We start from the raw sequence: 144,179 nt of genomic DNA, 5'->3' as shown, positions 1-144,179 counted from the left end.
GCAGTAATTGAAGTATTTTTTATTTGTTTAACCATGCATCAACCAATGTACGTTCAAGCACATCGTAAGTGTTCCTTACTACCGTGGTCTAGGTAATGATCGAACTCACTCATTATAAATCTGTGATTAATACAGAAAATCAATCTAAATAAAATGTTAAGACTGAGCGCTCAATTCAATATGATGTGATACACTCAGGCTCTTTTAAAAAATAAGACACAGAAGTAATGTGTCACGGTGCAAATTTCAATATTTTTTACTATTTTAATTTTTTGGAGTTGATTTTAATCAACTATCCTATGCACTTACTTGGGCAAAATGAAAGTGAAACAGTGTTTGGGCCTAAGCACTAATCAATACCGCTGACAACACTTAGTTCTTGAAAAAAATCGATAAATTCGATGCTATGTATTCTGAAGCATTGTTTTTCAGGAAAACTTATTTATTAATACCATGAAAATAATAAGATTTTAAATTGTACAAACAGTTTAGATATTTTTTAAAGTCGTATGTATTCCTACGCTAGAGTTCAGTGTAGTCTTGTTCAACCAGACGCTTGGCCGTATTCGTTAATATCCGACAAAACAGAGTCTCTCTTGCTTGTCGGAGATAAACGGAGACAGCCGAGCGTTTGGTTGAACAAGACAAGAGTTCAATCTTGCCTGGATCCATACAATTTCTCAGAAATATAAATTTCGATTACTGATACTACTTGCCATGCAAAATCACATATCGTTGATTTTGAATAAAAGATAATCGATAAAATCAACTACCGTCAGTACTTTGATTGTCAATTAGAATCAGACAGTCACAAATAAATCACAGTTATGCCCTCGGTCTACTATATCTTTAAATTTAGGCAATATTTTTTATTAAATGTTTTTAAAGACTGGAAGTTTTTTTAAATGAATTGGGAGGTCGAAAAACAAAGATAATTTTTTATACAATTGTATGAATAATATAGTGATACAACTATCGACACCCGCCCTATACCTGATAAAGTGAAAACATATTCCAAGAAAGTTATATAGAATTATGACGGGGGAGTGTTTGTTAATTTTTTACGAAGAAAATTGACCCGGGGTTTCGGGTCAGGTCGTTTTTCAACTGTAGAAAACAATCTAAAATTGTACATTAGTAAAAGACCAATCTTTTAAACAATAAATCCATTCCAAACAATCGCTACAGTCTGTGAAAGACATACTTTAATTTATACAAAAAACTTCAGTTTCATTTGAGGATACTTATAAAAACATCATGAGTTAGACCCTTATTTGTGTGTACTACTATTAAATTAACGTTTAATCACATTTGGCATTTATTTCACGAAACGATACTTTATTGAACGGTAAAATGTTCGATGAGCTTCCAAAATGATAAGTTTTCATGGGTTATTTTTGTACAACCCACGCGAAGAAAATGACCTAAAGGACATTGATTCTACGAAGCCATCCAAGTAATCTCCAACAAAGTTTTTCCGCGAGATGACAGATTATATATACTATATAAGTTTCTAAGTTTAAATTAAAACTTGCAATAAAAACTAATTTATTTTAATGGGACCTGAACCCTGACCGCTTGTGCCATCGACAGCTGTCTAATACAGTACGCGATAATAATAATACTGTTAGGTATATTTAACATGGTATTAATTTTTTTTATTTTTTATTTTTCTGAGACTGTATAAGAAATTGATTTTATGAGATTTGTTATTATCATAGAGATTATGAATTTTGAAAATTAGCCATTTTGAATTTGATCATTGCGAAGGGCAGTTGATGAAATTCAATGTAAAATAGTTCTACTTTTACTATATTGTATTGAGTTACATGTATAATAAGTTTTGTATCAGTGTATTATATTGTTTAAGTTGATATAATATTAATAATTACAATTTTACTTAGAATTCATTGTAAACTGTAAAAGGTTGATTTCTTTTCATTACAATAACATTTAAAAAAAAATATAAGGTTAAAAAGCAGTAAGCAATATGTAAATAAACTTATTATGAATTGATTGAGATGTTTCGTGATTGCAATTATATATTATTACAGAACATTTTTTTGTTTTTAAGGAATTTATAGTACAGTGAGGCAGGACAGCGAGTCACACTCCGACGAGGTTGGCCTGCCTTTTAAGTTTTTGTATCCATAAATCCCTTACAAATGAAACAAAATCTGTAAATTGTTTGTGTCATGGTTATTGCATGATCGTAATTGTATAACCGGATGGCACAAGTTTTGTGAAAGTGCGCAGTTAGTTTACGGACAATGTGTACTTCACGTCACGTGATCCTCACATCATTGTTAGCTTGATGTAACGAAATATCTAAATATTGATTGGTTTTAGGTGGCCGAAATATGGATAAATGTCTCTCGAACGAGATAGACAACATTGCGTCATCTCAATAACTATGCGAGGCTTTGGTATATGAAGAGTACATGCACCATCCGGCACGTAGAATTAGTTTTAAAAAGGGGGAGGGGGCATGACCTTAATTTCTATTCTAATGTTATTTTGTTTATTTATCATCCTAACATTAAGGGGTTGTTTAGTTATAATACATGAAGTTAAAATTCTCTTTCAGAAGAGATAGTGTACATGAAAGTAATACATTTGTTGTAATTGTTATATTGTAAGAATATAATAAAAATGTGGTTCAACTCACCGTTATTAACATCGCATCATCAATGAGATCTGTTACAACAAATCTGCGTCCATTACCTCCAAAACCATGCATCACTGAGGAAAATATCATCTTTTCACTCTGGCATTCATAATTGTGAATAACAAAATAATCGATACCTGTCTGATATGCACAGGGCGATATACGTACGATAGAAACTGAGGACCAGTATGCAGGTCTCACAACACTATTTTTCCGAAGGTTCACGTCAAAACATGGCTGAGTGAAAATAATTCCCGAAGTCCCCTTCGTTTTTCGGAGTTTTCCGCCAGCGACATGCAGGGACTGTACTTTTTTATGAGAGGAAAACCAACGTGTAAAATGCCTGATTTTCCCACGTTTGTAAAAATACGAGGTCACTTGAATGTTTCGGTAGGGGGGTGAAAGGGCTCGGACATGATTTTCAAGCACATGTGTAACTTTGATGTAAACAAACTCTCGTGCTTTTGTGGATAGCTGTGTGTTATTTGCTACTAAATTGGTTAGAAACAATTGTTTTAAAAGTTTTTACTGTAAGGTACAATGTAAATGGGCGCATGGTCGGAGTATAAATTAAAGTCACCAACACGAAAGTTACAAGTTTCACTTCGTAAGAAAGCATTTTCAATTAGTACATAATCTATAAGACTGGTACCCCTCGAGTTACAGAAGGTCACTTTTCCTGTTTAATCATCACTAGACCGACCATTCAACTGCGTTGACTTAAATAAATTAGGGCACGTCCATGGGAGTTGATAGTATTTCTATCTTCTGTTCTGCGTTTTGTAATTTCTTCATCCGGGATATAACTAAGGACACTTAGTATATGACTTTTTAAAGTTTTATCAATAATATCAGATTCAATAAAATCTGCCGCAATTCCACACCTGCTATTCAAGTCACCCATAATAAGTACATTTCCGCGAGAGATATATTTCGCAACACTGTCTTCTAGAATATCAAAAATCTCTATATTGTAAGCAGAGTGGAAGATGCTCTACCACTCGGGTGGTATGAATGTGAAGGCAATATTGAGGTCCTTGCCAGTGTCGAATAATCGTTTGTCAAGCTTTAGCCAAATAATGCTATCAAATAGAACCTCGGAAACAGTGATAAATGACTTAAGCCACGTTTTGCTAGCAAGTAATAGCCCACCCCTTTATATTTACTTCTCTGTATTGGCGGGAAAACGTCAAAATCAGTTCAAAATCGTTATTGTCTAGCCATGTTTCACACAAGAATATCAAATCATTGTCCTTTAAAAGGGTTTGAAAGTTTTCGTCCTGCAATATTTTATCAAGAGATCTCTGGACGTTCTACCTACATATCTTCAAAGGATGTTCAAATGAACCCCTTCCGCTGTCCTATTTTGTATTATTTGGGTACCTTGACTTATTTTCGTCTATATAGAGTCTATTTACTACTAACCTTGCGCATTGGTTGTTTTTCTTAGCTTCTTGGTAGATAGGGTAAAGCCTCTTTCTAGCTTCGATTACCTCTGTGGGGAATTGCTCACGAACAAAATAGTTGGTGCCTTTCAGGTTTTTTGAGTGGGATCGGACTGTTTCTCTTTCTTAATGAAAACTGAACTTGGCCACAATTTTCCTATGTTTTTTCTTGTCGATAGGTCCAGCTCTGTGAACCCTTTCAAAACTGATATTTTTGGCAAACTGACTATCTAGTTTCATGTCATGTTCGATAAATTCATATAGGATTTGCTCCGTTTCTTCTGGTTTTTCATTTGGTTTCTCGAGAATATTGAAAAAATACTAAATTGTCTCTCACAGTTCTAGTCTGTAAATCAAGCAAATCGTCTTTTGGTTTGGCTAGATCTGCTTTGATATTGCTTGTTGTGTTTTCAATAACAGATGTTTTGTTTTGCATTTGGCAACTTCCTCTGTTAGATAATTAACTGTCTGCTCCATATGAGCGAATCTAGTTTCAAGATTGCCAAGTTTTTTCAGAATTTCATCTAAGCAATTTAACTTTGATAATTTATTGTGGATATCCAATAGAATGTTCTGAACAGTGGGCACAGGGGCTTGAAACTGGGGGAACCCTGACGGTACGACGAAATGAGGGTGTTGCTGGAGATTAGGGCTATGTATTGGTGCTCCTTCCGGTACCTGTATGTTTGTCATTTGGTTGGGTGTTTGGTGCATCATAGCTAATTCGGGTCTAGCATTTAGAATTTCATTTGAACCGGCTATCATTTCGCCAGTGGAGCCAAGTGTGACATTTTGACTAGTAATACTAGTACTCTGTGTATGTGTGGTATGTTGGTCATGCATTACTTGCGTTCTTTTTGGTGATAATTCACTTTCTGCTCCTGCAGAACTTCTATCAGACCGCCTACGTTTGCCAATTTCAATTTTGTTTTTGTTTGTGTTTCTACCCTTAGCCTTTGTAACGTGTGCCATATACAGTCAGGTGCGATTACCTTTGTTTACTTCAAGTAATGTTACGGTTCAGCGACTATTCAGGAACTATGACACGTACATATAGTCACGTAGATAAACGCTGTGCTATAAAACTACTGAAAACAAGACACAATCTTAAGAAATCACAATACTAGTACATACACTTACCAATGTCTGTTTGTCTGTTTTTGCTCCTCATAAAGCGTCTCTATGTGCCACTACCCGGATTCTTGATTAGAGCTCAGCGAACACGTCCGCCATTCACCACGTCACATACATTGTGCCTATTGGTTATTGATCTTTAAGGGAACCCACCAAGATTTGGCAACAAAAACTCCAGTGATTGTTGATTTGCTGTATCTATCATTTTCATTAGAAATCTCTTTGAAATGAGACCCTCATCATTTTGTATGATTAAAGCTGCTTGGTCCGATTTTTTTGTAATTAAAGTATCAAATTTTTTTTTCATACAAATCATTTATCCTAGAAAGTTATGGACTTTCTCCTATTTACACCAGCAGAATCAGTCTCTTTTCAAAGTTAGAAATATTCAAAGTAAATAAAAATAATTTCTCTTTGGGCAAACGAAAAAACAAACCAAAATGCATCACGGGAATGTTTAGAAAAGGAAACCGCTTGGTTTCGTCCCCCGAATGATTGGGGTTATTCAACCCGCATGCTATGCATCGATTGTAAAGAAAGCAGACTTTGGAAATATATGCGAACAAAAGGTACACATGTTTATTTGTAATTTGTCTGATCATTTCGACCTTTATTTAAAGCAATGTCAAATTCGTAATACAACCATACCCGTCTCGTCGTCAGGGGTTAAATTTAACATGAGGCGAAATAACGCGGTACCTTTTAACGTCGTTTGTTTTGTGAGCAAATTTTGTACGTATTTTTCTTCATTGAAATTTGGCATAATTGACGGGTTTAACTTCTGCAATGTCTATTATTATACATATACTAAGCATAGCCATCGTTTAAAAGCGTGCATAAAATTTGATATAAAATCGGACCAAGCAGCTTTAACAATTACACTCGATCAAAAACTCTTTAAAATAAAATGTTAGCAATATGTTGGTAGATAGGTAATTGCCATCATCACACTGACAGAAGCAAATTGGCATTTGATTAAATATTGCTTAAATAATATCTTTAACATGTCAAACATTGGTAATGTAGATCTAGCATTTTAAACCACACTTTCTATGATTTAGCCTATTTAATGCCGAGAATAGGACAGCCTGAAATAGAGGTACTGTCAAGAAGTTCACAAATCATACCCCTGCAAGTAGAATACATTTTACATAGCAATGGCCTAGACAAGAATGATGCATTTTTTTTGACAATGGCCTTGAACTTGCAAAAATGAACTTTAAGATCATGACAAACCCTTAGGTCATAAGCAATCTTTCTGTGATGTACATGTAAGAACTTCCAATATTTTTCCATAAGATAGATAAGACCAGACACGAATTATGCACTTTTCCGCCCAGTCACCTTGTACTTGCCAAACTGACCTTGGGTCAATCATGTCACGCCGCATAGTCAAAAGCAATTTTTGAGTGTACTAGAAACTTCCTATGTTTCTCTAAAAGAGAAATATGACCTGACACGAATTATGTATTTTGCTTTCCAAGGACCTTGGATTAAATAATGATATAGGTCCAATGTTCTTCCCTAAGAAAGATATGGACCGATCACGAATTATGCACTTTTTTTTTTGGGGGGGGGGGTCTTGAATTTGGGGTCAAATCATGACACGCCCTCAGGTCATAAGCAATTATTGTGTGAAATAGGGACTTCCAATGGCTTTTTTTAAAAGAAAAATATGGACGGGACACAAACTATGCCCATGGACAGACGGACAAACAGAAACAAAGTGATTACTATATACCCCAACACTTTGATTGCAGTGGTTGATAATAAAGGGATTCTATGATAGTACATCTATAACAGATTAAGTACAAGCAAAATGGAACAAATTTGTCAATTTACTGAGGACTATTTTTACATCATCCTACGATATATCAAAGAGTATTTTTTTTTCGAAGATGAAATGCTGACATGATTAAGAAGACTTTACAATAGATTATAAGTGGAAGGAAAGTAATAAAAAAGTTATAATAAAAATGAAGAAGGTTTTAAATGACTGTTGTTCATATTAAAACCCCCTTAAAATAAATTATTTTGACGTCACCATATACATGTATTCCGGTGGTTTACAACAATGAACATCGTTCATCCTCTAATGCAATAAAAATTATATCATTTAAGGTCAACGATGTACTTATCTTGCGTTTTTTCTTATATCATAAGTGGAAGTGAATTCTGACCTTTAACTAGAAAACTGACCAGTCAGGAAGGGCCCCGCTATGACAATTAATATAGAGAAGTGAAAAAATCTTAAGTTTCCTTTAATATAAACATAGCAACCAAAAACAAACAACAACACCAAAACATCCATTAAAAAAGAAAAAAAAAAGAATCAAAAAACTGATATCTAATAAAAAAAAATCTTTTTTTAAATTTATTGTAATTCATATATTTTTTCTATTTTACAGAATATAAGTATTTGGACTAGAATGAAATATATTCTTTATCAAATACCATCCTTTAAACTGAGGGGTAAACATATTAGGGTGCAGCTCATGGAATGAGAGTTTAATTTGCTTCAAAACAAACATCAGTGCAGACAAAGGTATTCATTAATCTCGATATGACAGATAGAGATAAGCCTCTAAATTTTCTACAGCAGGCAAGATAATTAATCCCAGGGGATTAATTGTTCTGCTCTCTCATCCTTTTCTTCTAAATTTACAATAAGATTTTTTTTTCAGAAATGACAGAATGGGGTTATTATCTGATTACCTGTTAAAATTAACAGCATTAATGCAGAAAAAAATAAAATAAATAATAAAAAAATAAAAAAAATGTGGAAGGTTAATTAATCCCAAAGGACAAATATTGCCTTCCATTTATACAATGGTAACATTCTCAGCAGTTATCTCTCTTTGCCCATTCATTCTCAGCAGTTATCTCTCTTTGCCCATTCATTCTTATGCATAGTTAGGAATCTACCCCACCACCCCAGCTCCAAACCAGAAGACATAGAGAACCAAACCTAGCATCAAAATATGTATTTCTGCCTACTGAACTACCATACCAAATTTGAACTTGATTGGGCAACCATAAAAAAAGTTATTAGAAAAAAACCCGAAATTTGTGGACAGAAGAGGGACAGACGGACGGACAGAAGGACGGATGGACAGAGTGATTACTATAGGGCACCCGCAAATCCTTGCGGGGCCCTAATAATATAATTTTAGAATTGTATCATTAGTGCACGGCTAGATAAAATTATGTCATTAACGCTCAGAAGTCTGACATCTAATGCAACTTTATATCATTAGTGGATACTGTATTATTAGAGGTTGCTACAGGGACGTCTTACAATAATTTTAAGAAATAAGTTTTTTTTATAAAATAACCATTAGAGCCTCTCTATTTTCACAAGTACACAATGTTCGTTTAAAGGTCAAAATTAAATAATTTCAGTGGAGGCCACTTTCGTTATCTTTATATTGCATTCATAATGCCAGCTGATAGTGAGATTGCGTCCTTTGGTACATATCAATTCCTGTTAATGCTTGCAAAAAAACTTGTATAACCAACAATATAGGGGTAATACTTGTTCAAGAAAATACAGTACCGATCAGACCCAACCTAACAACAGAGTAAACCCCAATTAAACCCCGGGTTTAATTTTTGAAAATTTCGGTCCATTCGGGGTTTTCTTGGAAATTGCCTTTAGGGTAAACTGTACACATTAAAGTGTGAAGCAGACCCGTCTTTTGTTTTACCATCTTACTGCCTGTAATTCCTCCCCCTTGTATATTCCGAATACACAGTTATCGTCTGCTTCCAGGGGTTTATTTCTGATTGGAGTTTACTCTCTGTGTCCAGTCTGGGTTTACTTTGGGTCCACTCTAGTTAGCCCGGAGTAAACACAGGGTTTAGTTGTTAACAACAAATATAACTCTGAATTAATCAATGTTTTTTAAAACATGGTATGTTAACGAAATTATTTTGGAGAAAACTTTTAAAAAATATCACTTTTATAAAATTTTTGGAAGGTAATGTGAAGAATTAATCTACATTTTTATCTTTTAAATATTTTTTTAAGACAATAAATTAGACTTTTTTTTCATTTTCATGTAATGACTATCATTATATTTTCTTATGTTATACCTTAACATTAAGTATTTTTGTGCAGTACCTTAACAAGTGAAAAGCTATCAATGTGTGAACTGTATCCATAATCCATGTCAACCCTGAATTGATAAATAATACCTACCGTATTAAGTTAAATGGAGAACCCTATTTGTGTATTTTGTGCAGTACTTTAACAAGTAAAAAGCTGTCAATGTGTCAGCAAACCGGGTTTTCTTTTATGTGAACTGTATCTATAATCCATGTCAACCCTGAATTGATAAACAATACCTACCGTATTGAGTTAAATAGACCAATCCACACTTTACAAAAGTAATGTCCCTTGGCCGCCATCTTTGGGGAAAAACATATATTTCTCATAGTAGCCTTTGTAGTTTAGAGGTTTGTAACTTCGTCATTAATTTAGATTGCCCCAAGTTGGGGCAACCCACACATCGAAGGAATAAACTAAATTCCGAGAGATTTCTTCACAGGGCGCCCAAATATTTGGTTACATAAAGAAGGGAAAAGTTGTGTTTTTCCCTTTTGACCTTTGGGTTGACCCCACATAGGGGAACAACTTTTGCAAAGTGTGGATTGGACTATGGAGTATCCTATTGGAAATATTTTGCCAAAAATGAAAAAGCTCAAAACTGGTGTTTTTTTCCATAAATTACCAGAAATCAAAATCCTAGCAATATTCACACCTCTGATATATGTACAATTGATCTGGAAAAGATCAACTTCCTTTCTTGAAACCTGTAGGAGGAGTTATCCGTACAATGAGAGTATCCTATATGCAATATTTTGCCAAAAATGACAAGTTCAAAAGATGGTATTTTTTTCATTAATTCACAGAAATCAAAATCCTTGCAATATGCACACCTCTGATATATGTACAATTGATCTGCAAATATGTACACCTCTTATATATGTACAATTGATCTGCATAAGAACAACTTCCTTTCTTGAAACCTGTAGGATGAGTTATCCGTACACTGTACAGACTACAGACTAGGAAGACAAACGTGCAACAATAGTTTGGCCTTTTTAGTAAGTTGTTTTAACTGTTAAAACTAAAAACAAATTAAAAGTAAAGCCGTCAATGTGACACCAAACCGAGTTTTCTTTTGTGTGAACAGAATCCATAATCCATTTGGCAACCCTAAATTGATAAACACTACATAGCGAGTTAAAACGTGACGTAAGAGATGACGCGTAAAAGTACTGCTTTTCGATACTTCATGAGTTCAAGCAAACCATAGCTGGCAAAGAAAACTTTCAGACTTCGGACTGTGGTTTGATACAGTGAAGTCCTATCGCGTTATATGGAACACCCTTTGAAAATCTTCCTCTTCAGTAGTGCATATTTAGCAGGCATTGCTGTAAACGAAGTATGTGTCAATAATGAAGAACAATTAGATTTGTAAATTTCCTGACACTTTAGTTCTACATTTGTTATGTTTCTGTTGGGCTTTGGCCTTTAAGGAGGGACTGTCAATTGTCATATAGGAATATGCATGTATAAGGTCGCCTGAGTCACTCAAGTGACCTGTAGACATTGATCTTTGTCCTTCGTCGCGCGTTACCAATTTCTTCTTTAAAAAAATCACAACTTTGAACCATCGCCATGATTAAACAAATCTACCGGTATATTGTGAAATTCATGACCCGTCTCGTTGGCGGGGCCTTTAGTGTCAAAAGCTAAATTTTTCAAAAATCTTCTCGCTACTTACACATATGTTATAAAAAAAACTAAATACATGATGACAATAAAGCCCTTTACAACATTGTGAAGCCCATATCTTCCTAGTCAGGGTTTTATGGCCTACGATGGGACCAACATGTTTATACAATAAAAATATATTTAATTATACCCCCAGCAAACGAAGTTTGGGGGGTATATAGGAATCACCTTGTCCGTCTGTCTGTCCGTCCGTCTGTCCGTCCGTCTGTCTGTGCAATCGTGTCCGGTCCATATCTTTCTTATGGAGAAACATTGGAAGTTCTTTCTTCACACAAAGATTGCTTATGACCTAAGGGTGTGTCATGACCTTGACCCAAGGTCATTCGGTCAAGGTCACTGGCAGAAAAAATACAAAATTCGTGTCCGGTCATTATCTTTTTTATGGAGAAACATTTGAAGTTCTTAATTCATACAAAGATTGCTAATTGCTAAGGGTGTGTCATGACCTTGATCCAAGGTCATTTGGGCAAGGTCAAGGTTGTTGGGAAAAATAGTGCAAAATTCGTGTCCGGTCATTATCTTTCTTGTCGAGAAGCATTGAATGGTCTTACTTCACACAAATATTGTTTAGGACCAAAGGGTGTGTCATGACCTTGACCCAAGGTCATTTGGGCAAGGTCAAGGTCACTGGCAAAAAAAGTGCAAAATTTGTGTCCGGTCATTATCTTTCGTATGGAGAAGCATTGAATGTTCTTACTTCACACAAATATAGCTTATAACCAACAGTTTAAAAAAAAAATAAAGCAGTTGTTATTTAAAGAAAATAGACGGTGAAATAGATTCATCCAATATTTTCTATAATTGGAAAAATACACGCATTATGATTTTTATCTTACCGGGGGGTATCAATTGTGAGCTTGCTCACATTATCTCTAGTTTTAGATAATATTTGCTTTACTAATATATATAAATATATATAAAATGTTAGCGCTTTCATTAAATCTTAAGACGTAGAGTAGTACTAATTTGCTCTTAACTTTCTTTACTGCCCATCTTGTTTCTCTGGCCTTTGCTAAACGTTCTAATCTCCCTCCCTTTGAAGGTTTACAATATTTTCAGTCAATTGGCAAAAAAAGAACAAAACCGTGAAGAGAAACATTGCACCATCATTCCCGTGTCGTACAAGAACCGGCATGTCCCTGGCTGTGTCCACAGCCTGGCATAAGCGTGGATTTGATAGTCTAACATGTAATTATTTTATTATATTGAAAATATGGAAATTTTATTGTCAATTTTTGTCATTTTTCATAACAATGCTAATATAAAAAATTATGTTGCAGCTCACACTTTTTTCATGGGCAAATCTTGTTACGGAAAAAAGGTAGTAAAAACAGTCGTTAAACATCGTGCATGTGGAACTTGCAAGTGGTCGTCCAAACTAACCAGTGTGCCCTCACAGATGTGAAAAATCATCAAGGAAGTGTCCGTATGTAGAAAGTACAAGTGGAGATCAAGGGGTCAAGGAACTAAAAGACAGTGGGGCACCTGTCAAATATTTAGAAGGGGATGGAGAAAATACACTTATTGCTAGGCTCAAGAGTGATTTGAACATATCCATGAAGAAAAGATTCGACAGAAATCACATTGTCAAATTCATTGGTAAAAGCATGTTTGCGTTGCAAGAAAAAAAACTTAGTAAGTCGGTGATTATGCATATTCAAAAATGTCAAGTTTAGTAAAGTACATATTTGCAGACAATCAGGGAAACAGAGTTGGCATGGAAGAGAATTTGGAAGCACTTATCCCCTATCAATTTGGTGATCATTCCCTCTGTAAATCACACTTCTGTGTTTATAAACGCAGTCCACAGGAAGTTTATCCTCACCGTAGCCTTCCCTACAGAACATCTTTGAAAGATCCTGATTTGCGGACAAAACTAGAGAAACTGTTTGCACCTGTTATATCCAATATGGATCAGTACTGTGATCTAGGATCAAGTCAACAATGTGAGCATGCTAACAGAGAGGTAACGCTACGTGCTCCAAATTCTTGCAGTATGGAAACTCTGAATCTTTGGACATCCGGGTAATGGCCACATCAGCTTTCATAAATGAGGGTCGGAAGTATATAACCCAGGTATTTTTTGTTTATTTGAATTTCTTTTTTTCTTGTTATTTGAAGTTTGATGTTGAGTGTTCTTGTGTTCCTTTTTTAGTTTCAATGTTTTGTTAGTTTATTTTCTTAAATTTCAGGTTGAAGTTTCTTTGAGTTGTGAGTTGTTTATTTTACTGTGGTTCCTTTGATATGAGTGAATTTTAATTTAGATTTAAAAAAAAAAAAGAATAATAAAAATTTAAAATCAATAATAAAAAAACCCCACATGCATTCAATAAAATTGAAAACATTTTTCATAGGTTCATCGTTTTATTTGATAAGAAAAACGTTGTATATGCTGAACAGTTCAGTTGGAAATCGTTAATGACTATTTGTTAATTTCATAGGCAAATGCAGAAGCTGGAATATCACCTGGGAAATACACTGAAGCTTATGCAGAGAAGCAGCTTAAGCATTGCAACTGAATTCAATTACAGGAGAAGGCAAAAGAAGAAGATATGAGGACCTAGAGGAGAAGAACTTGTTATTAGACAACAAAAGACTAGAGGAGGAATTACACAGAGTTCAAGAGGAGAGAGAAGTTCTGGCATTAAAGAAAGAGGTCTTGTTGTTAAAGAAACAGAAACTTTTAGGAGAAACTTTTAGGAGAGATCCAAACTTTATTTCCCAGTTTTCTAGCCGAGTTGTAATTTTCTTTGTATTTGTTAGCTTATTTGTATACTGTTTGAGAGAGAGATTGAGAATGATAATAATGATACACAATGTCATGTTTAAATACAGATAAAATAAACAAAAATGTTTCGTTATCAACAATTGAATTATTAATGACAGGCAGTTAATGACAAGTCCACAATGATGTCACCCTGAGTAGCTAGGATTTCAAAAAAATGATTGTGTTATGGAGGCTCTCTCTGCCACCCCATCACCTCTTGGATGTGCGTTTATAACTGCTTGTTGGCAATCTCCTACATTCAGTTCCCTGTAGTCACCACTGATAATTGTATCCCCCCTCTCAATGCCTATGTTATGTAGGATACAGCATGCGGTAATGTATGACACTGCCTGGTCTGGAGACGTGCGGAGGCCAAAATGTAGAGCCTGAAATTTTCTTTTCATTATTCCGAAAGTCTGCTCAATGAGCACTCGTGTTCGGAGGAGACTTGAGTTGAACCTACCTTCAGACTGGGTCCGAAGTGTTAGATAACGGAGTCATAAGGTACCTGGATAGGGGCATCTTCACAACGTCAAGGTTTTGTGATTACCGAACTCCACACAAACCCTGTTACAATAACATCTTCCCTGTTATTAGCATACATTTTTCTGTCATCCATCTGTCATTATAAACTTTTCACATTCTCAACTTATTATCTTGAACCACTGGCTATATTTTGATCAAAGTTAGCACATTTAAAGCATCATTTGGTGAAGGTGATGCAATTTCATTTTCATTCAATAACAATTTTTAAAAACCTTCTTAAAAATTAGGAAAATTTAGAATTGTGTGTGGGAGCATCCTCATGAAGTATATTTTTTAGTTTGTTCAAATCATGACCCCCCTCCTCCCAAGCCCCCCCCCCCCCCCCGGTAAGGAAGAGGCCATAACGGGGTGTTATACAAATAATGCCAATGTATATGCCTTATAACTCTAACTGCACTGTAAATCAAAGCCTAATTATATATATATATATATATATATATATATATATATATATATATATATATATATATATATATATATATATATATATATATATATATATATATATATATATATATACACACAGAAAATTCCAGAGAAAATTCAGAATAAAGCCAATCCGCGAGGAGCCTTATGACCAAAGAAACATCCGGATTGAAGTCGCCAAGGAACGTTTAAGAGGAGAGATCCAGTTACTACGATTGAGATCCAACAAGAGTCAGGAAAAGGTTATTGAATACGATACAAAGATGGAAAAAGTATTAAAAAATAAGGCTTCTGGTAGAGTTCTGGAAATTCTCCTAAACATGTGGGAGTCCGATTGCAAAGAGAAGAGCAGAAATCCTTCAACAAATGGCGATATAAGGAAGCTTGGTTATTGGATTACAAGAGAAATTATGGAAAAAAGCTCACAAAAAATAAAAAAGTGAAAACACAACAAACCACTAAAACCAAACCAAAGAAAAATCTGACAAGCATGGCAAACGAGGATCAATCCAGGGACTATGCAGCTGTAGATAAGAGTAATACCGCCATAACTACAAACAATCACCGACCAACTTCAAGTCAAAAGGAAAATGATAACACAAGATACCAGGCTATTACCAATGGAAACAACCAAATCCAAAATAGATCAACACCAAACAGGGAGAATGGTACCTCTACAACATTAAGAAGATCTTCTTATGAAAGAAACTACGTGCACCACAACAATTTTCGTGCAAACAATGTATACAAAAACAACCACGTGACCTACGTAGGACGAAACGCCAGAAACTATTTTTTAGGAGGAGGCAAACCCAACCAAGGAGCAAACAACATAAACAACGGTCGTCAATACAGACACCAGTTTCATCCCCGACAAACATCGCGAACGAGGTATGTGTAGATCAAGATGATACGTCTCAACCATTTACCAACAATATTGAACCTAAAGTTATTAACCTTTCTAACAGATATCTAAGTGATTCAGAAGTACGACTTTTATGTAAAGGTTTGACATTTACTCCAACGCCACAGAGCAACAAACATGAACTAAGAACAGATATAAAAGAGTACACTAGAAAACTGAGAGTTGCCGAGTATTTTTATGAGGAAGATGACGGTGAAACTGAATTGGAAGAACATCTTGTACGCAACAAGTCTTACTTTAATCCTAAAAAGGGTAAAAATGAAATTTTAGATTCTATTTGTGATACTCTTAATAATTTACCTCTTAATAGTAACACCAAAAGTGAAAACACTAAATGCAACTTAAATAACGAGGAAAGGACAGCCTTAATATCACTGTCAAACGATGAATCAATTGTGATTAAAGAGGCGGACAAAGGTAGTGCAGTTGTCATAATGGATTCTAATTTTTACAAAGAGCATATAATTAACATGCTGTCAAACACTGTCTATTACAAAGAAATAGAAGACAATGACGACAAGAAAACTATGCAAAAAATAAAAAATCTGTTGAAACGACACAAAACAACATCCAATTTAACAGATAAGGACGAAGACTACTTAACAAATTTTGAATTTAGAGAGAGCAACTTTTACGGTCTTCCAAAAATACACAAATCAGAACAAATCAAGGAGGCAATTAAAACCCAGCGTTCGGAGTACATCCATTGTCCAAATCCAAGTGATATCTCTTTCCGACCAATAGTAGGCGGACCTTCAGCACCAACTCAAAGACTCAGCAGTTTATTAGACACTCTTTTAAAACCATTCTGTAGTGAAGTCAAAAGCTACGTTCAAGATGACCTGGATTTCCTCCGTCATTTACCAGAAAAAATTGAGGAAAACAGCAAATTTGTTACACTGGATGTTATCAATTTATATAGTAACATATCTAATTCTCTGGGACTTGAAGCAATTAAGTATTGGGTAAATAAGAATCCAGAGAAAATAAACAACCGTTTCCTAAAAGATTTTATTTTAGAAGCTGTGGAAATCGTTCTTACGAACAATACTTTCACATTCAATGGTAAACACTTTAGACAAATCAATGGAACCGCCATGGGGACAAAAATGGCTCCAACATATGCGACGTTAGCCCTAGGATATTTGGAGGAAACGATGTACAAAAAAGTTAACCAGACATTTCATGAGGACACTGGAAAATATATCTTAACTAACTGGAACAGATACCTCGACGATTGCTTTATAGTCTGGAATTTAGGAGATAACAACCTGAATACTTTTAAAGAAATATTAAATGAACTTAATCCAGACATTAAATTTACAGCGGAAGAAAGCCTTGACCGTATTTCGTACTTGGATATTCTACTGACTAAACAGGACGAAGTCATCATGACCGATATATTTTACAAACCGACTGATACACATCAGTATTTACATTTCAACTCGTGTCATCCACGGCATACAAAAAGAGCTATACCTTATAATTTAGCAAGAAAGATATGTACCATAGTCAACAGTGAGACTGTAAAAATACAGAGGTTACATCAACTGAAGCAGTTCCTGATGAAACGAAATTATCCAGAAAAAATTATCGATGACGCCATTGAGAAATGTAAAAAATTAGATAGAAAAGATTTACTTAATCCCATTCAACGGAACAAAACTCAATGCATAATCCCATTAGTAACAACATATAACCCGAGAAATCCAAACGTTACTCGTACAGTCAAACATCTTAACGAAGTCTTGAAGACGGATGAAACCTTTTCTAAAATATTTGAAAAACAGAAGTTTATTAACAGTAAAAGACAACCAAAGAATCTAAGAAGAATTCTCACCAAGTCAAATTTCACAGAAAAAACAGATTACAAAGTAACCAAATGCCAAGATCCGCGGTGTGGTACCTGCCCGTATATCAAAACAGGACAAAAAATTAACTTTAGTGGAAAAGAGTTCACTATCAACAATAACATGTCATGCCAAACCAGAAATTTAATTTATGTTATCACATGTTCTGGTTGTGGAGAACTTTATATTGGTGAAACAGGAAATGCATTACGGGAACGAATCCGGATACATAAACAACATATTAATTCACCGGAATATCGTAAAATAAAACTCAGTGAACATCTGGACGTATGTGGAAAGAAATCTTTTACTGTTTTCCCTTTTTATAAAATGTGCGAGTGTAATACTTCTGAAAGACGAGAAAAAGAAAAACATTTTATAAGAATATATAAACCTAAATTGAACAGTTTATTATAACATCCGTGTACCATTTCAATGTTTGTGTTAAATTACATTGTTTTTATTTCATTGATATGTGTTATCATTTAATATTTATTAATTTGATGAGATATCGGCGCTTCTGATTAATCGAAAAATTTCTTTGATACCTGCATCAATAAAATTTTCGCCGGATCTACTTTTCTCAACTGTTTTGATCTAACACTATTTATAGAACGGGTATTTCCAAGATAAACACTGTCAACAAAATGTAAAGTTGTGTCTGTTTTATTGTCAGCAAAGAAAATGCAATCTTGTGAATATAAAAACTTGAAAGTTTAACATTCAAAAATGAACGAAACACATCATTTGATTCACGAAATAGAAAATTAAGCGTCTTCTCACGATTTCGTCTGCTTGAGATCAATCAACATTAATTTACAGCGAGGCTGGCTGTTCCTTTTCCAGGAATGTTATAACGAACATATAGGCCTATAAACTTTCACGGTAACACTGCACTGCTGTTCAAATTTGGTAACGATAATCATAAGTTTCAAATTTACACACGTACATGATCGGTCATCAGAAGTAGAGTCGTAAAGAAAAGCTATGAGTAATGCATCAACTCCTTCGGCGCATTCCAAGCGGCAGATATGCCATTTAAGTACATCACTGGCTATCTAGTTACCACAACGTTTACAAGAGCCGCTTATACATACTATTCTTTGTCGACATATCGGCTATTTTCGTACACGATCGCCTTTCCTTGGATGGTTATGTCCAGTTGCGTTTTCCAGCGATCTCACATGAAAACAAGTTTTAATACGAGTTTTTCTGCACAGGGAATAATATCACAAGCTATCGCATGTATTTTCCTTTCCACTACTGAATTCAAAATCCACTGATATTCCCAAATTATTGACTGACATTGTCTGACATCCACTGTACATTGACTGTACCTCACTGTACATTTCACTGACTTCCACTGAACCCCACTGTACCCCACTGTACATTTCTACTGAACAGCACTGTATCCCACTGTACACCACTGTACAGTCCTACTGACTTCCACTGTACCCCACTGTACGCCACTGTACAGGGCACTGACCAGCACTGTACCCCACTGTACGCCACTGTACCGGGCACTGACCATCACTGTACCCCACTGTACGGCACTGTACTATTAATTTGAGAAAAAAAATCAGACTTTTAAATCTTCAGTATATTTTTTTTCTTCGATATTTATTTTTATTATGCTGTATATAGCATTATCCTTATGTATACAGATAACTTGACAGAAGAATGCAACAGGTCGTTAAATTTATTTAATACGTTTTCTTTATTAATAAATGTCTATTGTTATTGAATGTTACGATCATAAAATTATGATAATTTCCCTAGCTATAAGGTGAAAGTATTGAATTTTACATGTTGAATCTGATTATTAAAAAAGTATATGTCATTATGTTCATTCTGCCAGTCATTCGAAAATACCCCCCCCCCCCCCCCCAACCAGCAAGGTTACATAATCATTTCTTATTGATGATATATGACAAGCCCTCGTTTAAATGATCGGGTTGTTAATTCTCTGTGTCTCATAAGCTGTGTTTTAGCCACTAAAAACAGTCAATTAAACACAGAATCCACAAAATATATCCATGCTTGTTTTTTTTTTTTTGTACACATGTCCAAATATCATGACTGCGCGCTTGACAACACTGGTACATTTTGAAGATAAAATATTTAAATATACATTGCAAATGTCGGGTTTTAATTTTACAAAATAACACCTACTGCAGAATACATTATAAATTTTAAACATAATCAGTGACATATTAAGCGGTAATTAACTGTATCATTAATTTCAGCAAGAAATAAAAGGGAGGATTTAAATCAAGGAAGGTTGTAATATGCGTAGCTGTACAGTTTTCTTAATATATGATTTACTTTTAAATGTTTAAGAAATAAGATATATAAAATGCCCTACGCTACACACTTTTTTTGTATAATGAGAGAGAGAGAGAGAGAGAGAGAGAGAGAGAGAGAGAGAGAGAGAGAGAGAGAGAGAGAGAGATTACAGGTATATCACTTTCTGACAATATTGTATTGGTGTCATTTGTAAGCGTATAAAAGTTCAAAATAAAATCTATGTTGGAAGTGGCGGTTGTGATGCCGTAAGGGGATTTTAACGTGCTTATACCTTTCTGACTCGGGGCCTCAAGTTTTAGCACTAGAAAATTCATATGAGAGAGAGACAGAGAGAGATAGAGAGAGAGAGAGAGAGATATTCATTTATCAGAAATAGAATAGAATAATAAAAAATTGATTGTCTATTAATCTGCTTCTTTTACAATTCGATTTTTTTTCTTTATGTCTTACGTTTATTTTTGCCAACCAACTCGGTGGTTTTAGAAAAATATCTGCAAACTTTAAGTCGAAAAATGAAATTTAATTATATGGATAATATCACTCCCCCCCCCCTTTCTTCCCGAATCCACTTGATACCCCTTGCAATACTGTGTTATGTCGAAACGATTCATGTTAAGCAATCGGTTATAAAAATCAATGCATTTTTTTTTAAATTTTGACCTCGATGTGTAATCACTATTAAATAGATATAATAAATCCCAATTTGTGCAAACATTACATGAAACTAGTCCTACATGTAAGTAAATTATAATAATCTTTTAAGACAGACTTTAAATGATTATGATCCCAATGATTTTTTTTAATCAAAAGTGAAAATTCAGATTTTTTGTTGTAACAGTGTATTTCCCCGACGTTTACATCTATTTATTCCTAGGCCTCAACACATATACACAGGTGGTCAGTTTTCACACCTTGACACAGTCACCCGGCCATGTGTATAGTCTGAGCCTTTCTGTTAGTTCCGGGTTTTTCGTTGTTCCCAGACAGACAAAAGATTTTTTTCTGTAGACATACACAAAGAAGGAGACAGTACACTGTCGATATAAAACATTACTTTTAAGCGTTGACTTTCAATCATTAAGAATTTTAAAGACAATCAATGAATAACAAATCATTTGAATCCATGGACATTATCCCGAAACTAAAGATAAATACAAACTTTAATTTTTTTAATGCCAATATGTAGATTTAGCCGCTGTCAACATTACTACATGTTACCGGTAGTACTTTATTTAAATACTAAAATATTCGTACGTTAGCATGGAGAGAGAGAGAGAGAGAGAGAGAGAGAGAGAGAGAGAGAGAGAGAGAGAGAGAGATTTTATAGAAGATTTGAAATGTTTGCTATGATACAATATACTGGTTTCAGTAAATGAAGAAAAAACCAGAAGAAAATACGAAAGATCGTTTTAAAGTCCAAATTTGTTACCGGGTGGTAAATCTCAGGTGAGGGCGGGGCTTAATTTCTAGAGGTGTGAAAGCCTCCGGGGCTGGAAGTCTGCCTGCGATCGTGAACGCTGCTAATCACTATACACAGGAAGCAAATATTACACAAGATATAAATAATTAGTCAGAATTCGTCTTAGTTTGAATATCTTTTTGTTTTAATGACCATACGAAGCGATTTTATACGGATATGTCGTTCGAGCACGCGTGTAAAGCACAATTTAAAAAATTCAGTAAAAAAATTCTGCTTTAAAGATTTAACTCAGTTCATTGTGTTTAGCACTTGACATTGTTTAAGACGTTAATCTTAACAAATGTAATTGTATAAGAAAACCATACGATCAGAAAAATATTCACTTGGATGTAAAGGCAGCCATTATACGATGACAATTAATAATGGCGTTCGTTTTCCATGGAGTGACGTTTTCGTGCAACAAGTTCCAATTGAGTGTATAATCAGTAAATACAGCTTCAATAGCTCATAAGTTTGTTTTAAAAAAGAAAATTGTGTATGCATGTTTTGGGCTGCATGCTCATTCATCTTCGTAAAATTTATTAGCTCATATACATTCAACATGATTCAAAAATAAATTGCGTATTTTCACTGAATAATAAAACTATTTTTCTCATTTATCCAACCCTTACATAATTCACTTATTACGGAAAGAGAAAATAAACATGTTTGCCTATTAATTAAGGTGTCGCTTATAATTGAAGAGATGCTAAAATTAAATTGTGATGCAGCAAATTTATTGCGCGGGGGGGGGGGGGTCATGTATGCCTTCCTGACTTTGGAGGAGAATAGTTACAACATGAGAGAGAGGGAGGGAAGGAGGGGGTATATTTTTTCTTATTAACACTTTTACTACATGTATATCATGGCAACATTCTTTGCTGTGCAAGAGAAGATACATGTAGATGTATTACATGTGTTGATAATGAACAGTGTTCAAATTCAAAAGTATATAATTAAAAGTACCGTAATAGGGTGAAATATTATTTGAACACTGTTCGTTATCACCATATTTCATTTTTAATTTAACACAATACTTATTTTGATATCAGCGCCTGGTGGGGGTGGGGGGGGGGGGGATTAATAAATGTTTAACATGTTTAATATCCGACTTGATTTAAATAATAAAAAAACGCATTTAAAATGATTGATATAAAGAGTATTTCGTTTATTCATACATGTTATGTTTTAAAAAAAAATATATTTCAAATGGATTTAATACTCTAAAGACCACAAATACCCCTATAAGGGAATTACATAATATATTGAACAAGGTGTCAGACTGACAATTTACAAGGTTGAATATTGGGTCATTCACACCTTTTGATCTACTAAAAGTATCTATACTATACACAGATACTGACTCGCTGATCTTCCTGTGAAGTAAAACTTCAAAGGCATTTTAAAGTCCAGACCAGTTATCGTCTCTCTTTTGAAAAAAAAAGTCAGTATGTTGAGCAATATGGTGGAATTTTTTATCGTTAAAAAAGTTGTCCCTCCTCTACATATATGTTACATTAAAGTTTTAAAATTCAGGTAATTTAAAACTATCTATAAATTGTAATTCATAGTTTTAAATTCTCTTAATTTTAAAACTTTAATGTAACATATATACTAATATTTATTTGACAATATTGATTAAATGAAATTCATTGTAAAAAAAAAATCAACTAGATATTTAGTTATTAAAACATTGATTTCGAAATATATAAAAATATTCTTCCCTTTATATTGAATAAGTTGCTATATTTTGTATGCTAATTGGATTCCGAGTTTTTAGATAAATACATGCGTGGATCGGAGGATGGGGGGGGGGGGGGGGTCAGAGGATAATTTTATTTTTTTTAAACTTACATGGTACAACTATCCAAAATATGTCTAAGCTCCCCCAGAAAACAAGTATCCCTGCCCTTTCCCTGGAAATAATTCTGACCGCGCATGTAATTATATATGAACTTAAAGAAATAGAAGCCCATTTTCTCTCTTGTAAGCAATAGGAAAGAATCAAATCAAATCCAGATTTTGGTCTCAAATAAAGTAAATATTCAATTCATTGTTTAAACATAATAACTTATAAAACAAACTAGGTACAGTGGGTAACAGTGGTGTACAGTGTTTGTCAGTACCCTGTACAGTGGTGTACAGTGGGGTACAGTGCTGGTCAGTGCCCCGTACAGTGGTGTACAGTGAGGTACAGTGCTTGTCAGTGGTTAGGTACTGTGCTGTCCAGTGGAGTACAGTGGAGTACAGTGGCTCTGTACAGTGGGGTACAGTGGGATACAGTGTGGTACAGTAGCTCTGTACAGTGGGTGTACAGTGGATTTACAGTAGGGTACAGTGGTTATACAGTAGATGTCAGACAATGTCAGTCAATTTTTGGGAATATCAGTGGATTTTGAATTCAGTAGTGTTCGTTTTCAATTCAGCCGGTTCAGATTTTAACTCACTATTTGTGTTTAATCCATTAAATTCAGCTCAATAGCTCTGCATCAGCTGAAGGCGCATCCATTTTGAATACTGTTGCTGTTGTTGTTTTGTATTCATACGCGCCGCTTCATTTACATTATTTACATGTTTGATCAATGACACTTCACATTTTTTTATTTGAAAATGTTTTATTAAATGATAAGAAATGAAGATAATAATTTTTCTATTGATCGACGTATCAAAGAAAAAATTGACCGGAAAAGTTTTCCGGTCAATTTTTTCTTTGATACGTCGATCAATAGAAAAATTATTATCTTCATTTCTTAAGGACGTTGGATCCTGCGATCAAAAGTCTCTAAGTTTTTTTCTAAAGTAATTTTTTAACATCTACACATATATCTAAACCAAAATTCAAAACAAAATTTTGGGGTCTATATGCTCCTTTCGGTGCTACGGTGTATTTAATATGACCTTTCTGCACTGAAAGTGCGAATGCGCATAATTGCTTTTCCCTCTATAACTTTTATTGAAATGAACCATAGTATCAAATACAAATTTACATTATTTAGAATTAATAAAATTAAAATTATTATAATGAAAAAGTTTGCAATTACTTCACCATATGGATATTTTGACCTTTTGCACTGAAAAAATACTATTTTTATTCATAAATGATTCAACATGCAATTAAATAATTATAAAGTCTCAAACTTTTTCTCAAATTCTGACAGACTTGTCAAAAGAAACTTAAATATTCAGAAAATAAAACCAAAAGTATGGGTCCATAATGTAAATTTTGAGATATGGCATGAAATAAGCTAATTTTAGGGGAAAATTGGAGTTGATTTTTTCTTTACTTTTATGAAATATCACTTATACATGCCAATATATGTCGATAGAAATATTGAAATATTGTTGAAATATGTTTTTTGAAACAACACGAAGATATCCCAATGCATAAACTATCTGAAAATTTGGTCTGCACGGAAATAGAAAGCCAAAATGACGGTACTCTAAAACAACTGAGTTATGAAAAATGTTCATTTTCTTCTTAAAAACCTCCGCCACAAAATATAGTCCCTTACTACACTCTCTAAATATGGAATGTTTCCTTCACTATTTTATTCAATATAGTTTATTTGCATTGTAAAAAAGGAATTTACAAGTAGAATTCATATATGACACAGAATTTCCAGACTAGAGGTGACACAAATGGCTACCCAAAATCAGAGGATCGAACCTCTTTAAATGCTTAAAAATACGCCAAAATTGTGACGTCAACACCAGAGACTTTGCTAACGTTATTATGACGTCACAATAACGGCGTTACCTTGGTTAGTTGTAAAACATCTGAAGATGAAAATGAAAGCGCTTATGTTTTACTCGGACTTTGTGTTTTTATTCATTTAAGTTTTCTATATCTTATCCGACCACTGTGAATTTTTTCTGGATTTACCTATATATATATATATATATATATATATATATATATATATATATATATATATATATATATATATATATAAAGTAAACCAATTGCACCATCAATCCTTTTTTTTCACTGCTCTTCATATATTTTATCAACAGTTGTTTTATTTTATTGTGCATAACATGATGTTAAATTTTGAAAAAATTATAAGTAATATTTTTGGAAAGTTTGCATAATAGTGAGCATTATAATTTAAGAAAAAAAATGTAAATACTTTCTTTATTTTAAAATGAAGTTAGTTGAAATAGTTGAAATTGAATATAATATGAATTCTGTTTTTTTTTTATATTAGTACTCAGATTTGAAAGTTTAAAGTTAAATGATACCTAGTTTTATATTTCTACAACAATTTCATGTTAGCAATGAGAAAGATGAAACATTTGTTAATTAAAATGCAACTGTATATATATGGATTATCACATTAATTCAATTATCATTATCTTTAAATCTGTACTTATAAATGTGTGTGAATTTTAATTTTGATATGAACTAGTAAAAATAATTTAAATGAAATAGTGTTAATGTTCAACAAATTGATGTTAATTGAGTTGTGGTTAAGAGGTATTTAATTTTAATTGCACATGTATAAAATAAAGAAACTTCTTAAAACCTTATCACACTGCCCCCCCCCCCCCCCCCCCCCCCCCTTACTCACAAACACAAAATTTGCAAATTGTTTAATCTACCATTTTATTTGATTGACAGAAGTTTTTGTTCACTCAGAAAGTTTAAATAGGATAAGAAGTTATTTTTATTTTGCGAAATAGGAAAGTGTTTGTATTTTTGTTCCATATGTATTCAATGCTACCCCGGTGTATTTTTAATCATTTACTAAAAGGTTGATCCGCCCTTATTTTTTTTTCTTATCAAGTACTCCCCCTTGCATCTAAACTTTCATTACAAAGGAAAACACTAATATGCTATTTTTGCACACGGCTTTTTCATCGAGTCAGTATGAGTTTGGTCTTCGGAAAAATTGCATGTAACATGTGGCGGTACAGTGTAAGAGACAAGGAATGTTTTTTGAAAAAGTAACTTAAAGATATGTGTTTGCAACGTTTGTGCTTGCACCTGTAATTCGTCTGAAGCCCTCCTTCACTTTCGTTGCAATTTTTCCAACAGGGAAGACGATTGTAGCTTGCGCAAAAACAGCAATGATGGCAGCAGCGACAGCCTTGACCGATCTTCCTACTGAGGATTCGGAAATCCCGAGGTTGTCTCCAATCAGCCGAAGATGGGCCCCAGTTGCTACAAACCGTAGAAACAGCAACACTTGCAAAAGTGGAGGCACCGGACTGTTCCTCTTAGTCGCTGTTACGAGTTGGTCGAAAACACCATTCACAAGGAAGTGAATGGTGTCAGGGCGAATTCTATAGCGCTGGTAGACTTCAAAGTCATCCAACGACTCCAAAGGATTACTTCGATCTCTAAAAAGCCTTGGTCGAACTAAACCATAACGTCGTCTGCGATTTCTTTCTAATCGTCTGTGTACGGCACCCATTTTGTTTGCTTGAGAAAATTCTTAAGTCTACTTTTTTGTATACTCAAATATTTGAGAATAAAACAGAATTTGATTTTTTTTTTCTCAACTTTTTTAAGGCGGCGGCTGAGTCCGAGAATGAAGGAGTTGAGAATATTCTCAGACTTGAGAACATTCTTAGACTTAAGAATGTTTTATGGCGGCGGACCCAGGAGAAAATAAAATTGCCATCCCAGAAACGGAGAAGACTTGTGCTGAAGCAGGGGAGAGCAGTAACAAAAGGGGCAATGGAAGCATCTGAGGGAGTTTCTTACCTGTCTGGTGACCTATCATTGAATGGTTATAAAAGAAATGCTGTTCAAATATTTTATATTAAAAATTATGAAAAATCAGATTTATATTAATTTTATTTGTATATGTTTTTTTTTTATTGATATGCATCATTTATCTAGGCATTGGACATGAGGAAAATGTTGACATTGAACAAATTCCTAGTCCTGTATCAAAGGGATATTTCAAACCCATTCCACGGTCTCCTCAAGACAGAGTTGCATATGTTACGTTTGATCTGGAGACAACTGATCTTAGTAAGTTTATAAAACAAATTGTTATGAAAGAATTGTAAAAAACTAAAAACCAATACATTTTTTAAAAAATTATTAAATTTTATTCCTTTTTCCCTGCAGTTCGTGGAGGAAGGATCCCGCGCATAACACAAGTTTCAGCAGCTGATGTACACTCTGCAACACAATGGGAGTTCAACTGTTACGTACTTCCCAAAATTCCCCAGTCACAAGAGGCCCAGAGAGTTAGTGGAATTACTGTGTCATTATCAGGTGTATTGATGGTGATTGGAAAGGAAGTAGAAACGGAAACAATTGATTCAGCTGTGTCAAAGTTTCTGGATTGGCTCATATTCTACAAGAATGTCATCTTGATTGCACATAATGGGAAGAATTTAGACTTTCCTGTCTTCATGACAGCACTGTGAACCGTGCATCAGAATTCTGTGATATTGTGATTGGTTTTGTTGACAGTCTAGTACCATTGTTGAAAAAGATTTTCCCTGGACAAAGTTCATACAAACAAGAAAACCTTGTCAGCAATCTACTAGCTGCAACTTATGGTGCACATAATGCACTTGAGGATGTAAGGTCACTAGAATGGCTCATAAAGTATGAAAAGGTAACAGATAAACATCTCCAAGACTTTACATTTTCCCCGGAAGCAGTGAAAAATCAGTTGGCATATACCCGAGAAAAAAACAAAAACATCGAATAATTACACCCATTAATTGCAGCAGGGGTAATGAAGATGACAACAGCCCAAAACATTGCAGGGTCCGGTTAATGTCTTGCACATCTTCACAAAATTCACTCAAGGGATGGTGAGGATGGACTTCGAAATATTTTTGTAAGCAAAACAGTCATGGTCAAGCTCGCGTGACATTTTGTATGAAAACACCGAACACTGCCATTCCCAGTTTATGTGAATTTTTTGACAAGCAAAATAGTTCTTGAATGTGAGAATGTATAATAAATCAAATGCAAATTGTTTTATTTTCATTCACAATTTCTATTGCTTATTATATAAATATTTAAGAAGTTTAAAGCTCAATGTCATTGACCAAGGCCATATTTGAAGGTCAAATGATTGTGTTCTTCAATATTTAATAAGTAAAAGTATTTTAACATATTTCTATTGTTAAGCTGCAGAATCGTCATTACTGCTTAGATGAAAAAGTAACTTTTAAGATTTTTCAATTTTTGGGGGATACCCTTGGTTGTCAACTGATAATTTAAGATTGTGTGGATGGAATTACTTTTTTTTCTTTTATATTAGTTACATATACCTGTATCTTGACATTTATAATCTTTTATGTGGTTCTATGCACACAATTTTTTTTAGAAATAAAACAAGTCAGTTTTTTCATTTAAAAAACCCCTGACATCTTTGCTGTCATGTATTGACTCAAATGATGATGTTATTTCCCTCCGTGATTGAAATGAAGGTGCAAACAATTATAACTTTATTTTAGAACATCATATAAGATTAATACCACTGAAAATAAAGTTTATTTTCCATTTAAGATAAAGAAAACACCAGTAAACTATGTGTTTGTAAATTGAAATAGAGCTATACAGGGTAGAGGTATATAAAGTTATATGGAAAGAAATTGTGTGGTTAAACTTCAACAAAATTTTTAGAAATTGTAAATTAAACAATGTTCAACTCAATTCTGTTGTATTTGGTAATATCTGAATTTCTTACCATTACACCCCTAATACCTTAACAAAGTTAGGATATCGGTTCAAGCAGTATCTTTGGAATCTGCATGAATTGGCGTAGATGAGTGTGAATGGAGTTACAAGTGAAATAGTACTAATTATATAGGTCTTGGAAAACAAACTTTAGTTCAATAACAGCTGTCTGAAACTAATAAAAGGTATGTAAAACAAAATCAAATCATTATACTGAAAACTGAAAATTGCATTGAAATTTTTTTATACTATTGAGTTTTTTTTTGTCTATTTGACAATTGTTTTACACTACTTGAACATTTTGAAACAATTAAAGTATTTCTGTTACAATAATTGTATTTGTGAATTTGAAACTAAATCCAGAGATTTTGTCGATATATTTGAAATATGTATATTAACAAATAATCAAAAACTTTAGGAAGTATCCGAAGTAAACTATAGTGTGTCCTCTGGATTTTTATTAAATTCTGATTTTTTGGTACATTCTTTCAGGGCCATTTTAAATGTTCATCCACATCTTTGGATGTGAATATATGGAAAAAAAACTGGTTTCCTTTAGAGCACTTAATTCTCAAATAGATATTGCTAATTGTCTGGAGGATTGCTCTCTGAAGATTACTCCCCCCCTTAAGGAAAAAACCCAATAAATTCCTGTAAAGAGAAGCTTACGTTGCAAATCAACTTGTGTGAAGAAATTTAAAAACATTAGGAGCAAGGATAAGTCGAGGCTGTGTTTGTTTTTTCATAAAAACGAATTTACAATAAAATACCAATTAAAATAACTTTATTTAAAATCAAAATGATTAATTTAACAACGGCAGTTGCATTCAAGAATCTTTTTCTTTAGGTCATTTTTTTCAAGGTGCGTTTAATTTGAGGAAGGATAAAAACGATTATGAGATGCAAGGAATCGTTACAGTGGAAGGCATGTGGCAGTTTGACTGCGCGAGATTCTGTAGAGGGGGTCTGTGAAATCCAAGGAGCTCCACCATTTTCTCGAAGTCCATCATCTTCAGTGGAAGCTGTGTCTATGAATACCTCTGATCTTCCATACGGATCCAAGATCAGCATAAGACTTTATGACAGCTAAAATTACAAATACTCGGTCATTTTTAATGTTATTAGTTTGATTTAATGTTGTGCATTTTATGGCCACCTGAGTCTGTTAGGTGAACAATTGCAACCCAATTTCGTCTTTCCTTTAACTTTAACATTATCAGCTTATTTGAAACTGAGTCAAAAGAAATTGGTTAACTAGTAATTTTGCATTTATTTTTTTAAACAAAACAGTCCACTATTGATCATCTATCAGTCAAACTAGGAACATGTAATTTACATTGGTAGTGCGTCTTCCGATCGAAGTTTGTAGACTTTTTGTGTCTGTTCTTATTGTCTTTTTCTTTCTCAACCCAGAACTTGTCCATCGCGTTTCTCAAAGACGCCCAAATGGAGTTATACAAAATTCTAGGATATGATCAACCTGCATAATTGGGGATGGTCAGTCACATAGAATCTAAGGTTTGTTGCTTGGTGTATATTTCTTTTAAGCAGGAAAATGTCCTGTGGTTGTTTTGTAAATGTCAATCAAAAATGTTGTTGGTTGTACATTTTATCCTTGACTGACAACCCTTTAGATATAATAAAGACGTTAATGATAGTCACACTGATAAGGAAAAACGGCAGTATTATCACCAATATCGCCTCTGTTTGGCTATGCTGTAAAATATGTTTGATATATTGCAATAATCTCAGGTCTGCAAACCACTAGTGTTAATCCGTTTTTTGGTCTCTGTGGAAATGGGACACTTTCAGTTAGCGACGGGGAATTTTTAGCCAACACTCTCACTCCGACATATCTCGTATAAATTATCCAGACAGTCGCCGTCAACTGTAGAATATATCTAGTTAAAACTCCGTTAACGTTAAAACACCAACTAAAACCCAACTGAATAAAACAAATAATTAATCAAAATGATAAATTAATGATAATTCCTATTAGAAGTCAGAACACTTACTGAATTTTTTTTCTCTGAGTGATAGATAAAGCAAAAGTGGATGTCACAGGTGGGATGATTTTTGTTTAGCAGGGAGACAGTTGAAACCACTGGGAGAGGAAGTACAGGCTGCAGACACAGATAACATTGCTGGTTGTGTATTCTAAGGACTATCGGCAGAGGACTTCGAGGGATAGGTAGGCTACTTAATGTCCGAATTTGGCAGTAAGTGTACTGCTTTTGGTTTCTATGCGGACTCATCTTGATCATGAAATTTTAATGAATATCTCAGGAAACAAGACTGAATTAATGGTGACCACCTATCTACTCAAACGGGCAATACTTTAGAGCATTGAGGAGCACTGTGTTATTTTCAAAATGAGCCCTGTAGAAACCGGCGCTGTCATCTAAAATTGCTGATACATCATCAGAGGATATACTAACTGACAACAGAGTAACTAAACATTGGGGAATGGGGTTGTATTCTTTGGTTGCTTTTGTAACGGGGGGCGTCGCACACTGGTCTCTTCCAACCTTCAATCCAATTGTGACGGCATCTCCGCACGTTCGACGGGGAGGGGGGGTCGTAGTTCACTCCAGCAAATGTTGGCATTTCTGTCCATTGTTGGGTGTGGTATCTGTATACCATAAGGTTATACGATAACTAAAACAATTATTTTCAGATAAAAATTAACTATGGGGACATTGTTGCAAGAACAGCATCCTAATGGCGCTTACCATTGTGGCTCTTTAGATCTCTTGCCTTGTTAAGACCGTTTCTTGTCTAAGAAGAAAGGACAGACATATCGCTTCCCGTCGGCCTTATTGACCAGTTCTGTCACATATTTGCCAATCCTATTGCATCCTTTTTAGCTCACCTGAGCTGAAAGCTCAAGTGAGCTATTCTGATCACATTTTGTCTGTCGTCCGTCTGTCTGTCTGTCTGTCCGTCCGTCTGTCTGTCTGTCTGTCCGTAAACTTTTCACATTTTCAACATCTTCTCAAGAACTACTGGGCCAATTTCAACCAAACTTGGCACAAATCATCCTTAGGCAAAGGGGATTCAAAGTTGTGAAAATAAAGGGCCACACTCGTTTTCAAGGGGAGATAATTAAAAATTAATGAAAAATTTCGAGAAATTTTCAAAAATCTTCTTCTCAAGAACCAGAAAGCCAGGAAAGCTGAAAATTGTGTGGAAGCATCCTCAGGTAGTGTAGATTCAAAGTTGTGAAATTCATGACCCCCGGGGGTAGGGTGGGGCCACAATGGGGGGTCGAAGTTTTACATAGGAATATATAGAGTAAATCTTTAAATATCTTCTTCTCAGAAACTAATCAGCCAGGAAAGCTGAAACTTCTGTGGAAGCATCCTCAGGTAGTGCAGATTCAAAGTTGTGAAAATCATGACCCCCCAGGGGTAGGGTGGGGCCACAATGGGGGGTCGAAGTTTTACATAGGAATATATAGAGTAAATCTTTAAAATTCTTCTTCTCAGAAACTAATCAGCCAGTAAAGCTGAAACTTGTGTGGAAGCATCCTCAGGTAGTGTAGATTCAAAGTTGTGAAATTCATGACCCCCAGGGGTAGGGTGGGGCCACAATGGGGTGGTCGAAGTTTTACAAAGGAATATATAGAGTAAATCTTTAAAAATCTTCTTCTCAGAAAATTATCAGCCAGGAAAGCTGAAACTTGTGTGGAAGCATCCTCAGGTAGTGCAGATTCAAAGTTGTGAAAATCATGATCCCTGGGGGTAGGGTGGGGCCACAATGGGGTGGTCGAAGTTTTACATAGGAATATATAGAGTAAATCTTTAAAAATCTTCTTCTCAGAAACTAATCAGCCAGGAAAGCTGAAACTCGTGTAGAAGCATCCTCAGGCAGTGTAGGTTCAAAGTTGTGAAAATCATGATCCCTGGGGGTAGGGTGAGGCCACATTGGGGGGAGGGTGTTAAAGTTTTACATAGAAATATAGAGTAAATCTGTAAAAATCTTCTTCTCAGAAAATAATCAGCCAGGAAAGCTGAAACTTGTGTGGAAGCATCCTCAGGTAGTGCAGATTCAAAGTTGTGAAAATCATGATCCCTGGGGGTAGGGTGGGGCCACAATGGGGTGGTCGAAGTTTTACAAAGGAATATATAGAGTAAATCTTTAAAAATCTTCTTCTCAGAAACTAATCAGCCAGGAAAGCTGAAACTTGTGTGGAAGCATCTTCAGGTAGTGCAGATTCAAAGTTGTGAAAATCATGATCCCTGGGGGTAGGGTGGGGCCACAATGGGGGGTCTAAGTTTTACATAGGAATATATAGAGTAAATCTTTGAAAATCTTCTTCTCAGAAACTAAACAGCCAGGAAAGCTGAAACTTGTGTTGAAGTATCCTCAGGTAGTGTAGATTCAAAGTTGTGAAAACATGATCCCTTGGGGTAGGGTGAGGCCACATTGGGGGGGGGGGGGTGTTAAAGTTTTACATAGGAATATATAGAGTAAATCTTTTAAAATCTTCTTCTCAGAAACTAATCAGCCAGATGATTCTTTATAATTGTTAAGACTTTGGCTCCAGGACAATTCTTCGGCCTCACAAGAAGGTTCAGAGTTTGATGTAGCTTAATATCCCATATATAAACAATTGTAAAGGATCTTTTTGAGGACTGCAATACTCAATATGTGATATGACTATAAAATCATCCTGTTAGAAAAGGGACTAATGATTATAAACATAAGAATATCCAGGGGGGGAAATGGATTTGATTTTTACAGGATCTACATGTATTGTTGTACATTGTCCAGATTGTTTGTATTATGACTTCATTAAGCTGATTTTATCATACCCATTGTTCCTCAGGTGAGCGATGTGGCCCATGGGCCTCTTGTTTATGAATGTCTCAAACCACTATGTAAGTCTTTATGTGTAATTGCTTTATTATGCCCCCTTCGAAGAAGGGAGGGCAAATTGCTTTGCTGCTGTTTGTCGGTCGGTTGGTCGGTCTGTCCACCAATAGTTTCCGTTCATTTTCTTCGCGTAGGATGCACATCTTGAAATAAAATTTGGTATACAGAGTTGTGCCCCTTGGACAAGGAAAATTCCAATTATTGCCGTTTCCGCTCATTTTCTTCGTGTAGGATGCACATATTGAAATTAAATTTGGTACACTGGTTTATCACAATAATATCTAGGTCAAGTTCGATTTTGGGTACGATCGAGAAATTTTCAACAGTTTTGTGCCCCTTGGGCGTAGAAAAATTCCAATGATTTGCAGTTTCCGTCCATTTTCTTCGCGTAGGATGTATATATTGAAATGAAATTTGGTATACTGGTTTATCAGAATAATATCTAGATCAGGTTTAATTTTGGGTGCGATCGAGAAATTTTCGACAGAGCTTAATACACCGTGGACTTAAAACAATCGTGCAATTTTCGACAGAGTTATGAGCCTTGGACTTATAAAAGTTTTAGTTATTTGCAGTTTTCATTCATTTTCTTCGCATAGGATGCACACATTGAAATGAAATTTGATATACAGTTTTACCATAATAATATCTAGATCAAGTTTGATTTTTTGTGCGATCGAGCAATTTTCGACAGAGCTATGCGCCGTGGACTTAAAAAATTCCAATTATTTGTAGTTTCTGTTCATTTTCTTCTCAGGCATAAGCGTTTTACAAACATCTCTTGTTAGTCCCCTACCGGTTTCACCGGAGGGGACTATAGCTTTCCTCTGCGTCCGTCAGTCCGTCCGTCCGTCCGTCCGTCCGTCTGTCTGTCCCACTTCAGTTTTCCACACTTTTTTTCTTTATGCATTTGAGGAATAATATGAAACTTGCTGAACAGCTTCAAAATATCAAACTACAGATCAAGTTTACACTTTTGTAGCGTCTGATTGACATATTTTCGAGAAAATTAATTTTTTATATTCCAATTTTTTAATGTTCGGGTTCGTTATCGGGTTCGGTGTGTACTGAATAAACGAGGCCAGTATGTAGTCAGTAATAATATCGTGCGTTACTTGTACCATTCCTTTTATCATTTCTAACAAACAAATAAATTCTGTAAAATAGTGTCAAACATTGTGTTGTAAATATAATCGGCAGGGTTTTTTTTTTTGTATTATTACAATCGGGTTCGTTGTCGGGTTGGGCTGTTTAACTGTTTGGTTTGATTCGGGGTACAGAAGACGGTAAGAAATGATATTGTGCATAACAGTGCATTGTTTTCACAAATTTTTTACCAGCGAATACAGAATAGACTTGGCGAAATTACAGGAGATGAAATAAAGAGTATTATTTTACCTATCTTGTATATAATTTATATATCAGCTATATAGTTTTAATTTCCTCTGTTCTTTTATCTCTGATTAAAGCATGACATCTCGTTTACAATAGCTCTGAAATAGTTGTGTGCTTGGAAGCTTTCATAGAATAATACAAACCGGTAGGGGACGTGTATTGCTTATGCAATACTCTCAGAATGCTTGTTTTCTCAGTGATTTGTTTTTTCAAGGGATTATTACAGATGAAAATTTACTCAACAGATAAAACTTTCTTAAAAGCAACTAGAATACGCTATAATGGTCTTTAAAATAACTTTATGATCTGTTCTACGGTATAAAATTTCCTCCATGCATTTTATAACTTGCTATCTCTATTTGAAGTTTTAACCAAACTTTTGCACTACCACACAATAAAGAATGAAACGTGTTACATTTGTTGTGCGTGTTTAGCTTCTAGCATCTGCCTGCACCATACACAATACTACATTTAAATTTATGGGAAAATGTTTGTTATTGTTTTGGTCTCTTGGTCTGGTATTGGAAAGGTTAACTTTCAATAATGTACCAATATGTTCTTCATTATAACCCCGCTCCGAAGAAGAAGAAGGGGGTATACTGTTTTACCCTTGTCTGTCTGCCCGTCTGTAACAAAAATTGTGTCGCATTTTTCTCAGTAACTATTCATTGCAGATGCTTGAATTTTAACTGTATTAACTGGACGTCAATTTCCTGAACTAATTGACGAGTTTGTTTACTTTAAGCCTATATTTTCAAACAAATATGCGTCAAAGATGTCTCAGCAACTATTATCCACAGATATTTGAAATTTTAACACACTATTTGTATAGACATGCAATATGGTGGGATCCATTTTTGTACCAATCATATGTCAAGTTCTTCTTTAATATCACTAGTGAGCATTTGATCACAGATATCTGGGCTGGGATTTATAAAAATTCTAATATTTTACTTTAGAAATTTAAGTGCTAAATAAATTCTTAGTTAGGAAAAAAACTCAAGAACAAATTCATAAAAAATACTAAACATAACTCGTAACTGGGTTTAAACTTAAGAATTCATGTACTTAAGTAAAGCTCCATGACAACACTTACAAATTTCAGGAATTTTCCTAGCCTACAAACGCGCTTTTTGTGAAAGAGGTAAAAAGTTAAGACTGTGACGTGAATTAGCAGACGGGAAAAAATCAAAACAATGTCAATGGATATATTCAAGAAAACCTAACTGGAGTGCCGATAAAACGCTAACACTAACAAACCTAGTCGACGAAAATAAGCAGATATTGAAAGGGAAATTAGGACCATCGCTGACATCAGAAATGAAAAGCCGGACGTGTCGAAATATTCCAGTTTCATTGACTGCCATGGGTATTGGGCCCGGTAGAACTGCTGCAGAGGTTGAGAAAAAATGGAACACTATTTTCTCTGTATTTTCCGAGATATCTGATCACAGAAACTGGAACAGGTTTGTTTCTACACACAAAGTTGAGCTAGCTTTTTAAGATCGCATACATATTAATATCGTTTCAGTAATGGCCATTGAATGATACCCTGATATACTTTGATTCACTGACCATTAAAAAAGAAAAAAATCCATTCAACATTTCCTGTGCAACTCAAAATTTGCTGTGAAAAGATTTGAATAAACGCCAATCGAATTCATTTGCTAACCGAGGAAATGCGGATCGCCAAATTTGAACATTTTTTATTGAATTCACATTATCGGTGTGTTATTCATTCTCATGTTAAGCTAAACCACAAATGAGAAGTTGTATGAGGCCCAGTATTTAACGATATTGGATGGGTATTTTTTAACTGCAAAATCAATGGAAATTAAGTTGTAAACAATTACCAATGAGTTATTGCCCTTTCACTGAAAAATAAAATACATGAACCTACCTAAAGGGGGGGGGGGGGGGGGGGGGTTGGCGTTTTGACCCCCAACCCCGGGAAATTGAACATGTGTGCCATCGATGGCCCCAACTATTCCAGGAAACCCAGCGTTTTGAAAAAAAAATCATCTTGGTTTTTTTTGCGAATTTCTTGAAGATTTAGTGGAAATTTAATACACTGAGCACAAATTTGTGGAGAAGAGAGACGTCTAAGAGTGGCAGTAATTGCCTAGAAACGGTGGGTTGCGAAATATCAATGTCGTCCATTGCACAATTGCATTTTTCTGGTAGCTAGAGATATAAGTGTTAATAAAATTTTCTGCAATGAAGAAATTGCACAGTGTCTGCGTGAACCACTCATAATTCGTTACCAATCAATCCCTCTAGAAAATGGATACCTGCTGAATCAAATCTGTACCTCTCAACAATTTCAGCGTCACTGTACTTTACCAGTCTTTTCTTTTGCGAAAACATCTTCTTTGTGCGCCGATGGTAGATATTTTGATTGTGACCTTAAGTTTTTCTTAGAACTTAAAGACACCTCAACAGGACTCTAATATTTAAGAGTTGCTTAATATTTTTCTTAGACATAAGTTGTTTTATGAATAAAACTTAAGTTAAAATCAAATTCTTAGCGTAACTCAAGTGTTTTTATGGGTTTAAGTATTTTCTTACACTTAATTAAGTACTGACTATCTTTATGAAACACAGCCCTGGTTCTTACCAGTTGTAGTCTGTCTCCTTTGGTTCTGGGTCTGGTATTTATATGGGCAATCTCTTTATTGAAGAGGTCGGGCGAGTCCCAGATTTACCAATTACTATGACTATAATGAGGGCTGCTCCTATCAAAATCTAAATGGCTTCTAGACTCAAGGTGGTTTAGTCTGTTGATGACTTGCTGAACAGAAAGGTTAAGTTCAACGGAGTTTCGGTTGCTTTGAAATTGATGGCTTTCACCCACTGGTTTTGGGTATGCATCACAATTGCAAGGGCATATGCTTTCCGTTTTTGTGCAGGTTCACCAATATTGGACTCAATTCAATGCATGTCAAATTTGGTAAAGATACAAATTGATCGATATGTAACAAAAGACTAAGAATAAAATTTTCTTTTGTCTGACTTTACAATTGTTTTTCGATTTTAACTTCAACAGAATACCAGGTACAGCTGATAGAAAATCACATCATGAGTTAATTTAATGAATTGATTTTAAAAAAAATGTTGCCAGAAGATTTAATAAAGAATGTCTACCAGTTTTGAATGCTGTTAGTGTTTTTTATCCTCCAAATGTCCTACGCAAAGACTCGCCAGGATTTAAAAGTTATGGAAAATCCCAAATCATTGCACTGTGTGATAATTTCACCAAATATCAAGTGAAGATCCCAAAGGAAAGAATGTTTTGACAGAAGAAATACTTGCAGAATAAGGACAGTTAAAGTATGACATGTTGATCATAAAAGCATGGGAAGCCTGAGAATGGACCTTGCAAGGTGACATCATTGCAGTGGTGTTTGCAAAGAATTGTTGAGGCATCACACTTCTATCCAAGATTGAGCTTACTGCTGAGGCATTTCTGGTAGTTACTGTATGTAATGCATGGCCAGTGAAGCCAGTTGTTTTGAGACTTAAGAGTAAGACTAATATCAAGACTCCAAAAAGCAAACATTAAATGCATTGTTGGCAATCTCTATCAATGGAGAAGAAGCTGGAAGTGAAAGCCCACTTCTGTAATCGCAAATGTTGTGAAGACATGCCTGACAGCTACGAAGAAATGGTTATCAAAGAAAACTCATTTAACTAGCGAAGAATAGGTTGAACACAATAGGTTTGCAAATGCAGCCAAAAATATTGATTCTATGTGAAAGCTTATAAATTACAACAATAATAAACAAACTCTCCAGATTTTGATGAAGGCTTTGATGAGAAGTCTGATTATGATTATGATTATGAAGATGATTTTTAAAACTGAAAACTGATCATGGAACTGTGATGAAATGGTTCAGGTTAATCAATAAATAAACAACAAGAAAACATATTGACGCAAGCGTCAAATGGGCCGCAAAAATATGATTCCTGTATGAATCATCATTGGTTGTTAACATAAAAACACAACACAAAAAAGAAAATAACGAGTTGGTTATACTAATTTTATGGTTAATTTTAATATATTTTCAGCAACACATTTTGAAGTTTAAAATTTAACTGCTATCATTAAGAATCGAGTTCGTTACTGTAAGCATTTCTAAAGGTAATTGTATGAGTATTGCCATATTATGAAGTAATGGAGAACACATTGATTTGTACATTAGTTCAGCTCATCATCATTCTCTTGGAGATTAAAGCTATACACGCTATAATTTACGTCAATTTTGAATGACAGTGAAAACGCATGTGTTTGTCTACTTATAAAAGTTATCCCTAATCTGTAAATTACAATGGTGAATTCCATCTCGTTACAAAGATTTAGATTTTTAATTGTTTATTTTCCTGCCAGAAAAATAGACCTTTTCATGAATATTGATGAAGGAAGAGCGAAACCGACCTCATTGCGCATGTCCGCGGAGAACTAAGTGGTCGTTATTGTTTGCCTAATTAAATATCCAACTTGATTTTTAATATGCTTAACAGTTGATAATTTGAAATACATACATGTATAATGAGTAAAATACGTTTGTCATTCACGATACCCTTACTTCTGCATTAACACTTATAGGATCTATAAATAGCACATAGGGGAAAAACACAGGTATACGTCATTTTTTTAAAGGAAGTATTCATATCTACTCACAGGCTTGTATTTTTTTCTTTTGTTTGTACTCGTATATCGGACAAATTTATGCTTTACTGAAAATATCCTTTCCTTTGTGAAACTATCACAATTATGAAGATGTTGACCCTTCACCAGTTGTGGTATGATAGACTAAATTTAGCTGTCGATATCACGTGATAGATTGATATTCACGAGGAGGCATTACTTTCCTGGCAGGAAAATAAATATTTTTTATTGTTTAATATTTGATATATTTGTTATGTGATCGAATTGAGCATTATAATTAACAGCATGAATGTAACTTTTATTAGTAATCAAACACATACATTTTCCCCATTATTCAAAATTGACGCAAGTTATAGCGTGTATAGCTTTAAGTATTTCAAATCATTTTTATTTTTTGTTGCATTGTATTGAACTAAAACTTAATGCATTAGTTTATATGATTTCAAGAAAGCACATAATAAAATAGAAATGGATTATTTTAAAGGTACATATGTAAGATCATACTCATCCGGTAGAAACTGCACAATTTGAAAAGTAAAAAATAAACCGGATATTTTTTTCCTAGCTGGAGTTATAAATCTTATCTACACTTCAAATTATGAAGATAATCATAGTTATTTAATTACATGAGGTTCTCAAAAGAATTAAAAAAAGAAATCAAGTCGGCTTAAATTTGCAGGTCATTTCAAATTTTCAGGTCTTTCATATTTTTTTGTAAATAATTGATAGGGATGTCATTTCATGATATTTTTCGACCACATTTCACATGGAAATGTAATAAATACACACATAGTCATTTTATTTGTCGCAAAACATACACATTGAAATATATCATTTACATAAAATTTCATGTCATTCAGGTCTGTATTGTTTCAGGTCTTTAGTACATGTATGTCCCTATACTGATCTCGATACATTGTTTTGAAAAGAATGAAAAACTCCGAAATTTTCCGAATATATTATAGTCTCGATGAAAACGCGCCTTTACATTTACGAGTAAGTAAAAAAATATGCAATATTTTTTAAAAGGCTTAAAACATATTTCTACATGCAAATTTACTTTTAATTCATAAAATTAAGCATTATATTAATTCTATTAAAAAATAAAACTATTCCGCAGAAACGCAGTTACAATATCTAAATGTATATCAAATAACGGACCTCCTTCTGGCGGTCTGTAATAATAGACTTTATAATCTTGTATTTATTATCTGAAGTAAAATTTATACATGTTGAGAAATACATAGAATACAAGAATTATTTTGTGAAAAATGCAGTGCAAATTTTAGATTTAGGGTTCTCCAGAGGCCTCAAAATCATGATTAAAATTACTGAAATTTCTGACAGGATGGTCACCAACGAATGGGGGCTAAAATGCATGTAGTTTTATATCAGACCGAATACTGCTCTTAATTATTTGCAATACTTTAATTAAAGGACAAGTCTTGGTATGATAAAAGTGGTTTATTTATTATGACAAATCGATGGCAAAAACATTAATATAGTATTATAGTTAAACACAATCAAGTAAATGAAAAATGACAATAAAAAACCTCGAACCATCTCAAAAATCCATAAACAAAATACAAATTCAAAGCAGAGCAAAAAATAGATAGAGGTAGGATAAGGTGCCTAGGAGGAGTGAGCATCAAGTAAATCTTGTGTTAATGCTGGTCTGAGGCATCAGCTGTATTTTCAAGGGGGAAAAGAGTGTGGAAGTTCATAGATTTACTACAAAATCATATATTCCAGTCTCTAGTGTGTTGGAAGACAATTATAGTGGTGCGCAATCTCATATATACATTTGTAACTGGTAGTATTGGTGTACACTCGGTAGAGAAGCTGGATGAACCATTTGAATTTCTGGCGCTTGTGAACTCGTCACATATCATCTGCCATCTGCTGGCAGATTATTTGTTTATTTAGCTTTCAGAACTAATCATGTGTTATGAATTATCCAATTAGATCATTGTACAATGACGCTTGACTAATCAAAACGCATTACGTTACTGTATACACTGAGCGATGCCGACCTTTGTCGTACAAGGCTACAGTACAGCGCGAGATGAAAGTCAATCTTGACACCAAGCTTCAGAATAACTTATTGCAGTTGTGGTGGAGGTTTTCATAACGTGTAAGTAACAACAACCTTTACATTTTGAGCATGATTTTTAAGATAGCCGAGCAAACGATGTCCTACAAACTTAACTTACGTAATTAAGGGGATATTTAATAAATAATATACGATGCCTAGTTCTCGACAAAGGTGAGAATGAATAATAATATAAACATGAATTTTAAGGAAGTTTTTTTTAATTTATAAAACATTGCTATTAACGAAATAATCCAAGATGTTCAAGATACGAAACTGTGGTTTACACAACAGTCAATAGCAAAAGCTGGCATCGGAATGTAAACGATCTACATAGCTCCAGGAATCAAGCGCTGGTGCAGTAGACAATCAATTACAACAAATAAAGATGCATAGGTATAAAGTGACATACATAATTTTCTTGCATATATCATAAACGTCGCAATGACTAGGTAGCCGTGCACACTGATGAAACAAATGTACATATGTACTAAAAATAGCTTTAAGCGGATAATGTGAACATTCAAGAGAAGTATATACCCAATAAAGTAAATGTATTTAAGTTATGAAAGGATGCAAGATTTATAAAACCTACTCTAACCTCAAATTAAGAAACAAATTATTAAAGTATGAATTATAAATTCATGACCATTCATATCTCAATTTCAAACAACAAACAATAGTCACGTTCTTCAACTAGCTTTAATGCTGAACCTGTTTTGTGGCTAAGTTGTTTTTTGGGTGTCTTGATCTAGTTGGGAGGGGTATAATGTTTTTAACATTAAAATTTAATGTTTTGTCAGTCAATCAGTCGGTCAATCCTGTTTTAGTAAGCGAAACTACTCTTAAACCGCTGCAAAGAATTTCATGAACTAATTAAGGTATTTTGAACACATTGTGTAGATGTGTATATTATCAGGAAATTCCAATAATTTTCGAGTATTTCGGCCCTGTAGGTCCTATTTAATATAGAAATGAACGGTTTGTAAGCACAACTTATCTTACATTGCTACACAGAATTCCGAGAAATTTTGGAGGTAATTATGCCACAATGTGTAGATACGCATAATACCAAGAAATTCCAATTCCTTTATTTTTAGACAATGTTGGCTTTTTGAACTTCGAACCGTGGCCAAACATTGAATATACACATAAAATGGTTTGTAAGGGTACCTTCTTCTATACTACTGGACGGAAGTCAGGTATTTAGAACACAAAGTATAAATATGCTTATTACCAGGAAATTTCGATTACTATAATTTTTTGGTATTTTAGCCCTTTTAAACTTGGAATTTTGGCCATATATTGACTTAAGAAATTAACAGTTTGTCAACCTCTTCTAAAACGTACCCTACAATTGCCTGAAACTATCATTTAGTACAAAATGTGCATGGTGTCAAGAAATGCCTATTCCATTAACTTCTGGAAATTTTTGAATTTCGCTGTTGTTAAAGACAAAAGTATATATGTGTATACCTCCAAAACTTTATGTTGTGTTGATTTGTGACCAAGTATATGGAGTTTTGGCCACGAAAATAGAGTTCTCTTTCTTGCCCTTAACCATGACGAATCGCATTTTCCAATTGTTAAAATTGTTAAAATGATAATAATCATAGGTAGAAGGCTATATAACTTAAACAACTTAGACAAATGATGAATATGACAATTCAGTTTATATTAAATATCACAAGTTCGGTTACACAATTCGCTTTTATTCGAAAACATAGGAGGAAAACTTTTCGGAATGAAACCATACTAACGATCGCCAAACTTTAAGGATATTAAGAGGAAACGATTATAAATTTCTACACAAGAGTGTCAATTCAGGTCAGTTTATGTCAGCATATAATAGTCCATGTAATACTGTGGTTTCATCAATATTCGTTGAATACTAATTTTAGTGGATTTCGTTTTTAAGTTTATCCATGAAAATAAATATTCATTGAAGAGCAAATTCTACTAACATTTTGTATTGATAGGATCATTGTCCACGAATTTACGTATCCTTGAAACTGTGTTTTTCACTTTAACAACGAAAATTGATACCCTTGAATATTAATGAAACCACAGTACACAGTTTGTTTATTTAGTATCCACAGTTTAGAGTTACTTTGGAAAACAATTACCAATACCATGGGTACAACCTGTTGGTAATCCTTTTAATGAAAAGTTTATTCAATTTATTTTAATTTGAGGACTTAAAATGCCGTGAAAAATGTCCAAAAGATACACATGTATATATGTGGATCTCAATTATTTTTTCACAATTTATTCATCGATCTGTTGATTAATAAAATACTTTCTTGCTTCATTTTAACAGATATCGATAATTTTCTTTATTTCATAGAAGAAATTTCAGCGGATGGAAACGTTGTAATTTAAATATACTTAAATTTTCTTTATAAAATGAAATTATAAAATGAATACCCATAGTATCCAAGGAACAAGACGTCTCTCGAAATTGTGAAATTCTTGAAGTCAGGATCCCTTATGTCATGTCTGGGTTTTAAAAATCAAATTGTGAAAACATGTTTCAAATTACTATGAAATTATTTAAATCCGTGGATTTTGGATTTTTCGCTTATTCCTGGGAATGTAATTTCATTGATGCTTCGGTTTTCAGATTCAGTAAAAACGATAACTCAGTATGAAGTTATTTTCGTTGAGGATTTCAATTCGTGGGGGGGGGGGGGGGGGGCTGCCCACGAATATCACGTGAATTGAGCCACCACGAATTCTAATGATTCCACAGTACTGTTCTAAAATATTGACAAAATCATGGAAGACTAGACAAATTTACAAACTACAAATATAAAGTCAATTCCATTTTAAAGATCTTCAAATGCAATGTTATTTAAAACAGGCTCGTTTGATGTTTTTGTTTTCATTTCGATTAGGAAATAAGAAAAGAGTAGAATACCAGAAAAAAAACAACAAATTATTAACTAAGTAGTATCATATAATATTCAAATAATGTAAGTCTGTTTGTTTATTTTGAATTCTTTTTTAAACTCGTTTATAATCTCTAAATGTACTTGCTTTATTATCTAGGATATTTCGGGAATTAATTAACAGATAACTTGAAAGAAAAATATGAATAGAATTTTACTTATTATGTGTACATGTAAGCAAAGACCTTTGATTGTAAGTTTTTCTTCATCAAGACTATCTTGTCCCAAAGCCTTAGTACATTAGCACATAAACCATATACACTCAGTAAGCAATACTATATTCCCTCCCCAACACTTTGCGCGAGGGGATATAAACTTAAAACGCCTATCAGTATTATTTTAACGCATGTCCTTTTTAAAATAGAGAAAATTCTGATTTAAAGGGGAAGGAAATTGTACATTTGTAGTGCATTTAATCAATTGCTAAGCATCTACTGAGATTGAAGATCGTCCTGAAAGATCTCTCTAACTTGACAAGTTCTGGCAAATTACATTATCCATTTGAAACTGATCACAAACCATAGATGAACAGAGCATGTTCGTAACTTCCGGTCTGAACAAATTCGGATGGACTACCTGGGAGCTGCAGTTCCGTAGTAGTTTAAATATTCGATTTAGTTTTGGACTGATTAACCTTATTTCCACAAAAATTGTGTACCAAAAAATTGTACCATTTAATTCTCTCCAGGCTGTTTACTACTATTATTACTTGCCTCAGACTTTGTCATAAACGTGCTTATCGACCTCGAAAAATTCACTTGAAGATCAAGAGTTGCCATTTTTGCATGTGAACAAACAACATCACTTCAATTTGCGGGGCTAGTGATGGTGTTTAAAAGAATATCAGAGACTAGTAAAGAAAGGATATATGTAGTTAAATGTCTGAGGACTTTTTTTTAATGAAAAATATTTACAGAATGTATTCGGATATTTATTAGCCCATTTTTTATGCCCTATAAATGCAAATTTTTAACGAAACTGTAGTTTCGAGGTCGTCCATCCCTTTTTTTTCTAAACAGGAGCTACAGACCTGCTGCTAAGCATGTTCGTTTACTTGACGAATACATAATTATGCGCACATGTCATAATATAAAAATAGGGCGTTAGTGTCATAGGAATCTGCGTGTGTGGGAATTGTCAACAGATGTCAAAAATCGTGGAAAATGTCTGCTATGTCAGTTCGACTTGGTTTGAACATTTACTTTGGGGTCATTTATCAACACTGAATATTGAAACCAATTGTTTTGAATTAAGATTCAATAACTTGTTAATTCTTGTTTGCAATATCGTCGGATTGTTTTCTTTAAACAGGTTCTGAATCGTATTGATCATTGTTAAAAAAAATAAACTGCGGTCATTAATTCAATTAAAATGTAACTGTTAAATGCATAATTATTCTTTAGATTGGCATGTGTACCTAAACATCATCAATTTTAATTTGTTCAGTTGATTACATCAGTGATAGAACGGCAAGAACCAGCGTTTCATCCACAGCACTGTGTACATTGTTGTATGTGTAAACCATCAGAGTGGATGGTATGACGTCAAAATAATCGGGTTTTTTTTTTATACAAAAGAGTCCTACATCATGTCAGCTTCCAGAAAATGGCGGGGAATTTGATTTTTCAAACTTCAAACGTGATTCAAAGCCTAGTAATGTAGTTTAACTTCAAAACAATAAGACCAACTGTAATCATTTAAACCACTTTATTAGTTTAAATATAAAATGTGTATGACATTCCTTCCCCTTTAAAGATTGGTGATATTGACTGCATGGTTTTACGCATACAATATGACTGGCACTTTACTATACGAGATGAATTAATTCTAAAGACAAATAGGGCAATAAGAAAAAAATAACTTGATCAACAAATTTACAGGGTATGTTATAAATGTGCAATGCACTGTTTTACACGATAACGATATTTAAAAAATATATACGCACAGTGAGATGCAGATTTTGTGTAGGAAAGTTCAGATTGTTAAGCGTCAAATATCGCGAATTAAATCAAATAACACATCCAAAATTATTTTCCATGCCGAGTCTACATTTACGATATGTTGATTTTCGGGTGTTGTCTTTTCTGTTAAATCATTCTAAATTTGTTTAACCAATGATTCCGATTTGTTAATGAATTTAAATCCACGATATATTTAAAACAGTTTCTTTTAATTCAAATAATTGGTTAACAGAGATGGGGTCAATTACATTCAAAAGTAATTAATTAAATTACAATTACTTGCTTAAAACCTTTAATTGAATTACCATTCCCATTACAAAGATTTTAAAATGTAATTAATTAAAGTACATTTACTTTGCAAAAGTAATTAATTACTTTGCAAAAATAATTAATTACATTACACATTACATTTGCAAAAATTACATTTTATTATTGAATTAAAGCATGTAAGACATGCATGTACAAATTTTGTCATTAAAATTTACCAATGATTAAAACAACACTTAATACACTTGTTTACAGTTTCCTGATTATTAATTGTTCAGTTTCCATGTTCCCTAACCTACATCTGTCATGTCTACAAGTCTTTTCTGGAATACTGAAAATAAACATTTATCTCTACTAAATTATTCTTTATAAATTGTAAAAACACAGGTTAGGTAAATCTGGTGTAGAATTGTATAATTGTTATCAAAACACATTTCACACCTAATGGTCTATTGATCATTAGGGAACCCACCAAGATCTGGCAAGAAAAACTTAAAAACTCTACTGAAGCCAAAGCTCTAGGCAAACTGGAAATTTACAAACACGACCTAATAGTTTATACAGTGCAAATTGATAACATTGATTTTATTTGTAAAATAAAATAAAATTATTCAAACTCAATTGATACATTAATCAATGAAATAATTAATTTTTAAGGTAAAAGAGATTAAGCATGCCATCAAAACTATTAGGTCCCTAATAAATTGTTTGATAAATATTAGAAACATTGATATTCATATTTGACATAAATTTAGGAACCTCATGATTAGTGAATAAGTGAAAATGTTTATATACACAAAAAACTGCATGTATATTTGGTAAAAGTTAAATGCATTTCAAGTCTTTTCCTAACATGATCTTCTATTTGTATTGTTTTATAACTTTGTACTATTAGAAGTGGGGGGGGGGGGGGTCAATGAATAGTGGACAGCTTTCTTATTCATATATACAGTTATCAGTGTATTATTGAAAGTAATTGAAAAGTAATTTGAATTACATGCCTTTTCGGAAGTAATTAATTTAATTACCATTACATGTAATTGAAAAATAGGTCAATTACACATTCCTTTCAATTACATCAAAATTTATAATTGAAAAATAGGTCAATTACCATTACAAATTACCATTACCCCATCTCTGTTGGTGAAAAACAATAAGGAAACAATCAAATTTGAATTTATCTATAATAGCGAGCGAAGAGAGCTTTAAGAACCAATGCGAGGAAAAAGAACGAGCTAAACCTACATATTCATCAAGAATTTTTGGTAGCATCCCAGTATATCTTCTAGCTCTCTTAGTGCCATGGCGACATCATATTGTAATACAGTAAATAAAATGGGAAGTTACACACCTGTAAAGAAGGGCACATGCCTACACCATATATTTTGCATACAACAAAAAATAATAGAATTTATGTAAAGAACTCAGATACAACGGGGAACAAAAAAAAAAATAAACAAAAACAATTATAGAAACAGTTTTTACTGATCATATTATTACTTCCCCAAAAATTTTTAGTATAATAATGCGTCAAACAACCGACTAAGTTTTTATCAAATATATATCTCATTAGTTTGGTCGAATAAACTTCGGGCTCTGAGTAGGAGTAAAATTTAAAGTATTTGAGAGGAAGTGAATTTGTTTTAGAGGTAGAGTTGACGAGATCTGTGAAGTTCCTGCTGTGCTTGCATTAACAGTGTCACGCCGTAAAACATATAAGAATTTAAGGCAATGCACTAATGGGGAGGGGGTGACATCTTTGTACTTTTATCTGATATTTTATCTGCAGCATTTAACCTTTTGACCTTAAAATCAATAGGGACCCAGGTCATGGCCATGAGGAGTTATGATATAAAACTTATTTCTTTTTTAGATATTTCCGGAAACAATGGAGACAAAACACAAACAGAATGTAGAGATATCTTACTTCGACATTTTGACCTCAAAATTTGATTCAATAGGGCTTTTTTTCACGCCAATTATTGTTTAAAAATAAAAGTTGATTTGGTCAGCTCAAAGAATGATCACGATATCGCACGGAAACGAAGGTTTGACACACATCATGACGGATGGACTCAGTCTGATTTGATTATGTTGACAAAACATGGCACGAACCGTATTAGTAATGAATTTATAATTACTTGATAAAGTGTAGTATTATAAATTATAAATTACAAAGTTTTGGAATTTTTAAGTTCAAACACATGAAGAAGATGGGGGAACAAGATAGCGCAAATGCCCATTTGGTTTTGTCGTAAAAAAAACAATTTCAAATTAATTTTTTTCCAACCAAATATACTATATGATGTCATATTACAAGTTTAAAAAGCACGATTTCTAACTATATTCAGTTTTGAATATTTTAACAAACGAAAAGAAAAAAAATAAATTCTAAAGTTTTGGTGGTATCGAACCCACAATTAACCTAAAAACCCTAGCTCTATAATGTTACTTAATGTCTGGTGCTCTAACCACTGAGCCATTTCAGTAACAACAAACTCAATTGTTTAAAAATGCTAAATGCAACTTCAACCACGAATTTACGGACTTGTAGTATTTCTCTAAAACGTTCAATTGTTGGGGTACAAAATGACAATTTTAAAGTATAGTGGATCATCTCTCCATGTTTTTGTTGATTAAATTCGGTTTGCTTTCCTTTAAACCTCATATAGACTATGACAAAAATATGGAGCCCAGACCCACTCTATAAAAGAAAAGGCATTGAAGTTCTATAAATGACACTATTTGGAGGTTTTGACTCGCATACGCCAGTTTAAATCAACCTACTCTAAATATTTAACACATTTAAAGGTTATAAATCGATGTTATGGTAAATATACATCGTTTTCAATAATTGAGAAAGATCTAGAAATTATGAGTTTTGTTGATATTTTAATTTTAAAGTATCTTATCTATCCTCATATGGGCAGTTTACACGCCTTATTCGCCCATCTTCGTAATCAATTCATTTAAAGCATACACACATGATTTATAAACCAACAAGCTTAATCTTAAAGGGGCGTGGTCACGATTTTGATCAAAAATTCTTTCTCCGATTTTAATGTTTGCAATGATTCTGTAAGGCATTTTTAATAGGCAACCAAACTTTTGGTGTCATTCGTTGAGTTATAAGCGAGTTACAGAGCTTACAATTCTTTGCTATGATAACAAAGCTTTTGTTTTCATTTTGAATGTTGAAGTGAAATTCCAATTTTAGACCAAAAATGAAAAAGTTAAACTGTTTATTTATGCTGAAAATTGATAAGAAGATGAACAAATCAGCTTGATTTTACTGGTATATTGAACCTATGTAAACAAAAACAGGGCACGAGTCTTGTTTACATGGCAAAAAATTGTGAGCTCTGCATCTTGCTTATAACTTAACGACTGACTCTCAGATTTCATTTGATCATTAGAAATGCATTCCTAAAGCATTGTAAATAATAAAGACAGAAAAATAGAATTTGACCAAAATCGTGACCACGCCCCTTTAAACACTGCATTCTATATAAAGTCTCATATTTGGTTTTTTTTTACTTCCAGTATTTTAACAAACACTTGAAATCCAGCACTTTCCTTTTCACAATCAAAATTGAAAAAAGGAATTGCAAAAAGAAATTCGAATTGAAAACGGAGAAAATTGTTTTAAACCAATATTGATCTTATCACATTTGCTTGCACTAAATGTGTTTGAAAGCAATCGGTTTACAGATTAATGCAAGGAAGAATACTAAAACGATTTCATGAATTATCTTCAGACCTTTCAACAAGAATTTGAGTCACCAAGGATTAACAAATGGATTTATTTTTACCCCTCAATTTACAGCACGACTCCCCTATTATATTCGTTCTTCGCGAGACCGACAATCTTATAACAGGCTTTTAACCATAATGAAAGAGAAAACGTCATTTTTACACGAGATATTGAAGCCATTAACAGTTTAAAAGCTTTAAAGGTAAGTTTGAGGCCACGTATTATTTCGCAGATATGAAGTAGCATTATGATAATGAAATCATAAATCAGTAATTAGTTAAGCTCTTCAAACTCCTGTCGTCTAAACACTTCAAAGTTTACTCTATGTCATGTAAGACATATTTTTAAAGATGTCCTTCATACCATATTAGTAAGTAAAATTACTTAATATTGTGAAAACATTTTTAGATATAAAGGGATGTGAAATTAAAAAGATGCCGATTTTAGTATAGAAACTGACTACCAGTTCCTCATATCTACGCAGAAAGTATAATTGGAGGATATTGTATTTAATAAATATACTATGGAAAAAAGTCAAAATCAGCATTACACTCCATACATTATGATACAGAAACGAACGGACACTATGGGGATGTAAATTAGAACGACAGCGGTTCGGCGTGGGCCAAAACTTAACACAACATAATAAGTCTGTTAACAGGTCAGCAGACAAAGAGACAAAGAGTTCAGTCTTAGACGGCTGCTTTCACACCTTGGTAAGCAATAATTCAATAATAAAGTGTAAGCAAACCAAGCTAGGTCGTAAGTCAATAAAAACCTATCAAAGCCCACCTCGACATTGTGATGAAATGGGTGTAATAAATGAATTCATCACCCAAAGTTTTCGGCCCCTCTTTGTCTCAATGTTTATCCCCGGTTATAAGACGGCCAAACTTGAATTGATGATAAATTTTACTCCCTTACAAATTATTTTTAGATTATGGTGAACTAATTTCTTTTTCTAAATCAAAAATTGATAAATAACTGCTATTTTTACTCATATCCGCGAAACATTGTGCAATTTGGAGCACGAGGGCGGGTTTTTGTTTCCTAATTAACTCATTACTCGAAATTTAGTCTTTGATTATATAGGCTTCACAGTAAGATACTATTATTTGTAAATCGCCGTGTTGTGTTTTCGAAATTCATGAAAAGAAGAATTCAATGTGATTTACGGACAAAATATGTCTAACTAGTGTGTATGGATTCGTAAGTTTATTGCTCGACACGAATATTAATTACTTTTTTACTAGTTCAAATCGTGAAAGATCTAGTGGTATGTGTTGGTACATTTTTAGCATAAAATTTTTATCTTGTTAATAAAATAACATCCAGTAAATTAAGAAGAAAAAACTTGTCTTATCCCAACATTTTCAACGCTACGTGCGGTGCGCGCATGTGAAACTCGAGCACGTTTGTGTCAACAGCAAAATATCACCTTTTTGTTTACGTTGAATGTCCTTTTGCATAGTGCATTAAAATACAACATGGCACAAGGAATAATTTCATCTCGTGATTTCTAGTATAGTTTAGCACACTGGACACAAGTTGCCTGATTAAAGCCTATCTTTACCACCTGATCCCTGTATTGAGAAGAGAATCCTTTATGTGGAAGACACAACACATTTTTCCTTGTTATTGGCTTCAAGGGACCCCGGCAAATTCTGGGCAATAACACGACTAAAATCGCTGCCCCTAGCCGTGTGACTAATTCATTACAATCACATATATACGCTCTATTGATTATCAACCAATTTTGCAAAAACTTTTAGAAATATGACATTAAAACAGCCAGTGTTACATAAATATAATATATAATAACACTTTTGGTGTTTAATACCATTACATATCCCACATGAATTCATTGTAAATTTGAGTAATCAGGAGGGGTATTAATCCGATTCCACTGTAGACAAACTCCCTATATACTGTCTGGGATTTGACTATGGACCTTGATTAATGAACCTGTCTAGTTTTACGAATATCACAGCTTAATTGGATTATCTGTTATTCTATAATGGATATGCTATGAGGGAATGTGACCCTCCCACACAAAGAGATTAATCCCCAAAAAGTAAATGTTATTCACAGTAAAAGTCAATTAATCCTAAGTACTAGGACATCAATTAAGACTTAGCTGACTTGATGGATATACGTGAATTAAACAGCGGTTTTATTTTACCATACTAAAATAGAATTACTTTGGATGGACTGACTGATCAAATGAAAGTTGGTTTGTGTCCCTCGACGAATTTTCACTTACACTGTGGTGTATGAATCAAATATCGATAGAAGCTTCTTTAAACGATAATCAAAGTACTGAAAATACTGAAATAATAGTTACTTGTACCTGTTAAAACGACTAATTTAAATCTGAAAAAGGCTTATCATAATGATATTTTTAATCAAAAAACTAAAACGAGAATAAATACACGTATAACAAATTACTTTTTTTTACCGAGCAGGTGTGAATTAACGATAAATAAATGAAAGAAATAAAATTCAACAAAATGATATTTTTACGACTTACGACAAATCAGTTTAAAGTATTTTACTGTCTTGCATGTTTTCGTTTACCGACAGCCAATCTAGCATATGCTTACTGAACATGGACCAATGCTGGCTGTAGATCTGTAGTTGAACGTGAACATTCAGCTAGGCTGACTTGCCGTAGAGCTACAGCACCGCAAAAATAAAAACTTGCTATTTACTGAATAACATAATTTCCTTACATATTCTGCTCTGCTTTGACACTCTAGAAAAATGTCTGCCAATGTCCAGATTTGACGCAATTCGCACACATTGTTTTATTCATACTTCAAGATGGAGAGCAACTGTTTTGATGCGGTCTTCAATATTCTAATTATTCTTTATTTGTTTGACTCATGCCATAATTTTTAAAGAAAATATCTAACATATATATCATTTCTGAATATAAATAGTTTATGTGACTACATCACTAGAATGTTATTAAAGGAATCATGTCACAAAAAAATTCCTTAAAGTTAAATCTTTCATTACCTTGATATAAATTGAGGCTTAATTTGATGCTATTCATTTGAAAAAACAAGAAAGCGATTTCTAAATAGAACCAACACTGCAAATGACAGTTTGTTAGATTTTGTAGAATAAAGAAGAAAAAACCTGACTACATAGAATGTCAACTTTTTTCCTGTTTTCATAATTGTTATTTATTCGAATATATAGAAGTATAGCATTGAGTTAGAAGTAAACAACAGTCTCTTTCAATATCTACATATCGAATAAAGCTTATCTTTTTTCTTTTAAAAGATCACAAATATACATCGCTTATTTTCAATAGCAAATTTAAAGTTTACGTTTCTTAAATTGAATTAATATATAAAATTCCATTTTTACGGCAATCTAACATACCATTTTAATTCAGATGTCGTCACTTGCCTCTGAAGTATTATATTCACCTTCACCAGCCACGTAAAGAGAGTTTACATGTAATGATTGCAACTCTCGATCTGCAGGAGATTTTTTTATACTTTACTTTCCGAGGTCTGCAAACGTGTTTAGGAGAAATTCTGAGACGAATAACGCATGACGAATTGTTGGTTTTTGCTATAGAAATAAGGTTAACCAGTCAAAAAGAGTGCAAGTAAAGTAAATAAAGAAAGGGGGACTAGAGTAACATGTACTTAAAACATGAATATACGAATATTATTTTTAATAAAGCAACTGTACTATTTTTTAAATGTAAAAGATTCGAATGACACTTCTTTCTACACTGAAATAATTCAGTTCTGTAAATATCACATGAAGGAAAAACTGTAAGGACATACACATGTATGAACATTTTGTAAAATCCATTCGTAGGATTCCTACAGTGTCGAATCATGTTAACAGAATATGTTTTCAAAAGGCTTTAAGAATTAAATCGTCAAAAAATAAACAATTTCATTCCATAAATATTTGTTTCATGCACAGGATCAATAAAGAATTAAATGCATGTTGCGTCATAAAAGGTAAAAAAAAATCGAACTGAAAATAGTACATATTGTCAATGATTGCAATATTCAAACAGTATTAGCCTGTGTAATAATCGGCATACCGTTCTACTACGGTTATCAAGACATGTCAATATGAATATATTCTAAATGCTTTATGAAGTAATTATAAAAACGATAATTAATAAGCACAACGACTGATTTAACATGCAAATTATGATGTTTATCTTTACCTAAACACCTGATGCCAACTTGCATTTATAACCCCAGCTTTATAATAAAAACATGAAGCAAGCATGCTTATTGATTATAGCATAATACTCTTTGTTTGAGATCAGTATTATGCTCTAGGTGAATCATGCAAATTTATTGTACAAAAATGTATTTGGGTTGTCAACCACGAAACAAATTAAACACAAATGAGACTTGTATGCTATCGCTTTGCTCGGCTTCACAATATAGTGTTTATTTGAATCATTTATTTAATCCATTGAATTTCAGAAAACAATATTCATAACTTATTGCATCAACTTTACGCTTGCGTGTTCTTGAAAAAAAAACACGAATGGCTTGTAAATTTGCCGACGAATATTTGGTCTAAGTCCCTCATCAATGTAGATAGATACAAAAGCCACTTAAAATTTTAAATTATGTTTTTAATTGTTGAATGAGCATGGTGTTTTTTTTTAATTTCGTTCATCTTTCTCATGTTCAACATCGTCGTTTCATATCAACCATACACAACAAAAATCAGTTTCATTTTCATGTATAAATTGCAAACGATTCTCTACTTAAACTCCCCCACTCGCTCGAAAGAAGTAGGTATAATTATGGCAGACCTCAGTTTTAAGTAGTCTTTTGGCAGTGTAGAAGTGTATCTCTAATGCAGAGACCCTGTTTGCTGTCAGCGTGGAGTGTTAACTTTGGCGCTTAACAAACAATCAAGTGGAAAGCACTATATCCTCTCATCAATAAATCTTTTAATATATAACAGCTATTGAACGATATAGATAAAATGTATGCTTTTGACGTACCCTTATCTATTTATTTCTCATTTCTTGTAGCAGTGGAATTTCCGACCAGCTCGGCTCTCTCCTGTACAAGCGGCTTCACAGCGCCAGTGGTGAGGCAGCAAAACAATAAGATAAAAGGGAAATACTTAATAAATTATGCAGGTAGATGTGATTATATTTCAATTGGCTGCGTTTGATGCCCGAGCCCTCCGGTATTGAGATACCAGATATAAGGGACGCTTTTTCAGGAGGATAGGAACTTCACGAAAACTATGCTGTGCGAAATATTGGCGGATATTTGGGAGCACATGGCAAAAAAGTCTATGTTGTGAATTTCCACTGATTTTCGTGAATCGTTAAATAAACAAAGAACAATTTATTTTCTTTGGTGTGGATTGTGGTATTTGAGCCAATGGAATTTGTCCTTTTTTCAATATAGGTAAAAATATCGAATAATAAGATTAATTTCTTCGTAATGGGTATTTAGTGTGCATGTGTGTTCCCAAGCCATCCTTATAAGCAGTGATCTATGATCACAGTTTCCACTGCAGAAGAAGCTCTCAATGAGGGAACGTACTAAATTCATTGGAAATTGGATTTTCAATTGGCAGTATTTTTTTAATGTCATTAGCGATCCGTGCTTTTTTGCAGTGAAATATGAGCTAGTCTTGGCAGTCGAGTTTTAACCACGTTCTAAGAAGGTCATAAAATTTTAAAACACTCTCGATGACTGTTGAGTAAAACAACAGACTTCCAGAAGCTGTCTGAAGATCTAAATTAGGGAGTGCCAATCAAGGTTCGTTTTAATGGAGACTTCCCAAGGAGAGACAAATTAGGATGAGAACGGGCACAGAGAAAGGGTGATAATTCCGAGTTTTTATGTCCCAGGCTCAGACCCCGGCGACAAAGCGTGTGTTAAACCTGATTGAATTACTAACTTAGCTGTGTTAAGGGACAAAATACCAATTTACAAATCCTTAATACACTATCGATGTTCTATAACTCCACAACCACCTCCAAGAAGAAGCTTATGTTGAGAGACGTTTCATGATGGTGTGGTTCTACTAATTTCCAAAGATATTATTTATAGGACAATAATTCATTCAAAACAACTCTAAACAGGATGAATATCCGACGATGTCTCCGTAAAACTCTGAAGTTTTTTCTGTGCACAATTCATTCCAAGGATGTAGCATGGATTTTTTTCATTTTCATCCTTATCACCATTCCAGGTAAGTTTTGAAATATTTTTGAAAACATCATGCCTTATTTTTTAAAACAGATTTACACATGTAGATTTTCGCAGAAAAGTTCATATGAAAAGTTTTGGAAGCATTTTGTCGAGACAAATTTATCATGATTATCTAACAAAAAACGTGAACAACTTCGGTTAAACCGAAAGTATAAAGGTATTTTACTTTGTCCGTCGTTTGAAATACAAATTATCCAAATCCTATAAAATAAATTTAGTTTTGTCTATATTAAATCCAGACATTATGCATGAGATTAATGTGTATGTTAACATTTCTTTAGTTTTTGCAATTTGCATGCGATTGCTTATCAAAAGAGGAAACTTAAAATTCTTCTTAGGACGTTTTAGTGGATGGTCAACCGCAGGCCGCTTTAATGAAGAATCTTTCGTGATAGAGCGCTGGATGTTAGACATAGGAAGAAATAATTTGATTCCGTAATTCCTTCCATATTACTCAGTAATCAATATTAAGGATCTAATCCGGAGTTGCCCCTATTACAGACAGATCTCTCAAAAGGTCAGGCGTGCGTTATGAAGTTAATAATCGCGGAATTGTTCAGTTTATGATTTCTTTGCCGGTCTGAGTCCCCGGACATTGTTGGTAGTTAATGTTCCGTGAAATAAACCTCTGATCAATAATAGGCAGAGAGGCCAGATCCAGAGGCAATCCGGGAGGCGAGATCACAAGCGGAAAGAAGAGAAAATATCATCTTTCTGTCCGTTTTCTGATTATTGTTCTATAGTTATCATTATCAAAGAAGTTGTGTTGTGAATTGGATGATTTCACGAAAGCAAGCTTAATTTAGGTCAATAATAGATTTGAAGTTGATTTTTTCTAATAAGCATTCATTGTCTTGAGTGTGTGATTAAGAAGATTGTACTTCTGTGAGATAAAGAACAGACACCACCTGTTTTTAATAAGCTTCATAAAATATCAATTGAAATTGTAATTTTGCTCTCTATCATTATTTCCATCCAATAATGTGATGATAAAAATTTACAGGAGTTAATAAAACATTTCAAAATATAGGAAACAATATCAATAAAGCAGCCATTTAGATCTTATTATTCAGCATTCCTTCCGATTAACGCACAGTTGCAAGCCAATAGTGTTTCAGTGTGTACACAAGGGAACTTGTTCTTTTTGTTTCATTTTCATCGCCACCGTTAAATGGCTTTAACAACTCCTTAGCGATCTGATCAATAACGAGAAATGCTGATCGGGGTTTGGTCTTGGTTCTCCGTGTCTGCTGTGCGCCATGTTATAGTGCCCTCACTAGTCAGTAAAAGGAGACAACAACTCATGGTAGATTGGTCACATAGATGGCGCCTTTGTTCACAGGTTATGCTACCGGTATGAGTATCAAACGACAAATGTTATATATTTTTAGCGTAAAATATTAAATTATTCTCCAAAGGAAATAAATTAGTTAAATAACGTGTGATATTGAAAGCAAGCAAAGTATCTTGGACCAGCGTATAAAAATTAAGAAAACAGTTTTATTTGGTCGATTTTTACTAAATATTCTTTAATTAATTCACTTATGACAAAGATTGCTTTTAGATTCTAACCCTTTTGAAATTCATAATTTAAACAACAGCAATAAAGCCAATCGAAAAAAGTTTCCTCAATTTTCCTTCAAACTTGAATTGATTGTCCTTTCTGCAATGTCGGTTCTAACAAGAAACAACTTCTATTTTCCGAAGAGCAGCAATATAAGCCAAAATATTTGCGGATAAGTAAGTGAGTTAAGTTGTTAGATTGTCTGCTAGTCCTAAACAACGCAATGTAAATTTGTGCGATGTAAAGTTAGTCGAATTCAATATTGTCTGATATAATACAACTCTATTTTTAACATAATATTTTTTTAAAATTTATGACATAGATAAATAGAAATATGTTGTTTTAAAAGAGAGCGGTTATCTTTGTCAATATCTTATCTCTTGCTCACCGAAAAACCGAAAAAGTCGATCTCCTCCCAAAAGTATGACAAAAATAAATGTTTCAATGTAGAGAGTGGCATCACATTTGAACACTGGCAGATATTTCTCCGAACTGAAGACACAGAGCAGGCCTCCGTGTATAGATACTTGCCCAGTGGGTGGGCGGATCAGCAGTGGGTTAAAAAACAAACTGCTGAATTTTGAGGGAAATCTATTCAATATCAATCTTTATTTTATATATTTTAAAAATGCCAGCTTAAGTCTAGTTTTTCCTGCTAAAGGAAATTTAGTATGAAGTATTTTTCCAATGATAATAGCTTTGTGTGAAACATTGTTCAAATTAGCGTACGTAATAAAGATCAAGTACCAATATAAAGAAAAGACAGCGGTGGGTTCGTCTACCTAAAGTCATCGATATGTTAGTAGGAATGCTGGCTTGGTCTAGAGATCAGCTATTATCTCTTGATTTCCTCGGCCTAGCTCTTCTCAGAATGAAAGAATTAATCCCAATTAATCCTAATCATGGAAAGGGATACCGAATCACAATCGATAGGCTACTCCAGAGTTTCCATCGCAAAAGGAATACTTACAAGAGCCGCTGAAACAGTTAGGCAGAATCTGTGTAACGGAAAGTCTGTGTAAATAAACCTTAAAATTGATTTCACTTAAAAATGTTCACTAGCCATCTTATGCCATTAGACTGTAAAATCAATGTTAAAATCTTGGCAATAAAGCGCCATTTGATTGTTTGACACCGCCGGTGGTATGAAGTATTAAGAAAAATCATGCTACGCAAACATTTTTCAACATTGTCAATAATGCCTAGAATACCCTTGTTTAATTTATAAAATTTCATTTTCTTCAACAGATACCGAAAGGTTGTTGAGTAGCATTAAAAACAGGCAAATCTGTTATCAAAAAATCTATCGTCATTTGAATCTTAACCCTTAACCCTGTGAGTTCACATATAAATGCTGTTTTATCATTGAAGGATGTAATTGCTAACCTTTATCAGACTTTGAATCCTTTGACGATTTTATAGCAATCTTTTTTCTCCAAGCTTTCCCTATTATCTAGACTTTTTATAAGTTTTGTTATGGGTTATTTGCAAAGTTAATAGACGTGTGCTGACGAAGGTCTGGTAGGATAAGAATTTATGATGCTCAAGTTTTCCGTAGTCTTAACATTAAAATATTCCTGGCTACTTCCTGTAGGAAGTACATGGTAAAAGTAGGAATATATGCCAGTAATGTAACATTTAAGAATTACTTAGGTAGTGGAATACTCATTATCCTGTATGTCAATGAAATATTGTACTTACAATATTGTGTTTTGAAGTTTTAGTGTTGATTAATGAATATTCATAAATGATTGATTGATTGATCAATCGAATGATTGATCAAACAATATGATTGGGGTTGAAACAGTAAATTTATCAAAGGTGTGAATTGCACATTCTAAATAAAAGCTTTTCTTTCATCGACAACATCAACTGATTTTTATTGTAAGATTCAATTACATGTGTTAATTACAAATTTACAATTATGAAGATGACGCATGCATTTTTATTATACTTTCATGTTACATACTGAAATCTGATTGGTTTAGACGCAGTTGATAATCCGTTCTATTACCCTCAGCGTTAGCAACACACTTAGCAACGGGTAACTCAACGAATTGTTACATGCGCGTAAACTATGCGCGTACGGTTCGCCAAAGAATTCACGTTATTTATAAATAAAAGTATTTAAGTTTTTTTTTAAATTAAGACATTCAGTATAATAAAATAAATAGTACCTGTTAAGGAGGGTAAGATTTGAAATTGACACCCCTCGAAAACCATTGTCAACCTCCGCATCGCGTCGGTTGACAATGGTTTTCTCGGGGTGTCAATTTCAACTGTTACCCTCCTAAACAGGCACTACCCGGGTATTTATATAATATTGTCTGTGATTCGAATACGTGTGTATCTGCAGTATGATTAGAACGGTTTCACTTATTTTTTGTGTGTTTTATCCAAGACCTAACGATAAAGAAACGATCACACATTATCCATTGAAGTATAAATTGTTTATTTTATGAAATATTTTGATTAAAAAATCAATTCATAACAATTTAAACGGTAGATAATTCCGTCAATAAAAATTGATAAATTCATTTGACCTGTATATGCATGCATTCCGATCGTCCAAAACACACAACCAACATAATAAAAATAATCGAAAAATAAACTTAGTACTGAAATATGGAACAAATCGAAATATTGATACAATCATACATACATCGAATATATAATACATATTAAATATGAAAGAAAAAGTATGCAAGCTCACATACATTACGTTTGTTGACATTGCGACATGATGAATGTATGACAGAGCACACATTAAATACTCAAAATAAATTATGTTCAAATATTTGGAAAAATACTTAAATCGAAAGTACCTGGTAATTAATATGCACATCCCCATAATGTTTCCACAAAATTTCTTAATTCCATGCAACCGTTTACGGTTAAAGAGTAGTTGGGCTGAAAATCCATTGAAAACTATATATAATAATGGCCAAAGTTCTCAGTTCAAAATCTAAAGTTTAAGAAATATTAGAATACCGTAATAGTAATTTTCTGCACATCTACTCATTGTTTTTTCATTGCCTACCTGTTCAGGTACAGTATCAAGAATTTCTGTTATGCAGTAAAAGAGAGTTGTGTTTAAAAAAAAAGGGGAAAAAAATAATAAAAAACAACAACACCGTCGGGTCAAAGCATTGTACCCCAACAAATTGTTGCGTAAAGGCATGATAAACGAAATATATTTTGTTATATCTGATTTATGATGCGAGCATAATGATATATACAAAATAAAATTAACGGAGTGCATATTTATTTGTCTCAATACATAATCTATTAAAGTTTGTACTCTTGTGTTCATAAAGTTCGTATTGTTAATATCCAATACAGAAATTACGGTGTTTGTTTGTTATATCTAATAGAGCTTAATCCTTACGGGCATCATTCACAGACAGGGTAGACTAATTAACGAATAAAGGTCTTGGCACCAAACTTAACACAATTATCTTCCAGGGAAAACGTATCTACGATTACTGGCGTCAAAAGAGGAGAGTCTTCTGTATCGTTCTGTGATGATGTGTTCTTATCTTCCTCCACAGGACAGGCGTACAGACCCATGTATGATAGAAAACCTCGATATTGTCGCGTGTAAGTAGAGCGATGCTTGTCTCAATATGCGTGGCTTTTTTGCTTAGGTTGCTCAAGGCAAACGATCATCATCTAACGCAATAGATCTTCGGCTGGAATTGACAGTACCTACCTTAATGGAGATGAATGTAGCTATCAAAGCTCGTGTTCTTCTATATTTTATCATATTAGATGGATATATGCTATATTTTAAAAGGAAAGACCCAAAGATGTAATTGCATCATATTCTCATAAAGCTTGCCTGCTGCAAAGCCAATCTCTATATGCTCGTAATTAATTTTTGTGTCTAAAAATGTCTTTTAAACATTAATTGATAAGTATAAAATTATAAAGTACATCTTCGAATTCGCAGCCAGTCGAAAAACAATCCATTTCAGAACTATATTGCAATTCATTTTTTGATAAGTGAATTGTAAGCTTGCTACAGTTTTATATTGTTGGGGTTTTTTTTCGAACTTGCTTTATTTTACTATTATGAAATGAGACACTAAGAAAGACGAATATAGATTTCCATTTATTAGATATGAAATTATCGATATCTGGCATCAAACAGCTTCTTTCAAATTGTATGACTAGTCTTTAAATTATCAGTCTCTTTGCACATTTTTTAAAGAGGTGGTTATCCATTTCGTTTCACCGAATTCAAATACTTGTCTTTAAAACCAAAAGTACTACATATAAGATGTATCTAACTGTAAACGAGAATAAACAACTAAATATTAATCTCACTTAATTAGAGAAAGCATTAGATATTAAAAAACTGATATGTACACGATGAATATCGAACATCAAACGGGCGGAGCAAGTGCGCGTTTTCACAGTTGTACGAAACTCTCGTGCTATCTTCGGAAATCAACAAACTCTGAGCTGCGAAATAACAACTGTCGTTTTGCTTCTCATCAAATTATGCTTCCGATTGGGAATTACTGTATCAAACGGAGCACAGATGGCCGATATTCATTGCGGAGGAAGAGCACCACAGCACTATTTTTTTTCTAGGTGGATAAATTGTTATTGGGATCTGTTAAAAATACATGCACTTGAATAGGTGATGATTTATTTCCTCGAATCGCCACAATATCAAATATTGATATTTCTGAGTTCTCGCAATGTTGGTTCTTATATATCGATTAGGTATCATGCATCCGTCATGTATTAATATATATATACATTGTATCCCCTTGCTGTTAAGAATCATATATATTTAATAGCCTACCATGAGGATCTCGTCCTTCTTTGTTAATATTTAATGAGTGAATCGGCAGTGGTTTAAATCAGCAATCTTAATGTAAAATAAACGATACACTATGAATGCCTGGCACCCTTATGTAGCACAATATTATCGTGCAAGTGGTTAATATCAATAAACCTTGTTTTTTCATCTGTATGTATTTTCATACTATCAATCTAACACGTTATCGCAAAAGAGTTTTACACCAGACAAAAAGGAAAGGAAAACTTTTGTATTTAGCCTTGAAAAAACATCAGTGAGAGAAACCATTGCTGAGATAAATCATTGTTTCTTCAAAAACAAAAAAACATGTACAAAAATGTAGATGATTTTTTACAATTTTTGCAACTCTTATCTTCAATTGAAAATAATGGATGGACGGTCTGAAAACTGTAGGGATAAGATACTGTAAATCGAGTTTGTGTTCATTGTGAATGGTTAGCAGATTGAAGATGACGAAAGATAGAATGAATGTAGTGTCTCTTAATGAACGATTTATTAAATTTAGAGAGATATAGTGAAGGATGGCTTTTCCAGACTATAAATGATAATTTAGGTCATGGTTAGGAGGAAAAAATCGTAACGTTATCAACTAATGCGAACATTATTGTATTTGAAGGCAGGATACACCATGTACGTCTAAATAATAAGGATACCGTTTTAAGTTGACCATTCTGCATAATTTTAAGTTTTTTAATGCACAACACAGCCAATTGTGCCTCACGTGAGAAGAGTTTCATGTGATTTTTACGTGAAGTTTCATCCGAAATTCACGTGAAATTCGTGTGAAGTGAATTCAAATGAAATAACTTCACGTGAAATTCATGTGAAAGCTCACATGATTTTCACACAAGTTTAACGGGAAATCCCTTTCACGTGAAATTCATGTGAAAATTTCCCGTGAAATTCGTGCGAGTGCTCTTCACACGAAATTCAAAAGTTTCACGTGAGGCACAATTGCCTGTGAGAGAACACGATTTATAATTCAAGTCTTTGTTGCAAGTCCAGCCCATTTGAAATATCTCTCCCCACCCCGAAGTCAAGAGAAAAAAATAGAAAAGAAAAGTCATTGCATGCTTTAATTTCACCATCAGGTTTGTATCTGGATGAATAATCTATAGTACAAAGTTAAACTTAAAGAACTCAATGATGAAATCAAAATTAGATTAATCATATTTGGTGTTTTATGCTTTACTCTTAAAGAGAGGAAAGAATTACTCTTTGGCAGGTAAGAGCATACTGAGGTTTCAGAACCTGTATATCTGCTACTTTTGTTGTTATGATATAAAATGATAATGGATACATTTAAATCAAACTGAAGAGGAATCAGACACTTGCCTTTTGAACCCTCCCAGGAGCAATGCATATTTTAACAAATTGACTACTTTTATCACACATTGGTTGCTAAAATACCAATTTTTTCTATGATGAGTAAGGAAAGGATATACAATGGTAATACAAGTTGCTGTCCTTTAAAAAAGGACTACAATACGTGGACCATTTGCATGTGTTTCCAACGAAAACGTGAAAGCCTTAAGGTGGCTCTATACACCACTTTTTGATGACGCAGTACGCAAAAAAGTAATTCTGGAAGCATGCAATTCCGGTACTGGCTGATTTAAACTGAGGCGAATTGTATGGGAACCGCTCTGTTGAAAAATTTGTTAAATGAATAGATTTAATTTGATAATTGGAAAATTCATTACTTACAAGTAATGTGGTATGTGACACCTTCACGTTGTGTAGTATTATTTATCAAAATAAACAATAAAATCAAGTATAATTTTTTAAATAGTTTCTTTACCATCATCGATATGTTACACCGTAGCGCAGTGAGTTAGTGGGTTCACTACAAATCAGTTGGTTATGAGTTCGATTCTCGTTGAGAACAATAACTTTTTTAATTTTCAAAAAATTTCTAAAACGTATTTTTTGGTTGGATACCGTGAAAGAAAATTCTAAACCGGTGAAAATATTTCAATTATAATATACTTTTGTGCACATTAATATCGACACCTAACGGGGTGAGAGGGTTGCTTTGAATTTCTCTTATGTTGGGATACATAAATCCTATTAGCCTAGTCAATGTTTCCCTTTATTTATTTGACTTAGTTTTGCATTAAAGCGAATATATATTCACTTATACAGGGCGAAGTCTATAATGAAATATGTATGTATTTATCATTCCAACATTATATTTAGGAAATGTTCTTTTACTCACTCAGTATTGAAAAGTCCCCAAGGTGTTTGGGCCTTGGGACTTAGGAACGATAACCCTTACCTGAGGAACTTTCATACCAAATAAAATTTGAAATATTTTTTGTGTTTATTTGCAATGGTTTTCATTCAATTTTTTATGTCACATTTATTAAAATACATTTTCGTATAACATCAAGCAACTTTTTCAGATGATTTGTCAACAGAGTAAGAAAATATGAAAAATTATGTTTTTGGGAAATACTAAATAAAATTGCGATAATAACATTTTTGAATGTTAAGAAGTGTTATATTTTTTTTATGTGTCCGAAAAAAATACTCATCATATGACAAACAAATTTCTCTCAATTTGTTAATAGCTGTTTTTTTCAAAAATGTTTTACTAAACCACGAAAAAACATTAAAAAATACTTTAAAAATACCTATAGTATCCCTATCATCATTTTAATATTTGATAAGTATATGTTTTGTGGTCTTCTATTGAAAATTTGATTAAACTGTCGGTGTATAGAGCCACCTTAAGATTATTAGTTATTCCCCCAACTCTAGCCCCCCTGCTTTTAACCACTAAATTTGTACGTTGTATTACGTATATATGTATGTACAGCCCTGACTTTTTATGTCAGAATTTAAAGGGTTAATACTTCTAAAATAACCATGATCTATCTATTAATGAAGTTTGCATGTATAGTATCAGGCAATCGGCGAATACTACTATTTGCGCACACAATACGTAACGATTCGCACTACTTTGTTCACTATGCAGTGACAGCTTTGTGTAAATTTAAAATTTCATATTTTTATGCATTTTCTTGAGATTTAAACTTTTATACAGTGACATAATTATTCAATCATACTTGAATGCTTTAATGAATTATTCTGAAAACAACCAAACATTGCAAGTTATGCTATTTGATGCATTGATTGCAGTTTCGGCATAACTTATATCAAAATACTGACAGTTCAAATCACATTCAGATCATTTCTTTAAAGAGAATACTTTGTTTCTGTACTGTTTACCGATAACTTTACAATCATAGCGCCTTTGAACTTATGTGTGTGTGCATATGGCACGAAATCCCGATCCCGATTCAGATAAACGTATGTTAGCCTGGTTCCCTGAGCTACCCATTACGCACAGGAACCAGACTAGCTCATGCGCAGGCTGAATTTTCCCCATAGCATCCGGTTTAACCTCGCTTATATATTTTCTGCGTGGACCTCAGGGTCCACGCAATGAATCAACCGTGAAATTTAATGTGGGTTTTCTCTTATACTTTGCCTCTTACCTCTTATACTTTGCCTCTTACCTCTTATACTTTGCCAGTACTGTATTCCCAGTGGCTTTAATTTCATGAATTTTGAGGAAGCTTAATATGTATCTACTAGGCAACTAAAGGGACGACGTAAAATATTAAGACATTTTTAAGGCCTTCCATAGATTAATGCTTACATGATGTATTAATATATTTTTAGGTTACAACAGCATTAAAATACAGTAGAATTTTGATATCGCGAACCGCGATATGTCAAATAGCATTGATATATCAAAGAGAGTTGAAAGCCTGAACCACTGTTTCTTTCTGCATCTTACCATATCTCAAAGTACATTGCGTTCGAGATAACGAAGTTCGACTGTAGTTTCTTTGAAATGCAAAAAATAGAACTTATTGATTTGATTCAAATACTTGTTTTTCTGTGTTACTCCTTCGGCATATTTCAAAACACTTGTCTCAACTCCGCTGTCTTGACATTTTAGCAGGACTTTTGAAGAAAAGTACTTTTTATAAACTTATTACAAACACATTGTGATCGTTCTTGATTTCACAAAAATCAAATCCATTTTTTAAACCAAACTATTAAAAACACAAATTTTCATATTTTTCAAAGAAAAAATGCAGAAGACTATAAAAGAATGTGCCGACGATTTCCCCAATAAATGATCTTCTAGTAAATTGCCTTCGCAGATTCAATGTTTATGACGCAGGTTGCTTGTTGCATTGTAATATGCCTAAGTTAGCGTTGCAGCTAATCTGATGATACAATTCGTATGCACAGTTCAAAGTCTGGGTATTATCAGGATTAATTTTAAATGATAGAAATGATTGTCTATGAGGCACACGGAAGACGTGGAATGGAGTCGAGGCAAGGCAGACACAAAACAGCTATGGTTTCTGGATAAGTTGTAGAGACTGTACTAAGTTTTCTCATAACTCAAACTTTGATAAACCCAGTGATGAGTTTGCTTTAAAACCAACTCTTTTATTCGGTAATATGCTGTTTATACCTGAGTTTTTTAAAGGACAAATTGGAAAGAAAGGCCTATGGTTGAACAAAGAATTGAAAATAAAATAACTGCAGAACAGTAGCTCCACAGGAAATGTTGGTTGACGGATCGTGGAGCTACAGTTCCGTCCATACAAAAAAATGTATACTTAATACGCACTAAAAGTTTCGCGCGGTTTTGTGTAAATTTTAGTACTAAAAAATTCTGAGACATTTTACTGTAGATGTCATTCTTATATTCGCCTCTAAATATCGTATAAACACCAAACCCCACTGTTTCCTTTTACGGGGTTAGTGAGGGAATTTAACATACTTCACTTTCCGAAGTCGGTTAAGGTGTTAAAGAAAACGTTTGTTTTGGCAAATAAACTGGCAAACCAGTAATGAAATGTCTCAGGAGGTTTTACTTATCGAAAGTTTCACATTTTCCTAAATTAGTTTAATAATTAAAAAACCTCGCGCAACTTTCGGTGCGCAATAAATGTACAGTTTTTGTAAGGACTGACCTGTAGCTCCACGGTCCGTCAACCCAAATTTCCCGTGGAGCGACAGTTCTGCAGCTTAAAATAAAATTAATATTGTATCTATAATAAAAGCTGGTATTTCTTGCTATTGTCCACTGTTATCTACTTACTTTTTTTACCATTTTAAGTAGAAGATAAGAAAGGAGACAATAAACGTACAATGAAAGCAATTGTATTGTCCGAAAAGCAATGTACATGGTCCCTAGAAGGTGAAACATTTCTCTGTTTACTTTACTGTTTTAAGACTTGGCAGTTTTCAAACGACAAACGAATGCTACAACTAGCATTTATATTATTTATGTACAATGTAGATATTTAATGTTGCAAATTGGCGGGGTTTTTTTTCCAGAGATTTCACTTTGTTGCTTTCCTCCCCTCTTACAAGCTCACTTAATGGCTGCCACTTTTAGACCATAGTCTTCCTTTGGTTTTGTTCCAATGACCATAAAATAGGTTTGTCGGTTCTTTACACCTGTTTTCATTTACCGGTGTGAAAATCGTGTCAGATTTTGTCGCGTCCGTGCCTGGGACTTTACATTTTATACTTATTGGACCCAGATTGTAATTACAGAGTTATTCCCCAATTATGAACAAATTATGGTATCGTGAAGCACGTTCTGAGCGGAATCAGGCTAATCGATGGCAGCTCTTTCTTAGTGGGCTCAACTCAAAGCACTATAATAATGCGTCCTGTATCTGTAACTCGAGACAAATAGCTATGTCGCAACAGCTACCTAAAAGTAACTAAGAATGAATCACCCTGAAATAAAAGTCCTTGTTCAAACACCTTCGGTACATGCAGATATTAAAATATAGCGATTTATAAGATAGTTTTGTACTTTATATTAGTCAAACACATTTATCAGAAAAGTGAGTTGTTGGTAATAACGTCTTCAGAAGAATCTACGCAATGTAGGTCTTATGCATCAATAATAACTATCTGTAAGTTTTCCAATGGGACTTGGGCATTATTTTATTATACCTACAGGAATGATTTGAATTCTTAACTTAGCATCGAACCGCCGCCACAAACGCTATTTCTGGGTTTTAAGAATGTACGGCATTTTCCCCTCACTAAACATTTCAAATTTATATCTATAGTTGTTATGCAAAAAATAGAGTGATGTTTTTGCATCAATTTAGCACTTGTTCTTTCGAAGCAAATACATGTACTTGGTAGTGATTAAAAATGAATTATGCAGCCTGTGAAACAAAATGTAAAAGCGTTTCTTGCAAAACTGCTATTTATAACTCCCTTTGATAGTTAATAATAGATGCCTTCGTCGTTATAGAATAAAGAGATTCTTAATTCAAAACGTCATTGCTGATGGTTTGTTTAAAATGGGATATCGTGGAAACATTGGTATTTAATATATAGCTTATGTATTTACATTTCGACACAGGATGATTTCTTTTACTTTTCATGCGATTTTTACGTCTGAAAAATTCAGAAAGTAGAGAAGAAACTACTAAAATTCAAAAGATATAGTAAAAATACTTCACAATTTTTAGATGGATAAATATTTGATTTCACACCAAATAACCTTTATCTAGAGCTATATTTTAGTCATCGTCGGAAACTCATGGTCTGTCTCTCGCTTTGCTTCAACTAAGGCCTGACCGTCGGGTTCCGACGATGTATTTATATACGAATGTATTTTATAATGGATTTGAATGGAATTACAATAAGATAGCTTCAATGTAATACTCATATGATTTGTTAGTTTCCCGTGTTTCGTTTACTTATGCTTGCAATTTCAAGTACTTAAAATATTGCAACTGCATATTTAGAATTTATAGACACAACAAATCTTTTATAATATTGACGCATTAGAAAGTTATTATCGGTTTCATATAATTTTTCTTCACACCCTTTATTCATTGCTTGATAAAAAGCGGAAATTGTTGCAACTATAACTATAGACATTTGTTTTTGGTTTTATTGTACAAGTATTTCATTTTTTACAGTATACAACACATGGTTCTGAAATTCAGCTATTTATTATATGACGTTGTGAGCATACATCACAAAATCGTTTTAAACGCATTGACACCTAGCAACCAATAAGTCTGTCATAGCCAGTTATTTTTGTACTCCGCTACATTAGGATACATGATACAGCGGACTGTATGTAGTGATTAAGAGGCCACATAAAGATCAATTTTGTATGTGCAACCTTCTGTTCGAAAGCTTGGCCGGCCTATAAATCTTCATTCCCTTAAATGATTTACATCTCAATGGAAAAAGCAACGTTCCTGGAACCCGTGGCGAAACAAATGAGATTTCGGCCTTCCTAGAGAGTCGAATTCTGCTCGGAACTGTAGGCAGGGTTTGCTGATCCTTTTAGCACAATGTAATGCAAATGTGGACTGTGGCTACCACCATTGTGTCTGCCATGGTTTTGGAGCTGTTTTGAGGGCGAAACTTTCTATTGTCGAGTCTCCGTCATTTACATTCTTTAATGACATTTAGATAATTAGTTTTGTCCATTTTTGAATAGATTTGTAAGGTCGTTGATACATGTATTCTTGCTGGAAACCTTGCACTGGTATTATACAAATGTTAAAAAAGAAACCAGCAGTCACTTGCAACCAGGATTAACACTGTACCTGACGTTACAGAGGCGAAAATACATAGATTTTGTATATTACAATCTATTAATGGGATTTTAGTGTATTTTCTTTAACATTAATCTTAATAGATAAATTTTCAACCTTATATCCCCTTCGCATTATTTTCACCCAACAACGCTTTACAGATTAATTACTGAATCGTCAGATGGCTGTTACACTGTGGTTTGTGTATGGCATTTTTTGCAAGTTTGTACCCTTAAAAGAATATAAAATTATTCTTCATTTCCATTTTGTCACATATATTTTCATCCATAAAATTCAAAACTCTCTTTTTTCCAATTGAGATGCAATGGAATTTTGATATAAAATTTTCTTTCTGCACATACATGTACATACATGAAGTTGTGTATTCTAATAAGATGGTTGATTATTGTGTTTTCCATTATGATCTAGTGTAACAAATTGTTGGTCTGTTACTAAGGGCAATTACGTGTTTTACCCTTGTAATACTTTAAAAGCTCTCAGAAAATGAGATGTGTCTCATTTTGTGGAAATCTGTTTTTATTCAAAAAGTTTAGAAGAGGCGTTTATCTATCTGCAGACAAGATGCTCTCTCATCATTTTATAGCTACTACATATCTCATGCTTCAACATTCTAAAACACAGTTACACATTTTCCGTGAATCATTTGTTGGATTTGAGAGAAATTCTATATAAAGGTACAATGCAATTTACTTTACATGTGAACATAATTGCATTTTATGTGGTGTGCAATCTCGACTTATTCTCACTTCCTTGTAAGTAGGTTATCTTTATTATATTTTGCAATCAGTTTTATTCAAACAAAAGCGTTGATTACATCATGCAAGTTAATTAAAATGTCTGTTATATTAACCAAATGATGGGCAAAGGAAAACTATATTTTCATCACAAGCGAAGAAACGAATATCAGTATTCGCTGTTTTTATTGTCTTGGGAAATAAACTCTTGGTTTTCTAATAAGATGAAGAAAAAATATTCACTCCATACAACGATTTCTCAACACAAAAACAATATGTTCATCGTCTTAAAAAATCGACATAGACTAAGTATTTCTATCATTAGCACATAAAAATAGCACGTGTTTGCTTTTTTGAGATGTTGCAAAGTCCTTGCTATCGAGACGGCCACAAGATAACACTAGTAAAATACCCCCCGATAATTGTAACGCTTGATACGAAATCTGACAGAGGAAACACTCAGACGAGTGCTCAGCCCGCTTTATCGTTTGATGATCGAACTAAATTGATATTTGATTTCAACACTTTATGTTAGCTCCTCTAATCAGAGTCAGATTAAAACGACCAAGCGTCAGGTAATTGTTCAAATTTTAACAGGTTTTCATTTTCACATCAACCCGTTTTTATGAAACGTCAAGATAATTATAATTATTATGACTCGCTAAAAGATAACCATCGTCTCCATAATTTTCGTGGAAATTACAACACAGGTCGCTGGGGGATGTGTGAAAATAACAGGCTCTGGTAAAATGATTAGTTGAAAACAAGAAAGCGGATGATGGGAGATATGGGAAATGGAGCCTCGTCTAAAAATCAACACTTGGTGACAATTATTTAAACAAAGCCACATGTCAATTCATATAATCCAATAAAAAATTATTGATTTCAAAACCAAGAAACGTGATTGGTCTGGCTGGAGAACTATGATATGATCGGAACACCTGATAGGTGCATGCTCAAAATACATTTTAGTCAGTCGTACGTCATGATATAATTCCCAGTTGATTCAAAGATAAAATGTGAGGACAAATTGGATTCATATTATTTACATAATTTATAGACGTTCATATTTACATTTATTTAAATTGTTATCGAAATGTACATGTATATATTTAAAGCGTGCTTGGCGAATAAACGTAAGATCAAATTATCGGTATTCATCAATTATACAAACCTTATTACTGAAAGAGAAAAAAATTGAGATAGAACGAGTGGAAATATATTAATTTTAAATTTTGCAAATTGATTTATACAAGTTTGACTTAATATTCATGTCAACAAATATCAAAATAGCCAATGTAATACACAAACGTACTAAAAAGAATACATGATTTGAAAGAATTGCAAGGTTTCCTCGCTAAAACATAATGTACTTTAAAGTTAGACACAACTATAACCACGTGAATTTTTTAGATTATGACGACTTAGATTCCTTGATCTATTTTGTTTTCTTTCAATGAAAATTCAAAGGCATCAAAAGAGACGATGATAAGATGTGAAATTATACTATTTCTTTTGGAGCTCCCTGAAATAGTCACTTTGATCAATGTTAAAAGAGGCTTCAAGGTTTCCAAAGTGTTCTTGCTATAATGAATTCATGTCAAGGATATGAAGTGCATACGTTGACGAAAAACTTCCGAATGTGAATTCTGAACATTTTTTATAGATGGTTCTTTTTTTAAAATTAGAACACACGCATATACACCAACTAGACGTACGTGTAGAGCAGAAATGATGTTATGAAATAAATTGCCAGACCTCCTTGTTAAAACTTTATGTTGTTGTTGAAAAATATTATTCAGATAAAAACAACTTTTTCGTGATTCAAGCAAAACTAAATTCATGACAAAGTCCGGATATAACCCATAAACGTGTCTTGGCCATGAAAATTAAGAATCAAGTCAATGGAAAGGAGAATTGATTTGTAATTTGGGTTCGGGGACGTTATAACGAAGCTGAAGTCCTCTCCTGTCAGGGAACCACTTGACAGTCTAATTCCTCTGTATCAGTGTTCTCTCACTCTGAAGCGAAAGCGCAACAATAACAACAACTAAAACAAACTCCAAATTCGCCCCATCCCCAATTGTAACAAAATATTGTGCCAAAAACATTGAACAATTTCATCAGCATCACTAAACAATCGAAAGAGTATTGTGACAGACATATCTTTCTTTATGGCTAGAAAGTAGAGTTTGTTTACACAATACTTAACCCACTGGAGCGTTTTATTGAACCGTCAGTGTTAAAAAATAGATTTCCACCACATGTTTGCAAAAGTATTAAAAAGCGTTGTATCCTGTTACATATTATCTATAATAATAAACACATTTGCTCTGCAGCTCATCAAGGAAAGCTTAAAAAAGATGTTAAAATCAACTTAAACCAGGGTTGGGTTTTGATCATAGAGACATTAATCTTTTATGTGTTTCACAATTTTGCATTTTTGCTCGAACAATAATCATAAAAGTTTATGATTTATAGACATTTGGTATGCATTTGAGAGTCAAAATAAATTCAGTGTTGAAACACCTCATTTATGTCACTGAATGTAAGACAAAATAAGAACCAACTGTTGAAGCATTAAACAAAGACGATTTTGAAAAATATGAAATAACAAACCAACCAATCTTCCTGTTGGAATTTTCACCAATTCTGAAAATTAGTATAAAACTCAGCGTTGCAGCGACAATTACTTGTTTGAAAAACATTGGCTTCTCTTAATGAATATATCAAATAACTGAGTTAAATCATGTGATATGTCTTGATGATGGTTGTACTTGTAAGTGAGGTTCGTGTGACACGGTAACCTTACTTCCGATAATTAATCACTGTTAACACCGGAATAGCACAGACTGGATTCTTCTACAGATCACGACTCATCTTCGGCTATTTTTGTTTTTGTTTTGAGAAATCCTTAACACCCGGTATGTATTCATGCATACATGAATACATACCGGGTGTATATATATTGTCGTTGTTAGATGCTTAATTAAATATTTCCGAAAAGTTCTTATTAACTTTACGATTATCATAGATATCATGAAGTTGTGTCACTTTGTCCCTGTACATGTATATATGAAGTCCAATGGTATTGAACATATTAAGAGCAATATTTAGTATTCAGCAATCAACTGTTTTCAAACTTAATAATCTATCTCAAATTACAAATTTCATTACCAGAACTGATTCTATAGAAAAATTAAGGACGAATCATATAAGAATTCTAACTGAAAGTCGAGAAAGGGCAAAGCCAGGAAACAGATCGCTTAGCAAAGAAAACCAACAGGAAATTAGGTGGCTTCAGTTAACATGGACCTTATTTTTTATTTATAACCAATCGGAAAATTTTATGTGATTGTGACTATTAAATTACCCTTCCCGCCGGTGATATATTGAGCTCAATAATCAAATGCAGCCAATTACTGCAGCAATTGTCCTCCAATTCTGACATCATCTACCGTCTATTTTGACAGATGTGATCAAAAACACTTTGGTATCGGAACTGTGCCATCTAAGCTAGAATTTCGATAATATCTTTTATACCAGCTGCAATATCGTTTACAATATTTTTTCATCTCCCAATACCTCTTAACTCTTTCAAGAAACTAACTTATTTTCTTTAGTTTGGAGGAAACATTATCCAAACGAATTATCATAGATTTTTTACGGAAATATTCAATGTATTTGGGGAATTGTTTTGTAGAATATATTGAACAGGTGCGAGCTTTCTTTCAATTTGACTATGGTCAAGAGTTTCTGCCCACTTATTTTCGTCCATTACACAAACTGTGTGAGAAGACACACATCTGTCTAATGACCAGCCAGTCGAAGTTAATTATCACTGGTGAATAGAGTGCACTTTGCCATTATTATTCTTATAAAGATTCTTTTAACATTTCCTTTGATGTTATCTTAAAGGGTAACTAGATTCTCTATGGTCTGATATCGAAGTTATGTCATAAGGAACTATATTCTTCAATGTTCCCTAAATTACCACTGACGTGTAATATCTGGTAAATTTGTTAACTTGTCTTAAGATATATAAACTCATTTGCTAATTTGTTTTGAGATAAATGAACTCTTATCTTGCATGATTAGCGGTTATCTCTTTTATGAAATATCTTGATTGCAATTAAGAACTAAAGCATGTGGATGGCGCTCCAGGAGACATTTTTTAACTAAAGTATGGGAAGGTTCACTCCTTATTCATTATCCAAATATCGCTTCATTCATACTTTCCGAGTTTTCATTCAATGTCTGGGGCGGATATATTCGCACTCTGAGTGAATCTTCAGTCAATCTCCATGAAAAATATGTTTCATGCTCTATTGTTGATTCACTGATAAATTATGTCTAATTATTTTCCGGGAAGTCTGCCAGTTTAAAATTTTCTCCTGCACCAACGTGCGTTCCCATAACATTCACAGCGCAAGAAGGAATGAGGTAAATCGGGATCATGGAAGCGCTCAAAAAGGTGGAGGCATTCTTTTCAAAATTAAACCTGATTTTGTGCACCCGTATGTTTTTGCATTTCAACATTGTAGATCCATTCCGAAAATTAAAAACAAAACATATTTACTGCTTCAATATAGTCATGATTGTTATTGCATATGTTCTTCTAGTTTGTAATTAAAGATGAAAAACGTAGAAACTACATCCTCATGTATTATAGATGAAAGGATGCAGAAAACATTTTCCCGTACGTTTTCAGTATTTAAGAAAAGGAAGAGTCGATTCTTAAAAGAAAATGAATGGCATGTAAATAGTTTTTAATATAGGTACAAGTTTGATACCGTATTGTCAAATTAAAAGTTATGCAAAGAGAATAGGCAAAAATGACCATAAACATCGTCCTGTATAAAGTACCTGTGGTTCAATTAAAGATATTGGCTCCACAAGTGCACATCATATCCCCATCCAGCTTTTAAAGCGAAGAACATGCCAATTAATGTCAGTAGTCATACAAATCACTCAGCTCTCTCGTATCTCATAAATCTGAAAAACAATATTGAGTTCATTAACACATATCTCTCGCCTTCTGGATGACACTGATTCATACTTTTTTAATTCAGGCATATCGCTGTGTCAGCATCATCAGTCCACGGAGTTTATGGATATCCAGTTTAACTATACCTACACGGCTGGAGACCTAGCAACGCTGTACTGTAGAATCAAGGACTTGGGCACCAAAGTGGTGAGTAGAGCCCCGCCCTAGAATGCAATAATAAGAAAAACCAACAATGAATAATAGTACAGTTAGATATATGGCACTTTGTTTTAAGGGACATGGTCACGATTTTGATCAAAAATTATTTTTCAAATTTTAATGTTTACAATGCTTCGGTAAGACATTTTTAATATGCAACCAAAATTTTAATCTCATTTGTTGAGTTATAAGCAAGTTACAAAGCTTGCAATTCTTTGCTATGTAAACAAAGCTTTTGTTTACAATTTGAATGTTAAAGTGAAAATTCCAAATTTAGATCTAAATTGAATGTGTTAAACGTTAAAAACTTTTTAATCTATCCTAAAAATGAATAAGAAGATAGACAAATCAGCTTGAAAAATATGTTTTACTCGTATTTTGAACCTATGTAAACAAAACAGGGCACGAGCCTTGTTTACATGACAAAGAATTGTAAGCTCTGTATCATGCTTATAATTTAACAACTGACTCTGAAATATCATTTTATCATAAAAAATGCATCCCTACAGCATTGTAAATAAAAAAAACCCAGAAAAATAGAATTTCACCAAAATCGTGACAATGCCCCTTTAAAACAATACTCAGCCTCAAGTCTGTGTTTTGACCTCAAATTTATGCAGGGATTTGAGTTGAGCGATTGGAAAATTTTGGTGACGGTGGGACCAGACTGACAATATGAAATTCGCTTTTTTTGGCTGATTTTTAAAGAGAAATTGAATCCTTCACTAATAGTTGTTCTACAAAATTGTACAATTTAAACCATACACGGTTTAAAACATTACTATCGAAGAAATGTACTGAGCAAATCATGAGTTGTCGCTGGCAGCACGCTTGGTAATTATTTTAAAAGAGGCATCTGGGAACAGACCTCAAAGATATTCCCAGATTCCGCAATAAGTAATTATGTCATTTCTGTTAACTGGGAACCGATTACCAAAACTAACAAGGAAAAGTGAATAAGATTTTGTTCCAAATGAAAAATTGATAAAATTATTTTAGACTTTTTCATTACAGGTTTTTCACAATTAAGACATAAATTCACGCCCCCTTAAACCGGTTTCCTCTGAGATAGGGATATCTGACACCAGGGGAAATGGGGCTTTTTATCAAGCACAGTCGTTGCAGTACTGATAACTAGAGTTTTCTCCGAAAGTTCTCGTAATATTTATTATCAACGAACATTTGAAACAACAAGAGAGCGAATAACGAAACTTAACCAAAGTCTGTCACAGCGAATTGCCGGAATGAGAGATTTAAAATGTTAGAAATCCCATTTGGTGGTCCAAACTTGTTCCTCTGAAGTGAAAAGGAACCTCTCTGACAAAGTGCATTGGAAAAATGTGATATTATGTCCTTCCTTTTTTATGAAATAAATAGTCAGGCGATACATAATATACATACAATCACAACGCTGCAACGCACCCTGTCCTCCTCAAAGATGCCGTGTAATTACAACAAATTACTCCACACCTATAACTGGTAACACTTGTCTTTCCTTGGTTTGATTCCAGAAACTATAATTTTTTGTGTTCATCTAGAACTGTAACAACTAGATGTGTCGTCCGTTGCTGCCTCATGAATTGATAAACACTTATATAAATGGTACTACTAGCCAAATGTCAGTTGCTTCTGTTTCCACCAGAAATAACTGCTCCAACTCGTTCATACTTCAATCCTAAATTATTTTCGGTTTAACACAAATACGGACTCTTTTATTACAGTGATTCAGTAATTTCTTCTTTCAAACAATGGTGCAATAAACATAAAATAACAATAAACATAAAATAACAGTTATATGGCTTCACTTTTTCAAATCAATGATATCCAGAAAAAAGCGTTTGTGTAAAATGAACAGACAGTGAATTAATCTGCATTAATTCAAGTTTTGTTTATTTTGATTTTTTAGCAACATTTTTTAATAAATAAGCAAAATTGTAAGCTTGTTCAAGTCTTATCTTTATTTTGATACCCGGTATCTTAGGAAAACATTACATTTTTGATTTCCTGTTTGATAATGCTTAACTTTAATGCTCAAAATGTGATCTCTTAAAGAAATATGATAAGCACATTTTTTATATTTAAAAATATCCTGAGTGGAAGTTCTATTTTTATGTTGTGTTCACCTTTTATACAGCAATGATACCAAAAACCCCAAAATCTGGAAATATATTGATTAAATGTCTCATTAAAATTTTAAAATTCTGACTACAGTAGTTCTGATTTACAGTAATTCTGACAAACATAGATCTGATTAACAGCTATTCTGATTTACAGTAAATCTGATAATCAGTGGTACTAATTAACAGTTACTTTGATTAATAAAAAATCTTACCTACAATCAAAAGCATATATACAGACACAAGAAAACACCGTGAATGTTCTTCACGTGATCAAACTTTATGTAGATGATTTTTAACATGAACTTTTTTGTTTTGAACTGCTTAGTTTTCTAAGTAAAATGCAGTTTGATTACTATACACTAATTACAGCATGCACTTTATTGTGTTCGTAATCGTAACTTAAACAGTAGGTTTCAAGCAGAATATGAATATTATGCAAAATAGGCTTATTAAGTTTAGTGTCAATCTTTTATTTTTACATATCATAGCAGCAGAACCTGACTGCTTCCTTTGTTGTTTAACCTGTCTGTCTGCTGTCCTTCTGACTGCATATTCTAATTGTAAGAATTAAAATATATGTCAGCGGAGCACTGCTATCACTAGCAGTCATTTTGCATGTGTAAATATAACCACAAGCGTTTATACTTTTTCAACTGCAAATCACTTGACATGTGTAAATACTATCGTAAGTCACAAGCTTTTACTTTTTTAATCACAAATTATTTTATACGATCTGTGAATATTATCATAAGTGTTGCTTATTTGACACCACAAATTACGTTACCTTTAATGTGCAAATAATTATTATTGTCATTACCTTTAATTTGCCACAACTTTAAATAACAGTATTTTACAAGTATATTTATATTCTAGAAAATGTTTCCACATGCTGTTAAGTCTTCTGCCGGTTTAACACTCTTCATGTGTACGCTCAATACGTATGTCCCTTGTTTTGTTGCAAATATAAATAGTACAAAACCTTCAATAGTATTCAGTTGAATCATTATACTAGTAATTTCCTCTGTGTTTAGTCAACAACTACGCTTTAAAAAGGTTCATTGAAAAAATGGAGCTAAGTAGAATTTTGAAGAAGATTAAATGCGTGTATTTCATAAAATTCTAAAGATATATTTACTTGGTTCTTAGTATTTTGGTTATACATTACTAACTCACACGCAATGATGAGCTTCATGTAATAACCAAGAATCATTGTAAAGGTTAATGTAAAATTTGAAGCAAAAATTTGTGTCAGGCCGACGGTTGCAAACCCATGGTAAGCTGTCAACAACAAAAGAGTGTTTCTGATGCATTTTACAAGGCCATACGTTGGAGGTCAAGGTCAAAGGAACTCTTTTGATTTCAACTGCTGTTGTTGTAGAAAAAATATACAAATTGCAACGCATAACAAAACAGCAAAAGGTGTGTGAATGTATGGTTCACTATTGCAGCTGTACTATGAAACCTTTGCATTATCAAACATAAAACAAATCATCAACAACTTGCATGAATTTGTGAACTTGGCTTAAACTCAAGGTATTGAAAACAGTGGCTTTTAAAGGCAAGAACGATAAGTCAAAAACATCTCCAGGAAACTAGGTATTAGTATGTCAAGGGTTTTTTTTCACAGTTTTCAGGAGCTTTCATTTCCATCTGGTCAAGATATAGTTGATCTACAGATTCCTAAAACAACATTATACATCTATTGATGATCGAATGATTCTGTGCGGATTATTAAGGTTTGACAACACTTGGTACCCTCTTTTCGTATATCTATCTTTACAGGTGGTATGGAGGCGTACTTCTCAGCCTCACCCTATTACAGTGGGTCTGGACATTTACATACCAGACGACAGATATCACGTGCAACATATTCCATATCGAGGCAGCTGGAATCTGATGATTAAGAACGTGAATGTGAATGACGCGGGTGTGTACGAATGCCAAATAAGTGCCAAAGAGAGAGCGGGCTCCAGGAGGCTCGTTCTACTCAATGTCCTTGGTAAGTGTGTCTGGAGTCTGGTTTCTCTCAGTGTTGCAAGTTTTGATTTGCCTGCGATTCGTCTATTGAAAGTATTTTTGTATCTTATGTCTGATGTCAAGTGAGCACTAAAGCAACAGACAATTATATTGTTTTGGGAAGATCTCCAGATAATGTCTCCCTTCTTCTTTTTTTTAAATAAATGACAATGTCATTGATAGATATGTTCAAATATATTGACTGTTGTAGGTGTTATGGTTCTCAAAATTGAATGTAATGCCATCAGTGTGCGATGTTAAAAAGCAGTGCCCCTATTTGAATCTACGAATTTTTTTGTTATTTTGAAACTTGCTACTGCATCCTGCTGGTCGACTTCTACTGGGGGGGGGGGGTGTCTTGAGGGTCTGGGGACACATAACGCATGATGGCAACAGACTGCGTTTCATGACATACCACAATTTAGTTTGTAACAGTACAACATGCACATATTGCATCTATCTCGAGATAGGCACTCTTTTATCTTTCAGGGGGCTGCACTGTCTTTGAACTGGTGCTGTTTTCATTCATCATTTACTGTGTAAACTAATTGTGTGATCAGGCACCAATCAATCGATCAGATAAACGTGTTATTGTGTCGCTTCCCTTGAGATTTCATTCTCGCGATCGGGTTAAGCATGGAGTCACGACAGCCTGTCTTTTCCATTTCTATTGGATGATAAAACAATTAAATCGACAAGTTTCATTGGCTTATTTAAGTGACATGTGTGTGTTATAAAGAATTTTTAATTTATGCATATATATTTTATTTATTTTATTGTTTTAAGAGCCACCATCTACAACGACACAGAAAACAATGTCCCCACCAGGTAAACACTCCAGCCGATTCGTCTAATTTTATAGCTTTCAGTATCTTTATTGACATCGATGTTTCAACTTGATGAACAATGTTTGTGTTACAGAATAACAAATGAGGTTTGGAGAAATGTTATATTTACCAAACTTAACGCATCTTACTTAAAATATATTTGTTAGAGTTGCAAGGATTAATGAAGTTAAAGTTAGCTGTACCATCGATTTACAATTCAATGAAGATTGAAACCGTTCTATTTGTTGAATTTCTGTATTTTTGCACATTGATCCGTCCTAACAAGTAGATATTTTCTGGCATGATTTTAAATTTTAATTTGTTTAACATTAAAAACGTAAATGTTTGAATAGACCAATGATATTTATTCATTTTTATTGATGATGTTTTCCAGATGTTTGCATTGACAATTGAACCTTTCAAAGCCTTTATAGAATTGTGTGGTTGTCATTTTCTTTTATTTATTAATTTTCGGTGTTTAGAAACAACGGAATGACGTTGATGTTGTCATTTTTTCTTTGTTTTCACTTTTTGCAGACATATACATTACGACCAGCTCCAACTTTGTTGAAGTAGGTCGTACAATAACTGTGATGTGCAATGCCACAGCCATAGATTTCCCCACAGGCGACATTGACTGGTTCATTGACGGACATAAAGTCAGAGAAAACTCGCGGACCACAATAACAAAATATTCATCATTTGTAGAAAAAGTGATCATAAGTAAACTTACTATTACGCATGCGCAGCTCGAGGATGCCGGAACCTATGTTTGTCGGACTTCTGAATCTCAGATCACCAACACAAAAATTCATGTTTTGAGTGGTAAGGATGGTGTCGTTAAATTTTAGGTTGCTTTGTGTATTAGATTTTTGATATTATTTTACTATTCTGTATTGCTTCTATTCATACGAGAATTGCAAACCAAATAATAAATTGTGCATTAAACTGAATATATTTTAATAATTGACATGCTTGAATTGAGGATTTCTATTTGTATTGAAAGCACCAAATATGGAATATTTTAAACATAATACAACACAATTCATTCGAACTCCATGCACTAACTAGCCATTTTATATGATTATACATAATATACATGGCGGTTTGCATTGTTACCCTCAATCACAGAGAGTCTTTCACAATTTGCATTAAGCTTCCGTCAAAATTTCACTTTACCAAACACGCCAAACTGGGCAATGTTGTTTTGATTTTGATTGGTCATCAGCTGTTGTATTGTGAAATCTCCCTGGTACTGCTGTATGTTGTTTCCACGTAGCATTACACTATAATTGTCCTTAGACGTCATTATTAGATGTGTAGAATGTCTAGTCTTCATCCATCCATCTCTCAAAGAGACAACATTTCTCAGATTTCATTTTTTACCTGTACTGACTTTGTGTTTTACTTATTTTGCAGCAAGGTCGGTCAACTCTAAGCGAGGAACAGATAGCGAAGGTAAGACAATTTACATCATCAATTATACCATCTCCATTTACAATAAATTTTAGAAAGGAAATGATTATAATATGATTTTAAAATATTGATAGAAGTGAGAAGGGAAATCTATGAAATTCGAATGCTAGGTCTTTCGGTAAGACACATACTTATAGTCGCTGTATTAATTTAGCTGTACAGTGGTACCATGGAGTTTCACTCTATTATTTTCACCTTGCTTTTCCTTCCTTATTTTTTATCGGCTCCTTATTTGTTTTAAAATTATTATTGAATTTTTGAAAATTCAGTTCTTATCAAATTCATAGATTTTGGTAATTTGTTGTTCATTAATTAATGGAATATTTAATTCTTCCATTTCAGAGAGAGTCGTAAAATCACAGGAATCGTCTGCATCGTCATTACTTGTGTCATTTCCAGGACGGTTGCATCTTTTGTTCTATTTTGTTGTTTACTATTGTGGTAGGACTTGATCGTTACTTGTTTTCAATGAATTGATTTTTCTATGCATTACATTGTTATCAATAAATATATTTTTCCACATATTTGCAGAGTTTTCTTGTAATTTAAATATGAAATTCAGTATTCTAATTCACTGAATTGCATATTAAACTAACGAAGGACTAAACTGGCGGAGATAACTTAAAGGTGGAAGTTAATTTTGTTTCAGAGATGAAATATTACCATATCAACTATAAAAGTCATTTTTATACTTTTCCTGATATGAATGACACAGGGCTACAATGACACACCATACATGTATATTCAGACGAGATAAAAAAAAAACCTAAATCTTAACAACTTTGTATGTTGATCTCTATACTGTACTAAAAATGCGATTTTATTTATTTAAGATTTATTGTTAATTTCCGTCAACTGAAAATGGTGTTGCTTAGAATTAAGTTAAACAAAACATTAGCTATAGAGGTTTTTTTCAGTTACATGTACTTTCTAGCAAATAACTTGGTGAAAGCAGTGAACTGTAGTACCGGGGGTATTTCTTTTCGGAAATTGTAATTGTAGAATTAAAATTTTCTACCTCAATGACTGAAGCAAATTGAATAATAGATTCTTCTTTTATTCATTTTTAGCTAATTAAAAGCTGTTCAAAGACTCTGAAGTAAATTCACTTTATTAGCAACGTCAAATATTGGTAACGGGTATTTTCTAAGTGTTATAATATGTACATGTATGCTTATTCAAATGCTCGCAGATATTTTAAGATATTTTTGATATATTGAAAAGGAAAAGGAGTGGATTAATCATCATTCCTTCGATGATGCAAGTAGAACATTAAGACAATGGATTAGCACTTTTATCTTTGATGTCTAGTACATGTGCCACTACTTTAATTGTCCTAATTCAGAGTGAGAATACTTAACTTGATTAGAATTCAATCAGCTTGCATCGAAATCAGCAATGTAGGTAAATGATATGGAGGCATTCACGAAAAAAGTCCCCAACAGTGATAGTTAATGAATATACTGCACAAACAATTTCAGAGCTCTCAAGCAAAATAATCAGAGGCTAACCATTTCAGATTTTAAGGTCGAGAATTTTCTGCACACTGTCGCGGAACATAATCAGACTGCAGGAAAGTAATACATTGAACTCAATAAGGTCCAAATGAATATGATAGAATTGGCAAAATAAAAGTTAAACAAGGGAAGGAAAACCAGCTTAGCGAGATGTGAAAAGTTCTAAGGTTCAGAATAAGTACTAGTGAAGCCAGCAGTTTGAGTGAGAAAGGTCATTGTGCTGTTTATTTGAGGGTCAGATCAGAAACCTTGAATAATAAGTTTCAAGTTCAAAAGGAACGAGCCATTTGTTGTTTATGTTATATATACCAATGAAGATCTGGAGCTCGTGTATGTAGATATAACAAAGAGTCTGAAAACAAATTACTATTATGACCAGAGTTAAATCAAGTGAGGCAACAACCGTAAATAAGAGACACAATACATGGAAACACATGTTACCGCTACTTGTCACTTTATAATAACAATATAGAAAGAGGGAATTTGTCTCACCAGAATTATTTCATATACAACGTCATGTACTTTCAAATTAGACCAAAGAAAATGGAATTATTGGAAACGAAATTTGTCCAGGCATGTTTATGATTCTTTACTTAAATTTCTTATCTAGACAAATCAAACAAGATTAATTGCGTTGATTTGTCTTGATTTTCATATAATTTACTCCATGTGGTATATTTTGATTTCAATCGTTAATTGTATATGTACATGTGAATAACAAGAAGCCAATATGCCTTAACGGTCAACTGAGTACCATAGCCCATACACAAACTTGTCGAGGATGTTTATGCATTTAATTAATTAAATAATTCATTCTGGGGTAGAAAAGTTGAAATATATTATAGAGACGACAACCTCTCTGCCCGATATCTTTCAAAAAGAACTATGAAACTTATAATTTTAGAGAAAAACTACAATATCATAATAGAGTGCGTGACCTGATATTGAAAAGGTGCAAGACTCTGATAGGAAATAGATTTCTCATATATTTGTTAACTCCCAAAGATAGGTTTTATGTACATTATATGCATCTTTTCATAGATAAAATAAAACAAGGTGGCTAGTATACATGTTTTATTTAAAACAACCTCCCATTCCCCATTCACATGAGCCAAACAGATTCTGAAACGTTCCCTGTGGGCATTTTAAAAAAACGCTTTCAAAGCTATAATGTGTTATTTATCTCTCCTGTTCCAGTTTTTAAAAATATTCAACCATCGGTGAAGGATAATCACCATCTGGCATTTATACCAAAATCATTTTACATGTACTGCTTATCAGTGATTTTGATTAGCCAATTACATGTATTACTTTTAACAAGCCTGTTTATTTAGAAAGTTTTTGTTTCAAATGATAAAAATACTTGCATACTCTTTTGATTATACAACTTCCTAATTACATTATATTCAATGATTAATTACTAAATACAGGTATGAATAACCAAGGGAAGATAACTCTATTATGAAGAAGCAAGGGAAGATAACTCCATTAACCGCTACAAAGCTCCCTCCTGAACTCTTTCCAAGTGCTTTCACAATATCTTAACTTTGATAGACAGCGTTATTCTTTCTCTTCTAAATACTAGTATCTGGATTTACTCATTTCTTTTTTTGAAATTCCTGAGCAGAGTAAAATAGTAAGACAAATATACACCCACTCTCCCGGCCTTAACCCTTGCCTTACGTGTAGGTGACATGAAATATTAAAGATGACAGGTTAATATATATTTTTTTAGATATGCAGTCAGTTTTTATTCTAGGTCAGCAGTCGTTTTTTAAACATTATATACATTAACACTAAATGACCATTTGGCCACACCCTGCATTAAGAACCCCTATCCTATACACTGTATGAGTGTTTTGGTTCCGCTCTAGATTCAAATCCCTATATTGGAAGACATGTAATTTAAAATTTTGATGGATGGCTTAAAATTATTTTCTTTTTTTATAAGCAGTCAGGTTTTATTCAGTACCAGCAAAAGTAAAGAGGTCGATTTTTTAAACATTAAATTCATTAACACTATATGACTAGTTTGGCCCCGCCTTAGAGTCGGTCCTCGAAGGACATGGAATTTATAATTTTGGTAAAGGGCTTCCTGGTCTACAATATAATAAATTCAGTTTTTCGTACAGGTGTGTGGGGGTAGACAAGATAATTTTTAAACATTATATCCATTTGGCCCTGTCCTACAGCAAAACCCATGCTCCTTGGGACATGAAATTTACAGTTTGATAGAGGACTTCCTGATTAACATAATTATAGAGTCAGTTTTTACAGATGTGTCAAAGTAGAAAAGAAGATTTTTAAACAGTACATGTATATGCATTAACACTATATGGTCATATTGCCCCCCCCCCCCTTACGGCCTTAACCCCTGACACAGAGGCCATAATTTTCACAACATGGATAGAGGAGTCCGTGGACATCATAACCATGCATTTAGGGGGTTTTTTCCGCACATGCGTGAGAGTAAAGGAACAGTTTTTAACCGGGTTTTCCAATATCCGATTTTGATATCCGATAATTTGAGAAAAAAAACCAGCTTTTGAACTTAATAGTCATTTTTTGCAAAATATTGCACATATAGGGTACTCCATTTCACTGGATACGGGTTGACATGGATTATGGATACAATTCACATTAATGAAAACCCGGTTTGCTGTCACATTGACAGCTTTTCACTTGTTCTACGATTAAATACCTTTTCACTATATGGCTATATTGGCCCCACCCTAGGGCCTAAACCCTGTCCCAGGGGTCATGAATTTCATAATTTAGGCAGAAAACGTCATGGACATCATAACCATACATTTAGTTTATAACAAAAATATAAGGAGTAGAGAAGAAGTTTCTCTAAGATTTGATATATTTTTACCACATGTATATGGTCATTATGGCTCCACCCTAGAGCCTAAACCTCTGACCCAGGGGCCATGAATTTCAATTTTTGTATAGGGCTTCGTGGACATCATAACCATGCGTCCATTTTTTTTATTCACACGTGTGGGAGTAGAAAGTTTTTGAAAAATTGGCTTTTTGCATGTTTGGCCCCGACTGTGGCGCTCCGATGGTGGTAGAGTCATGAATTTCACTATTTAGATTTCCCTATGCTTCAAACCAAAAATCGCAATAGTTGGCTTTGTAGTTTTTAAAATTTCTATAAACTTTGCATTACCCGTGCGTAAGCAGGGTGAACTGAAATTTAAAGCAATCAAACCTTGATGTTAAGTGTAAAATTGTTAACGCACGACGACGGACGAAGACCAATTGCAATAGTACACCTGAGTGACTTTAAAATAAAATATATTGGCTGTGTACTAAGTAGGAGGAAGATAAAAAAAACATGGCCTACTTTACATTTGATTATTGTAAAGAGTAAGTGTGCTAATTAGTATTTACGTTAGTTTCTTGATATTTGGGTTAGTTAGACCCCTGTCGACTAGGCGAAAAAGAATCCTTTATAGTTCTGTCATATTGTCGGTCGGGACCCCTCTGTACTCCTGGAAAATGAAGACCACGTGATAGGAGTACTGTATAATCTTGTCCAGTGTCGTCTGCAACTGACAATATTTAACTCTTGTTTGCAATGGTCCAATGTAGTTACAGTCATATCTACAATAATTATACCACTATTGATCATTGGGTATTTCAAATTAATATATATTTTAAAATTAATGTCACTTACATAGATAAATCGTGTTGTACAACATAGGATCGTCATGTGTTGGCCATGTGACAGCTTGCAAGACAGAACCTAATTGCACTTTGTTCCCACCCAGAGATCCCTGAATCTTATTACTCGGACAAATTGGCGAAGATTTACGGTAGGAGGGTGACGGACCCGACAAAACGCGGATTCGATGTGATGTATTGGGCTCCTTTTCTTGTGTCACGGGCGTTCAATTATTTATTGAATGAGTGCGCGGGAACCGAAATTTTCTCATAAACAACACCAGTTTTACCTCACTTTGATAAAGTTATCTTCCTTGTAGAATAATTGATATATCATATACTTTGAAAGTAATGGGAAATATATATGAGTTTTACGGGCAGTAAATGACATGTTAGGTTTGAGTACGTTGAGTTTACGGTTCTCTCTACAAGTCCTAGCTCCCTGTTGGATCGTCTGCGTTTGTTTGTCAGCTGATTGATGTGTTTTGATGAGGACAAAAAGTACATGTAGCCTTAGCAACATAGGTATAAGAAAAGTACAACTAGTTCATGCGGCGATCATTGACCAGGACTGAATCGAAGTTACTTCCTCTTTTACTTACTGACGATGGTGTATTAGAACCGATGCATATGGTTCCTAGGTCTAAATCATTGAAAATTTGAATTAGTTAATAACAAGATGATCAGCGATAAAAATGAGTGTTTAAAAAAGAAAGTTTAGGAAAAGAACGCAGACTAAAACATAGAAGGTTCAATATTTAATTTACAATTATCAATTTACAAACTTACCTAGAAGCTAAATATAATGATAACATAATTTCAAACAGAGCATATAAATTTAAATCGCATTAAAAATAATTGTTTTTCATGAATCTAACTCAACATACACGTTGAAATAAGCATTATTCGTCGGGAGACCTTTTTGGTACATTTAAATCACAAGCGAAGGTCCCTGGAAACAGTCTCTTAAAGTATTGCATTATTATTATAATACAGTATTCATGCTTTCAAGAAATCAAATACATATTAATATAAAACAAGTTTGGCTTATTAAAAAACCCGCTAAGAACGCTGGGGTGAGGCCTTTAAAGGTGTTTGCTGTTTGTTTGCTAACCATGCGTCTATTAAATATGGAACAAAGATAAAAATAAAAGCTTCGGACCCCCCCCCCCCCCCCACCCTCCAAATAAAATGTTAAAGACTATATAACATGGTTACTTTCCTTATAACTGATTTAAATTTATTATAAATAAATATGACAAAATCAATTCATTGATAAGAATCAAATTAGAGATGATTAAATATTCATTTAGAGAAATATACCACAATTAGAACCAGATATTTACTCAAATATTGCTGATTCAGGAAAAATTAGCATATAGTCAAATGAGTTTCCAGTTGTTGTTTTAAGGCACTGTCTTTTTGATTGCAAAAAATACCGTCGTGGTCGAATGGCAAGCAACCCAAAAACATAAACAAACGATACAACAAAGAAAGAAATTAAAACAGAAAGTAGTAAATTCTAATTCTATTTAATTCAATTTCTTGTTTGAAAATGATTGCTTTATATTTTATCTCAACGCAGGCACGTAGCATCGTCGGGGGGAAGGGGGGGGGGGCTTAACTTTTTTCCGTAGGAACTAATTTTCTAAATTTTACATATAAAAAAGAGAATTACCATGAAGTTGCCCCCCTCCCCCTTCACTTTTTGAGGAGTATGTAAAAAATTGGAATGCAAATAAGAAAATGAAGAGTAAACGGATGAGGATTTTGAAGATTTTGGTAAGATTGGAAAGTTGCCTTTTTTCCCTTTTTTTCGCTTATCAAGATTTTTTTGGATAAGCTCCCCCCCCCCTCCTCCCCAACCTACGTGCCTGCAACGGGACACGTTTCTCTGGACGGTTTTATTAATAGGTTTGAAAAATGTTATCAAACGAAGTTATTTGTTTTCATAAATAATTTAAGAAATAAAATAAAACGTCTTATTGACATAACTGGAAATGGCTTATTAGATATTTTATTATATCATGCATTTCATTTCATTCATTTAAAACTTTTACATTTCACAGTGTGTTACTTGCAACCAAAACAGGTTTACACTTTTTTGTCCAGAAAAAAAATAAATCGTATAAAATAAGTAAGGGTATGTATCCTTCGTTGAACAACGCAACCATTCTAAAGAAGTGATATCTTATCGATCCATAAAATAAAAATTTGATGTAGCATTTTCTCTTAGACCTACAAGCTGATTTTGTCTATGCACTCATGACGGAATTTTAGATCGGGATCGGTGTTCCGGCATTTATTTTTCCCTCGAAAAATGGCGGCGCCCATTCGAAACAATTATCGCCCTCAAAGTTTTGACCAAAATGTAAACTTTCGTCCAAGATATGATGCCTCAGTTGGGAGAAATCCTCGACCAGATTTTCAAAACTTTAGGCCAAGATATCAGGAAAGGTTTGGAGACCCCAGACACAGTTTTGAAACTCCGAGATGGCAAGGAAACGCGTTGCAGAACCAGCAAAATAATTTCCAGCAACCTCCTCCATTTAGACCATTTGGACAAGGATTATTTAGTCCATCGATACAAAATAATAATAATGTGTACGAACAGGGTCAGTCGTCTTATCCACAAAACACCGGACAACAGGAAAATACGTCCATACCACCTATGTTCTTGGGAAATACAGACCAGTATCAAAATGTCAATCAGAATATTCAGATGAATAGTAACATCAACTTCCAACAGACAATGCCACAAAATAACAGTGTTCAAAACTTTCAGAATACAGGTATGCAAGTACCTCCACCATTCTTGGTGTCACATCAGAATGCCCCACCCCCAGTTCCAAATCCTATGCAGTTTTCAGTACCCCCTCCCCTTCACCCAGGTCAGCCTTTGCTACCACCTAATTTTGGGTCAAGCAGTGCCCCATTTCATAAACCAAAGACAGATGTAGATGATGCTAGTGTGGGAAAACAATGCCTTGATGCCTGGCTGAGAAAAAGACAAAGGAGAAATGAGGATATAGAAGACACCTACACTCATCCTGCTCAAGTATCTTCTTCTGTAAGTGTTTTAAAATCATTTAAGAGAAACTAAAAATGATTAAATGATTCATTCATTATGAACTGGTTTCCAAAAGAGTTCAGATACATGTAAATATCCATTCCACATGACTTGCACAATAGAATGCAATTATTTCTTTGGCTCTTCTTGGTAGATTCACTCATTACAATCCAAGATGAGGCAAATGATGTTACTGATGGCACAGCTACAACAGGAAACCAGTGTCTTGTCCGACTTGGGAACTCAAGCTTCAGATGAAGTCTGGGATGAACAGAAACAAAAGACAGAGGCCTTAAAGGTTAATTTTTACATAGAATTATTAAATTATTCTGCAAACCTTGAGGTATATGTTGGTCTTACTTTTTTCATAAATAGTTTTATTATTAAACATTGTTACTTAATGTATGTTTCATAAAAATTCTATTAGAATTTATAAGAATACATCTATTCTTATATATTCTGATTTTTTTAAATCAACTTTAAATATTGAGTGCACAATACCCCAGAAAGACAATTTATACAAAGGAAACATACTGTTTATTTATCTTGTATGAGATGCAAAAAATAAAATTCACACCATATTTTAATTCTTTGTCTTGATAATTGATTACCGTACTTAATATTCATAAAAAATTTTGTAAAACAATAATGATCAAATCAAAGATAATTGATAATACAATGAAATTGTGATATTTACTGCATTAGAATAAAATTAAAATTGACCTACTTTTGCTGTCAATGCATCTTTTAATATTTTTTTTTTTTAAAATACAATGTAGAAGGAGCTTGAAAATATACATAAAGAATTAAGTGAGGAGAGTACAGTTGACACAGTGAAACAAAAAGTATTAAAGCAGAGGAAAAAAAGGGTAAGAGTTTTACACTGAATATACTCATGCAAACTTAAATATTTTAAGGAGATTGAAAACTTAAAAAAAAAAGTCTTATGTTACAAGTCTGATGCTCTTAAATTAATGTATTTTGACATCATGTAATGACATGTATATGTAAATTCAGTAGAACAGAAAGTATTGAAGATCTTCTATTTATGTTTCACTTTCAAATTAAATGAAACTTCTTTTTCAGTATGGTCAAATGAAGACTTGTTTTGAAATAATTGTGCTTTTGATTCCTTCATATCCTTTATATCAAGGCAAAAATTTTGTGTATCCTTTCTTATGAACTTATTATTGAAAGTTTCTCTCTGTCACCAAATAACTTAGAAAGTTTTTTGTAATAAGGGAGCAGAGCTGATTGAATTTATGTAATATGGTTTATAACAGAAATTTTCATGCACCTGAATTACTTCATATTCAGATCTGTATGAACGGAATAAAACACTTTAGACAAAATAGACATTCATCATAGGTGTCTTACTGTCTAGCATTCACCTGGCTCGACTTCAGTCTTTCATTACTAATGCACAATAAATGACATAAAATATTGTGCTAGAGTTCAAATTGCTTGAGTGAAAATAGTGATAAAAATTCTGAAACTTATTAATATGTTACTTCAGGAGAGGCTGAAAAGAAGGAGACAAGAAATATATGAAGAAAAGCAGAGAGCTGAGGAACAGAGGAATAAACTACATGCAGAGATTGATGCATGGCAAGGGGAAATAAGGAAGAAAGAAAATGAGAAAAGAGAGGTAAGTGGTAGTTGTTTGAATTGATTTGTAAATCGATATAGTTTTGTAGATGTTATTGGAAACATAAGTGGAGAAGATACTTTATACAGGGAAATAGTTTTCCCCCTTTTTTTATTCGCCCTTTTAGTTCTAAACTTCTCAATATATAGAGAGTTGTCTTTCTTAGTTAATGAAATAAAAGTGAACAGGTTCTTTATTAAATGTGTACTTCAAAATATGTACATGAAAATAAATTGTTATCATTACAGGCCAGGGAATTGAAGAAATCAGCAGATGCCATACTGAACGAAGTCCGAAAGAAGATAAATGATGTAACAAAAACCATGGACTTATTAAAAGGAATCCAGAAGCTTCGCAAATTACGAAGCGACAGACTCAAACAACAGGGTGAGATTTATTTCCCTCTGTCAAATATGTACATAATATGTTGTGTGAATTTAAGAATTGGAGTGTATAGCCTCATGATTAAATTTTATCGTTCATGATCATAATATTGTTGTACACTAGTGCAAGATCTAGGGGTCTTAGATCAATATAATATGCATTTTATTCATTCTGTCATATTTGGAACATGTAGAATTTTCATCACACAGAAGATCAGATTCATGCATAAGAAATAAATTTCAATTTATTCATAAAAAATAACAACATGCATTGCTTAATCATGGTGAAAAACATGTATTTACTGTAGGTTTTTATGCTAAAACTTAATTAGAACTACGAATATGCTGTCGTTAGTGTTTTGCATGAAATCCCAAGTGATGAAAATTGATTGATATTGCATATACTAGATAGCAACTGTTGGAAAAAACAGAAAGCGAGACTTTTAAATTTTTTAGGGGTGCTTCTTACTATATGACATGGATATTAATTCCTTGACTTTTATTTGGAATTTGCAGTAGCATTTGTTATTTGCCTCTTATAACAGGTGTCCACACAAACCCTGCTAGTGATGAGAAGTTTAAAGAAGTTATGGATGAACAGTTTGAAACAATGAAGAAACAAAAGGACATTTATTTAGCTGAAGAGAGGGCCTTACGGGTGAGGAACTTTGCACAGTTTTCTTAGTTAAATACAAAACCTGAAATAAAAAAGATGTTGTGTACTGGACAGATATCTTGTAGTTTGATTTTACGATATGATTGTTGTATATCTTTATGGATATTTTTTAGGTAATGCTGGAAACTGAACATGAAGAAAGTAAGGAGAAAGAAAGAGAGCAACAGGAGAAATTGAACAAATTGAAAAAGGAACGGGAAAACAAGAGAACAGAGGAAATTCTGTTTGGGAAGTCTGGTAAGAATGAATCATATATTTATTCATCATACTGAAATCAAAAGTACTCATTTTTTCTTCAATATAGATGCATGTAAAGTTTTCTATGGTTTCATACTACTTGTCAGATACTTATGTTTAATTTTCAGAGCTGTATGTTGTCATGTCAACTTGTCATTTACATGTATTGGTGTCTCTGAAAATTATATTCTCTATTCCTTAAAATTAATACATGTACTTGAACATAAAAAAACAAAAATTGATTTTGATACATTTTTATTTTTTAAATGAACACGTATTAGATAAGGTGTAAAAACTTGTTTGATTATTTCTATAGAGAGCTTTTCTGGAGGGGACCCGATGCTGCCGTTTTACCAGTATTACGATCAGGCTAACTACAATTACGACTCATTCATTCAAATCCGGTAATTATTAAAAACAAAAACTAACCACAGCCTGAGGACTTTATCAGGCTTTAAAATCATTAGTGCTTCTTTTATTTGTAAATTGCAAATCTGTAAATGAACAATTTTTATTCCAAAATGCTGAAATACTTGTGAAAAGTTAAGACACAAAACAAAATATATATAATAGATTTGACATTACATGTACAGTAAAGATTAGGACCTTTAAACATTTGTGTGTATGTATAATGTCTGCCTTATGCTTGTGTGTGTATACAAAGTAAAGACCAAGTTGTGCTTGCTTTGATAGATGTGACTGGGACAGATTTGTCGTACCTGACAATGCCCCAGGAGGCACTCGGATACCCACCCACTTTGTGACCCCGGCGGAACCGTCATCAGACCAGTGGGCCAGTGCTTTGAAGGACAGTTGACTCTCATTGTCGTGCTACTCACTGAGAGACAGATACATTTAAAATGTCACAACCTATTGAAAAGATTTACAACAATGGACATTATTAAAACAAAGGGACAGAACTCTGTCGTGAATGAAATCAGTCGGGCTGTGGATGAGGATGTTGATTGAGATGGCAAAAAAAAATTAAATTCAACATCTCTACTGAAATTGTATTTCTCCATCATGCCTTGAAATGTGATTTCCAAGTTGTTATATTGTCCTGAGTAAAATTGATTAAAAACAACTTTAATGTCTCCAATCTCATTGCCAAGCACACTAAAAACATCATCATCTACTCTCAAACGGAAACTAAGCAGGTTCGTGCGGTCGTACAGAGTCCCTTTCATTACTTCCCCCCATTTAAGATCAATAGACTGGTTGTTGTCTGTGACCAGCACCTCCCCATACAAGGTATGGCCAAACACCCCAACAAACTCGCCTGTTTCTCCAACGTATTTTTCTTCGACATTTTGTGTTGGCGGTGGTCGAAAAAAGGGGTTCCCCCACGGTTCTGGGTAGGAGCAAATGGTTGTTTTATTAAGCCAAGGCGTTTTGTCTAGAAGGAGATCCTTGAGGTAGTATGCAAGGGGGTAAAGGTCAAGTTGTAGGATGGTAGGGTTAAGGCCATTCACCGTCACAGCAATTCCTGTCTGTTTGATCGTGTCCATGACCACCACTGAATTGTAGGAGAACATGGATCCGCCGTGGAAGAAGTCGACACTACCTGAAAATATGTGACAAACTCAGCTCTGTAATCCCAAATATTGTTGATAATGATGACGCACTGATCTAAATGCTAATACTTCATTGGTTCTCTGTAATACAGGGACGTATATAGTATATATGTTTTAGTATATACGTCCCTGCTGTAATATTAGCTGTGAGTGTATATATGCATGTCTTTTTAAATTGCTTTTCCAATTAGTTATAAACATCAAATAACGAAACGCTAAATTATTTTTGCATTTAGTGTTAGTGCAATAAAATCATTTCAATGCAAACTTCAACGTAACACGAACACTCTTTCTATAAAACTTCTGAAGTTTAAAATCTGACAAGCAGCTTGTCATACCTGCTCAAGAACCAATCGACAATAAACTGTATAAAAGATAAACTTTTCCGTGCAAAGTCTTAACGCACGTTTAAATAGAACTACATGTAATTTAACAGGAGCTTGGACTTTGGGTATTGGTGTCAGACAGCAATGTGACGTAGGCCTGTCTATTTCATTCACTCGGCCATTGCTCTTTGAAAGATTTGCCTGGCTACGCAATCGGTGTATATTTCGCTTGAAACCAGCGTCATTTTTAACATGTTTTGACGCAAGACGTTACGTTCTACTGTTAAAATTCTTGTTAAAATGGTTCTACAATTTGAAACTTACTGCCGCTCAAAACGTTCAAGCTACCGTTTCAACATGAAAAATAATTTTATTCTAATTAAAGTACTTCAAATGAAATAAATTATTTTTTGTATTTTTAAATTGTTATTCATTGCTAATAATTTCCTATTTACGCTTTACACAATATTGGCTTCATAAAACGGTACCATCCATAGCCACATTTTACTTTCAAAAGGTCAAGACGATATATTTTTACAAGAGAAATGAACATTAACGTTATTGAATAAACTTTGAATAGCCTATACTGACCTCTATAGAATCTGCCGAACCAGCCCATCCCGTACCAAGCGGTGTAGGAAGGCTGGGGATAGGGATCAAACAGACTAAAACCCAGCTGGGTCAGGAAATCCAGAGCCACTTTAGAAGAGGTCATTTCCATGAAATCGAAGCTGCTTACTAACCTCTTCTTAGAGGGTGTCGTACCAAGAGTATTCACAAAATATAACCATTTTGTCAGATCTGTCGGGGAAAGACATAGGCCTCCAGCGGGCGAAAATGGTCCTAATCTTGAACATGAGTAAATCAATCCTTGCTAGACATTTTTTAGTTGACAAAATTCATAACAAAATAATTGTAAAAAGATTCTTTTACCACATTTGGATTATGAAAATGTGTTATGTATTTATCCTCACTTATAGAATGGAAGTATTAATTTTAAAATATAATCTTAAAATGGAAAAGCCCGAACATTAAACCCCTCCCCCGCATGTTTGTAAAAAATACGTAACGTTGGTATGAGTTGACATACCTATAGAATCGGGGGTCGCTTCGTTTAACCGACCCCTTGATCATCTGATGGGGTTTACTGGTCAGCGGCTGACTGTAATCCAGATTATCTACCAGAACGGCAGTCGTGATGTTCAATGGCTCTAACAGTTTCTCCCTCATTAACTCGAAGTAAGGCTTCCCTCCTATAGCTTCTGCTGCCATTCCGGCCAAGCCGTACATCAAGTTGTTGTAACTGAACTGTCCTCTAAGTTGGCCTTTCTTTGGTAGGAGGATTAATCGTCTGCAACGAGAACGTGAATTATACAAATTAATCGTCATCAGATTTTTTTATGGTTGGAAAATGTAATTCTTTTACTAGATTATTTTTATAGTGAAGGTTCTTTATGTGGATTTTAATTTTCACAGTTGCATATATTAGGTGGAAAGTAAGTAAGGGTGGGTTTTTTTTTTTATTTAGGCGGTGCTTATTAACCCCTCTTGAACGGATGGAATTGGAATGTAAAATTGTTGGTGAGAAAGGACTGCTATAATTAATTCAATAGTGTTTTCATGCGGCGATGCAAGCAGAATGTTTCTATGTTGCATATTTTCTTTGATTATATATTCTTCTTTTCAATTCCTTTGAAGACATAGTACAGGAGAATTTTTTCACTGAACGATTTATCAATAAGATTATGAATAAATGTATATACTGTTTTCAGATAAAATTTTGGATTTTATCGCTGTGAATACTTTTGAAAGGCAAAATATCTTGACAAGCAAATAGAAAAAAGGCAAATAACAAAAATCATAATCCGTGGTGGGGGAAGGGGTGCGTATTCTTGCTCAAAAAAGGGGGAGGAAGGGGGACTCCATATTAATTTAATTCCTTATGTAAATTAAAAAAAAAATTGTTGCATGAAAAAGTGTTTGAAGGGGAGGCCAAGTTAGAAAACATGTTTAAACAAGAGGCCCAGGGGCCACATCGCTCACCTGATCAACAATTGCCTTAATTCTGATCAAATTAGCATTACAGTATCAAAATATCTTGACAACTAAGTACAGTAGATCTTGCTAAAAAAAATAGAAAATCTGTCAATTTTTATCCACCTCTTTTTTTGGGTAAATACCAAGCCCCTTTTGTTGTTGTACCTGTAAGAAGATTTTTCTCTATTCCAATTTACCCCCCCCCCCCTCCATTTGGTGGCCCCCCTTTTCTCTAGGGAATCATGGTTTCATCAAACTTAAATCTGCATAACCTGTGCTTTCACACTAAGTACTGAGTTTTGGACCGAAAACTTTCCCAGAATATTTTTAAAGATTTTTCTCTATATATTCCTATGTAAAAATTCAAACTGCCGTCACGGCCCAGCCCTATCACTAGGGACTGTGATTTTGCAAACTTGAATTTACACTATCCGAGGATGCCTCTACACAAGTTTAGGCTTTTCTGGCCAAATAGTCTTTAACCCTTTAACCCCCAGAACTTTTCACAATTTACCAAACTCAAGTTATATAATAACAAATTGAATTTAACTTAATACTGGTTATTTTTTTACTCAAACAACCTTATATGGAATGAAACACAGTTTTTTGCAGATTTTAAATTTGATTAAAAAAAGTCAAATATGCGGTTGCCATGGCAACGTTTTGGGCTTAAATCATAAAATAATATTTTTTCATAAATTTTTCATTGAATAGTGGAATATTTTGATACCATATTGAACGATAAAGTAATATACAGAATATTCTACATAAAAATACATTGTAAAGTATTATTGAACAGCTGGAGTTCTAATCAAAACAATTTGAAACAACTTTTTTGATGTTGCTTTGCGCAACATTTGGCATTTTCTGATCAAAAAAAAGTAACAACAAACAATTGTAATAAAGTTTCAAAGTGTGTCTTTAGTGACCCAAAAAAGGCAATAACAGTCTACAAAGTGGTTTATAATGTTACCGACGCTATATTTTTTTTCTAATAATACATCCTTGAAAACGCAGAAACAATAGTTACCATAGCAACAAGACCACAAGCTTATCAATAAAATTATTTCATTATGAATACAACAAAATTCATATGGAAAGAAACCAAGAAGCTTTATCAATTTTTCAAGAAAATCAATGAATAAAGAATTCAGCTTTAGTATACAATAGAAATATTAAATACATGTACATAAATTAAAAATGGTTGTCATGGCAACAGTTACCAACACACAGTGATGAATAGTTTATTTCTTTTCAATAACATATTTAGATTATTTTTTAGATTTAGGTTTTAAAAATACATGGTACAAAACAAAATCACCTTTGAAAAAATGCAAACCATTTGAGTGGATTAGATAAGTGCTTGGAGCCACCAAATAAAGTAGACACATATTATTTGAACAAAACATGCAATTATAAACAGACATTACATGATATATAAACCTATTCCATAAGCAAGTGATGATAAGTGTGATAGGCCTGAAAACAAGCTCCTCTACACAGATGTACATTACAAATGCTACAACCAAATCAAAGGCCTGAAGGGCCACAATGGCGTCGAGTTAAAGTTAATTTGAAGAGTAAAAACCTAAATAATTTTTTAAACAAGTGAAAAGCTGTCAATGAGACAGCTAACTGGGTTTTCTTTTTATATGTGAACTGTATCCATAATCCATGTCAACCCATATCCAGTGAAATAAAGTACCTCATATGTAATATTTTGCTAAAAAAAGACTAAGTTCAAAAGCTGGTATTTTTTTCATAAATAATCAGAAATAAAAATCCTAAAAATATTCACACCTCTGATACATGTACAATTAATCTGCAAAAGAACAACTTTTTATCTATAAAACTGTAGGAATAGTTATCCGTACAATGAAGTAACCCTATATGCAATATTTTGCTAAAAATTGACTAACTTCAAAAGCTGGTATTTTTTTCATAAATTATCAGTAACCAAAATACAAGCAATTTTTTTTCATAAATTATCAGTAACCAAACTCCTAGCAATAAGCACACCTCTGATATATGTATAACTGATCTGCAAAAGAAAAATTTCCTATCTTGAGAACTGTAGGAGGAGTTATCCGTACAATGAGGGTACCCTATATGCAATATTTTGCCAAAAATGACTAAGTTCAAAAGCTGGTATTTTTTTCATAAATTATCGAAAATCAAAATCCTAACAATATGCATACCTCTGATATATGTGTAATTGATCTGCAAAAGAACAACTTCCTGTTTTGAAAACTGTAGGAGGACTTATCCGTACAATGAGGGTACCCTATATGCAATATTTTGCCAAAAAATGACAAAGTTCAAAAGCTGGTATTTTTTTCATAAATTATCGAAAATCAAAATCCTAGCAATATGCATACCTCTGATATATGTATAACTGATCTGCAAAAGAACAACTTCCTATTTTGAAAACTGTAGGAGGACTTATCCGTACAATGAGGGTACCCTATATGCAATATTTTGCCAAAAAATGACCAAGTTCAAAAGCTGGTATTATTTTCATAAATTATCGAAAATCAAAATCCTAGCAATATGCATACCTCTGATATATGTGTAATTGATCTGCAAAAGAACAACTTCCTGTTTTGAAAACTGTAGGAGGACTTATCCGTACAATGAGGGTACCCTATATGCAATATTTTGCCAAAAAATGACAAAGTTCAAAAGCTGGTATTTTTTTCATAAATTATCGAAAATCAAAATCCTAGCAATATGCATACCTCTGATATATGTATAACTGATCTGCAAAAGAACAACTTCCTATTTTGAAAACTGTAGGAGGACTTATCCGTACAATGAGGGTACCCTATATGCAATATTTTGCCAAAAAATGACCAAGTTCAAAAGCTGGTATTATTTTCATAAATTATCGAAAATCAAAATCCTAGCAATATGCATACCTCTGATATATGTTTAATTGATCTGCAAAAGAACAACTTCCTATTTTGAAAACTGTAGGAGGACTTATCCATACAATGATGGTACCCTATATGCAATATTTTGCCAAAAAATGACCAAGTTCAAAAGCTGGTATTTTGTTTTCCATAAATTATCAAAAAATAATTTTTTCAAAAAAAATAGAAAATGTTATTTATCACATAACTAATAAAATTACAATTCATTACAAATTTGCTCACCTAATTCTTAAAAAGTTTTGAATTTCAATTGAAAATTTAAGTTTATAGTCTTATCTTAGGAGTTAAAAATTTTTTAGATTTTTTTTCTCTATTTATATGGAAATAAATATTTAAATTATTATTGTGTTTAATTCTATATATTGTATACTGCTGATAACCACTCTGTCTCTTATTATCAATTTCATCTAAAATTCACAAGGATCCAAATGACACGGGCCGAAAAGATCGGGGGTAGATAAAAGAAAGCACCCATTCACGTTGTTTACAAAGTGAAAGTAGTTCACTAGTTGGTTTATGTAGATGTACTTATCGCTCGATTAGGAAGTTTTGTTTCTACAAGATCAAACATTTGTGCATTGTCAATTTTCGATACGGATACAAAATCATCTATTTTGCAGGCTAGTACATTTCATAACCAAATTGAGTATGTAAGCCCAGCTATCGCATGTGTCTCGGTGCTAGTGTATTCATCCGCTGAAACCGAGACATATTGTTTTCAATAAAATGTGAACATTTTTAAAGACGGCAACCATTTCGAATCTGCAAACTTGTTTTGTTGACGTACAGTTCTGCTCGAAATTGAAGTATGTCATCTATTTTTCTTGAAACACATACGAAAACTTTGCACTCATTTGAGTTGTTTGGCTCCTAAAAATGTAACTTCCGGACGTACGATCCCTAGATGGCTTTCGAGCTTCGCTCGACGCCATAAAAATGTGTCACTTCTTCTGCCATTCTTCTTGCACTGTTTGCATCTTCCTCGCGGTCTTGTCAACTTTGTGCTGGTGTGCCGGTTGATGTTAGCAACACTTATACCTGCAACTCCCCTTCCACATGAAGGTGCCCGCTTTCTGCTAGAGAAATCACCATTAAGTTTCTCTGCGATAGACAAGTTGCAGTCAACCATAGAGAAATGTTTTGTTGGTTTTCTTGTTCCTGGGGTTTCAAACCAAAGAAGGAATGTGTTGATCAGAGAAATTTCAAAAATATAGTTGACCAGATACTTCCAAAACTTTTTGGATGGACGGCCAACTGGACACTTGGATCTGTATTGCTGTGTTCTGTCTACACCATAGTAGTGCTGCTGGTAGTGCTCAACTGCAGGCGGGCGCTGAATGATGATAACACCACCACCCCGAACCCTTCTTTGAGCTGGGCCATCTCCGAGAGGGTCAGACGTTGTAGATGCAATGTGAACCTGAGATTAAATTTATATGAAAAATTAAATAACCCTGTCTTTTGAATCATTTGAAAACATGTTTACTCTCACAAATATCCATTGTTTTTTTTCACGTAAAAGAGATAGGCACTGAACCTAGACTTTTACAAATACAACACCTATTTTACCACATAAAAACTACGTACAGGTTTAGCATCATTCCATACGGTGGCAACAAGGTTATTATGTTGCATCTGTTCAGCATCTCCTCTCTCAGGAAGGTGTGGGTTCTTCAGTTGTGAGGGAAACCCTTTCCTGTTTGCCATTATAGTCCCGCAACCATATACACCGTAGGATTCAAGAGTTTGGAGAAGAGGAATAGAAGTGAAATATCTGAAGAAAAAGAAAACCAACAATAAAATGAACTAAAGGTGGTATGGGACATCTGTCAATATTAATGTGGATTAAAATAAATTATAATTGACATACTTTCAACGGTTTAAAATTTTCAAATTTTACAATATTCAACCAAAAAATAGCTTTTAAAAATATTCTATCTGAGAGGTAAAAATTGTAAAATCCCCAGCCGGATTCGATCTCATGACTTTCATATTCGTAGCAATCCCTCTAACTCACTACAGTAAGCTGTTAGGTGACAATATTGGGAAAGAAACTAGCTACTTATATAATTACACTTGGTTTTATTGTTTATTTCGATAAACAATACGTCACAACATGGAAGTGTCCCATACCACCTTAATTTCAAAATTTTTATAAAATAAGATTAAGAAAAAGTCATATGACTGATGGACTGATTCTGATTTTTATAAAGTCGTTAAAAATATGACTGCATGCACGAGACACGTAATTGTATGTTCCTTTTATAAATTTAGTCATTTCAAAATGAGACATCAAACTTAATTTAATAATCAGAGACAATATTTTACCCATTCCCATTTCAGTCTCGAGCAACTATGACAGGATAGAATGTAAACATATGTAAATAATCCCCTAAAAATTGAGTAGTATGAATAGGGTCATGATTGTAATTCAAAACTGTTGCCATTGGTTTACATATTTGTCAATATAGCAGAGACATACTAGTAGAGATATAGTAGAAGTATACAAAAGTTTTCTATTTCACAAGAACATAAATGTGTCACATTTCCTGCAAATAAATGAAGTAGCATTCAAGCGTTTCATGCATCTCTAGAAAAAGAAGCCCCCCCCCCCCCTCCCCCAAAAATAAAAATTAGATAAAACACACAACTGATAAAACCTATTCTGTGTCACAGCAAATTTATGGTGCATAAACTCTGAAATTCTTATAACCTTTGTTCATAAAAAGTCATTTTAACTTGCATGTAAACAGACAGACATTCTGACAATAATTTACCTATCGAAGAACACATGATGACCTTTCCACTTCAGTGGCTTGCATAAATGTTTGACGACTCGTTCCCCTAGTGATGGGCCACACATTGAATCATGTTTACCAAGATACACTCTGTAATCATTGGTGTAGCCACTTTGTTCACATCTCATCCATATCTACATGAAAATAAAGTTTCCATGTCATGACATTTATGATATTTAACGTTTCAATATTTTTTCAATTTCACATAAAAAGTGTCAGTAAACTTACTGGGGTTTTTTAAAAATAAAACTTTTAAAATATTTTTTTAAAAGATAATGATCACTTAGGGAATCCAAGGTTTTGAAAAAAAGATATGAAGATTACAAAAGTTATGAATATTGAAATACCTTTAGACCGCGCTTTATTGGTTTTCCTGGCGTGTACTGCTGTGCATAATGGTGTCCCTTGTACCTGTAAGAATATGAGAATTGAATCATAATATAGGCAAATCTATGCATACTGGATAAAGTAATGTAGTAGGAAAGGAAGAATGAACATATAAATATAATGAAAATATATGGCTTGACTGGAAATCAAGGCCAGGACCCAAGCAGCTCTCACTAGCATTATGCTAACAAGTTGCGTTTAGAAAGCGGATAGAACAAGAGCAAGGATGAAATGCCATGACATGTACCTTATCATTCCTTCATCTATACTCTGACACTTCCCTGGTTTGTAAAACTTCTGGAAATTTCCTCTTGTCATGTCGATAAGTGGTCTGATTTTATGAAGTCTGAAATGTAATAAAACATGTATTCTAAAATGTATTTGGGGAGGGGGGTGGTGGAGGATTTCAACTGCAAGCCCACACCCCCTTTGAAAAATTCAAAGTTATATAGTTCACATAGTAAAGTACCGTAACTAAAAATAGATCTTGGAACCCACCCACCCCTTCCCTGGCAAACAGAATTTCTGCATCCGTGTATACATGTAATATACTTGTTCACTGAGTTAGTAGTTTTGTATTCTACTTTTGATATTTCGGTTTCAGTCAAAACTCTAAACCATGATCCAAAAACTTGACATGCCAAGACTCTACTAATACTGAACCACTGATTGTGACTTAGGACATGTCATTTACATCTGGTTGTTCATGTTATTTTCTAAGTAAAATGGTATGTGAATAGAAGTAAGCTATGAAAATCAAAATCAAATACAATTTATATTACTTTCAAACAACTTGAAGATAAAATGATCCAGTTTACATTTCATCTGGGTTTTTTTTTTTACTTTTCTCCCTGTGCAATCCACGTTTCGGTTAGAATCACTCACATGAGGGACCAAGTTTTATTACCAAAGGAAATGAATCAGATAAAAAAGTATTTGTTCAATGTGAATATTTTAGCACATGCTTTTCTGTTTGCTAATTTTTTTTTTACAAATGCGTCTTTACAATCTTTACAAAAAAATAATAATAGCAAACAAAAATATATCAAGTTCCCTCACAAAAAGAAATTAGTTTTGTATAAACCAAAGCAAAACCATGTATGATACCTGTCATAATTCGGTGATCCAGCAGGTGCTTGAGCCTGGTTGTCATTTATGTGCAGATACTGCAGCAATTTTTCAAACCTTGTCCTTGTCATGCATTTCTTGAAACCTTCATTTCCTGGGAGAATGAAAACCAAAAATATTAATTCTTAGGGGGTATATTATTTAAATTACTCTTTCTGTGTGGCAGGTTGTTTTTGTGGTTTTTGTTATTCTATTTTTTTCAATATAATTTGGTGTATTTTATATCGTACAAGCGGCTTAGCTTTAGTGAATTTCTTGCAATATATGCAATACAAATAATATATTTTACTTACCAACAAATGGGTTTTCCGACCAGTACATATCGATGCGAGGTAACTGATTTATTCCCATGATGATATTCAGTCCAAAGAAAGCTTTCATTTCTGGGCTAGTTGTGGGGTACCAAATCGAATCGCGGGAACCTTTGCGAGTCATTTCCTGTTCTGCATATCTGTTCGTCTCCTGAGCCGCGGTTTCAAAGAAATCTTCGTTTATCATAAGATTAAAATACTTCAACAAGTCATCGTCAGGCTGTAAAGTATGATCTGGGCCTACTTGTTCAGTAAATGGTGCTATGTCCACTGGGTGGAGATCGTAAGACCAGAAGTCATCATCAGTTGCTTCTGTTTGTTGGCTGTCAGGCTCCATTGATGACTCTGTCTGCTGTGTATCATCGTCACTGTCTGTGTCCGATAAAAATTCATGTTCACTAAATAGCTGGAGATCTGAACCCTCAGACAAGGTATCGCTATCGTCATCCGATGAACTGTTCTCCATGTCAAACTCAGAAATCCCGCGCTTGTTCAATGTTTACATTGTAGCGTAGTAACGGAAAAGGGAGATAAATTCAGCTTGTTATGATCTCGGCAAAAGACTTCGTATTTTATAAAATGTTGACAAAATATATATGATTATAAGAAGCAGTTACTAGCTTGGTCCATTTTAGTTTTATATACAAATATAAATACGTAAAGCAATCGATACTAGCCTTCACGGCGTGGATGAAAACTAAAAAATATATGTACAACAACGTAATTTACTATTGAACCCTGTTTATAATTTTGTTCTTCTAAAATATCACATGAAACGTGTATAAAAAATATCAAGGATATTATAAAAAGTGGTGTATTACATGTTTACTTAATAATTTTTTTTAATTTAAATCGGTGCTTTCGAGCTGTAAAAGCCGCCCTTGTCCGACAATGCGCATTCAAAATGAAGAGCTAAAAATGATTTTAAATTTTAACTATGATTTATTTTTTAAGTTATTAATCATTTTTCTTTAATTACTCCTGTTTTCCCGAGGATTTGTATTTTCTTTTGATATCTAGTTCTTTAGCATACGATATAAAATAAGCGAGTAATTAAACTTTTAATACATGTATTACCAAAGTGCGTCCAAATGCGTCAATGGGGGTTAAAGGGTTAAAAAGAAGATATTAAAGATTTTCTCTATATATTCCTATGTAAAAATTCATCCCCCATTGTGGCCTCACCATACCCCATGACTATTATTTAAACAAACTTGAATCTTTACGATCTTGGGATGCTTCCACTTAAATTTGGGCTTTCCTGGCCTTATAGTTTTGAGAAGAAGATTTTTAAAGATTTTCTCTATATATAAAAATTTATCCCCCATTGTGGCCCCGCCCTACCCCCAGGGACCATGATTTGAACAAACTTGAATCTACATTATCTGAGGATGGTTACAATTTGAGCTTTCTTGGCCAAAAAGTTTTGAAAAGAAATTTTTTTAAAGATTTTCTCTATATATTCCTATATAAAAATTTATCCCCTAATTGTGGCCCCACCCTACCCCTGGGGACCATGATTTGAACAAACTTGAATCTACACTATCTGAGGATGCTTCCACTCAAATTTAAGCTTTTCTGACCTTATAGTTTTTGAGAAGAAGATTTTAAAAAAAAAATTCGATATATTCCTATGTAAAACATGACCCCCCTCTTGTGGCCCCACCCTACCCCCGGGGACCATAATTTGAACAAACTTGAATCTACACTACCTGAGGATGCTTCCATTTTAATTTGAGCTTTTCTGGCCTGATAGTTTTTTAGAAGAAGATTTTTAAAGATTTTGTCTATATATTTCTATGTAAAACTTGATCCCCTTATTTTTTTAAAGATTTTCTCTATATATTCCTATATAAAAATTTATCCCCTAATTGTGGCCCCACCCTACCCCTGGGGACCATGATTTGAACAAACTTGAATCTACACTATCTGAGGATGCTTCCACTCAAATTTAAGCTTTTCTGACCTTATAGTTTTTGAGAAGAAGATTTTAAAAAAAAAATTCGATATATTCCTATGTAAAACATGACCCCCCTCTTGTGGCCCCACCCTACCCCCGGGGACCATAATTTGAACAAACTTGAATCTACACTACCTGAGGATGCTTCCATTTTAATTTGAGCTTTTCTGGCCTGATAGTTTTTTAGAAGAAGATTTTTAAAGATTTTGTCTATATATTTCTATGTAAAACTTGATCCCCTAATTGTGGCCTCACCCTACCCCTGGGGACCATGATTTGAACAAACTTGAATCTACACTATCTGAGGATGCTTCCACTCAAATTTAAGCTTTTCTGACCTTATAGTTTTTGAGAAGAAGATTTTAAAAAAAAATTTCGATATATTCCTATGTAAAACATGACCCCCCTCTTGTGGCCCCACCCTACCCCCGGGGACCATAATTTGAACAAACTTGAATCTACACTACCTGAGGATGCTTCCATTTTAATTTGAGCTTTTCTGGCCTGATAGTTTTTTAGAAGAAGATTTTTAAAGATTTTGTCTATATATTTCTATGTAAAACTTGATCCCCTAATTGTGGCCCTACCCTAGCCCCGGAGACCATGATTTGAACAAACTTGAGTCTACACTACCTGAGGAAGCTTCCACTTTTATTTGAGCTTTTCTGGCCTAATAATTTTTTAGAAGAAGATTTTTAAAGATTTTCTCTATATATATTCCTATGTAAAACTTGATCCCCCCATTGTGGCCCCACCCTACCCCTGGGGACCATGATTTGAACAAACTTGAATCTACACTACCTGAGGAAGCTTCCACTTTGATTTGAGCTTCTCTGGCCTAATAATGTTTTAGAAGAAGATTTTTAAAGATTTTCTCTATATATTCCTATGTAAAACTTGATCCCCCCATTGAGGCCCCACCCTACCCCCGGGGACCATGATTTGAACAAACTTGAATCTACACTATCTGAGGAGGCTCCCATTTTAATTTGAGCTTTTCTGGCCTGATAGTTTTTTAGAAGAAGATTTTTAAGGATTTTGTCTATATATTTCTATGTAAAACTTGATCCCCCCATTGTGGCCCCTCCCTACCCCTGGGGACCATAATTTGAACAAACTTGAATCTACACTACCTGAGGATGCCGCCACACAAGTTTGAGCTTTTCAGGCCGAATAGTTTTTGAGAAGAAGATTTTTGAAAAATACGAACAAATTTTCAATAATTCTCAATTATCTCCCCTTTAAAGAGGGCGTGGCCCTTCATTTGAACAAACTTGAATCCCCTTCACCTAGTGGTGCTTTGTGCCAAATTTGGTTGAAATCTGCCCAGTGGTTCTTGAGAAGAAGATGAAAATGTGAAAAGTTTACAACGCCAACGCCAACGCCGACAACGACAACGACAACGACGACGACGACAGACAACGGACAAATTGTGATCAGAAAAGCTCACTTGAGCCTTTGGCTCAGGTGAGCTAAAAATGGAGAACATTCTATAGTTATATATTTTTTAAGCAAAAAGAAATTATTATCAAAATTTAAACATTACTTTTCTTACACCTTTTCTGGGGTATAAATAGCAGCCAGTGAGGAAAATGAAAGAAATTCAATGTTCTTGCCACCGTTCACTTCAGAGAGGAAATTACCCGAATTTACCTTTAATCAGGAAACTATAAACTAAATGTTGTCATGCAACTAACGCACAATGAAAAGCATCTCTGATTAGTAATATAGCATTATTGATGCATTACTTCTTTAAAAAATTCTCATTTTAAATTTTGAAGTGATCCAGAAATTCAAATTTCCTCCGATTTGATTGACAGATGAGAAAATGGATTTTTGTTTACATCCTACGGTACTATTCTCTTTTGAGAAGTGGACAGGCATAGCCTACAAAGCCTGGATGTAGGCTATGCCTGTCCACTTCTCAAAAAAGAATACCTACGGTTCCGGAAATGCTTATTGCTATAGACGCACAGTAAATGTATAGCGGACAGATTAGTTTATCATATCATAAAAAGAGAAAGAACACACACTTGTGTACGTAACAATGGACAGCTTCACACTGACAGTATCAAGTTCCTTATCTGTTTACGCATTAGGCCTCCCAGGTCACAGGTTCTAGCAGTTTCAAATTATGAGCATAGGTCATCACATTAATTTAGAATTTTGAACTTTCCTACAGGCTACTGATGTGTTTTGGGTATTGAATACAGCAATGTGAAACCAGAGACATAAATAACATTATGTTATTTGTGTCTCTGGTGAAACAGTACTGTCGAAATTTCCCCCATCTTCAATGAAGTATTATATATGTCTGTTTGGAAGTTCAACATTTCCAACATTTCGGACAGATTCTGCTGAGTCTTCATAAACAATGGGGATATTCCTAAATTATTGATGTTCTGGCGAAATAATGCAGAATTTACGTTCAACAAACTATCCTATAAATCATCAAATCTTCATATACGTATGTCTCACCACAATATTGCACTATCTTGAATCATTATTCGATTCTCCTGAATCCCATTTACAAGTTGAAAAACATTTTGTCTTGTTCCAATTTACTCTCCGTGATCTTTCCCGCCATTATTTGGATTACAAGAATGGTTTAAAGGAAATTTTATTAAGGTAGAGGTAAACCAAAAGAAAACTTGATCTTGTGATGATTACGATACAGTGAATTAAAGTTGTATTCTTAATATCTGATCTAAAAATAAATTGAATATGAATACATTTTTTCGATATTTATGATCATCAAAGATTAGGCTTATATGCAAAATCATCAGGTAAATAAAGTTTTCCTCCCTGGAACCTAGCATTTTCATATTTGCAAATTTAGAGGCTGGGTATTGAGACATCAGCCTCTTACACATAAGATAAGAGATATTCTGACCAGTGAATTGGTTGTTTTTCAAATTGAAAGTATTTTTCTAAATAATTACATGCATGTGTATAAAATGATGTTTACTATGACCTATGTTTTAACAATGAAAGCTTTATATATAATAACAAAAACAAAACAAAAGGGGTGTTTGTTTTGGCAGGGATCAACTCAGAAGTACATGCATTTTTAGGTGCTTATTACTTAAAAAGTGAAATTCAGGGAAAGGATTTGTTATCAGATGATCCTTAAAGATTATGTAGTTATCTGTATATGCTTAACTGTTATCCTTGTGGATATTCAACTAGATATTCTACATTTCTGATGCTAAAATGTTTTAAAATATTGATTAACACAATAAGATTCCTAAAACTGTATGAATTAGATACAAAGTATAAAGGAAATCCCGTTATATACGTCCTGTAAAATTCCCCTCTGATTTTACACATATGTGCTGCACTGGACTTATCAAACTGTTATTCATCAAAATCAAGCAAACGGCACTCATCCTTCTTAAATCAAGAATACATCTGTTCAAGAGAAGAAATCTTTAACATAAATATTTAGGTTTGGGCCAATGAACGGTTTTACCTTCGAAGAACATCTCTGTATTTTTCAGGATACACCTGTGCCATTAGCAATGCGTCGGCGGATCCAACACCAGAGCGATGAGACAAAATGTCTTCTAATGTCGTGTGTGAGCTGACAACAGGGTCAGAGGTCAATCGAAACTCCTCCCCAAATATCTCTCTTAAGGTAGTTTTCCATGATAGGCTACAATTAGCAAATTTTTTTTAAATTTAAGTATTATCAATCTTGTGTTATGACCTTGCAATAGATATAAATATCGCTGGTTTGGAGACTCACGTTCCGCGTTTCTTTTTGTCTTCTGTGATGAGCACAGCCAATAGACCACTGGTAAAAGCCTTAGCAGCGGATCCAATACACGTTAAAGTGTTTTCTGTCATTGGGGTGTTTTCATCCAGGTCCGCCATCCCGTAGCCTTTAGCCAGAATCTGGTCTTTTTTAGTGATGCTCAATCCCAGTCATGTAAAGTAAAGTAAGATCTTGATAATTGCGCCATTGATGATGTATGGCGTTAAAAATACTAAATAATATCAATGTATGCACAGCTATTAATTGTTAGTACCTCTAGTCGAATCTATGTTTCTAAGCAAAAATTATTCTGTAACCCATCAACTTAGTTGGAAACTTCTACATGCTGTAGCTTGGTACCCTTTAATTTTTAGGATGAAGTATAAGAATCATATGCTAATATACAATTTATATTAGCTGCATTGCAATGTTAATGAAAATATATTCACAATCGTTTTCAAGGAAATAAGTCTGATGATGTTTACGAAACTACGACGAGTAAGGAAGTAGAATGAACATTCCAAAGTTCTCTCTGTGAATGTTTGTAATTGAACAAGCAAATGTGATGGTATTTACAATGTCAAACAAAATAATGCATGTCTTTAAAATTTACAATAGACTTGTACTGCAGATTTCAGAGTAAAATTGGTAAAAATGTTATAAAATGTTTCTGCATTCCTTCGGTTTACTTCCCTCCTTTTGTTTATTTTTACTAACATAAGCCTCCACATGTTCTTCATTAATTTACAGTGTCAAAGTAAATACGAGATATTTATATTTTTCCTCTGCATCATCTCCAACAAACGCCTCCCGATTAATCCGCCAAGCCTGCACTGACCTACCTGGAATCTGCCTGCATTTCATTAATTCCTCTATCGTCTCATCTATGGAGGATTGCTCAGACTCCGAGAAAACTTCACACTTTGCTAAATGCCAATTTCTAAAAGTCGCATAAACAATAATAAGCCGCAAGATAACACTTGTACTATCCATCCTATTACAAAGGATTTGTAAGCGCCGCAAAACACCCCTTCTCTCCTTTCTCTTTCCCAATTGTGGGATTGTTCGCTGCACTATACGTACACGTTTATAATAGGGCCAGCTTCCGATTAATACATCCTCAGTTCGCGCCCTTCGCACTTACGGGAACTATTTCACTCTTCAACAATTTGTTGATTTTTTCATTTGCTGAGGTTGCATTAACACCGTGGTGGCAAAATTGATATAAAAAGACAGCCTGGATTTGTTTATTTTTAACTCAATAGTAAATTATAAATTAATTCTTGTTTGAATATGTTTTCTTTTCAAAACTATGGAACAGTGTCTGGGTTTGTTTAAGTTTATTTACATGTTGTTTAAAAGTACATGTTCTTTGAAATGAAGTTTGTTTTCGTCCGACTTGAGACGGCCGAAAAACGGCCCGAGTGGCTTTAAAACTCTAAAATACCAATAAAATGTCAATCTTAAGTTCAAACACAACTCTAGGTAGCTGCTATAAACCTGGAGAAATTGTTTTGTTTACATTGACTGCTCGGGATAAAAATATTCACACGTTATTTTTTTTTTTACAGGATCTTAAACGTATCATTAAAACGCATAAAAAAAATCGCTAGGTTTTTTCGCAAGTATTTTATACACAATTACGCTGGTGTTTATAAAATAAAATTGCTACTCGAATAAACGTAAGGGACCACTTTTTCTACACAAAATATTGGACATATAAAAAAAAATCTTCATATACTTTTCTTTCAACCTTTAGATCGTTACCTTACAAAGAGTTCGACAAGATTATACAAATATTAATTCACATGTGCTATAGGAACATTTATTTAGAATTGATTAAGTTATACATATTTTCATGTAATAAATATAGAGGTTTTCATGAAAATCAGTTGAAATAAATTTTTCAGTTTAATCATGGTTTTCTTTTTAAAAACTGTGGATTGGAAAACACGTACAATACACTATGTACATTCAGCAGTGAATAGATTCAAATCAAGCAAAAGGCGTGTAGCCCGTTTTCAGATACAGAGGATACTCGCAAACTTTGTGCACGGGTTACGAAAGTTTGACTTACCATTATATTTTTATAAAAAGGACTTGATTGACTTATAATTATTTTATAAGCAAGATTTATAAACATGTATTCCTCTGAAGTTTAAAGATTAAGCCAATATATTTCAAATTTGTAAGAATTAAGATAACTTGCTGCATGCACATTTATTTAGTCGCTTTATTGTATATGGGCCTTGTAAATCAACGAAAACCCCATCGAAATTGCCCTTCAATCCAAAAAATGATTTTTTTTCAAGACATAAACTATTTAAAGTAAACAATCTACATGCTTTCGCATTCACGGTCAATCTTACTTAAACATTGTATAAGTATATGTAAATCAATTTGCACATGCCATCAGTGGATCTTTGGTGAGTTAATAAATTAAATTTTAAATTTTTCGGAAGACATTAAATTTCAATCATTTCTTACATTTTCATTGATATATTACTATGTAGCTTTTTTATTTTTTATTTCGAGAAATTAATGTTAAAAAGATTAGTTTGAAAAATAGTGGTTCGTTGGATTGTCAATTTGTGGACAGCCATGCATTTATTGTCAAAATTAATATTCTTAATCAAGTCGTGGTGTGTAAATTTGTAAAATTGTTAGAGAAAAAAATAATCGCAAAATGATCCAACATTGAGTACAAAGACCAAAATGATTCTATCATTTTCTTTAATTCAAAGTGCACAATAATAAGCATCTTTGTTCAATTAATCAATTACTTTCGCAAAAAATCTTCATGTCTCAGATTTATCGAACACTCCTTTAAAGTAGACAAGATATTGAGAGTTAAGAAAAAGGCAATCAGAGAAAAGTACTAGGCACATTTGCTGATTGCGTAATTAAAATGTGTTTAGGCAGGTGTACACCGCAAATTAAGTCTCAAGAGAGTATGTTTACTAAATAGCTGTATTTGAATGCTTAAATCTACGAGCGCAATTGCAGAGGTGTATTTCGTCATATATTATGATATTGTATTGCAATCTATTTTTTTACGTTCAAAGCATTCAATATAAGATATTGCATCTATGTCAGAATTATCATAAATAATTGGTTTAAATACAACAGATTACGCACATATATGCAGAGGTGAAAAGAAGACCATAATGCCCTCGCTTACATACCGATAAACATAGGTGCAAATTCTCAGTTCTGGTGCCATCCTCAACATTAATATGAGCATTCTTAGAAAGGGTTTTATATAAGATTTCGTAATTTGTAAAATATGACGTAATAATTCCGACCTTCCATCAAACTACTGAACGCAACAGGGCTCCATTTGTAACCGAGGGAGTCGAACTTTCAAGTACAGGAGATTACTCTGGTTTATCGGTAGATCTACCTTAGACATTTACAAATACTGAGGAGCTCATTATAACCGCCAAATCAAAGATTTGTCGAGGTTATGGGGAACTGGAATGATAAAATCATAAACGTTTGATCCGCAAGATACAAATACGTTGGCCTTTTAACGATGTTATATTGGATTTCTCTGCATGTGCACTATGACAGACAATAGTTTATCGAAACCCATTAGTGAAATGGTGTTGAACGGATAGGACTCACCTATTACATTATATTTTTGCCGTCGGTTCGTGCGTGATTTTCCTGCCATCTTCACATGAATGAACCCTCTACGCTATGATGCGGGCAATGGAGACACACCGTGTGCTCTTCCACCTGAGAATTATCTACATCCTCCTGTTTATATTGTCCGCATTCAGCATCGCTGCTCTGTGGGTTTCTCTTGAGGCATATTCCGGACTTAAACGCCTAGACAAGGTGAAGTGGAGAATGTTTAGGTATCCTAGCTATAGAAATATAACTGAGGACGAAATGCAAAGAGCCAAGCGGAACCACGTGGAACCACCGGATATGTTCCAGGACGTCACATTTGCCGGACTTTCCTCCTCAGGCATTGACTTGTATCCAATGGTAAATTTACATTTTTTCTTTTTGCGGAGAAAATACACTGTTTGTTTATTCGATTATTTATAATATTTAGTGAACTATAAACGTGTTCTTTAAGTAAAGTATTTGGTTGATTTGTTGATGTATAAATATCTGAATAAAAGGAATGCAGCAGAATTGTACATGTATGCAGATGTCCAACGTTTTGATAATAATTTCGAGTAAATAAAAGTTTATCATATGTATTATTAGATTTTTTGACAAGAATGAACAAAAGTTAGTCCATCAAAAAAATGCACGTAACTGTGTTTGTCTCAGTTCGAATCTTTTAATTAATTATTTAATAATAATACATCAAAGCAGTCCTTTGTAGTATCGTTTGGTGAAGTAATTTTCAAACACAGGGTTTCTTTGTGGGTAAAGCCTGTACAGTTTGTTAAAGGTTAGCATAAAGTTTACCGCCTTATTTCTCTGATTAAATCTCCGGCCATGTCATCGAAATTGCCATCACAATGCCCCTGAGTAGATGATTGTCCCTTTAGAGGACTTTTACGACCTGTAAAGTGGACTCGGGGTGGTTCAGGGTGGTTGTTCGGTTTGTAAAATTTAGAGTTGGTGGACTGTTTGAATTTTATACGATTCTGTTTGCGTTGATTAGAATTTCCACAGACGGATAACGAGCTACTATAACAATAACTTAAGAAATGCATTTTAAAATTTAAGACATAAATTGTATGTAAGAAAATCTGTATCATGAATATTGAGAAAGGGGATGCAATTGATAAGGAATTTTGTACTAGAATTAGAAGAAGAAAATATATCAAAATGTCACAAATATGACGGGCTAAACTTTGAGGAATGGGCAGTCCGTCTCTCAGCTACCTTTATCTTTTCGTTGAGACTGAGTTTAAGTATCAACTTAAAATTTCTTGGTTCTAAGATACAATAAATTTTCTGTTTTCATTATGATTGTAAACAGTTTTAACACAAAATTACTATTACCTACTTAGTAATATATCTTTTGATAAAATATTTTTTATATTCTCTCTCTCTCTCTCTCTCTCTCTCTCTCTCTCTCTCTCTCTCTCTCTCTCTCTCTCTCTCTCTCTCTCTCTCTCAAATAATTACACATTTATATTTTCAATCTTAAACAGTATACACATGTAACTATAAACCTTTTTTATCATATAACATTTACCCCTTAAAGTGGTTCCTTACTCAATAAAAATCATCATGGATATTTCTGTATGTACATGGTTATCATGTTGTAAATTTTGAGTGCGACACTGTATTGAATCAAAGTACTGATAGTACTGAAAAGCGCTAACCCAGCTTCTGTAAATATATAACAGATATATGTATATAACATTTCAGCTTATGTATACGCACTATATTTTCCAATCACTGCGTGTCAGCCCCTGCAATGATGTTTGTTTTGCCTCGGGCTAGAATGTCACGACGTCATTGGATGAAACGCGTCACGTGGCTGCCTTACAAATTTCTTTAAAAGGCAAGCGTCAGAATTTATAGGGCAACATGGCGGACGTAACGTTATTTGAACTCAGTTTTTACACAAATGTTTGTTTACATAACAAACTGTAGGTCCTCGACAAAACAAAACACTTATTAGGTTTGTTACTGACTGTTTAAAGAAATTTGTGGGGTCAGTAAAGTCCATAGAAGGCTCGGCTTCGCCTCGCCTTCTATGGACTTTACTGACCCCACAAATTTCTTTAAACAGTCAGTAACAAACCTAATAAGTAATAATGTAAGACCCGTACATTACATTCACAATAGCCCGTACATTGGATTCACAATTGCCCGTGCAATAATGTGCACAAACTCCTGAAACTGGTTCCCTAACCAGTTTAAATGATGTAAACTTCTGCTCATAGGAGGCGGTTATTCGATGCACCGGAAGTAGAAGTCTAACGACAATAAAGCGCTGAGCTATGCTTAGCGCTTTAAAAATGTAATTATCATTAGTGATTAAGCACTGAATTTTTGGATAGATCTTTTATTTAATAAATATTATTTCTTTAGTATCAGACCAATCAGTATTTTCTGCGTGTTCAGAGGATTTTGATCTTTAACTACTATACGTTAAAAAAATAGTGTATTTGTACATGAATAGTATTTAGATGTAAATTTTACACAAGTTTTACAAACACACCAACCTTAGAGCTACATATTATTAAAACATACAAACTAAATTACTGAGAAAATGTTGGAAGAAAAAATGATTAATGACATTTCACCAAGGTCAAGTTGATTGAAGAAAATGGGAGTGTAGGCCCTACATGTTTTAAAAGTAAGTTGATTGAACAAAATGGGGGTATAGGCCCTACATGTTTTAAATGCTGTGGCAAAAATAAGTGTGTTTGCTTTAAAAGAGCACGGATAAAAGAATAAAATTCTAAATGAAAAAATTATCCAGTTAACTATCAAATTACAAAAGTATTTGCAAATTTTGTAATTTTTTGATTTTCTTATTTCCATGCTATCCCTACAAAATATCTTTCTTTTTTTTAAAATCATTTTATCAATAAAAATGACAAGTGTATAAAAGTGTTTCTCACATAACACTTGAAAATAAATGAAAAATGTAAATTGGAAACTTGTTTTAATTGAAAACGTTTATAAAACTGTAATGAACTGAAATTGGCGGGAAACCTTTTTTATAAAAAAGGGAGGTATACATGTTTTTGATATTCTAGTAAGAACAGTAATTTAGACATTTTTTGTTTATTTTTTAATTACATATGGTGTCAAATTATGATTTTCAGAGAGAGAAACCAAAACATTTCCGAGTATAGGACCAACCTTAGATAATTAAATAGATATTATATGATGGATCGATTGACGCGACCCCAACCTCCATGGTGCGATGGCACGATAGTGAGCTACATGGCCCTATCCGGATTCCAGAATTATGTATTTCACTTGTATACGAGGGTTTTTCGGAAATTATTGAGACAACACAAATATCTCTCTTTCGAAGTGACGAATTTTAATGAAAATTGGCATAATCATTGAAGGAACCTAAACGAATAATTCAGCAAAGTAATATAACAAAATAATTAATAGTTTGTTTATGACAGTACAGAAACAAGTCGGTGGTCGGTGTACCCGGCGCAGGCACGTATTATAGCTCTTGACCCTTTCAACATACAATCTTCACCTTTATCAAATTAATATTGTTATCAATTTGAGTTGCTTTTTGACGTTGAATTTGAATTTTATTTGGAGGATATATTATATTGTAGACGCCACTTGCTGAAAGAAAAAAACCCCTCCTAATTATGACAAACTACTGTGGCTGATTTTGAGCCAATGATAAAAATGTTTAAGTTTGGTAATTTGGATTATTCTAATTCGTTAAACTTGGCTGCTCAACAAACCCAGCATCTCCATAAACACGTAATGTCATTTAACGTGAATACAGTATACTATTTCATGCATCTCAAAATCTAAAATAATAATCACTACATATTTTCAAGAAAATTATAGATTATTTTTATTAAGGGTGAGAACCTAGTAAGTTGCTAGAACATGTGTTCAAACTCACTGTATATTATATATACAATAAAATATGTTAAAACTAAGAAAATGCACATTGTTTACCCCCAAAAGCAGATAGACACCGTACGTACTTTCTGGGAGCTTTTTGATTAAGCCTCGTATGCTGAACTTGAGTACAAACACATATAACGTGCGTTCTTTTGCAAAATTATGATAACAATGTTTTAAACTTCAACAGATATTTTCTACATATTTTCTATCTATTCATAGTTTTGATATTTATTGCATTACGACCAAGAATTCCAAAACATGATTTTTAAAAATTCAAATCTTTATATGTTTTCGGTTGCTGTGACAACATCATCATTTAATATCATTTTTTATTATTAAACTAGATGAGTTACAGCAAAACTGAGTTTTCGAGATCTTAGTGGGTTTTTTTTTCAAAATCAATATTTTTTATAAAATATATTCAACAAATGAAGTTATGCTTCTGTCCAAAATAAAACAAAAGCAGTTTATAATTATCGGGTTTAAAGGGGTACATGGAAAAGACTGGCACAACTGGAAATTTTAGTTTAAATATACAAAATGTATGTACGTCCTGGAAAGATATTGAATAATTAGAGTACAAAAAATTCCTAATAAGCCCGAAAGATTGTAAATTAAAGTTTTATTATTTTGGTAATACATGTATTCAACTTTTTTAATTTCATTTCATTTTTTCTTTGCTTTGTGGATGTTTCAAAAATCTTGAACCAAAAGAATTAGATCAGCTGTTACATTACATATTGTATAAAATTCCAATTGAAGTTTAGCATCATCAAAACATTTGATCCATTTCCATCGAGTTACAATAAAATTAATGCAATCTTCTATAGCAGTTATACGTACATGAACGTACTCCTATAGACATTCAACCGGCGGGAATTTTTTTTAATAAGAAATATAAAACCATAGAATATAGATTAACAATGTATAACTCCGACGTGAAAGAGAAAAAAAACCCAATGTAGCTCGATAACATTGGTGAAAAACTCCACTGTTATAATAACTGTAGAAACCATCAAGAGAAATGCTTGATAAGCTAGATGGAACAGAGCTCTTACATAAACAAAATGGAGGTTCGAAGCGATCATGCTCTGCATATTAAAATCATATATTTGTTGATTTCTGTGAATACGTTCCTGACTGGAGTCTTGTATCTTACCACTAGAAACAATTGTGCCCCTAGTGCTCTTAGTGACCAGACGATAAATATTTACAAAAGCTACGTCAATAAATTACGCGGGAAAACTAATCGTCTGCGGCGCAGTTTCATTCCCCATAAAAACTCGGTAAGTAGTAAAAACGCTTTCATGGCCTCTTTTTATAATAAATATGTGGATATCATCGTTTAGTCCAGAGCATAATTGAGTCAAGGGTGGTGTTTACAAAGTTATGTCTTAGCAGGCACGTATACGTAGCATCGTCTTTGAAAGTTGGGGGGGGGGGGGGGGGGCAGACTCATCCAAAAAATCTTGAACAGGGAAAAAAAAGGGAAAAGGTTACTTTCCAGAATTCTGAAAATCCTAATCCAGGGGAAGGGAGGGGTATACTTTTCACTTCACTTTCACTGTTTGTTTCCTTATTTTCAATTCATTTTTTCATGGACACTGAAAAGTGGGGGGAGGGGGGGGGGGGGAGCAACTCCATGGTAATTCAATTTTTTGTATGTAAATTTAAGAAAAATCTTTGCTGCGCAAAAAAGTTCCCCCCTTGCCCCCCCCCCCCTCCCCCCGATGCTACGTGCCTGTTTAGACTGAGAAGTTCCATAATATATTCAAGACCACAGGTGCTTGAGGTCAGGACCCCCCCCCCCCCCCCCCCAATTTAGACCCCTAGTACATTTCATTTTTTATATTTAAAATGGAATATGTTTTGTATATGACTTTAAAGGAATTTCTATCAACTACCAACTACCCTGGGGTTTTCTAGAGGGGGGGGGGGGTCCTCAAGCGCTTTTGGTTCAAGATATAAGAATTTTTTTTCTTTTGTAGTCAATTGAACAATTTTGCACGAGAGTCGTTTCTGACTGTGACCTACAATTTCTGCAAGGTAAAATAATTTGGCAATGAACACTCGGGATAATACTTATTTAAAGTTTAGCTGGGGTATTGATCTTGATTTCGATCAATTGTTAAGTTATTTCTAAGAAGTTTATTATTTCAAAAGCAAATATATATAAAATAAAGCGTTAATTTCATTATTGATTGTATCTATCGCATTAATTTTACGCAAAATTGACATACATTATGTAAACTTTGTTTTGATTTATTACGGTTCAATGACCTTTTTTTGTATAGATGTACATTCATTAAAATCCTTATAACCGCACTTTTTTGGGGGGTATGTTTTTCAGGATTTCCTGGACCAAAAGGAGCCAAGGGTGAGCATTAGCGCTACATTTGCTGGCAATAGTAAAACAATTTTTAGTCAACGCCTTTTTAATTTCCATACACTGTATACCGTTGATGATAAGAGATCTTTATTCTACGCGAGAAATAAATCAAAAGCTGCCAATCAATGCAGAATGTCTGATAAAAACAGGAGAGATTGCCAAAACGCTAAACGAAGCAATGCCGATTAACAGTAATTGAAAAGCTTGAGAAGAAAGTTGCACGGAGTATAAAATCCAACAATTGTGTGCAATAATTTTCGTCTTGTCATCTTTTCTCTCACTTCTGATAGGAGAACCAGGCATCGATGGGAAAGGCATCAAAGGTTGCAGAGGAGAAAAAGGGGATGAAGGTAAGCGTATAATTAAGAAGTAAAATGTAACTGAGCTTCGGATAAAATAAATCCTCTTACTAGTATTTAAATTAATGTAATCAGTTCTTTGATCATGTGCATGTATCGGTAATATGTGTTGTTTAGCAATTGCGTTTCATTTAACATTAAGTAAAGTTTTCCAAATAACTTTATAGGTTTGCCTGGATTACCGGGTAAGTTTTGATACTATATATTACTGAGTATTCAAAATAATATTTAGTTAACCCGACACACCATTTTTTTTCTAGAGACGTACATTTATTGGACGCTCTTCTAATAACCAGTGATTTGACAATTTTGGGTTTGATTTGTATACAACATATGCTGTTTGAATATATATTGCTGTATTTAATGTACTTTTTGCAGGAACACGTGGAGATATAGGTATGTTCTTTTAAGATATGAATCCGTTTTATCTATAATATCTATGGCTGTCTCATGATGGGTTTTTTTCTGTATTTTTCAATAAGAATTCATTACTGTCATTTCATGAAATTTATTTGGATCTAGACGCATCAATAACGTCTTATAATGAAAGGAAATATTTATCCTCGCTCTCATAGATTGCAATCTCTGGTACATTTACTTATTGTTTTAATGCTAGACTGTGTTGGAGCCCGATGCACTTCTTTTAAATGTCATTTTATCATTGAACTTTACAAAAAAATAATAATAAAATTATTAATTATTATAATTACACGTGCGTGTATAATGATGCAAGGTATGGAAAATAATGATACCACCTTCTATGTACTTCTTTTTTACAGGATCGCAAGGTTTGCCAGGTAATCAGATTAATTTATTTGTTGTTAAAAGTCTTTTAAATGTTATTTTCCGACTTCTGTCAATAAAAAGTTAGGAATGTTTTCTTTCCTGGCCAATTGTATTATAATATTTCAATGTGTACACCAGATCACGTGATCCTAATTGTTCGCTTGATGACGTGGCCTTTAAATTCTAGTATAGAATGATACGATTTAAAAACTTAGTTTATGGGGGTATACACACAGTGGTTAAAATTTAATATAGTCTTCATCATATGGAAACTTTAATTTTCTCATTTTCAGGAATCCAAGGCATATCTGGTAAATATAGAAATTTTTCCAATCTTCCATACAAACATCACTTCTAAGCATAATGCGTCACTATACTATCAGCAAAAATAAGTAAAGCAATCTCCTGGTCAAAAAATGAAGATCGGTTTTTTAAAGTATTGACTAATTGGAAATATTATTTTTCTAGGAGCAAAGGGCAATATGGGTGAGTAGGTAAAAAGTTACAATTTTGAATCCATGATAACGAAAAACATTCCTTAAACATAATATATTCTTGAAAACTTATTGTAGGAGACCCCGGACCTGAGGGGCCTATAGGTGAGTACTTTTTTATCTCCTTTTTCTCGACTTGCTTTAATAATTACATATATGAACATCCATTGAAAATATAATCCTTATTTATGTTTTCCTCATTTCCCAACTTAGGCGAAAAGGGACAAAAAGGTAAGTTTTCCTCGTATATTGGAACATTCCGGTATGTATTTTAACAGTATTTATTTGAATTAACGTACAAAAAATAAACATATTTTCGATTTTTGAACTATTTACATTTTGTCACTGTTTTAAATAATTTTTTATGATTTTCGTTTTGAAGGTGAGGTAGGAAATCAAGGTAAAATGATTTACATTCAATCTATGCATGTTTTTTGATTTTCTTCGATCAAGTAAATTCATAATTTATCGACATTTAACTGTAAAAAAAATCAGTTTTAAGTCCTTTTTAACTAAATGAGGTCAATTACATTTATTTCATAAACTTGATGAATTACTCGCTAGGTAGTCGAGGCATCCCAGGGCCGAAAGGGAACAGTGGAATGAGCGGTCAAAGGGGATTTCGTGGACCAAAGGGAGATATGGGATTTCCCGGACAAATGGGATTTCCTGGACTAAAGGGAGAAAAGGGTTTTCCCGGTCAAGCGGGATTTCCCGGACAAAAGGGAGAAAAGGGTTTTCCCGGTCAAGCGGGATTTCCCGGACAAAAGGGAGAAATGGGATTTCCTGGACATAAGGGAGTACCTGGAGATGTAGGACCAAGAGGTCCTATTGGATTCAAAGGGGCAGCAGGTCTCAAAGGTGAAAGAGGAATGGAAGGTCTCAAAGGTGATAAAGGGAATGAAGGTCCCAAAGGTGACAAAGGAAATGAAGGTCCCAAAGGGGAAAGAGGGATAGAAGGTTCTGTAGGAGAGAAGGGCGATACAGGTTCTAAAGGTGAAGATGGTAAACCCGGTCCTAAGGGTGACCGCGGAGAGAAGGGGACCCAAGGAGTAGCATGGTCGCCTTCGTCAAATGAAACGTGTCTTTGTTCTTGTTCATACCTAGGTAAGACAGGGTCACAAATATCCTAGCACTTAATTGTCACATTTTTATTACAACAGTATATATTAACGTTGTTTTAAAAGAAGCGTTTTTTTTAAATCCATCAATTTGACAAAATTCTCCATCTCCAAACGAAGGACATCATGTATATCATGTACATTATAGCACTTCTTTTGTAGACTTACACAATTGTCTTAAGTTAATTGTGAAAGCGAGAACACAAGCTATTATAAATAAAAATGATTACTAAAGATCTCCCACAAGTGATTTAATATTAATTTGTTCACTCAAGGAACGCCACCAACAACCAGCCCCGTCACGATGATACAGGAAGAGGACATGACGACCGACATCGTAGCCTGCACGCGTATGTGTCCGATATCACAGGCAACTCTAGCTTAACTGTGGTGCCGTGATAATAACATCAAGTTATATAATTATGCACTTTAATTTCATTATACATAGATCTGATATAGTTTACAGACAAGTATTGAATTTTTAAGTGAAAACCGTTTTATTCTATCGTTATTTTGTTTATTTGGACTTGTAAGGTATAATTACGTAAATACTAAAAGAGATTAATTTGATTTCTGTAATGTGTGTCCATAGCAACGTCCACCACAACGAGCACTTCAACAACAACAACGACGACGACAACAACAACAACAACTCCCATTCCAACAACGCCCAGGCCAAGGAAAAGTTGTCAGTATATTTGTTTCAAATCTAAATATTTACATGTACATTTATTTTTATACTGTCTTTATCCGTATCATAATAAAACTATATATACAAGTAACTGGCACTGGCTTGAAATGGGCATTTTCATTAATGTCACAAAGAATCACTCTTGATTTCTTATTTCTTAAATTACTTTAAGTGCATTATTGATTCATTATCCATGTCTCCCTGTCAAAATCTGTACATGTAGTTACTCTTTACATTCGATTCATGATATACAAAAGTAATGGGAAGCATCAGTTATGATGTTAAAAAAAATACTGGTATTTCTCTGTTATAGATTGCCTTATAAAGAAAATTGGAATTCCATTTTTTAAAATGAAAACTGGGCCGGCTAAAGGGTGTTGGATGAGGGATCAGGTGGTGAATTCGGAGCGGATCTGGATAGCGGAAGGTGTGAGTGGTCAATTCTTAAAGGAGTACACGTCTATAGAAAACACACAGGAAATAACTGCGTACAACCTAACACAGTTCTATTTTCAAGGAACAAATCACATTGTGTACAACGGCACATTTTGTTATCACTGGAAGGGAACGATGAAGATCGTGTGTTATGATATGCGTTTGCAATCCGTTGTCATGGCAAGTGACGTAGATGACTCAAATTTTGAGGACGATAGAACTTTGTATAAGGGGAGCAACTCGTACTATGATTTAGAAGCAGATAATAATGGTCTGTGGCTGATTTTTTCCAAGAAGAACGATTCTGTTTATACGTATGTGTTGCAATTTTATCCTGGTACTTTAAGAGAATACAGACAGATAAAAGTCCCCGTGAACTCGCGTCAATATGGTAACGGGTTTATATCCTGTGGAATTTTGTACTTGGTAAAAAGTGCTTCAGTACAACGAACTACAATTGACTTTGCTTATGATCTTTTCGAAATGAAAACAATACCAATATCATTGGATTTTATCAATCCGTTTGCAGATAGTTCCATGATAAGTTTCTATAATAATAGGAGTCCACGACTGAGTAGAATCTTAGGCTGGGACGATGGCAGGCAAATTGACTACCAAATACTTTTCGAGTAAACATTAATCCACACATTCTATATGTTTTAAAGCATATCTATTTTACATTAATTGTTGCAATAAGATTATCTTAATTTTAAATGTAGTGTACATCTCGTTATGTTTATTTCTTTTATTCACAAAGACATTTAATTGAAATCATAATGATTGGTTTATGCAGAATAAGGAAAAACACTTAATTGGTTTTTCAGAAATTGCTGTTGCATGTAATGTATTTTCTCTTACGAATATTTTATGAATTATGCAAATATATATCATATACATGTATATTTATGCACAAAACCCTTTTCAATTCTATTTCATACAATGCTTGTACTCTAAAAAGGCAGTGACTGTTATTTTGCATTGTTCTGTTTCGTTATAAATGCGGTGTGCATCTTCATTTCAAATTAAAGTGGCGTTTTTTTCTTTGATAGAGGTCATATACAAGTATGCCGGAAAATGAAAAATTAATGACCAAAGAGGGCTGGATGGTCGCGGCAATTTCAAACTATCTGCGGATCTAGAGGAGGGTCGGGTTCCGGACACCTGCCCCCTCCTGGAAAATTCAAATTTTCTAAAAGAAAAAAATTCAAATTTTACATCTAAGATATTTTTTGACTTGACAATAGTTGAAAACAAAAGCGATATACATGTAAATATTTAAGGTAGATCTGATGGATAGTTTGTTGACCGCCGAGCCTCCTCAAAGATTTAGTGATTTGATTTTTCATCCAGCTTTTGTTTTTGAAAATGTTCCTTCACAGTATTGTTTTATCTGCGAGTAAATGTTTTGTGTTACAATAAATTCAAGGTCGTATGGGACATCTCTATATATGTTCTATGGAAATAAACTTAAAAATCAAGTATAAAATAAAAGTTTTTTCCCCTAAAGTTATACTTAATTGCGTTGCGCAATGGGTTAGAACGTTAACTACGAATCAGTAAGTAATGAGTTCGAATCCCGCCGATATCTTTTTTTCTCGTTTTAGGATACCACTCCCCCATCGGAAATCCTGGAGGAATAAACTTATAAAACAAAATATCGTTTAATTGTGTTCAAAATAAACTTTCAAAATAATTTTCACCCGTTGAAAAAAATTAAACCGTCCTTTATTTATATTTTTTGGTCAATCATTGTAAAATTTGAAGATTATATACATGTAACTGATGAAAGTATTCTGATAATGATTATGTACTTTTATCCACACTAAAATTGACAGGTGTCCCATACCACCTTAAAGATTATCTTGGTTTTCCATTCAGAAAAATAACCATAATTTGTTGAACAAAGTTGACTTGATCAGAAATAAAGCTTTCGGATTGCCCCGACTTGTTTATGTCTGATTTAAAACCGAACATGTATCATCCACAGACAGATGCTCCACTTCACGCAGGTATGAATTTTGTTATTTAGTGGTGGTTTCTTCAAACATTGAAATTGTAAACCATTAATAGTACCACTACATGTATATGAAAAAAGTTAGACCGTTCATCTCCCTCTTTGTTTTCGACGTGGTCGTTTTGGCCTCTGCGATCGATTACCAGATATAACAAAAAGCGAGTTGAAAGGTCTGATTTTAATTAAATTGTTTCTAACCTATTTTCATAGTTGAAAATCAGTTTAATTTATAAGAAATTAGTAAGGATTCGGACAGATTCATGTTTGTGATTTTTTTTCTTTTCGCAATCAAAAGAAAATTAACCCTGTATCTTTCTATCCATTTGTTGTTTTCACATACATTAAGCTCAGTTAGATAGTGTGTTATATGAATGGCAATAACTCTAGTCGTCCAAACGTAAAGAACTATATTTAATATGGGCCTAAAATGGCCCCATAAAATGAATATCATTTAGTTCTTTCACAATTTTGATGTATTGCGAACTGTTTGAAAATTTTGAAACAATCTTTCAAATATTATATATTTATACTTCATTCATATCAAAATGCTCGGACAACTTGGTGGTTCCGCGGACTTTTATGAATTTTTTTTATCTATTGCTAAGTAGAGGTGAATTCAAATCGATTAATGATTTGAATAAAGGGGTCAACATAACAAATTACTGATACTTTTAATCACGACCATTTTTTCCACAAGAAGATATGAAGAATTTACCCGTGCAAGAGCCACAGGGTTTGTACATACACCATTGGACATGGGTAAAAATTATATGGAAAACAATTTATAAAAAGTGCCATAACTGTGCCCACTATATGGATTAGAGTTTGATGATTGCCAGATACCAAGTGTTTTGTGGGTAGATATTGGAGTAGATATGTCCCTTTCAAAAATAACGTTATAATTATATTTGCCAGCCATATAGAACCATTATAAAAAGACCATGGACTTTCATTAGGACGTAGCTATCTATTGATTTCTTGCGTCAAAACAAGCGATATACTAGTATGCACCGATTGCGTAGTCTAAGCTCTAAAGCCAGACAAATTTTGTTGATTTCAAAGAGCCTTGGCTGATTGGCTAGCAATTAAATAGACAGGCCTACATGATACATCTACGCCACATTGCTGTTTCACCCAACTACCCAAAGTCCAAGCTCTTGTTAAAATGGTTCTAATATCAGGGACGTATACTAGTATATAGTATTATACGTCCCTGCTAATAGCGAGCGCAGCGAGGCGGCGCGAAGCGCCGCTCGCGTAGCGAGCTCCATAGACAACGTGTACGAACGGAGGAAATTCGAGTTAAAATCTGCACATTGTTCAAAGAAAATTTTGTGGACCCGCGTGAAAACGTTCTACTATCCCAGTGATCCTTTGCGGTGCATAGCAACATCGTGGAACAGGAAGTGTTTCTACGGAAAATTCTTACCTGTACATCGCATACATCATTTTCATTTAACAATAAAAAAATCCTTCTAAAAACATTACAGTAAACAAATAAGCTTACGTAAAAAAAACTTTATATGACGTCATTTCCTTCTCCGAATTTGTCCGACAATTTACGAAAACTGTCGAGCGCAAAAGAATGTTAACTATGACGTCACAAAGATCTCGCGTTTTAATTTCCCGCGATACATTTAGAGGTGGATCAAGCATATGTACTGGATCATGTAGGAAGTACTCAGTATCAGTGTTAACGGTGACTCTTTGGCTGATTAGTTTTGATCTACGTGCAGCCACGTCATTTTGTAATGAATAGATAAAAGAAAAGAATTAAACTGTTAAAATATCTACCGGTACATGTATTTGTTATATAGTTGCATATGTGGTCAAATAATATTGGATATCACACACTAAGAAAGGGTTGAGGGCACATGTCTACAACGCAGCGTCGCTTATATAGCGTACAGAAATTAAAAAGATTTAAAACAAAATTGATGTCACAGAGGAAAATAATTAAAACACAGGTTACAACAAGGAACGAAATGAGAAATAACAGACAAGATTTATTTTTTTACTGATTTTAATGATCATTATTAAAAGGTAAAGAAAAGATAAAACATAATTGTATCTACAGAAAAAAAAACGGCGTTGTGTTTATCAAAATATTTTAATACAATGTAAGTCTGTTTAACATTTTATTAACGCTCAGTGGTAGTTTGTTTAAGTGTATAAGACTAGGAAGGGGTCATTGGATAACTTCGGGTTCCTTGCGGTGGTAAGTTTTCGAGACAAAGCCAACGTTTTTTGGTTAGGGCAAGTCCACGGGTTGCATTTAACAATGATGACAGATGTGTGGTTCCTTCTGCGCTCGCCCCAACGGTCACACCGTAAAACATATTATAGATATATTAGCGAGCGCAGCTCGCCGGCGCGCAGCGCCGGCTAGCGAAGCGAGCTTTAAGAACCAGTGTGCGCGGGAAAAAGAACGAGCTAAACCTACAGTTCATCAAACAAAATTTTTTGTCTACGTCCCATAATGCTCTCTAATGTTTTCACCCGTGGTGCTATGCCAAAAATGGCCGACTTTTAACTCGTAATTTACGGTGACTTAAAGTTTGAAGACACGTTTTGAGTACCGCATATGCTTTGGCGAGACTCGAAAGATTTGTTACATGCTTCCATACCTCCGTATTGAGTCGAGAAACGTAAACAAAGACGAACAAAGTCATAAATGACGTCACAGTGCACTCGCGCTATATTTCCCCACTCGGAACTACTCGGATGTCTCGCGCACTCGACATTAACGTTTGTATGGAGCGTAGCGGAATCAGCCGAGGATTGCCGATTGATATTTCCCGCGATAAATTTAGAGGTGGATCAAACATCTGTAATAAGTATAGTCTGCGATACCTGCCTCATTTTGACATATGATTTGTTTTTAGTCTTTTTTTAATATAGAGATTTTATATATATATATACTAGCAAGAGCCATACTTTACTGTCATATCGATCCATTTTTAAACTAATTGTGCATGCATGTACAGTAGGCAGGTAAGTATATGAGTAGGGAGGAAATAAACAATAGGACATTTCGAACTAAATAAAAAGGAATAAAATGAAAAATTAACAGAAAAAAAAATTATGTAGAATTTAAAAGTGGGAAATTACACACCTTCAAATAGGTACCGGGCTCTCTCTCTCTCTCTCTCTCTCTCTCTCTCTCTCTCTCTCTCTCTCTCTCTCTCTCTCTCTCTCTCTCTCTCTCTCTCTCTCTCTCTCTCTCTCTCTCTCTCTCTCTCTCTCTCTCTCTGGGTAGGGGGTTGCGCTGTATATATCATAACCATTAAAATTAGTACCATTGCATACTTATTGTAGAGCAATACTCTCTCAAAAATTCTTTGTCGTTCTTTGATACCTCAATAAAAGTTGACAATGATGCAAGCTACAGTATGTGTAATTCTTGCTGCGCTCGCCAGAACGGTAGCACCGTAAAACATATTAGCAAAGATGCTAAGTTTGTTTGCAATACATGCACCCTAACCCCCCCCCCCTCCCTCGAACTTTAAAAGTGTAACAGATGAGATGATTGCATTTTTGAATTCTTAGGTACAGTATACATTACAGCTTCTTTATTGGTTAGATAGTTATTATCAGGCATAATATTAAAGATACACAACATGTAAAATTGTTTCCAGTACATTGGGAGTGGTGCCCGGTGGGGGGGGGGGGGGTGGTCAAAGCGCCTTAATTATATTTTTGTGATTTTTGGTAGTTATTTCTGTTCTTGTTTTGATTTGTCAGACATAGACGTGGGTCATACTACCTGATGGCTCATTCTCAAATTGTTATTCCGGAAATAGTTAATCTTCTCTCTTACTTCCCTTACCTAGTATGATATTGACTGAATTCAGTTTATTCTATTGGATCTATTTAGTTAAAAGAAATAAAATATCAAAGAAAAAAGTAAAATAATCCATCAAATTAACGGCAGGCGTCTAGATTTCCTCGGCAGGCGTATGAATTCTACGTAAGAGTTATCTATCTTTACCAACATTGAACATTTTTGCTAATTTTGTGCTAAATAATCAATATAAAGTCAACTTTTTGTTATTATGATACTTAATTTAGTTAAGTTAAATAAAATATCAAAGAAAATATTAAAATAATCCATCAGGTAAACGGCAGGCGTGCGGTTTTCTCTCGGCAGGCGTGTTTTCCCCGGCAGGCGTCGGCAGGCGTGTTTTAGTATGACCGTGAATCCTGTATTGGGTAATAACACACGGCCAGTGAGTGATGTAATTGATCTGAAGGCCATTCTGATATTCTACCAGGTAAATGAATGAAATTGAATTAAACTATAGTTTTTTCAATGATGAGAAACCACTTTATACTATTCTCCATTATTTATATTTTTCTAAAAGCTGAGAGTGAGACACAGAAGGTGTACATGTGTGTAGCTATACGTGTTCATGTATGTTATGGCAGGGACTCGACTTTCAGTCACTATACATGCATTTGATCATGGTCAGTGGTCATTGAGCCAAATTGAAGACATTTGTCAAATTGACAAAGTTCCGTACGATTTAAAATTTTAAACTTAGATAAAAGCAACCAATTACCATTGGTTACAGGAGAATGGGACACTTTTCTTATCTTTTAAAGAATTGTTTTAATTTGAAATTTGAGTGTTTTGTTTTTCTAAGTAATAATCAACTTTTAGAAGAAAATCAACTTAGATGAGATTTCAGTACAAGATTCAACTTGAAAAATAGTGTGGATCACTATAACAATTGTCAAGTTCATCAGGAGTTTGTATTCTCTAAATTATTCACTATTTTCACATATACATGTACATCATTACATATCATCTACATGTTTGTTTTGAAAGCTTCCCTTTTGTAGGCCTCTGGGACTGTGAGAGGGTATCTCTTGTTCATGTTGCTTTGCCTTGCTCACACCAGGCAGATGTAAAATATAATATTCCTAATATCTTTTTTATCTTTCCCTAGTATAAAGAGACCAGGACATAAGTAGAAGATGCCTTTAAAGAGGAAGCGTTTTTTACTTTTATATGGATCCCAGACTGGACAAGCTGATGCTATAACAGAGGAGATCCTTGATAACTCAGCAGCCCATGGACTGGAATGTGAAAGACACTGCCTCAGTCAGGCAGAGAAGAAATTCACTCTGGAAAAGGAAACCTGTGTTGTGATTGTGACCTCTACCACTGGGGATGGTGAGCCACCCGAAACAGCCCTCAAATTCTTCAGACGACTGAAGAAGAAAACACATTCTAGTGATTATTTATCACACCTTAATTATGCACTGTTAGGTTTGGGTGATTCTAACTATACAAACTTCTGCAATGCAGGTAAAACTTTGGATAAGAGGCTTGAAGAGTTAGGGGCCAAGAGATTTTATTTATCAGGCTGGGCTGATGATGCAGTGGGTTTAGAACAAGTAGTAGAACCATGGATTGAGGGGCTTTTCCCAGCACTCCTCAAATTCCTATCTTTCAACTGTCCAGATTTTTCAGGCACTAGTCAAATAACAGAAATCTGTGAAATTGAAGTAGAAAGAAGTCACTTTGATAAAGATGGAGAATCCAGTGATAAGAAAATTGAAACTAAAATTACTGAATCAAATGGTCGTTTCAAGGAAAAAGAAAGTCAAGCAAAGAATACCACTGATTCAACTGAACCAAACATTGATAAGTTTGAAAGTGAATCCTCTTCAACTATTAGTAATGGTAAAGGATTGAATGAAACAGAAGACTTAGTAAAGCACATTGGAGATATAACCTTAGAAGAATCAACAAAACCATCACTCAGAAAGTCAATTGCACCTCTCTGTGATGCTGCAGTCACTGTTCCTTTACTTCCAGCAGCCTACCTCTCCATTAATTTTGATATTGATCAAGATATGAAACCATCTCTTCTTCCATCTAATTCATCAGCTGTGACAACTATTTCAGAGGCAACAGTTATTCGAACAGATATTTTGACTTCAAAAGAAGCACTGAAGAAAACATTAAGACTTAGACTAAAAATTGGTGAAGAGTTTGAATACCAGCCAGGAGATTCTGTTTCAGTTTATTGTCAGAATGAAGAGAAAGAGGTGGAAATGCTGCTAAAGAGACTAAATGTTCTAGACAAAGCTGACATTATCTGCCAAATAGAACTGATGAAAGACACCAAGAAAGCCAAAGCGGCCATTCCACTCCACATTCCTACCATTACCACCCTCAGGAGCTTATTCACATACAATATTGACATACGAGAACCTCCCAAAAAAGCTGTGATCCGACAACTTGTCGAAGGAACAACAAATCCACAGGAAAAAAGAAGGCTGCAGGAACTGTGCAGTAAACAGGGAATGGGTGACTACACAAGCTTTATTAGGAATCCTGAAATCAGTATCTTAGATCTCCTCCTGGCATTCCCATCCTGTAATCCTGATGTTGACAGGTTGATCGAGTCTCTTCCTAAATTACAACCAAGACCTTACTCAGCCTGCAGCTCACCTCTGAAGACACCGCAACACCTAGACATTGCCTTCAATGTGATAAATATTCCTGAGGGCGATGGCAGGAGTTTTGCAAGGCAAGGAGTATGTACTGGTATGTTGGATAGGGTGACAAATCAGAATCAAATCAGGGAAGAGTCAACAGAAGATAGGACTGATACGGAAATCTTCCAGTTACAGATTTCCGCCAGACCTAATCAGTATTTCCGCTTGCCCAGTGATGTGTCTATACCACTCATTTTGATTGGACCAGGGACAGGAGTGGCACCATTTGTCGGCTTTCTTCAACACAGGGAGATGCAGAAAAACTCAGCAAAATTTGCTGACCAAGCATTCGGAGAAATATTTCTTTTCTTTGGTTGCAGGAACAGGTCACAAGACTTTTTATTCAAAGAAGAGCTGATGAGACTACAGAAGGTGGATATTTTAAGTAAACTCTATGTCTCATTTTCTCGTGAAGCCATATCACAAGAGGATCCAAAGTATGTCCAGGACAATATCAAAAGAAATGCTGAGCAGGTACTCCAATTGATTTACAATCAGAAAGCAGTTATATATGTTTGTGGAGATGCCAAGAACATGGCCAAAGATGTGAATCAAACTTTTATGAAAATATTGCAAGAGAAGAAAGAAATGACAGAGAGTGAGACAAAATCTTTCATCACCAAACTAAGGTTAGAGAGGAGATATTTAGAAGATGTTTGGACGTAACTTTAAAATGAAGCACTGGATTCCAAGAATATGTACTGTACATGTAACTAACAGCATGTTGTGATTCTGAATTATTCTTACCGTTAATTATTTTGAAAATGTTGAATTAAGTAGAACTTTAAGTGGAATTCATTCTAGTAGTTGTTGCATTGATGTGTAGTTCTAATGTTATACTGTTGTACAATGTATAACAGTTAAACAAATCTGTTGTTTATTAAATCTTTATGATTTTAGATACTCCTTTTGCAATAAGTAAATAAGATTCATTTACTCTTATGAAAGTGGGCTAATACCAGTTCTCAACATTTTATTTTGTTTGTTTAATCCATACCAGCTACCGATACATGTGGGTAAAAATTATTTTTTAAGAATTACATTTTATTTCCTTATTACCAAAATTCGTTGAAATGTTAAAAAAATATATAAAGCCCTCTAAATAGTAATTACATGTACATGTATGTGTGACTGCAATTATTTTTAGTTCCATGCAGTCTCTCGCAAGCAAAATAATCTTTCTTAAAAATATGTTGTTGATATTAATTGAAACGACATGGTTTTTATTTGATAATTTATGAAAACCTTTAACCACGCGTGTGTAAAAAGCTTTGTTTATTTATAAACCAGATAGTTTATCATGTTTTGATTTCTTGACCATTTAGATGTTATCTTTGAACATAACAGAAAATCATGTATCAGATATTCTATTGTTATCAATTTCTCATGAATTAGTTTTCAATAAAAACATTAAACAAATGCATTATCTTTTACAGACATTTTATGGGAGAGTGTGATGAAATATACCTTGTGATGTGTGTGTGTTTTATTTTTATAGCTGTAAGAATAAAGTGATGCAGAACTCATTATTGATAATAATTGTCGTGCCGAAATAATACAGACCGAAATGAGTAGTAACCGCTCAATAACGATCACGTGATCTAAAAATGGCGGACAAGAGAGCCTTGCCAAGTTGCTGAATTAGAATTTTTTTATTATCCCTATTGCAGACGACTTTTACACATTAGAAATGAGTCTTGGTAAGTGTTGGTACAATTTAGAATGTCAATTTTACAGCGATGTGGTTTTCGGCTCAGCTTACATGTGTGTTTTAACTTTCCTGACAATGGATTATTTCTATAGCATGAATGAAAGCATATATGGCAAGAAAATAGGACTATGTTTTGAGGTGATACTTTTGTACCCTAGGGTACACTCCTATATCTTTAAGGAGAAAAAACGCTCCTGACATATACGTGAAAAAATTTAATCATGAAAAAAAGCAACATTTGGGGCGCTCGTGACATACACTCGGGGCGCTCGTGAATTGCACTTGGGGCGCACCAAGAAAATTTGGGGCGGTCGTGCATGGGGCGCTTTGGCTTTGGGGCGAAGTGACCAGCACCCGATACACATGATTTACAAAGGAAAATGTTTACATCTTTTCTCCAAAGTTGTTTCATGCATTACCACAAACCTCTATGCACTGGTCTCAGGCAGACATATAAGGCAGAATGCAGAAATAAAAAACAAATACAATTTATTTTTTTTTTACAAAAACCCTGTGTTAAAACATTCCAAAATTAAGCACGCCATGGTGTATATCGACCAAAATAATTAGAAAAGTATACCTTATTTAACAGATAAAAGCTTTGTTTTATCATAATCTGCGATATTTTTAGCCTGCCCAAAACCTCATACTTGGTATGAAATCAAATGACAAATTACCCTATTATTCAGCCCAAGACCAGTTCATATATAGGACTTACCGCATAGGTGTGAAACAACTTATCCAGTCTGTATTCAGTGGTTTTATGCTGTTTATGCAGATAGAAATAAATAAATGTAAGCATGCCATATATGATTTAGTAGATCAATTATCGGTATCATTGAAGAGAATAAATGTACATGTAAACAGTAATAGTAATTAAGCACTTTCCCGTTGCATTTGGTCCGAAAGCGAAAATGGATGCAATTCACGGAAAAAGATATTAATCCACAGAATTCAGAATTAAAAACCTTGTGTTATTATTATACTAAAGTGATTACTTTTATTACAGAAACAAGCACCTTTGACTCTGTCCCAAGATACTTATTTTTAATTACTAACATTAATGCAAGAGGGTTCAAATGATATGCATTCAATATATCTCCTTTGAATGGTTTCAGTACAGGGTTTTAAAATAATGTTGATGATGTTTGTGATTTTGCATTGCAAATTACATGAACATACCTCAAATTTTATAATAATAAAAAAATGTGCAAGGTGTCCCTAGTACTTCTGAATAGAGGAAAGAGGTTGAACATTTTTCATTATGAATCTGCAATGTTTCTGTGAGTTTTTCCTGAGGTAAAATCAGATGACATGTTAATGAAAAAAAATTGGATTTCATTTTAATTTCATTTGAACAGTCAACTTATTCATTATTTTAGTTTAAAATTCTCAAAAAGTGAACTAATCAAAAGATTTAAGGCAGACTATAAATAATGAAATCTATAAAACGTTGATGATGATTTCTTTGACAGAAAACCCCCTGTTGGGGATGAGCTGGTATGACAGTGCCTGGGTGCCCCTCCTGAACCCCACCAATGTACTGGACTATTTCTGTGAGCGTAGTAACCCATTCTATGACCACATGTGTAACAACCAGATCATCAAGAGCCAGCGTCTCAGTCAGGAGCAGCTCAAGTAGGCAAAATAACATCTCAGGGGTCAAATAAATTTTAAATTTGGCAAATAATTTTTAAGAAAATGCAGCAAAAGGGCACTCGTTTTATTGCAGAACTTACAAAGGGGAAAAACTTGATATTCATATTCAAAAATAAAGGTAATCCCCTTTTCAAAATGGCAATGAAATTATTCGGTGCAACATCATTTGACCATGCAGTTGTTATAGTGCCTGGGAAACAAAACATTATTTTCTGGGGGCCTATTTGGGTTTGTTTATGGTAAATTTGCATTGAAACGTGAAATGATTTACAGATCGATCTTAATAAATTTCTGTTTATTTATTTATTTGAATATCAATCTTATCATTAAGGGAAACTGTAAATTTGAATGAATAGATATACCGGTATTTTAATTGCATAGAGATGAAGTCAATATCAATTATTTTTCTCTTACAGTAACATGGTGGGAATTGAATTTATATTGCTCCATGTTCAGGAGCCAATTCTTTATGTCATCAGAAAACAACACAGATTTTCACCTACACAAGGTATAAAACAAAGTGATATTGATTGTAGTCTACATGCTTTCATATTGCTTTATCACATGCCTCAATATACTGCAGATATCATGCTTAATAAGTTTTTGAAAAATGTGGTGACATAACGTGATAAAAAGATGCTCCATGATTTGTATTAATTAAAGTGGTATGATTTTATTTTTCCGTGTCATTGTCATAGTTCTTATGACATAGAACACACAATGAGTTAAATTAGAAGATGTATCTAATTACACAACCAATAGAATTCTATTAATATACAGTCAAACCTCGTTATCTCAAACTAGATGGGACGGGTTAAAAACTTAGAGATATCCAAGTATTCATGATATCAAGGGTAAATCACTTAAAGAATAAGAAGTTGGGACTTGAAAATCACTGCGACATATCTATTATCCATTATATTAGAGATATCGGGTGCTTGAGATACCGAAGTTAAACTGTATATTGTTTTGTTACCCATAGAATAAATTAAGGATTTATAATGTTTGGAATTTGGTTTACAGTGACCCCATTAGCAGATTACTACATTGTAAATGGAGTGGTCCATCTAGCACCTGATCTCTACTCTGTCATCAACGCCAGACTGGTAAGTCAGACCAGATTCTTGAACTATGACACTTAAAGTAATCATAGTTCATAACCACAAAAATTTGCCAATCATATTTCATAACTATAGAATGGCCAATATCATATTTCATAACTACAAAATTGGCCAATATTATAGTTCATAACTACAAAATGGCCAATATCATTGTTCATAACTACAAAAATTGACCAAATGAAGTTACGGTAACCTCTTTATTAATGTTTGAGAAATTCATTTCTTGTACATATATTTACATTTTAGTAAATTAAGTCGGGTCAATTGATATATACATGTATCTTTGTTTCTCTTTTACCAATAGTTGAACACAGTCTCCAGTCTCCAGTCAGCTTTTGATGAAGGTAAATTTACTGTATTTGATTGTTATATTGCATATTTGTTGAGAAAATTCTTTTTTTTGTTTGTTAGGGTACCAAATATATTATTTTCATAAGGTAAATAATAGAATTGATGGCAAAGAATAGAACATGTTTTAACAGTGTAGGAATAGATCAAGTTAAAAATTACTACTTTTGGATATTATAAAAATGCTTCAAAATCTTAATATATTAAATATTTTTGAAGTTTTAAAATCAGTGTTTTTTGATTTGAAAAAAAAGAAGTTTTTTTTTATAATGAAATCAGGGAAACTTTCAGTGAATGTAAAACATTTCGAAGATTATTAATGATAATTTAATTCGGAGCCTTTTCATGTTTTCTCATCAGCAATGTCCTATTCTCGATATCATCCATCAAAGGGATACTCCTGGGAGTTTTCAGAAAAAGAGGAACCAGGTTTGTGTTTTAAATTACATATAATTTCCAAACTGTTTGTTTTACCTTGTCTTAGTGAAATAAGGATCCAGTTCGATATTTCATTTTGACTAATTAATTCGAAAAGTATTTTTCTCTCATTCATCATATTTTGTTACAGAGAAAAAAGAATCTTCTGACAAGAAAAAGAAAGAGGAGCCAAGTTCTTTCTTTCAGAGACAGAGAGTGGATAATTTGTTGGGAGAACTTGCTAAAAAGTTCCCACCTAAAGTTGTACAGCCTATTCATACAGAGGTCAAAGGTAATGGGATTATTATCTTTAACTTTAGAGATGGATATTATTAGCTTTAAACTTCTAAACAGTTGTAAAATACATTTATTATGGGGTAATCACATATCTTTATATTTATATTTAAGCCATTGTGATGCTTATTATTTTGCAGGAAAAAATATTGCTTAGAAATACTGGCATGTGTTTTTTGCACAGGCACTTCTGCAATGAAATTTACTTCATAGCAAAATTCAAAACATAATTTTGTAGTTAATTATCCAAAAGATGAATGGAAATAAACATTTATTTGCTGTTTTTCCTCTGAAAGCAAAGTAAATTGCCATTAACGGAAGTGTTATACCCCATGTAATTAGGAGTAAGAATCCTTGTGTTATTATTATTATACTATGGGGTTTAACCTCATTGCAGAAAGAAGTGCTTGTGGTTGTATGGTACGAGCTAACAGTAATACAACCCAATTTCTGTTTTTAGAAGAGCCTGTGAAACAGGAAGCTGTGGTGAAACAGGAGATAAAGCAGGAAAAACCGGATGATAAAGCCAACAGCATCAAACCTCCCCCTGAGAAGCGGGCCAAGCTCACGCGGTGACCGAGGGCCCACCAGTGGGTCTATGACCAACTGGTAGTCCACCACTTTGAGTTACATGTACATGTAATGACTGTCTGTGTGTGAGCTATACAAAGACACAGTGAGGTGCTAGAACTTGTTGAGGTTATACATACAGATGTGACCCTACTAGTGCATGTACCTGTATACAAACCTTATACAAATGGTACATGTTTTATACAGATCTGAAAGTTCACTTCATTTCGCTGTGCTATATACTGCGTTATACATGGTTGTCTCGTGGACTACATTGTACATTAATAAAATCCATGGTAGATTTTGTAGTTTAAGACAAACTGATGATATCTTCTTAACTATGTTTGTACATTGTGCTTTACTGGAAGTTAAGTAAATTAAATAAAGAAAAAACAACTATTTTTTTTGTGTAGTTTTTTTCATACAACAATTTACAACGTATTCAAATTGAAGAAAGTGTGAATTTTTAAAGGTAATTTTAAATACATAAGGACCATATTTCAGCAATGGTTATAAGCTAAAAACTGTATATTCTGTCAGATATCGTACGCCTCGGAGAGTACAATAACTGACAGAATGGACAATTTTTGGTTTATAACTAAAACATTTCGTTTCTTCATCGTTTGTGAACAGTTTTTACGATCTTTCTGTGTTATTCACTTTAACTGGCAACATCCAATAAGTTTACAGTAAGCATTAGACCAAAACAGATCATTTTGCGTTTGGGTATGTAAATAAACTAAATATTGCATCCTCACAATGTCGGGGCTCCCGAGTCCACTCGTGACCGTGGCAAAGAGTGGACTCAGGACCGCTGACAATGTATGTAAATATTGAAGAAAACATTTGTAAAGACACAAAATCATGTTAAGATAAACAAAAAGTTTTTTGCATCGGTCAACATTGCGTCATGTAAAAGAATGCTTAAAGGTGAGCATAATTCGAAATTTCCAACATTGGTCATTTTTTGTACAAAAGTGGTAGAGAATTGTGCGATTTTGTAGGATTAAAATGTTAAAACATTGATATAATTATGAATGTCCGTTTTCATTTAAAATTCTTTTCCAATTCAATTTCATATAAAATGACGATGTTAATCGAGCACTTTAAATCAATAAAATTAAAATTAGATCTTGGATCCTCTCACGTACGATCGCTACTTGTTAAAATTAGATCTTGGATCCTCTTGCGTACGATCGCTACTTGTTAACATTAGATCTTGGATCCTCTCGCGTACGATCGCTACTTGTTAAAATTAGATCTTTGATCATCTCAAGTACGATCGCTACTTGTTAAAATTACATCCGCTCACGTACGTGATCTTAGATGTAAATTTCATCAAATTGACTTCCAACTGAATGAATTTATGCTTTTAGAATTCGTGCGATAGGGTATTTTGATTTTGCTAGAATTTTCTACTTCTCTGGATCTGTAAATTCAATTCTCATGGATATTTGCAGTTTTGCTCGTGAAAGCCGATAAATTCCCGTGAGATTGAAGGAACCAGTACATGGTATGTTTTCTCCCCGAATGTGTTTCCGTGAGTTAGTGTTTGTAAAACCCAATTATCTGCAGCAGTCCAGTATGTAACCAGTACCCGTCTAATACGTGGACACTTACTGGCCAGCTACAGGTAACCTATTGGAGGGTTGCAGGACAATAAGCGATTTACTAGACGCGGTTTAACAAAATATGTTAACAAACAAAAAACAACAAAAAAGTTTTAATATCTATTATATAGATAAAAGTTTGATTGTACACGTAGTTATCTTGATTCAAGACCAAACGAAAGGGAAGGGATACTGCGATATGCGCTAGTGACATGAATCATCAATGGGTTTAACATATCATATCAAAAAAAGTTTTAGTGGCATATTTACATTATAATCGGTTAGCTAGATAAGCATTGAAGCTTTTAGACACTTGCTACACATTGCTATTAAATTTCTTTACCTTTACATTGAACAAGGACAATTATCTGTACTGAGGATAACCACATTTTCTCATAAAAAAAATCCCACACACAAAGAATTAAAACACACCCTGTTCTAAAATAACCAACCGGAACAAACCATGTAAAATCAAGGAAAATTGACTGAATATTGTAAATTTAGTTGCAAAAATATGAAAGTCGTAAATAGGTAATTTTATTTTGGGCCATCGATCGTGTATCTTCTCCGTTTTTATTTTTGACACTGATTTTGAGTCAACCTACGTAAAGCTCGGTTTTAAATTGAACACAGTTGTAAACAATAATTCCTATTGTTACGTCGGTCCATGTTAAATTTCAAAATGAGTCGCATTAATGAAAATCAAAAGTAAAAAAAAAAAAAAAATTAAAGCCCAAAGCTATCGTAGCACATCGAGATTAGTTATTGACATGCATTGGACAACATGATAAACAAAATTATTTTCTGTGACGTTGTTGGCCACGGTAAGTTGAAATTGTTTACTACCAACGCATTATAAAGGACTGTCCCCTCCCAAGGAATTTGGTCAGTGTTGTCGGCATGGACCGTCTGTGTGTGATTTATACTATCTTATTGCGGTTCCCGTGACAGACAGGTGATGGGTAGTTGTCAATCAGCTTTGACCATGATGGAATATTCTAATAGCAAGCTATCGACATTTCTATCAAATACACAAAATATATATAAACAGGGTTGCAAGAATACGCGTATATACCTGCACACAATATACGATTTATAATATCATGCAATTGATAGTCTTATGCAGTTTAGAAAATGATGAGGTAGATTTTGTTACATTGCTTGAAAAGGACAAGTTTACTAGTAACTGTGTACATTTTTTAAATCATGTCAACGAAACAATTTTACTATTTTGATTGCCCCTTTACAATTAGAATAAGCTCATCTCTAAAAGCCTTGTTGAATAGGCCATATATCAAGGGATTGAAAGCCCCATTAATGAAGTAAGCAGAGTTTGCCAAAACCACAACTTTTCTCGTGTTATCAGGAAGGTTTTCTTCGACGAGGGGCTGTATTGCGTTGACGCTCTCCACAACTATAGTAGGGATATAACTCAACACATACAGAAGACCAATGAGGCCGAAAACCAGGGTGGTAGCACTCATCCGAACGTCCGCTTTATTACCGCGCCGCCGGAACTTGCTTCTGAAGTTTGGGAGCTTCACTTTGTACTTTAGACTGATCTTGCGTCTATCGATGCTCATGGAGCCGTTGATGACATAGTCCTGCTGTTGCTGCTCTCGAACGGCGTCTTTGATTGGGTTTTCTATCACAACCTCGTTAGAAATTGTCGTTTTTGACATGTTGTTTTCAGTGTAATTGTTGATTGTCAAACAAGATATCGTTTTTGTCATATCTGAAAACACATCCTCTTCAATGTTGCGATCAGAGTCTGTGAATCCCTTGTTGACCACACCAGTGCTAGACGAATAAGAATGGTCGTTGTCACCATCCGCATTTTTCTGACAGGGAGCCATTTTTGTTGGCTCATTTTGCCTTGTTTCAAGCTCAGACGCGCCTGTATCACACACATCATTACTACAAAAATTAGCTACACTATCAAAATCTGTAGTATTTGCAATAGTATAGGGTCTATCATCTATTTGAGTATGTGAAAGGTTTCTTTTTCTCCGTGATGAGGAGGCAGACGAGGGGGCTTTAATGCTCTCGGACAGAGACATCATTCGGACATCCTC

At 33.8% G+C, this 144,179-nt stretch overlaps 8 protein-coding genes and 1 long non-coding RNA gene across 16 annotated transcripts in view; 6 read left to right on the top strand and 3 right to left on the bottom strand.

Annotated features, from left to right (window-relative positions):
- The first annotated feature begins 26,179 nt into the window (after positions 1 to 26,179).
- LOC109619368 (hypothetical protein) lies at positions 26,180 to 28,280 on the top strand. 2 transcript variants are annotated; one of them, XR_010715102.1, is made up of 4 exons: positions 26,180 to 26,734; positions 26,846 to 27,047; positions 27,179 to 27,313; positions 27,413 to 28,280. It is a non-coding gene; the product is annotated as a hypothetical protein (long non-coding RNA). The 2 variants fall into 2 exon arrangements; XR_004601221.2 differs by having other exon boundaries at positions 26,183 to 27,047.
- A 13,642-nt stretch (positions 28,281 to 41,922) lies between these two features.
- Positions 41,923 to 84,137, top strand: LOC105333098 (neural cell adhesion molecule 2). Of its 2 annotated transcripts, XM_066088553.1 has the most exons (10): positions 41,923 to 42,063; positions 55,993 to 56,380; positions 56,593 to 57,173; positions 62,223 to 62,357; positions 77,041 to 77,162; positions 81,077 to 81,293; positions 82,097 to 82,138; positions 82,675 to 82,962; positions 83,557 to 83,595; positions 83,956 to 84,137. In XM_066088553.1, exons 3-10 carry the CDS (start codon positions 57,065 to 57,067, stop codon positions 84,063 to 84,065), a joined length of 1,062 nt encoding a protein of 353 aa, XP_065944625.1. In that variant the 5' UTR covers positions 41,923 to 42,063; positions 55,993 to 56,380; positions 56,593 to 57,064; the 3' UTR covers positions 84,066 to 84,137. The 2 variants fall into 2 exon arrangements, with proteins under 2 accessions (XP_065944625.1, XP_065944626.1); XM_066088554.1 differs by lacking the exon at positions 62,223 to 62,357 and having other exon boundaries at positions 55,993 to 57,173.
- Positions 84,138 to 91,082: 6,945 nt separating this feature from the next.
- Positions 91,083 to 95,900, top strand: LOC105333100 (programmed cell death protein 7). The gene is made up of 9 exons (XM_011435923.4): positions 91,083 to 91,872; positions 92,027 to 92,170; positions 92,652 to 92,741; positions 93,389 to 93,520; positions 93,769 to 93,907; positions 94,449 to 94,561; positions 94,693 to 94,816; positions 95,133 to 95,220; positions 95,510 to 95,900. The coding sequence occupies exons 1-9, from the start codon at positions 91,123 to 91,125 to the stop codon at positions 95,631 to 95,633; spliced, it is 1,704 nt and encodes a 567-aa protein (XP_011434225.3). The 5' UTR covers positions 91,083 to 91,122; the 3' UTR covers positions 95,634 to 95,900.
- LOC105333099 (uncharacterized) lies at positions 95,055 to 113,169 on the bottom strand. The gene is made up of 6 exons (XM_034467530.2): positions 112,870 to 113,169; positions 112,019 to 112,199; positions 111,743 to 111,925; positions 97,807 to 98,067; positions 97,308 to 97,564; positions 95,055 to 96,380 (listed from the first exon to the last, which is right to left on the bottom strand). Exons 1-6 carry the CDS (start codon positions 113,018 to 113,020, stop codon positions 95,680 to 95,682), a joined length of 1,734 nt encoding a protein of 577 aa, XP_034323421.2. The 5' UTR covers positions 113,021 to 113,169; the 3' UTR covers positions 95,055 to 95,679.
- On the bottom strand, positions 101,948 to 107,428 carry LOC105335374 (piggyBac transposable element-derived protein 4). Of its 3 annotated transcripts, XM_066088008.1 has the most exons (8): positions 106,555 to 107,428; positions 106,293 to 106,461; positions 105,979 to 106,093; positions 105,119 to 105,217; positions 104,832 to 104,895; positions 104,464 to 104,618; positions 103,274 to 103,460; positions 101,949 to 103,106 (listed from the first exon to the last, which is right to left on the bottom strand). In XM_066088008.1, the coding sequence occupies exons 1-8, from the start codon at positions 106,774 to 106,776 to the stop codon at positions 102,537 to 102,539; spliced, it is 1,581 nt and encodes a 526-aa protein (XP_065944080.1). In that variant the 5' UTR covers positions 106,777 to 107,428; the 3' UTR covers positions 101,949 to 102,536. The 3 variants fall into 3 exon arrangements, with proteins under 3 accessions (XP_065944081.1, XP_065944080.1, XP_065944079.1); XM_066088007.1 differs by having other exon boundaries at positions 106,293 to 107,428; XM_066088009.1 differs by lacking the exons at positions 104,464 to 104,618; positions 104,832 to 104,895 and having other exon boundaries at positions 101,948 to 103,106; positions 106,293 to 107,428.
- A 2,223-nt stretch (positions 113,170 to 115,392) lies between the features above and the next one.
- Positions 115,393 to 127,787, top strand: LOC105333101 (uncharacterized). Of its 3 annotated transcripts, none has more exons than XM_011435924.4 (16): positions 115,398 to 116,023; positions 121,561 to 121,618; positions 121,923 to 121,949; positions 122,252 to 122,311; positions 122,488 to 122,505; positions 122,699 to 122,716; positions 123,100 to 123,117; positions 123,400 to 123,417; positions 123,575 to 123,592; positions 123,679 to 123,705; positions 123,814 to 123,831; positions 123,983 to 124,000; positions 124,165 to 124,707; positions 124,997 to 125,071; positions 125,314 to 125,409; positions 125,726 to 127,787. In XM_011435924.4, the coding sequence occupies exons 1-16, from the start codon at positions 115,730 to 115,732 to the stop codon at positions 126,478 to 126,480; spliced, it is 2,061 nt and encodes a 686-aa protein (XP_011434226.3). In that variant the 5' UTR covers positions 115,398 to 115,729; the 3' UTR covers positions 126,481 to 127,787. The 3 variants fall into 3 exon arrangements, with proteins under 3 accessions (XP_034323422.2, XP_011434226.3, XP_011434227.3); XM_011435925.4 differs by lacking the exon at positions 115,398 to 116,023 and adding an exon at positions 120,499 to 120,858; XM_034467531.2 differs by lacking the exon at positions 123,983 to 124,000 and having other exon boundaries at positions 115,393 to 116,023.
- Positions 127,788 to 132,056: 4,269 nt separating this feature from the next.
- LOC105333103 (methionine synthase reductase) lies at positions 132,057 to 135,439 on the top strand. Its single transcript, XM_066086946.1, has 2 exons — positions 132,057 to 132,135; positions 132,814 to 135,439. The coding sequence occupies exon 2, from the start codon at positions 132,842 to 132,844 to the stop codon at positions 135,038 to 135,040; it is 2,199 nt and encodes a 732-aa protein (XP_065943018.1). The 5' UTR covers positions 132,057 to 132,135; positions 132,814 to 132,841; the 3' UTR covers positions 135,041 to 135,439.
- Positions 135,440 to 135,952: 513 nt separating this feature from the next.
- On the top strand, positions 135,953 to 140,744 carry LOC105333104 (mediator of RNA polymerase II transcription subunit 6). Of its 2 annotated transcripts, XM_011435928.4 has the most exons (8): positions 135,953 to 136,074; positions 137,561 to 137,723; positions 138,161 to 138,252; positions 138,768 to 138,850; positions 139,170 to 139,209; positions 139,574 to 139,642; positions 139,782 to 139,922; positions 140,385 to 140,744. In XM_011435928.4, the coding sequence occupies exons 1-8, from the start codon at positions 136,065 to 136,067 to the stop codon at positions 140,498 to 140,500; spliced, it is 714 nt and encodes a 237-aa protein (XP_011434230.3). In that variant the 5' UTR covers positions 135,953 to 136,064; the 3' UTR covers positions 140,501 to 140,744. The 2 variants fall into 2 exon arrangements, with proteins under 2 accessions (XP_011434230.3, XP_011434229.3); XM_011435927.4 differs by lacking the exon at positions 135,953 to 136,074 and having other exon boundaries at positions 137,545 to 137,723; positions 140,385 to 140,650.
- A 2,518-nt stretch (positions 140,745 to 143,262) lies between these two features.
- LOC105333112 (tyramine receptor 1) overlaps positions 143,263 to 144,179 on the bottom strand; it is a 1,760-nt gene continuing 843 nt past the window's right edge. Inside the window, exon 1 of the mRNA XM_034467532.2 lies at positions 143,263 to 144,179. This exon is cut by the window's right edge and continues 843 nt beyond it. Within this exon, the coding sequence (XP_034323423.2) occupies positions 143,331 to 144,179 (849 nt within the window). The 3' untranslated portion in view covers positions 143,263 to 143,330.

Source organism: Magallana gigas, chromosome 6 (genome assembly GCF_963853765.1).
Source record: "Magallana gigas chromosome 6, xbMagGiga1.1, whole genome shotgun sequence".
Taxonomy (NCBI): Eukaryota; Metazoa; Mollusca; class Bivalvia; order Ostreida; family Ostreidae; genus Magallana; species Magallana gigas.
The sequence above is the reverse complement of the archived record's forward strand: the minus strand, read 5'-3'. Positions and strand labels throughout refer to the sequence as shown.

Bases quoted from the DNA above. Each gene is read 5' to 3' on its own strand.
- LOC105333098 (XM_066088553.1), top strand. From the start codon at position 57,065: ATGAATATCCGACGATGTCTCCGTAAAACTCTGAAGTTTTTTCTGTGC. The intron at 57,174-62,222 runs GTAAGTTTTGAA...ATTATCTTCCAG, and splicing joins CATCCTTATCACCATTCCAG to GGAAAACGTATCTACGATTA. The intron at 62,358-77,040 runs GTAAGTAGAGCG...TTTTTAATTCAG, and splicing joins AAACCTCGATATTGTCGCGT to GCATATCGCTGTGTCAGCAT.
- LOC105333100 (XM_011435923.4), top strand. From the start codon at position 91,123: ATGGCGGCGCCCATTCGAAACAATTATCGCCCTCAAAGTTTTGACCAA. The intron at 93,908-94,448 runs GTGAGATTTATT...CTCTTATAACAG, and splicing joins CGACAGACTCAAACAACAGG to GTGTCCACACAAACCCTGCT. The intron at 95,221-95,509 runs GTAATTATTAAA...TTGCTTTGATAG, and splicing joins GACTCATTCATTCAAATCCG to ATGTGACTGGGACAGATTTG.
- LOC105335374 (XM_066088007.1), bottom strand. From the start codon at position 106,776: ATGGAGAACAGTTCATCGGATGACGATAGCGATACCTTGTCTGAGGGT. The intron at 106,094-106,292 runs GTAAGTAAAATA...TCATTCTCCCAG, and splicing joins GTCGGAAAACCCATTTGTTG to GAAATGAAGGTTTCAAGAAA. The intron at 104,896-105,118 runs GTACATGTCATG...ATATTCTTACAG, and splicing joins ATAGATGAAGGAATGATAAG to GTACAAGGGACACCATTATG.
- LOC105333099 (XM_034467530.2), bottom strand. From the start codon at position 113,020: ATGGATAGTACAAGTGTTATCTTGCGGCTTATTATTGTTTATGCGACT. The intron at 112,200-112,869 runs GTAGGTCAGTGC...TTTACTTTACAT, and splicing joins GAAATGCAGGCAGATTCCAG to GACTGGGATTGAGCATCACT. The intron at 97,565-97,806 runs GTATGTCAACTC...CTCATGTTCAAG, and splicing joins AGCGACCCCCGATTCTATAG to ATTAGGACCATTTTCGCCCG.
- LOC105333101 (XM_011435924.4), top strand. From the start codon at position 115,730: ATGATGCGGGCAATGGAGACACACCGTGTGCTCTTCCACCTGAGAATT. The intron at 121,950-122,251 runs GTGAGCATTAGC...CACTTCTGATAG, and splicing joins TGGACCAAAAGGAGCCAAGG to GAGAACCAGGCATCGATGGG. The intron at 125,072-125,313 runs GTATGTGTCCGA...GTGTGTCCATAG, and splicing joins CGACATCGTAGCCTGCACGC to CAACGTCCACCACAACGAGC.
- LOC105333103 (XM_066086946.1), top strand. From the start codon at position 132,842: ATGCCTTTAAAGAGGAAGCGTTTTTTACTTTTATATGGATCCCAGACT.
- LOC105333104 (XM_011435927.4), top strand. From the start codon at position 137,545: ATGATTTCTTTGACAGAAAACCCCCTGTTGGGGATGAGCTGGTATGAC. The intron at 137,724-138,160 runs GTAGGCAAAATA...TTTCTCTTACAG, and splicing joins CTCAGTCAGGAGCAGCTCAA to TAACATGGTGGGAATTGAAT. The intron at 139,210-139,573 runs GTAAATTTACTG...TTTTCTCATCAG, and splicing joins CCAGTCAGCTTTTGATGAAG to CAATGTCCTATTCTCGATAT.